A 144,179-nucleotide genomic window follows, 5' to 3' on the forward strand; every position below is an offset into this window, starting at 1 on the left:
AACCCAAAATTCACCTGTGGTAGAATCCCAACACTGGCGATGATGTTACACACTGTGACACGAACATTCCGTGCAATACACACCCATTATAATCTCAGAATTTCTACAAAAATGATCATGGTCATTGAACAGGGATTGATAAAAAACTATATGACCTATCGAAACATGGATTAATACACTGATACACAAGACTTGTGTCTACTGTTTAACGTTTAAATGGAGTCTCGAGGTGAAATTATGCCGGAGAAGTAGACGTTTAAAAATATCCAATTATTATTCTTTTTCGCTCATTTTTTTCCGGCCGTCCCATTCATTTCAATGTAAAATTTTGGGCAGTTTTTTTTTAAATTCGTATTCTGTAGAGAAAAGTAATAGCACACCGATCCCAATCAAACCGCACATTTTGATATATAATTTGTCCTGCAACTCTTCAAGTTGTAGGACTAGTAGCAGGACGAAATTGCATCCGGAAGAGGAAGAACAAGAAATTCACAGTATGACAGTAGTACTCGAGGCGAAGCCTAACTGGTCCCTACAGCTATTGCTGTATGGGACCAGTGCTCGGTGCGATTGCCCCGTGGCCCTAATAATAGCATTTTACAATACACATTTACATAATTAATTACATAACTAAATTTTCTCTATAAGTCCTGTTTCCCTCAGGTAATTCAATAGGGGCTTGTTTTCTTTGCATGATTTTTTCCCAAGAAGACTTTCCAGGGTGTTACTGTGTTTCCTCTAGAAGTCTCTTTCTTTCAGCATCTTACATTCTACCAGCACGTTTGGTGGCGGCTCTCGTCAGCGGCTGCTGGTTAAGCGACCACAGCGCCACCTGGTGCTCGTATCATCAAACTGACATTACAAGTATTCAGTTGTGTAAAGTAACTAGCAAAGTACATTAACTCAAGGAATTTACTGCCCTACAAAGTCTAACTGCAGTAACTACACAAAAAGTAAAACTGATAAAAACTGCTTGAAAGTTTTTTAACTTGTTTTAACTGGACAGCCAAATGTGTTATAGGTAGGTAAGTGATATGACACTTATTTCTACATGTATTGATGTTATTTTATGCTAAAAAAAATCATGATGATTTATTTGACCCTTGACCCCAAAAATGAAGTTACTGCACTCTGGATTTGCTGTAAAAGGTTCTAATAGTAATGATAAACAGAGTGGAGTAACTACAATGTTGTTGTCTTCTTTCAGCTTTTATATTCAGTTTTCAGTGAATAAACATTTTCAAATTGATTTCGTTATGAGTGTATTTAAAAGTGTTTAACTACGGAAGCGTATTGCTGCCACCCTTATAAAAAAAATATCCTCCATTTATCTCGTTATAACGAGATACTATCACGTTATTTCGAGATAATGATCTCGTTATAACGAGATACTATCACGTTATTTCGAGATAATGACAGTTTCTCGTTATAACGAGATAATGAAAGTTTCTCGTTATAACGAGATACTATCTCGTTATTTCGAGATAATGATAGTTTCTCGTTATAACGAGATACTATCTCGTTATTTCGAGATAATGATAGTTTCTCGTTATAACGAGATAATGAAAGTTTCTCGTTATAACGAGATACTATCACGTTATTTCGAGATAATGATAGCTTCTCGTTATAACGAGATAATGAAAGTTTCTCGTTATAACGAGATACTATCACGTTATAATATAATAACGAAACGACAAGCAAGAATAGGCTATGGCTCATTTGGACGATTTAATTAAGTTCTATTTTATGCTTGGTTTGAGACATGGTGAGATTCTCCAGCTATTGAATACAGTGGATGACATTGTTATCAGTATGCGTACTCTGAGAAGGATTTTGAAATGTATGGGGTTGTACCGAAGAAAGAACGAAACCGACCCTCTTGAGGTAGCGTCGTTCCTCATTGATCAACTGGAGGGGCACGGAAGGCTCCATGGGTACAAGCTGCACCACCTCAACTGTATCCAAGCTGGATATGTTGTCACCCAAAATACTGTGAGGCATTTGTTAAAGTTTCTCGACCCCCGTGGTGTTGAACACAGACGGAGAAATCGCCTGATGCGACGCATGTATTTTAACCCTGGACCTAATTTCATGTGGCATGTTGACTCTTACGACAAGCTTAAGCCCTTTGGTGTGTGTATTAATGGAGCCACAGATGGTTTTTCAAGACTCGTGATATGGCTTCACGCCTATTCAACAAACAGCAATCCCAAGATCATCGCTGGTTATTTCATGAGAGAAGTTGAGAGGAGAATGGGGACACCTTCCAGAATTCGCTCAGATTTGGGAACAGAAAATGTCACAATGGCAGAAATGCAGAGGTTCTTACGATGGAGTACAGAGCAGCGCCTCGTCAATAATTGTTATATCTCTGGGTCCAGTAATCACAATCAGAGGATCGAAAGCTGGTGGGCCTTTTTGAGAAGACATCATGCCCAATACTGGATGAATCGTTTCCAGGAGATGAAAGACAAAGACTTATTCTCTGGAGACTTCTTGGACAAGCAGCTGATATTGTTTAGTTGCCTTGCCATCATCCAGGTAGGGTACCGGTGCTCTTTTTCCATCTCTCGTGTGTGTGTGTGTGTGTGTGTGTGTGTGTGTGTGTGTGTGTGTGTGTGTGAGGGGTGGGGGGGGGGATACAACATGTATATTACAGATAAAATTAATTTAATACTATTATTAACTGGTTGGCACTGGCCCGCCCATTTTACTCACTGGCCCACCCAGCCAAGTTTGATAAAAACATATCTCGTTACAAAAAAGTATAAACATGTAAGTAAGAAAGGAAATAAATGTATAATTGTATTTGTAACCCGGCCCGTGTGGGATGAGCCTCTCCACACCCTGGAACTCTGCGTTGTGTTGTTTATGATGATGGAGGGCGGAGGAGGGACCAGTCGGACACGGGTGGTCGTTATATTTGCGGCTCGGACCGCGTCGTGCTTTATTTCTCACAACGGCAGGCAGCTCAACCTTAAACAGTACAAGTAAACACTGGCGGGAGACAACAGAAAGATTAAAGGCTTGTGTTGTGTCCTTGCTGGTTTCCACACTAACTGGTTGCCGTTGCTGCGCATGTTCTGTTACGCGCAAGCTGTCCATGGTACTGAAACAAGTGTTTCAGTACCACCAGCCGTTAATGTAAGAATTATGTCTGATGCAGGCCTATGTTATGCTGTGCGTTGACACCTTACCTACTGTCTGGGTTTACCTGTAACTAATGTTGTGATGTGAATAGCCATATGGACCGACTGTGCTTATTTGTTTTGAGTAACACATTTTTTCACAAGAAGCCAAATTTTAACCAGACTTCATTGTATGTGGTCGATTTATTATAAATGAAAGCGTGTGTTGTTCTGTCATAATTCATACATCTGCTGGTTGTTTTCATCCTTCGATTTGCTTTTCCGGCAAATTTGTATGATCTGCGCATGTTCTGTTACGCGTGAGCTGTCCGTGGTGCTGAAACAACAATCGCCGTTAATGTTAGAATTCTTTCTGATGCAGGCTTATGTTATGCTCTGCGTTAACATCTTATCTACTGTTTGGGTTCATCTGTAGTCGGCACTTTGTGCAATAAAATTATTTATACTGCCGTGCGATAGAGCCGATACGCATGTTTTGTCTTTACTGTTGTACTGAGCTCTGTTGGGAGAGCTTTTGTTAGTGTTTTGCTGTAATTTCCTTTGTAATGCATAATGTTGCAAAGTAAAATAGTCACTGTTTTTCCAGTTTGTCTATATTTGTCATTTTTATAGTTCTAAATTTTAACAAGTCTCTTTTCTGGGAAAAGATGGCCCATTCACTTTTTTACTGGCACACCAGAAATATTATTTCTGCCTTCGCCGCTGGGTTGTAGCAATACACACATGCGCACTATTATTCTCTATATGGGTCATCTCTGTTCTTTATGTATGTTAAAAAAGAAAAATACAAGTTCTACTAATTATTCAACTTGTCACATGTGCTCTATCCAATCATGTGTTGACCTGATTTTAAATTAAATATTTTAGGTCAGAAGAGGTTGTCTCTGAATCACCATGAGAGTGCTGCAAGGAACTGAACTCTGTCTTTAATCAAGAGCCAATAAGGGCTCATTTAGGCTATAGTATGTTTTCACCACAATTATCTAATGCAGCCAGTACTTATTCATCTTTATTCATGGCTTTGAGTAACAATCTTGTCCATGGTATTGTGTCTTACCATACAGGAAGAACTGCAGCAAGTTGCACATTTGTGGAATACCCATGTCATCCGCAAGACAAGAAATGCAGTAGCTCCAAATGGACGTCCGATTCTCATGTACACCATCCCTCATCTATTTGGAGGACAAGATCACCTGAAAGAGGTCTCTCAGGAAGCAGTGGAGGCTTGTAAACAAGAATGCCAAAGGAGAGGACCTTACCCTTGTGATGAAACAGTGTTTAACATGTGTTGCCTTATAATGACAGAGAACTTCTTACACTCACCCACCACAGCAGATGAAGCTATAGAGCTGTATCTTTTCCTGAGAGCATGCATTCAAAAAGATCTAGAAATTACACCATGATGTCTGGAGAATTAAGGCAGGACTATATTGTGAACTGTTGATCTGGTTAGTTTTGAACATTTGAACAAAGGGGATTGTATGCAAGAATAATACTTCTTTTTTTTTCTTTTTTACCAAGTTATGTATGTACAATAATTCAGTGTGGTTATGTTTCTCAGTACCATGTGATTTGTGCTTTGGAGGTGGGGGCTCTTTATTCTGCTTTCTTCCTTGTACCTCTTAATTTGTTTTTACAGAATAAGACAACTTTAAACATGACACTACATAAACTGTGTGTTTCCCAACATTAAAGTGCAATAAAATCAATGATATAATGAGCCATAAGTGCAAGTCTAACTTTATTTTGTAGTAACATGCAAAGTTCATTGTAGTATCTCATTGCTGTCTCTGGGGACTCATTAACATGCATTTCCTGATAAAACAACATGCAGGTCACAACAGTATAAAACAGATTTGAGCTCTACTAACATTGAAATCCATCACTCCTGAAATCATAGCAGTTGTAAAAACAAGTTTAGATATACAGAACAACAGCAGCACAATCAAATACAAATACAGGTCTTGATCGTATTGCTCTCTGTGGGAACTTATCAACAGGTAATACGTATCTAGACATACAGTAGTGTTCAATATAATAGCAGTTCAATGTGGCTAACCAGATTAATCCAGGTTTCTAGTATATTTTTATTGCTACATGGCAAACAAGGTACCAGTAGGTGCAGTAGATTCTCAGAAACCCAACAAGACCCAGCATTGGTGATATGCACGCTCTTAAGGCCCAACTAAATATTAGTTTAGTGATCACAGGATTGCTAAATGCAAAAAAAAAAAGTTTGTACAAAATAGTTTTGTGTTTGTAAAGTCAACGGCAGACACTGCTATATTTTTGAACACACCCCTTTCAACTAATTGCCCAATTGCACAGCCTTAAGAGTGTGCATATCACGAATGCTGGGTCTTGTTTCTGAGAATCTACTGCACCTACTGGTACCTTGTTTGCCATGTAGCAATAAAAAATATACTAAAAACCTGGATTAATCTGGTTAGTCACATTGGACTGCTATGAAATTGAACACTACTGTAGATTTGAGCTCAAATTACATTGAATTCAGTCAAACAATTGTGGAACCACTCTGAAACACATCACATGCTTGTTTTGCAAAAACTTGACAGAAAATGAAGTACTCTGCTCCTATGTCTGAACATTATGTGCACCTCCATCTCACAAACATATAACGTATGATAGTGCTATTATTACAGATAAAACATCCCACAGTATGCCTAAAACAAAAGACAGATAAATGCTGATTTAACTGATTATTTTTACCTCATTTCACCCCATTGTGTTCAGATGTTCAAAAATATCATACTTCTACTTAACCATCCGTATAGTGTGCCTTCTGCTTCTGTTACAGTCAGATGGGGTACATACCATAATAAACTTATACTATGGTGAATGAATAGGCGCTTTTATCGTTCAGTATGCTGTCAAATTCAGCGCGTAGTTCAGGATAGGAAGTATATGTCCACGGAAGTTCCAAAACTGGACCACATGTATGGGCAACAGGTCGTCGTGCCAGTCCATCTACTGCAGTGAACATGATCTCTATCTTGTTAACACTGATTATATCTGACCCTGTGACAAATCGTAACATCTTTCTGAGACCTGCACCATCCAATCCTCTAATGTACTGTTGCAGGAAACGAAAGCTCTGGTTCTCTGCTTGAGTTGAAGGAGAGGCACTGAGTAGCTTCAAAAGCTTTTTAGTTGTTGCCTTTTTGTCCTCATACATGTGCAAGACATCTTGTGGGCTCGCAAAAGCTTCTTTTAGGGAAGAACCAGCAATCAAGGACATCTTTTCAGATGCATATCTTGGCTTTTGGATCAACAGGTTGTGTGCAACTTTTAGAAGGATGCTTTTTAAATTCTCTTGTGTTGGAATTGTTTTTACATCCAAACGGTCCAAAAAGTCAATCAGCTCCTCCCTTTCCTCCTCAGAGAGACCATCTTTTAGGGCAGTGGTGATCAGATTCCTGTCTGACTGACTTACATAGAGAAGAAGGCTATCAAAAAGCACATCATCTGAGACTTGACTCTCACCAAAAATAAGTGCCACTGCGAAAGCAGGGGAAAGGCGACAGGGAAAATAGCCATGATCCTGAAATCCCTTGAGTAGAATCCGGCCAATGGATTTCCACTCATCTTCTTGCCACTTAGGACACAGAGATGGAACCCTCTGATCCTCCCCTTCAGCTGTATGGTCCATAAGCTCTGTCCAGAAGGCAGCATACACATCCCTTGAGACACCATCTATGTCAGCTCCTTTTTCATCGATGTATGTGTATCTGAGGCTGTGTTTAAGAAGTGCCGGATCCTTGAATTGGCCTATCATCTCCTCCAGAAGATTGACCCTATGAAGTTTTATGGTGATATTCACAACATCATCTGAAGCTGCAGAACTACTCGTTACATCACTTATAGATGCTGGGTCTGGAGTGAGGAGTGCTGAGCTTGTTGCGTGAAAGACGACTGATGTGAGGATAAGGTCCTCATCAACCTGCAGGTCAGGTTGATATATCAAAGTGTCATCCATTTGGCCAGCTATTAGTTCTCCAACATAGGGACCAAACATCACCTCGGATGTGTCTGGGGATGCCTGCGTATCCACAGTTTGAAGAAGTTGCTCATCTTCTTCATGCACATCATTCAGTTGTATACCCATATCCACATCTGAGTTTACCCCATCATATTCTTCATCCTCCTCATCTGTGGGGGTCTTAGTGCACAGGTAAAATCTCAACACTCCCATTCTTAGTATACTGTACAGTTCTCCAACTGTAATGGCTTCATCAAAAATAGCTTCTTCCTGATAGTCTAATATGTCATGGCTAAATGTTTCATATTTTCCAAATTTATTTTGTCCATGTGGGAAGAAAATGTCTTTGGCATACTGTAATATGTCTGCTTTTTTTGATTCTTTGGGGACATCAAGGGTCCTTGTCCCCCCGCCTTTGCGTTTTCGGACTTGTTTACCTTTGTGGATCCACCCCAATTCAACTTTCCTTGTTGTTTTTTCTGCTGATTTGTTATGTTTCACACTTCTTTTTAGTTTTCCAGTAGAAGTCTCCTGGTTATTAGTGTCATCATCACTCCCACCAATTCCCATCTTTTCTTTCAGTTTTTCAAGCAGTGAATGTTTCGTTGATGCTTTTGTATTTGCACCATGATGTTGCACACAGAAGCGTCTTGCTGCAATCCTGTCTCCATAAATTGGGATGTAGTCAGCCAGAGCATCATCATCCATACAATCAATGACTGTGGCATCAATCTGTAAAAAAAAAAACATAATACAGACAGACATAATAATTACAACTCAAGTACAAGACTACATTACTTATGGACACACATAAGAAAGACAGAGTTTTGTTTGTATTATTATTATTATTATAATTATTAATAATAATATTAGTATCATTGAGGACCTTCACATAAAAACACTCTTTGATATTAAAAAAATATAACCGAAAATAGACACTTTGACGCATGAAAATAACAACTACTGGCACAAGACCATTGCCCAAAGGCTAAATAGGCTATATCAGAGTCTACAGCTGTAGACTGCAAAATTAGATAATGAAGCGACATTGACATCTAGTGGATATTGTACCTTGCAGTAATACACTTTAATAGATTGTAAATAATAAATCACTGTGTAGCTCTAGCCTGTTTCCCTGCTTCATACAGTCTCGCAAAAAACCCATGGGAGTTTGTTCTCATCATTTATGAAGGCTTTAATCCATGTTGTTTGGGAAACAAAAATAATATTTCACTTATCATGGGCATGGTAGTGATCTGCGTTAGGCAAAGTGCTGTGTGCACGTCCCACCGAAATTAGCCAGGTGCAGACACACAAACAGGGAAAGCAACACTGTAATAATAGCTCTCCCACAATACTCCGGCGTTATTCAAACCATAGCTCTGTCGCCCGAATTCAGACAATGTTGCATGTGGAACAAACAACAACAAGATTTGATACAAGTTACAACACAAACCGAATAGCCTAGCTGCTAGCACTGCAGCTAAAGCTAATTTAACAGGGCACATCGCATGAAACCAGGTATCCTGGCCAGTATTCGGCAAACCTTGTACCAATTTTCTACACCAATTTACTACTGACATTTCCCTAACCCATAGCAAGCTGTATACACATGATTTTACACTGTTTACCATCACCGGCTAGCTAAATTAGCCACCGTAATCAAAGCATACACAATATCTGAATTAGACGGTGGGTTAAAAAAAATAGACTTACATGATCTTGCTCCATGCGAAGAAGACATTCTTCAGGTACCCCACGTACTCGAAGGTATCTTGAGAGTGGAGAATCCACATTTTGAGCCATGGCGAAGCAGGAGCTCACTATCCGTTCATTGCTTGACGGAGACAACTACAATTACAGGCTATAACTTCATATCTCGAAATGACGCGATAGTATCTCGTTATAACGAGAAACTTTCATTATCTCGTTATAACGAGAAACTATCATTATCTCGAAATAACGAGATAGTATCTCGTTATAACGAGAAACTTTTATTATCTCGTTATAACGAGAAACTGTCATTATCTCGAAATAACGTGATAGTATCTCGTTATAACGAGATAAATGGAGGATATATTTTTTTTATAAGGGTGGCAGCAATACGCTTCCGTATTTAACAACTCTATTCAAAGATGTGCAAATTCTAGACTTATTATAAAGAAATGTTATATTTTAGTCTTAATATAATTTCATCTCACTTTTTTTTACTTCATCACTATCTAGATAATAATTTCCCTTTCAAATAAACTTATAATTTCTATTATTTTTAGTATATATATATATATATATATACATATATATATATATATATATTATTGATTATTAGTGATTAGTGATTATTTAACTGAGACAAATAATACTTAAATTGTTCCAGAAACTCTAAAATGTACCCTCTACTTAACACCAGCATCATGAAAATTAAAGGGAAGCTTTTTGAAAATATTAAAATGCTTATTAGCTTTATTGGCTGATTGTTAGATCAAAATATCTTATTTGGCCACATAAATAAATCTTGTTTGACTTGACTTACGTTGGTGCAGGAAGTTGCAACTTTGATTCCCTCAGTAGTGTGGCCCTGTGGTCTGGCATGTAATAAATGTTCCTGCATGTCTTTCTCTCTGTCATTCTGCAGCTTAATGAGGTCAGAGGTAGAAAACAGTGCCAGCTGTGACTGGTGGGTGGCAGCAGACAACGTTGGAATGATTTCTGTCTGATTAACATCACTGAAGTTGTTGGATTTTGGTGGAAGAAGACTCTAAAACTCTGCTCTTTCTGTATTCATTTTGAGCTAAATTGAAAAGGGGAGAGAAAAAAATTCTATGTGACAAAATTCAGGTCAATTTAGAGTTTTAGTGCATCAAAAATAGAACATCTTATCATTTAATTGAATACTTAACTATGCAACTGAGTTGTATTTATAACTAAATAGGGCCAATATTTCTTGTACCTACAGACACCATACAGTATCATATGAACACATAGTATTAAACTCTTACAGGCACATGTATGTTGTGGCGCTGACAAACTGATAGATCTCAGCTTGGTTGACCTTAGGGAACCATTTAAGCTCTGTGGCTGTGCTGAGCAGACATTTCCATCTCTCCAGACTGTGTTTTGGAGCTGGTGTTTCAGGTGCAGAAGGTTTCTTCACAACAACCTCCTCATCCTCATTCAGTTTGAGGCATCCGTTTCTTCCTCTGGAAAAGGAAGGAAGAAGGATGAAGATTTCACTACATCTCCATCAACAACTGCAAATCCCATATCACCCCAGTCACACATGGTGTCCCCCAAGGCTCAGTGCTTGGTTCCCTCCTATTCAACCTGTACATGCTACCCCTTGGTCACATCATACACCATTAAGGACTACAATTTCATTGCTACGCAGACAATACCCAACTCTACCTCTCCACAAAAAGCATCACTCCTGCCATTCTGCTCACCATCACGAACTGCACCAATGACATGGATGAACAGCAACTTTCTCAAACTCAACTGCAACAAATCAGAAATCATCATCACTGGCCCCAAATCCTGCCTCCCCTCTTCCCAGGACTTCTCACTGAACATCAATGGACACACAGTTACCCCCTCCCCCTCTATCCCAAACCTCAGCGTCACCATGGATCCAACTCTCTCCTTCAAATCACACATCAAGAACATCACCAAAACATCCTTCTTCCACCTCCGCAACACCATGGATCCAACTCTCTCCTTCAAATCACACATCAAGAACATCACCAAAACATCCTTCTTCCACCTCCGCAACATCTCACGTCTTCGTCCAATCCTCTCCTCCTCTGCTGCAGAAACACAAATTCATTCTTTCATAACCTCAAGACTGGACTATTGTAACAGCATTCTCTACGGCCTCCCCTCCACCAACCTTCACAAACTTCAATATGTCCAAAACTCAGTTGCCCGGTTGCTCACCCACTCCAGCGGCAATGGCTGCAAAGAAAAGCTCCAGACTTGGGTCAACAGCAGCAGCTGGGGTCCCAAGGTCTACCACCAGAAAGTCTTACGGGACCACCAGCCAAGAGAATATCCACAGTGTTTCATTTGCCTCCTTTTGATAAAATAACAAAAAAGGTCTGCCTGTTGTTACCTTGTTAGTTTAATACTTATTGGAAAAAAATGTGTATCAAAAAAGCTGTGTCAAAATAAGTAATTTCATTAGTTATGTTGGGATTCTACCACAGGTGAATTTTGGGTTCATTTGTGGACTTTAACATTTGTGGACTAAATGAGACATTTTCCTAAGTCAACTCAACAAAATGGCAGAACCTCCATTTTGTCCCCTCTCAAGAAGTTCCCAGAATGCACTGCATTTATGACACCTTCCAGGTGTCATGTCATTGGTCAAGGCACCTTTGACCCCACAGGAGGTCCACTGGCCTGCTATAAAGGAGACAGTCCTCTCTGTCCCTCTCTCTCTCTCCATCGGCTCTCTCTCCACCGTTCCTGCTTGGAAGCATCTCCAGGAGGGGATCCAGAGGCCTGGATCCACCAGCCCCCCTCCTCCCTCACTCCCTGCTGAGAGTGGGGGCTGCTGGGGTCTTCGGAGCGAGGGATGGACCAGACGCCTTGGTCAGGTGATCCACGAGTTCCTGTACTCTGCCGGACAAGTCGCCGAGATGAGTAGCCATGGTCGTCTGGAACTGTTCCTGCCGAGATATCCGCGACTCCTGATCCTGTAGGAGCGCTGCCACTCTCTGTGTCTCTGCTGAGTCCATTCTGGCCAGTGTGTACTGTCAGGCCGGGCTCGAAGCAGGACTCAGACGCAGAGATAGAGTATGTCAAAAGCACTTTATTATGGTACTTAGTCAGCAAGAGGAACTCCCCGAACAGAGGAAACAAAAGGGCTATGAACATTAACAGTCTAAAAGACCTAACAATAATAATTCCTACAAAGAGGGAAAAACACAAAACTCCTGACTATCCTGAAACTCAGGGCAAACTATCCTATGGGGTAATGGACAAATAACTAGACAAGGGAAAGGGGGAAAAAGGGACAAACTAAAATACTAATAAACAAAAGGCGCTCCAAAAGGGAGGAAAAACCTAAACAGGGAAAAGACTAAACTAAAAATCACTCCGTAAAATGGAGGAACGATCTAAGGGCAAAAACTAAATAACACAAAATCACTCTTAAGGAGGAAAAACAAAAGGCAATCTAAACAACTAACAAACTAAGGGAGCAGCTAAGCTGTGAAAATTTACAAAAGAAAATCACTCTTACGAGGAGAACCAAACTTGAAAACGAAACAAGGCAGATGACTGTAGCGATGACAAGAACTGTGGAAATGCTGGCGAGACGAAAAACGACACACTGGCACAGGACAAGGGAGACACAGACTATTTAACACATGAGGGAGGGAGCACCAGGTGAACACAATTGGTAATTAGGGGAGACACTCAGGCAGGTGACACACACAGGGAGGGGCAGGTGATCTGAAACGAGAGGAGAGTTACTTTTCAAAATAAAAGCAGTGACGAGACCAAACATAAAAAAAACCCAAGACCTCACCACGGTGTGACAGTAATTTGATTATAATTATATTCATAATTAATAATCAGTGTTCCAAATTGATAATTTAATAACTTTATGAGACTGATTTAGGTGAATTGGCTATATTTTCTCTGTTTACAGAGTGGTGCCCCTTTTTACGAGCTGACTTAGAGTAAATCAAGTCATATAATTTCTTATAATTAATAATTGTTTATGATAATTATTAATAATTCTTATAGCCATCCAACCACACTTTTGAACCGTGAGATCCACACAAGTGTTGCTCAGGTTCATTCTGCATATTTGGTATCCTTATGAAAGGGATAGCATTTATGATAACACCCTTTTATTAATATATTTGACGCCCTGTGCAAGGTCATCATTTATTCATAAAAGAGCCATCCTTAATTCCCAACATTTTTGGTGATCCTTGATGAAGGCAACTGGTATCTGTAACCAGATACCCCAACATAGTTGATGCCCCGGTGCTTAATTACAACAGTTACATTTTCATGTAGTGACCAATCAACACATGGCTCATTTGAATATTCAAATGAGCCATGTGTTGATCCTCCAAAACATGCACTCATGCCAGTTGCTACCACCAGGATGTCAATCAAGCCCCATGAGGGTTTTTTGGGCTTTCCTGGCATGTCTTTATTTTATTTCAATATGTATATGGAATATATAAATTGTATTATTGTTGTTGTTATTATGTTATTTTCTTTCTTTTAAAACTGTGCCAAATAAATCAAATCAAATCAAAAAAAATATCTTAGTCAATGATATTTCCCTTGTTATTCATCATCAGACATTCAGGAACAATTTTCAAGAACTGGAGGAGTGAGCATTCACTGCGAACACAGGATCTGGTTCACTGACTGATTTAGTTGTCTATCTCAGTATTTCACAAAAATAATATTCGCTGAGGGGGCAGCTCTTGAAAACAGAACTGTTTTTAGCTCATAAAAAATGTACCGTCTGGAGATATATGGTTTTCACATGAGTGTAAAAATCTCTATATTATCAACACAAAACAAGGATTATAGCCTCAAAAATGACTGAGTTTATTCAAAAAACGAAAACGAAAATTTGACCACTCTTTATCACAATCATTCAAAACTGAACATTCCTGGCCACAAAATCTGCAACCTGATGTCTCACCTCTGCCGAATTAGAGCTAAATGTCTCACAGAACAACCACAGCTTTCTCACTTTACTAGTCCTGATAGTGAAAACACCACCTAAACTGTAGACAGCTCTAAAATAGTGACTTCCTTCCATTTCACACAGGAAATGGCATCTTGCTACTTGTTACCACCAAGGTTCTACGTAAAGGAAGAATTTTATTTTTACAACCCTGATTCAAAGAAAGTTGGTACAATGTGTGGGTCTGAAGTCACTGAAGTTTTTTCTAAAAAATGTGAAATACCACTAAGGAATACATGTCCTTATTACTTATTAATATGTAATGTTTGGCACTATATACTGTATGTCATGCACATTGTTTTTGCTTTGCATGCTTTGAATTTAAAGAGGATATTATGCATTACTTTTTATTTTACTCTACAGTTTTTTTTCAATCGCTAACAAGCGCTTACCCATACTTCAGATACTTTTTCTAAACTCTTAACACAGACTCACACCTACAAAACACAATTGACCAAATGGATAATTTTCTTCTCAAAAACACATTTTGTTTAATATATACTAACTCTTCATTTCAAAATAGAACACATCTTTCTCTGCACACACTAACTTTACCAAAACACTGGAAATCTGACTCAAAATGAAATTATTCTGTCAAAGAATAACACTTGTTTTCACTTCACAAGGTACATGCTGTCAATCAAACCACACCAGGGGCCTGTTGCACAAAACTAGGATAAGGGATTAAACCAGGAAATGTTGGTTATCCTGGTTCAACTTATCCGTGATCCGGTTGCACAAAAGCAGGATAGGGGGCAGTAGGATATGTTATGGTATAAGTTACCATGGAGATTTATTCTATGGAGCTAGCCTGCCCCAGACCTGGCTAAATTCCAGGATCTATTTAATCTCATCCCTTATCTCAGTCAGCAGTCACCACAAACAGACACCAATAGTTATTCCATTGCCCTTTACACATTGTTACCACATAGAACTAGACCCACTGTCATTATTTAAACATGTGTGATCATTAATTTCAATAATTTTGGATAATTGATTATTTTAGATGCTGTTGCAATCATTAGATACTTTACAGTTTCCCAAAGACTATAAGGCTATAAAACAGACTACTAATTTAACTTGTTTTAGAGGAGGAGAGTTGTTAAAATGAAGGCCGTGGAGCTTTTTTATGGAATTGTACTTCAGTATAGGTTTCACCAACTAGGAGATTCTTAATCTTTTGGCACATCAGCCAGCATCATATTGTCAGAAGTATCAGGACTTTAAAAATATGCAAAGATGCAAGACAATACATCTTTTCCACAGAAAGAATCAGTCTCATAAATTTATGACTTTTGTTGTCTTCCTCAGTGTGGCCCTAAAACTCGGTCGTATAAAATACACATCCCATATAAATAAATATATACACAAAGTGTAACATTATGTTCCTTTATTGAATAAGGATGAATCAAAACAGGTAAACCATCAGCTCCTCTCTAAACTGAAGTCACAGTGACTCTACAAGATAGAAAGCACACAATCTGAGTATATTATACAACACAAGGATAAATACACATTCAAAGGTCTGAATATAATACACCCTGCATGTCTGCACACTGAAATAAATGCAGGACAAATCCATACACGAATTCGAATGAACAGACAAATAATGCTGTAGCCTTCCTGATAGCTTGTATACACACAGTATACAGCACAATCATCATAAGAGGCCAAATCAATTTAAATAAAAAAAAAACACACAAATTCCTCTGCCACTGCAGGACATATTTAACTTAATTTTAAAGTATGCATATTAACTAAAATAATTTAACATATATTGGTCCCTCACCATCCGACCACTGTCGTCATCAGGGAAGTGTCTCAGTCCATGGATTGTGGCCCTCTGGGGGCACTCTCCTTCCTCAGGCAGGCCACATTGTGGAGGACAGTGAAGACACTGAAATCGTGCCTTCAGGAGGCCAAAGGTCATCTCGACTCTGGGCCTGGTCCTGGCATGGTCATGGATGTAGGCCTGCTGTGCTTCCTGGGGGTCTGTGAATGGTGTCAGGAGAAAAGGCTGGCAGGCAGACCCCCTGTCTCCCAGCAACACACCAGAGAATTCACCTGTCAACACAAAATCTCATCATTACAACCTCAAACAGAGTGACATTCTTGACACAGCCATAATGTAAAAAGTGGTTATTAATGGCTGTGTGGCTCACCTTGTGATAGGCGCTGACAGATTTCAGAGGTCCCAAAGACTCTGGAGTCATGGACTGAGCCAGGCCATTCTGCCACAACATTGTTGATCAGACAGTCAGTATAGCAGACCATCTGAAATCATAATATGAGGACTTTTAAACCAATCAATGCACACCACAAGCAATGAACAGTGTTCATCAATTGACAATTTCAAAAAGTTATGTTCACCTGAACATTAATGCTGTGAAAGGATTTCCTATTCACAAAATCCACCTCATGGGCCCCTGGGGATTTTATCTTGAGGTGTGTGCAGTCCAGTGCACCAGTGACATTGGGGAAACCTGTAACACAAAGTAATGAGTATCCTACTATGACTGGTAACAGTTGTCCTGTCATTTGTAGATTTTCTCACCTGCAATCCTATAGAACTCCTCTTTGATGTCACAGAGTCTTCTGTGGCCAGAGAAGGAGATGAAGACACATACACACTAAATATAAGAAAAGAGAAACTGTATTTATAAGGAAATCCAATGAAGTCAGTGAGCGACCGTGGGTCCTTAGAAAGGCGCTATATAAATTAAAGTTATTACTACTATTAGCTCATCTATTTATCAAATAATAATACAGTCTGATGGAGTTATATTTACACAAGTTCACTCATATCTGCAGTCCATTTCAATTGAAAATTCAACTGATTCATAATCAGAGTACAACTGCGTTTTTGGAGATGTGAATTAACTATTTGGATTGTAATTGTGAGGTTTCAGCAGAGCGGTGAGTATGTAGTTGTGCACTATTTACGCATTCAGACGGTTAGCAATACTTTGCCACGCGTTTTCTCTTTGCTTTATCACTGTGGCGGTGTTTCCTTTATTCTTAATAATGTCTTTCACCTCCTCGTATGCCTCCATCCGGATTTCTCCCTCCGACGGGGAAAAGTAAGCCGCTCTACTCGCCATGGTGAATCAGTGAATCTGTGATCGGTGGCGGGGTCTATCTGAGGGAGCCGCGAGCGCGCACCTATCCAGGATTGGTTTCACCTGGCTTGATGAATCCGTGTCTGCTCATCCTGGCTTGGTCTTTGTGCAACCAACTAAGCCCGGACGCTCTTGTTTTGGATTCATTGAGCCCAGCTCAGTCACTGATCCTGGATGTCTTAATCCTACTTTTGTGCAACGGGCCCCAGGTTTCAAAATACTGGCTATTGTTGACATTACAAAAAGTGCATAGACTTTTATGTTTCAGTTTTACAGGTACTTGCATGCAAAACATGCTATCCACCGTTTTTACACTAAATTTCTTGGTTGGGAACTGTATGTCCACATGTAATGTTCACATTCAAAAGCATTCCAGTAAAAAGCAAATCAGTTTGTTTTTTCCTTTACCGTTTACAGTTTTTCTCAGTTGCTAAAACAATAATTCCTGTTGTGTGAATCGATTGCTCGGTTGTCTAAACTCATTCCCCGAATCAAACCTTTTGACAAAACCATAAACTATCTTCATCTAGTAAAACACTATTTGCAGATCTCAGTCATTCCTTTTGCAAATCTCTAAACACAATTCTCCTGCAATAAGAATTCTGAGAAAAGGACAGGAGGATTTGAAAAATGTGTTTTAGCAATTGAGAAAAACTGTATTACAGGAGGTACACTAGAAATACTGTTTACAATATGATAGAACAGAAAAAGTTTTACAGTATTGCTTACAGTGAACAAAATATCCATGAAACACACATGAGCATTCGGAACAAAAAAACAACAGCAAAAAGCCCAGGTAAAAAGGGGGGGAACTAAAAAAAAAGCACAAAATTACTGTATCTAATCTCTGCGATCTTCAGGGTTAGGCCACATGTTTTCATCAACATCGCATCTGATATTGTTTTTGAACTGATATCATTGCAGAAGCAGAGGTTCAGCCTCCATGAACTGACAAGCCTAATGTGATGTCAGGGACGTGTAGATTGAACCCAGAGACTCTGTAACTGCACATTTCTTGACGTATTGTAATAAAATGAAGTTAAACTGAGAACTCGGACGTCTCCTGCTCATCATTCCCCATCAAACGATCGGCGCAGAGAAATTAGTGGTCGACCGATACAGATTTTTTAAGGCCGATGCCAATACCGATTATTTTGACATCAGTCTTTTTTTGGGCCGATTCTTGGAGCCGATATTGCCTTTTCTCCCTCCATTTACATGATAAAAATGACACAATGATAACAAATGTTACACAAGTCTCAATTTAAAGAAAAAAACAAACATTTATTAACAAAACAAACAAAACATATTAACCGTTGGATAGCAAACAATGTGTATGTTGTTCTAGGCCTGGAGGTGGTGGTGCAGATGATCCACATATTTGATGTGTTTTTCTTTTTTCTGGTATCAGCAGCAGCTCACCAGAGAATGGCAGATGTTGCACTGAGCCTATCGGTCTATCTCTAAGAGAAATAGGTGAGGTTTTTTTGTTGGAGTCAGATAATTTAATTCTAAAGGTTTCCTCAATGCATTTCTCAACAGTGGTTGTTCCTCAGAAGAAGAAAAAATGTATTTAACTGGATAAAATAGTTTTCTCCCCGAACATCAAGTGTCAACAAGTGTTGACAGGCTTAAATTTCAATCTCAGTAACAAAGTTGGTTAGCCCAAATGAACTTGTGGTTTTGATAACTAATGACTGCGATACACACAGGCAACATACAGATTGTATGCTGTGAGCACAGAAACCATCAGGATGTGATTTAAACCTTGATAAAGCTCTCAGCCCACCTCTTACGCTCAGCAAATGTCAAGGGAAGAAATAAAGATCCTCAAGTAGGCGACTCTACGCACATTGACCTTGTGTGGAAACAAAAACATCCTCTCTAATAAACATTCAAGCTGCAAACATGAGATCCTAAAAGCTGCATCTAAATGTGACACATTATTTACACTGCTTATTTTGTACTCAGGGAAACACTGCAGCACCTTATTTATATTCTATTCTATTCTTGTGTGTAATAAGGTTTTTTCTCGTATTTTATAGTATTGTCGTATAATATTTATGATATATATTTCTAGTTTATACTGCTTGTTTACTATTTATTGTGATTTTTATTGAAGCTCCTCTTCATCTTGCTATCCTCTTTGCTGCTGTAATACTGGAAATTCCCCCGTTGTGGGACTAATAAAGGAAAATCTAAACTAATCGTATCTATTTTTGACGTTGCACTGTTTTCTACATAGTATTTCCAAATATATTTTTCATACATTTAATTGTCAGTATTTCTATTCCATCTATAATTGATCTTCTACAGCATTTCATTGTACTTGTACAGTGACATTAAGATATCTTATCTTGTGATTTAACTCTATGGAGTCTTGGGCTATTTTGTCCATTTTCTAATCCTTTTAATGAGTCTTTGTAAGTCATTTCGTGTCTTTATTGGTCATTTGTATCTTTTTGTATGATTTTGTGTCTTCTGTGGGGGATTTTTTGGTCATTCTGTCTCCTCATTTTGTCTTTTTTGGTCATTTTGTGTCTTTTTGGTCATATTGTGTCTATTTTTAGTAATTTTGTGTCATTTTGTGTCTTTTTATAGTAATTTTGTGTCTTTTTTTGGTCATTTTGTGTCTTTTTTTAGTAATTTTGTTTCTTTTTTGGTAATTTTGTGTCTTTTTTCAGTCATTTTGTGTCTTTGTATAGTCATTTTGTGTCTTTTTTTTAACTTTCAAAACACTATCATGCTCAATAAAAAGATTTAAAAGTTGCAAATGTGAACAAAGGTAGCAAATTTAACATATAAGAGGGTTCCATCCAGTTCTATCATTTCAGACTAAATATATTTGAGCTTGTCTCCAGTTTTACTTGGTATATCATCATCAAACTGAAACTGGCCTCATGGAGTTTACAGCCAGAACTTTAGAGGTAAATTTACAGTAGGGCTCCACGCTGCTTTGTTTTCAAGTCTGGATGTCATCAAGAAGTCTGAATGATTTGGTGCTTTTGGAGACTCCAGAGGGTTAATGGACAGTGTCCACTGGAGACGTTTCGGCTGAGCATCTATCCCCACAGTGAATAAAAGTTTGGTTCTGTCAAAGACAAGCGGTTCTTTCAGCTCATAAAGTCAAGAAACGTTCAGGAATAATCAGGGCCGGCTCTAGGCATAGGCGACATAGGTGGTTGCTGAGAGCGGCATCTGCTGGAGGGGCGCTGCCAGTCACCCTCGAGGGAGAAAAAAACAAACAAAAAAAACCCCAATCATTTTCGATGCCCATTGTCGCCCTCTCTTCGTGTTCTGTCTTAAATAGGGTTGTCAAAAGTATCAATACTCATTTTCAAAAGTATCGATATCCCCCTCGACCTTTTTGTGTCAAACTTACTGATTAACTATTACTGATGTTATTGTGGCCGGTGGCTCGCATTAATGTTGGCCGTGTTATTATTTGCCATTAGCCACAGCTAGCAATTAAAGGCTGACGTCACATTAATGATTATAAACAACGTAAATAAATAAATAAATCAGGCACATAGTATGTCCCTAATACGTTTATTGACACAGTGTCAGTATACAAGCAGAGAGTTTACATAAATGTTGGTGACTGAAAAGTGTTATTTTCTCTCTTGAAGTCCCAGAATGAAGCAGAGAAAAGTCTACTTATCGAGCTTGCCTAATATTGTGCACAGCATACAACCTCAAAATATTGTTCTAATTGTTATTGTTTATTGTATTTATTTATTTTTTGCACTACCTCAGACCTGAAGCTTGTTATCATAGTTGCAGTTTCTTTTTGCACAACTGTTTTTTAATATAAATATTTAACCTGTGGTTCTGTTAATTTTTACATGTTGCATTTTTCTTGTTCATAATTTTGGGGTCTTTGTTTTTATCCTGGTGGTATCGAAAAATGGTATCAAGTATCGAATATTTTCCTGAGTATCGGTATTGAGTTGAAAATTGTAGTATTGTGACAACCCTAGTCTTGAAAATAATAAATATTAACAAAATAAAGAAACAGATAAACAATAACATTTTGTCACTTGTGGTGCTGAATCACGTGATGTGTGGTCATTGCCTTGCCCCCACTTAGACAGTCAGATCGCTGTCACAGAGTTCAGGTCACTTCAAGTGACAGACAGGTTATGTTTTGATAAATCTTGCAAGATGAAACGGCCGTCAAAGCTCTCTGGTGCGCAGTATTGAAAGAGAAGAAAAGAGGAGGAGGAGAAGAAGTCCAAATATAAAGGTAAAGTTATGTCATCTTTTTTTAAATGCCGTTTTGTGTGAATAAGTTTCATTTTTATCATTTAATGACACAATAGATGCCTTTGTTGCAAGGAAGTCCAGGTGTGTACAAATTACTTAAATGTAGTTGAAACACATGCTGGCGCCTAGGGCACCAAATCAAACCAAATAGAGCCGGCCCTCACTAAGGAGTTGTTGTCAAATTGGAACTGGATTGTTCATAAACGGCCCAAATACTTGCTGATATGACAGTGGCACCGTGAAGAACTGCCACAGATGCAAAGGTTCAGTTTCAGTTGTACATGTTGTCTGACATGTCTAAAGGACAGAGTGTTTATTCCTGTATAGCTCGCATGTGAAGTCATGTGAAGCACTGCCGTGAGGTCGGAATCAGGTTTCAGGTGATGTTAGATCACCCGATAAGATCTGTGAACTGAGGCCCTTCAGAGCCCACAATTTCCCCAGGCCATTCTTCAGTAAAATGAGTGGGCTCATTTCTAATTTACCAACCACATGTGACTAAAACGTGTAGCTCCGTGGGAGGGAGGTTGTAGCACCTGAGACGTCTCGACTTATTCTTTTCCTTAATTTCAAGTTCAGGACACTAATATCCTGCAGACCACATTCATCATGCTTTTTATACACTAGCTGCCCTTATGGCACCAATGAAAAAAGCCTCATCTGATCAGACACACCAGAGACGCTGAAGTTGTTCATCAGTGGCTGAGCTTACCTTTTCTTGCAGGTTTTTTTTTCTGCACATATTCAGCTCCATTTCCCATTTAATGACCATCTCCGAGTCACACGGTTCCTCTTTAACCAGGGAGGTGAAGCATCCAGCTGCTCCTCCATCCTCCCATGAAGGTTTTACAATCCGGGCATGTTGGTGGGGAAAGGCCTCGCCGTGTCATGGCACTTGGGGGAAATTTGTGTGGGTGTCGCTGCGCCTGCACCTGATGAACAGATAAATGAATAGAAAAATGAGTGGGTGTATTTCCTGAGCACCTCCTCTGCAAGGGAGATGTTGCGTCGCCTGCGGTGTGAAAACAAGTACTCAGGTCTCTGAGTGAGTAAAAGTAGCAGTACTGCAGTGTAGAAATATTCTGTTACAAGTAAAAGTCCTGCATTCAATATTTGATTCAAGTAAAGGTAAAGTGTCAAAAACGCACTAGCTTCATTATAAACTTAAATTGTCAATAGTAAAAGTGCTCAATGGCACAGTTCATAAAAAAATAATATTTAATTTTCGATTATATCAGAGATGCTCTAATACAGTGGTTCCCAACCTTTTTTCAGTGATGTACCCCCTGTGAAATATTTTTCAGCCAAGTACCCCCTAACCAGGGCAAAGCATTATTGGTTGAAAAAAAAAAAAAGAGTTAAAGCAGAGCGCTGTGCCATCAGTGTCTGATTTATTAAACTTTGTAACTGATAAACACATACAAAATTCAAACATTTGAAAAAAATATATATATTTCAAACATTTTATATGTTAATAATCCATGACTAAATTTATTGCAAATATTTCTCATCACTAAAATATAATGATTCAAACTAATGTAGTGAAAACAGTGAGCATATAACCATTTAAAACTATAACTGCTATGCATCAACCATTACTCCATCTTTGAGTTTTCAACTGATTGACAGGTGATGCCAGGTGTCATATGACAGGTTGGGTCCAACCATCCTGGTATGGGGGACACTCTGGGTTTTTAGGAGAATCAAATAGAATAGCCTGCTGAATATAAAATTCATTTTATGAGCTTATACTTGTGTTTTCCTAATATATTGATGAAATAATTCTTTTTAAAGGATTTTTGCATGGATGCTACTTTTTAAATGTATATTTTAAAATCTCACGTACCCCCTGGAGTGCCTTCCCGTACCCCCAGGGCTACACGTACCCCCATTTGAGAACCACTGCTCTAATACATCAGATATCAGGCCAATACTGACTCAAACAGCTGGATCAGATGTTAAATTTAATCCTATGTTTATATACATTTTAGGCTGGAATTTTATTCCTGTTTAAGGTTTGACCTATAATTTTTTTACAAAGTTTTTAATAGTGATGCGCCGTTTCGATATGCAGCATCGGTATCGGGCTGATATTAGGCAAAACCCTAAAACTAAACTATAGAGGCTAGGTACTGTTGTGGGCGATGTATCTCTTCCTTGATGGGAGAAGCTGTTTAACCCTCTGGAGTCCATGAAAGCGCCACAACGTCACAACGTAAAAACGAAGCAGCATGGAGCCCTGCTGTCAGCTGAACTCTAAAGTTTTGGCTTTTCCATAAGTTTCCATGTCCAATTTAATGTATCAACCTTTTTTCACGCAAAGGTAAAAAAACACCTTGACCAAGTGTAGTAACATGATCTTATTTTTTTTGCAGAGATTTTTCTAATTTTGTAGTGTGCATTCAGCATTTTTAATGCAATCTTTTGTGTTTACTGTTTTTTTGTCATTTCTGTGTTCTTTGGAATTTCTTTGTGTGTTTTTTGTTAAAAAAAGTTTAATGTGGGGCGTCCCGGTGGCTCACACCGGTAGAACGTTACCATTAAGGCCGAGACCTTGCTGCGGCGGAGCCGGGTTTGAATCCGGCCTGTCATGGTAAAGATTTTTAAGTGGTTTGGACAGGCAGAATGAAAAGGAGTCCAAAACCGACTAAATAGCCCCAAACTCCAAAAGGTTAACAGTTTGAGCATGATGCTTTTAGATGGCCAGGTTTAGAAAAGTGGATTCTGAAAAACATTTTTTAACAGCTTAGTTGTTTAAGGGAAAGAGATGGAATCAGATTGGTTTCATTATCGGCAGATACTTGAGGTTGCCGCATCGGTATCAGTATTTATTTTTTTATTACATTTTATCCCACGATTTTTGTAACCCATTTATTTTTCACCCTGTGCCAATTGCCTATTTCATTATCCTGGGCGCTGCCTCGTCTCTCTCAGTCTGGAGAGAGCCCTGAACTAGAGTCATGCTTCTTCTGACACATGACAGTTAGCAGACCGCTTCTTGTCACCTGACGTAGCGCGTGGGAGGATCACGTTATTCCTAATTAACGCGTAAAAAAAACTGACACATTTTAATCGCACTTATTTTTGCACCGTGGAACGTTTCTCACTGGATGAGTTTCAGGAGGACCGATTATACTGGAGCACCAACTAGCGTTCATGAGTTCAGACAACAACAAACCACAGTGAACATGAAGGAAGAAGCTGATGAGACGCTTTGGTTGGCCCCGTGGATGATGGGACATTTTGTTACTAAAAACCAACGGATGGAAGCGTCGATAAGAGCATGGTTGTGTTGCTATGCAACAAGGAATTCACATATCACCGCAGCACATCCAGCCTCAAGTATCACCTCAATGCTAAACATATTGCAGCTAGCGGCTAGTGTGGTAGCTAGCATGGATTTTGTTTTACTTCAAAAACCAAAGTATTATAGTTTACAGAAGGTCTAACTACCTATAGGCTACCTGGATTTATGAAATGTACTATATTTCTAAATATGCTATTGCTACACTTAATGGCAAAAATTGCACTGGTCTGTTGGACATGAACCAAAATAAACAATATTTTTGTTGCTTGAGCTTATGTATTCAGTCATTATTCAATGGTATACTAAAAATCCATGTGAAAAAATTACTTCTCACTGTTCTCAGGTCAAATATTTAGATGCGATTAAAATGCCTCTAATTACAGTTTTTCTCAGTCGCTTTGGTACAATTCTCAAATCATCCTCGACATTTGCAAAACAGTAAGTGCATTTCTCAAAACAATTTGTACAAATAGCAAAACACCATGGATGACCTGCAAAAGCCAATCTCTTGCTCAAAATCCTTAGTTCATCTCTCAAAACTAAATATCCGTGTCAATGAACATGTCAGTGCATCAGAATGACAAGTCCTTGTGTCATTGTGTACGGATAAGACAGTCAAATTGCTTAGTCATGTTGTCAATATAACAGTGTACTCTGGAGGGATGTTCTGATGTAAACTATGGCTAAAGTTTTGATGACAATTATTGTAAATTGTAGGTTACACCTTAGTGTATGTGGAGTTTGAAAGAGACTGGACAAGATTCACATTTACGCTTTTATTTTTTTCCTGATAAAGAAAAGAAAAGACAGCACTGCATTCGGGTGTGAAAAGGGGCCCTCTGCCACCCCTGTGAAGCTGTCTTGCAGTCCTATGTGGAAGACATATAGTAATGCAAAACACAAAATTGAGTAAGATAAAATGTCACTGTTTACATAAAGTATTCTAAATGAATATTGTAAAATGCAAGTGGAATACTGTAATATTGTATGAAGCATTACAGAAAGTATACAGTATTACAGTACAGTGCCTATTGTTAGATTACATACCGGTTCTGTTGACGAAAAGTCTGAATGATTGAGGATACAGTTGTCCTCCCAACATTTGGCTGCACCCTTCGACCAGCCTCGGCCATTGTAAGCCCATGATTGACAACATGGTCTACAAGTGTGGCTCTTATTTCATCAGGAACACGCATATGTCCTCGGCCTCTTCTGCCTCCTCCTCTATTTTGCCTCCTAAGTCCTCCGCCACGCAGCCTCACTCCTCTTCTTCTTCTTCTCGCTGGCTGTTGACCCCGTCCAATTCCTTGTCCGTCCATTTTCAGAAATTGTAACACTGTGTTGTGCTCCGGCTATATACGTATATACATGCCAGTTGATTGATTCGTTTGAGAAAGTCAAGATTCACCTGGGAGCAATTTACCAATTCAGGACAGACTTAGAAAAAAAGTATCATGGAAATGTATAGAAATATGCTTGACATGTTATGACAACGTGTTCAACCATTTTGCATGTAAAGACTTATGCTATGAACTAATGCCTAAATGTTGTGGGTGGTGAGACTATTCAACAGAGACCCATGATAATACATTTTGATCAACATGACATAAGCAATTGATAATGTAGGAAACAGAAGAGAATTGTACATAATCATTTGCATGGATGTACCAAAGCATTTGCAACTTGCTCAAAGAAATGAGAAACTGCTCTTTTGATGTGCACAAGTGACACAATGATGTGAAGATTGAACAGGTAGTTTTGAGAATTTCAGTTCTGATCTGAGAAATGTACCAAAGCGACTGAGAAAAACTGTAATTAGATTAATTTTCCCGGCCCTACTTTTTAGGTATTAGGGCTACGTGTAAGGCAAGATGCACTTTATATTCTTAAAAATGGGTACTCCCAATATCATAAAATTACCATTGCTGGTATTTAATAAATGTAATGTGTATTAAGTATTTTGCATTTAAAATAGCACTTTATATTTACTGTGCAATCGGGCAATCTGCAATATAATTACGCACCTAACACTTTAACACTTCAGCACTCTGCTCTTTTATCAGCCCTTTGATGTGAACGTAGTGTTTAACTCTAGTGAAATACGTTTGGTCCCCTGACCCCTGACCCTGACCCTTGGCCTGTATGTTCCATCATCTACTATACTTTTCATTGTTCTTGCTTTTATTTTTATTTTCTGTTCTATTGTGTTCTCAAGGACACATTTTCTCTCCTCCTGCTCATTCTGGCCATGAAGGCCAACTGTTGTACTTGTTGTTACTGTTGTTTTATTGATTTTATTGTTATGGTTATGGTATTGACATCAACCTGCCAAAGGGACTAAAGATGGAAATTAGCCGTTGTCTATAATCTTGCATATTTACATGTATATGTTCATTAATATGTATTGTCCCTGTTTTAAATAAATTAACTCAAACAAGGGGAGACATGCAAACTCCACAAAGAAAGGCCGTTTTGCCGACCCCGACCAGACCCAATAATTTTCAATATTGTAGATTAATAATGAAGACATCAAAACTATGAAAGAACACATATGGAATTATGTAGTAAAAAATAAGTGTTAAACAAACCAGAATATGTTTCATATTTATATACTTTGACGTAGCCTTAACATTTTACTTTGATGACAGCTTTGCACACTTCTGTTCTTCTCTCTGTCAGATTCATGATCTGCTCAACTGGATGGTTTTCAGTTAACAGCTTGTCAAGAGTTAATTGGTGAAATTTCTTGCCTTCTTATTGTGTTTGAGACCATAAAAGCAAAAGGTTAAATGCTACTTTGAATGATCTTAAATTACATAAAATGGAATTACTCAAGTACCGGTACATATATATATATATATATATATATATATATATACATATATACAGTTTACATACAGTATATAAAAGGACACATATGCTTTTTTTCTCACTGTCTGACATGAAATCAGACAATCACTTTTCCTGTTTTAGGTCCGTTAGGATAACCAAAATTATTTCTTTTTGCTAAATGCCAGAATAATGAGAGAAGGATTTTTTTAGACAATTTTATATTACTTTCTTCAAAGTCAGAAGTTTACATACACAAACATTATTATGCCTTGAAACAATTTGGGAAAGCCCAGATGATGCTGTCATGTCTTTGGAAGCTTCTGATTTATTGACAACATTTGAGTTAATTGGAATCACACCTGTGGATGTATTTTAAGGCACACCTGAAACACACTGCTGCTTTGTGTAACATCATGGGAAAGTCAAAAGAAATCAACCAAGATATCAGGAAGAGAATTGTGGACTTGCACAAGTCTGGTTCACCCTTGGGTGCAATTTCCAGATGCCTGAAGGTGCCACATTCATCTGTTCAAATAATTATACCCATGTAAACACCATGGGAATATCCAGCCATCATACCGCTCAGGAAGGAGACGGGCTCTGTGTCCCAGAGATGAACGTGCTTTGGTCCAAAATGTGCATATCAACCCAAGAACAAAAGCAAAAGACCTTGTGAAGATGCTGGCTGAAGCTGGTAAAAGTGTGTTATTATCCACAGTGAAACGAGTACTGTACCGACATGGGCTGAAAGGCCACTCTGCCAGGAAGAAGCCATTACTCCAAAAGAAACATAAAAAAGACAGATTACAGTTTGCAAATGCACACAGGGACAAAGACCTTAATTTCTGGAGACATGTCCTGTGGTCTGACAAAACTGTTATCTGGCTGTTTTATGTTAAGGATGAACCAGACTTGTGCAAGTCCACAATTCTCTTCCTGATATCTTGGTTGATTTCTTTTGACTTTCCCATGATGTTACACAAAGAAGCAGTGTGTTTCAGGTGTGTCTCGAATTAACTCAAATGTTGTCAATAAACCTATCAGAAGCTTCCAAAGACATGACAGCATCATCTGGGCTTTTCCAAATTGTTTCAAGGCATAATAATGTTAGTGTATGTAAACTTCTGACTTTGAAGAAAGTAATAAAAAACTGTCTAAAAAATCCTTCTCTCATTATTCTGGCATTTAGCAAATAGAAATAATGTATATACATATGTATATATATATATATATATATATATACACACACGCATATACATATATATATATATATATATATATATATATATATGTATCCAAAGACTGTGGTAAGTGCAATTATATAAAAATTTCGAGTTGGATTTTGTGGTTTTTATATAATTATTTATCTGAAATAAGGCAAAATTGAAACCTAAAACTTTGTCACAAGATAAAACAGACATCAAGGAGTTCATTTTTAGTTATAACTCAATTTGAACCAAAATATAGTTACTGCAGTTAGACTTTGAAGGGCAGTATAGTTCCATATATGTTCCAAGATAGTTCAGATTATGTTTTATATTAATCTACAATGTAGAAGATGTAATAAAAAAAGAAAAAAACATTGAATGAAAAGGTCTGTCGTGTCCAAACTTTTGACTGGTAGTGTAGCTCCAACAGAGGTATAAAGTTTCATAAAATGGAAATACTCAAGTAAAGTACATGTACCTAAAAATTGTACTTAAATACACTAAGTGTTGGCTTAAAGCAAACCAGAGCTTAAAGCAAACCAGAGCTGTACCCATTCTTAAAGTGTTATAGTTTAAGTAGTTATTTTGGATTGGGTTGCAATATTTTTCTTTTTATCCTTTGTATTATTATTGTATATATTTGTTTGAGTAGTTACCTTGGATTGGTATGTAAGATTGTTTTTTTTTTCTCTCTCTCTCTTTTCTTATCTCCTTATTGTGGTATAGATTTGTGAGGATCTTAAACTCTAAGCTATAATTATACAGGGTTTTTTTTTTTTTACTCAGGCTAATGTATGTTGTAATTGTTTGTAATTTTATTCTATTTTGTAGATGGGGTAATTGTATGTATGTTTTTATAGTATAGTGATTTTGTATGTAGTTGTAAAAGCCCAACTAGGGACAGGAGTTAAATTAGCTGAAGCTATATCTCTATGCAGCACATCGGATGCATGTCCTGTATCTATGTTAACTGCATTGTCCCTATCAAAAAAAATAAAAAATCACAGAGTACCTGAGTAAATAGACAGAGTTTCTTTTCCGGGAGCGGACTGGAGAGTTCATCCTCCTCAGGCTGTTTACTTCACCTCCTCGCACAAACATCTTCAGCTCACTTTCACTTTCCTCCACTTGTGATCGCACTTCTGATCTCACTTATCAACCACCAAACAGCGACACAGATTATTCTGGACAAATTATCTAATTTAGTGTGTAAATTATTTCAGTTGTCAGAAATGTTATCTAACGTTAAGTCCCAGTTCAGGTGAAATAAAACAAACAGGAGAATAAAACTTCTTTAAATTGTTGTTGCTAGCTTCTTCTTCTGCTACTGCTGCTGTTTCTATGTGTCTTTGACGCCAACAGGCTAAAAATCAGCATTACCGCCAACTATTGGCGGCATGTGGAACTGCAGGTCTTTGGATTTTTATAACAAGCAGAGGTATAATAATATTTAATGGAAAAAATAAGATACATAAAAATTAAAACAACAAAGCAATCAATTTCAACATTTTTATTTTTTTAATAAGAAGCAGAAGGAATAATTGGGCTGACCCATAATATTAGGCTTTTAATAATAAGCAGAGTCAGAATAGTATGCTCCTTCTTCTATTACTACTAATACTACTACTACTAATAATAATAATAATAGCAATAACAACTAGGACTGCGCGCAGTACTGAACGGGCCCTCGCAGAGTGGAGCCGTCGGGGGAAGGGCACGTCGGGGTAGGGCACGTCGGACGCGGCGCTGTTGGTTCAGTCCCTATGCTTACCAAATGGCGTATCTCCTACCACTGTGCTTGTGGTAGGTGTAAAACATGTTACTTCCTGTAGCCAGCAGGGGGCGCTATGACTGTGTGTCAATATTGACACGTGGGTGTGTTCTGGGCTGGACCCTAATCACATGTGTGAAATTTGAGACAAATTGGACAATGTATCGTCAAGTTATACAGTGTCGTGAAAGATGGCGAGACGCCATAATTTGCCGCCATGCCACGCCCACACAGAGTGACTGTCGGTAAAGATTTATACAACTTTTGATCCCAAAGGCCTTGTGATGGTATTGACCAAGTTTGAAGTCAATTGGATAAAATATGTAGGAGGAGTTCGTTAAAGTATGTGACCTGGAAATGGCCCAAAACAATGACAAGTGCGATATTCAATCCAAGATGGCCGACTTCCTGTACGTTTTCGGGTATGGGTTCTTGAGGCTTTTTGGTGCGTCTTCCCATGATTCATGTGTGTGCCAAATTTCGTGTCTCTACGTGAAACCTACTGCAAGGGCTAAGTATAAAACAAGTTACTTGCTGTTGCCAGCAGGTGGCGCTATGACTGTGTGTCAATATTGACACGTGGGTGTGTTCCAGGCTGGACCCTAATCACGTGTGTGAAATTTGGGACAGATTGGACAATGTATGGTCAAGTTATACAGTCTCGTGTGTTATGGCGAGACGCCATATTTTGCCGCCATGCCACGCCCACATAGTGTGACAAGCGATAAAGATTTATACAACTTTTGATCCCAAAGCCCTTGTGATGGTACTGAGCAAGTTTGAAGTCCATGGGGTGAAATCTGTCGGAGGAGTTTGTTAAAGTGTGCAACGTGGTAATTTTATGAAAGGGGGCGTGGATTAAGCATAAGGGGCGGGGCTTTATGAAATATTGTTATGTAGAAGTGTTAAGGGCTGGACTCTGATGAAGCATGAGAAGTTTGGATCAGATCAGACAAAGAATGGGAAACTTATAACAATCTGATGTTTTATGGCAAGACGTCATAATTTGCCGCCATGCCACGCCCACATAGTCTGAGCGGCGGTAAAGATCTATACAACTTTTGATCCCAAAGGCCTTGTGAGGCTACTGACCAAGTTTGAAGAGAATTGGATGAAATCTGTAGGAGGAGTTCGTTAAAGTATGCAGCATGGAAATGGGCAAAAACAGCAGGAAACGCCATTTTCGATCCAAGATGGCCGACTTCCTGTACGTTTTAGGGTATGGGTTCTTGAGACTTTTTGGTGCGTCTTCCCATGTTACATTTATCTACCAAATTTCGTGTCTCTATGACATTCCTGTGCGAGGGGCTGAATTTTCTTGACTTTCAAGGGGGCGCTGTTGAGTCATTTTGCCACGCCCATTCCCACGACCACTAGAATATGTAAATTTCAGTGGAGATTTATGTATATTCCAAAAATGGGGAGTTTTTGAATATGATAAAGCCTCCAAAAAGGCGATTCATTTTTCGGAAGAAAAAGTATAACTAGGACTGCGCGCAGTACTGAACGGGCCCTCGCAGAGTGGAGCCGTCGGGGGAGGCGCCGTCAGGGGAGGGTACATTGGACGGGGCGCTGTTGGCTCAGTCCCTATGCGTACCAAATTGTTTGTGTCCTACCACTGTGCTTGTTGTAGGTGTAAAACATGTTACTTCCTGTAGCCAGCAGGGGGCGCTATGACTGTGTGTGACTATTGACCCGTGGGTGTGTCCTGGGCTGGACCCTAATCACGTGTGTTAAATTTGGGACAGATTGGACAATGTATGGTCAAGTTGTTCAGTCTGGTGTTAGATGGCGAGATGCCATATTTTGCCGCCATGCCACGCCCACATAGTGTGACCGTCAGGTAAGATTTATACATCTTTTGATCCCAAAGGCCTTGTGATGGTACTGACCAAGTTTGAAGTCAATTGGATAAAATCTGTAGGAGGAGTTTGTTAAAGTATGCAACATGGAAATGGCCAAAAACAATGAATGCTGCGATTTTCAAACCAAGATGGCGGACTGCCGGTTTGGTTTGAGGTATGGGTCCAAGAGGCTTTTTGGTGCGTCTCCACATGAAGCATGTGTGTACCAAATTTCGTGTCTGTACGTGAAACCTGCTGCTGGGGCTAGGCATAAAAGTTGTTACTTCCTGTTGCCAGCGGGGGGCGCAATGACAGTGTATCAATATTGACATGTGGGTGTGTTCAGAGGTGGACCCTCATCACGTGTGAGAAATTAGGGACAGATTGGACAATGTATGGTCAAGTTATCCAGTCTGGTGTTAGATGGCGAGACGCCATATTTTGCCGCCATGCCACGCCGACATAGTGTGACCGTCGGTTAAGATTTATACAACTTTTGATCCCAAAGGCCTTGTGATGGTACTGAGCAAATTTGAAGTAAATCGGGTGAAATCTGTAGGAGGAGTTTGTTAAAGTATACGACATGGAAATGGCCAAAAACAATGAATGCTGCGATTTTCAAACCAAGATGGCGGACTTCCGGTTTGGTTTGAGGTATGGGTCCAAGAGGCTTTTTGGTGCGTCTACACATGAAGCACGTGTGTACCAAATTTCGTGTCTGTACGTGAAACCTGCTGCTGGGGCTAGGCATAAAAGTTGTTACTTCCTGTTGCCAGCGGGGGGCGCAATGACAGTGTATCAATATTGACATGTGGGTGTGTTCAGAGGTGGACCCTCATCACGTGTGAGAAATTAGGGACAGATTGGACAATGTATAGTCAAGTTATACAGTCTCGTGTTTTCATATTTTGCCGCCATGCCACGCCCATATAGTGTGACGGTCAGTCAAGATTTTGAGTATGTTTAATCCCAAAGGCCTCATGATGACACTGACCAAGTTAGAAGTGGATAGGGTTTAATGGGTAGGAGTAATGCCTTCACGGTAGAAAAGTTTGTAGGGGGCGCTGGTGAGCCATTGTGCCACGCCCATTCCCGCAACCACTAGAATACGTAAATTTCACAAGAGATTTATGTATATTCCAAATATCAGGAGTTTTTGAATATGATAAAGGCCCCAAAAAGGCGATTCATTTGGGAGATGAATAATAATAATAATCCCTTCAATTACAATAGGGTCCTTGCACCGTTAGTGCTCGGTCCCTAATAATATCTAGGCCTGCAAGCAGGACTGAACGGGACCGAGCAGAGTGGAGCCGTCGGAGGAGGCCACGCCGGGCGCGGCGCTGTGGGCTCAGTCCCTATGCGTCCCAAATGGCGTGTCTGTGTAAAACATGTTACTTCCTGTAGCCAGCGGGGGGCGCTAAGACTGTGTGTCAATAATGACATGTGGGTGTGGTCAGGGCTGGACCCTCATCAGGTGTGGGAAATTTGGGACAAATTGGACAATGTATGGTCAAGTTATAGAGTCTGGTGTATTATGGCGAGATGCCATATTTTGCCGGCATGCGACGCCCACATATTCGAAAGTCGGTAAAGGTGTTGATATGTTATGTTCCCAAAGGGCTTGTAATGGTATTGACCAACTTAGAAGTCAATGGGATTACATTTGTAGGCGGAGTTTGGTAAAGTATGCAACGTGGTCATTTTATGCAAGGGGGGGGGGATTAAGCATAAGGGGTGGGGCTTTATGAAATATTGTTATTTAGAAGTGCTAAGGGCTGGACTCTGATGAAGCATGAGAAGTTTGGACCAGATGGGACAAAGTATGTAAAAGTTATAAGGATGTGTAGTTTTGTGGCAAGACGCCATATTTTGCCGCCATGCCAGGCCCACATAGTGTGACAGTCGGTAAAGCTTTCAATAACTTTTGATCTCAAAGTACAAAGCCCTTGTGATACTGACCAAGTTTGAAGTCCATAGGGTGAAATCTGTCGGAGGAGATCGTTAAAGTATGCGAGGTGGAAATGGGAAAAAACGATGAATTGTGTGAAATTCAAACCAAGATGGCAGACTTTCAGTTGGGTTTGAGGTATGGGTCCAAGAGACTTTTTAGTGCGTCTCCACATAATTCATAGTGTGACTGTCGGTAAAGATTTGAATAACTTTTGATCCCAAAGGCCTTGTGATGGTACTGACCAACTTTGAAGTCAATCAGGTTAAATCTGTAGGAGGAGTTCATTAAAATATGAAATGTGGTCATTTAATGAAAGGAGGCGTGGATATAGCATAAGGAGCGGGGCTTTATGAAATATTATGATTTAGAAGTGTTAAGGGCTGGACTCTGATGAAGCATGAGAAGTTTGGAACAGATTGGACAAAGAATGGAGAAGTTATAACGATCTCGTGTTTTATGGCGAGACGCCATATTTTGGCGCCATGCCACGCCCACATAGTGTGACTGTCGGTAAAGGTTTGAATAACTTTTGATCCCAAAGGCCTTGTGATGGTACTGACCAACTTTGAAGTCAATCAGGTTAAATCTGTGGGGGGAGTTCATTAAAATATGAAATGTGGTCATTTAATGAAAGGGGACGTGGATATAGTATAAGGGGCGGGGCTTTATGAAATATTATGATTTAGAAGTGTTAAGGGCTGGACTCTGATGAAGCATGAGAAGTTTGGAGCAGATTGGACAAAGAATGGAGAAGTTATAACGATCTCGTGTTTTATGGCGAGACACCATATTTTGGCGCCATGCCACGCCCACATAGTGTGACTGTCGGTAAAGATTTGAATAACTTTTGATCCCAAAGGCCTTGTGATGGTACTGACCAACTTTGAAGTCAATCAGGTTAAATCTGTAGGAGGAGTTCATTAAAATATGAAATGTGGTCATTTAATGAAAGGGGGCGTGGATATAGCATAAGGGGCGGGGCTTTATGAAATAATATGATTTAGAAGTGTTAAGGGCTGGACTCTGATGAAGCATGAGAAGTTTGGAGCAGATTGGACAAAGAATGGAGAAGTTATAACGATCTTGTGTTTTATGGTGAGACGCCATATTTTGGCGCCATGCCACGCCCACATAGTGTGACTCTCGGTAAAGATTTGAATAACTTTTGATCCCAAAGGCCTTGTGATGGTAGTGACCAACTTTGAAGTCAATCAGGTTAAATCTGTAGGAGGAGTTCATTAAAATATGAAATGTGGTCATTTAATGAAAGGGGGCGTGGATATAGCATAAGGGGCGGGGCTTTATGAAATAACATGATTTAGAAGTGTTAAGGGCTGGACTCTGATGAAGCATGAGAAGTTTGGAGCAGATTGGACAAAGAATGGAGAAGTTATAACGATCTCGTGTTTTATGGCGAGACGCCATTTTTTGCCGCCATGCCACGCCCACATAGTGTGACTCTCGGTAAAGATTTGAATAACTTTTGATCCCAAAGGCCTTGTGATGGTAGTGACCAACTTTGGAGTCAATCAGGTTAAATCTTAAGGAGGAGTTCATTAAAATATGAAATGTGGTCATTTAATGAAAGGGGGCGTGGATATAGCATAAGGGGCGGGGCTTTATGAAATAATATGATTTAGAAGTGTTAAGGGCTGGACTCTGATGAAGCATGAGAAGTTTGGAGCAGATTGGACAAAGAATGGAGAAGTTATAACGATCTCGTGTTTTATGGCGAGACGCCATATTTTGGCGCCATGCCACGCCCACATAGTGTGACTCTCGGTAAAGATTTGAATAACTTTTGATCCCAAAGGCCTTGTGATGGTAGTGACCAACTTTGAAGTCAATCAGGTTAAATCTGTAGGAGGAGTTCATTAAAATATGAAATGTGGTAATTTAATGAAAGGGGGCGTGGATATAGCATAAGGGGCGGGGCTTTATGAAATAATATGATTTAGAAGTGTTAAGGGCTGGACTCTGATGAAGCATGAGAAGTTTGGAGCAGATTGGACAAAGAATGGAGAAGTTATAACGATCTCGTGTTTTATGGCGAGACGCCATTTTTTGCCGCCATGCCACGCCCACATAGTGTGACTCTCGGTAAAGATTTGAATAACTTTTGATCCCAAAGGCCTTGTGATGGTACTGACCAACTTTGAAGTCAATCAGGTTAAATCTGTGGGGGGAGTTCATTAAAATATGAAATGTGGTCATTTAATGAAAGGGGACGTGGATATAGTATAAGGGGCGGGGCTTTATGAAATATTATGATTTAGAAGTGTTAAGGGCTGGACTCTGATGAAGCATGAGAAGTTTGGAGCAGATTGGACAAAGAATGGAGAAGTTATAACGATCTTGTGTTTTATGGTGAGACGCCATATTTTGGCGCCATGCCACGCCCACATAGTGTGACTCTCGGTATAGATTTGAATAACTTTTGATCCCAAAGGCCTTGTGATGGTAGTGACCAACTTTGGAGTCAATCAGGTTAAATCTTAAGGAGGAGTTCATTAAAATATGAAATGTGGTCATTTAATGAAAGGGGGCGTGGATATAGCATAAGGGGCGGGGCTTTATGAAATAATATGATTTAGAAGTGTTAAGGGCTGGACTCTGATGAAGCATGAGAAGTTTGGAGCAGATTGGACAAAGAATGGAGAAGTTATAACGATCTCGTGTTTTATGGCGAGACGCCATATTTTGGCGCCATGCCACGCCCACATAGTTTGACTGTGTGAGACTTGAATAATTTTTGATCCCAAAGGCCTTGTGATGGTACTGACCAAGTTTGAAGTAAACTAACCCTAGCCCTAACCCTAACCCTAACCCTAATTAGGGTTAGGGTTAGGGTTAGGGTTAGGGTTAGGGCTAGGGTTTGGGTTGTGGCTAACCCTAACCCTAACCCTAACCCTAATTACAGTTAGGGTTAGGGTTAGGGATCAAAAGTTATTCAAATCTTTACCGACAGTCACACTATGTGGGTGTGGCATGGCGGCAAAATATGGCGTCTCGCCATAAAACACGAGATCGTCATAACTTCTCCATTCTTTGTCCGATCTGCTCCATACTTCTCATACTTCATCAGAGTCCAGCCCTTAACACTCCTAAATCATAATATTTCATAAAGCCCCGCCCCTTGTGCTAAATCCACGCCCCCTTTCATTAAATGACCATATTTCATATTTTAATGAACTCCTCCTACAGATTTAACCTGATTGACTTCAAAGTTGGTCAGTACCATCACAAGGCCTTTGGGATCAAAAGTTATCAAAAGTTTTACCGACGTCACACTATGTGGGCGTGGCATGGCGGCAAATTATGCCGTCTCACCACAGCACACGAGACCGTATAACTTGACCATCCATTGTCCAATCTGTCCCCAATTTCTCATACGTGATGAGGGTCCAGCCCTGAACACACCCACATATCAATATTGACACTCAGTCAGAGCGCCCCCCGCTGGCTACAGAAAGTAACATGTTTTATACAGACACGCCATTTGGGACGCATAGGGACTGAGCCCAGAGCGCCGCGCCCGACGTGGCCTCCTCCGACGGCTCCACTCTGCTCGGTCCCGTTCAGTCCTGCTTGCAGGCCTAGTTTTATTTTTTCTTGTTTATTTGTTTTCTCTCTTTCTTTCCTCCTCCCTCTCTTCTCGCGTTAGCGCTTCTTGCTTTGTTTGCCTATTTATTTTCATTGTGTTATACATATAAGTGAGCCATGTTATATATATTTATATTCATGTCGTAGCATCTGCCCCTCATCCACATACACACACACGCACACACACACATACATCTGTGATGCCTCCGTGCAAATCATTTATCATTTATATTTTTCTTTGTTGTTGTTTGCGCTGTATGTCTGCTGTCTCTACTTGTGGTCCACATGGTGTAGTGTATTTGTCTCTCATGTCACCTTGTTTGTTACGTCATTTCACCCAAAAAAAAAAAAAAAAAGAAATACAATAGGGACCTCGCAGGTCGTTGCCTGCTCGGGACCTAATTATAGTGAAAATGTCCTTTGTTTTCGTCTTTGTAAACCTTTTTCATAAATAATCCAGTGTTTCTATTTCTCCACTGCTGAGTGTGTGTGTTCCTGTTTTGTGGGCTTTCAGGAGAAGTGCGAGTGAAATTACCGTAATGACACCATGTTGGCTGTAAAGAGCAACTTCTCAGCTTTCAGAAAACATTCGAATTTTCCCGATATCGCAAACCGTTTAGTTATTGTGGTAAAAGTGTCGCTGGCGCAACACTCTGTAAACTTATGATGTTGTGTTTTAACTGTGTGCAAGTGAAAGTCTTCAATTCACCTGCACCAATTTCCCCTGGGGAAATTCTGAAAGGGCCACGGGGGCTACTGCCGGTGTTTGTACACTATGATGATATTCTTCAGAGATTTCAAACTATGCCCTTTAACCTCAAAATGTGTGTGTGTGTGTGTGTGTGTGTGTGTGTGGCGAAAATTGCATAAAGTTACCTGTGTGTGTGTGTGTGTGTGTAATGAAAATCACATAAAGTTACCTGTGTGTGTGTGTGTGTGTGTGTGTGTGTGTGTGTAATGAAAATCACATAAAGTTTCCTGTGTGTGTGTGTGTGTGTGTGTGTGTGCACGTGTGTGCACGTGTGTGTTTTAAGCATATGTATGCATGTGTGAGGAGTGTGCGCACTTTAGTGCATGTGTGTGTGTGTATCTGTAACTGTAATCACATCAAAGATCAAAGGCAATCAGATCGAAGCAATCAACAGAATTAACTGGCACCTGTTCCGTCTTAGTGACAGCAGAGGTGGACAGACTGAAATTTCTGGTCTCGAACAGAAAGCATTTTTGGCAAAACCATAATACCTATTATTGATCCGACTTCACTTTGAGCGTCCTGAGTTCTTCCTGAACGTCTACATATGTTTTTTTTTAAGAAATATGAAAAAATAGCTTTGTTAGAGCGATCTACAAAAACTGTTAAATGTCCCTTTTTCTGAAATCTTCCTGCGTTTTTAATATGGGAGCCAATGAGGCTGTTGGTGGTGTTGGTGGCGCATCTGTGTGTCCTACGCCCAAACTATAACTCTGACAGCTTTACCAGAGGATTGTGAGTGAGAAGACAAATTTTCCTACATTTCTATGTATAAATTATCTCTGTAGAGTGAAATTTGCGGCCTGGAGCACAGTTTTCAAATTTATTTTTTGACAATTTCTTCTCTCCCTCTACACTCTGGCGATGATGTCACACACTGTGACACAAACATTCCGTGCAATACACACCCATTATGATCTCAGAATTTCTACAAAAATGATCATGGTCATTGAACAGGGATTGATAAAAAACTATATGACCTATCGAAACGTGGATTAATACACCGATACACAAGACTTGTGTCTACTATTTAAAGTTTAAATGGAGTCTCTAGGTGAAATTATGCTGGAGGAGTAGACGTTTAAAAATCTCCAATTATTGTTCTTTTTCGCTCATTTTTTTTCGGCCATCCCATTCATTTCAATGCAAAATTTTGGGCAGTTTTCGTAATTCGTATTCTGTAGAGAAAAGTAATAGCACACCGATCCCAATCAAACTGCACGTTTTGATATATAATTTGTCCTGCAACTCTTCAAGCTTCGCCCCGAGGACTGGTCCCATACAGCAATAACTGTAGGGACCAGTCCTCGGTGCAATTGCCCCGAGGCCCTAATAACTTCTTTTTGTGGCGGTGCTGAAAATCCAGCAGAGTAGAGCCGCTGCTCCTTCGCGTCAAAAGGAGTCAGCTGAGGTGGTTTGAGCATCTGGTAAGGATGCCTCCTGGGCGCCTCCCGTTAGAGGTGTTCCGGGCACGTCCAACTGGTAGGAAGCCCCGGGGAAGACCCAGAACACGGTGGAGAGATTTCATCCCCCAGGAGGAGCTGGACGTTGTGGCTGGGGAGAGGGACGTCTGGAATGCCCTGCTTAGCCTGCTTCCCCCGTGACCCTGCCCCGGTGATATTATTATTATTATTATTATTATTATTATTAATAATAATAATAATAATAATAATAATAATAATAATAATAATAATACATAAAAAAGTAAAACAACAATGCAATCCATTTAAAAATGAAGATATGAGTATGAATTTTTTTTAGCTTCTTCTTTTTTCTTTTAGAAGCAGAAGGAATCATTAGCTGACAATACAATACCTTTAAAAAATGCAATACCCAAACTGCCAGTTTGTTTGTTTTTTGTTATTATTTTCTTTTAACAATAAACAGAGTCAGAATATTATACTGCTTCTTCTTCTACTACTACTACTACTACTAATACTGCCACTAGTAATAATAATAATAATAATAACAACAACAATAATAGTAATAGTAGTAGTAGTAGTAGTAATAATAATAATAATAATAATAACACTACAAAGAATCATAATAAATACAGAAATTACAATAATACATTAAAAAAAACTGCCAGTCTGTTTGTTTTGTTATTTGTTTATTTTACAAGAAGCAGAGGTGATAATAAGCAGAGTCGTAGCATCAGGAAGAAATATAATAATAACAACGATGATGATGATAATGAGGAGGAGGAGGAGGAGGAGCAAAAAAGCAAATAACTAATTAATTAAAATTATTTTAATTGTCAGTTTATTAGCAGTGGTAAAAACAAAACAAAAAAAAAAGATATTCAGGTACTTTACTAAAGTAAAAGTTGTTTTATCACAACGTAAAAATACTCAAAAGGCATTTAAAATTGTGAGTACAAGTATTAACAAAATGCACTCAAAAGTATCACAAGTAAAAAATACTTATTCTTGAAAACTGGCCCCTAAAACTGACATACATACAATGATTAGATTGTTCAGTACATAAGCAGTAATTTGTCTTTTTAATATATTAACACATATCGTTACAGAGATTGTGCTCAATGTCATTGCTTTTACTGTTAGTTGTTGTCGATTTTGTATATGTTTACACTGTTTTTTCACTTGTTTTTATTATGTAAAGTGTCTCTGTATCTTATAAAGTGCTATACAAGGTAATGAACATAAATAAAAGAGCACTGCCAATATAGCCTAAATGTCTAGTTTCTACTGCATCAACACTAACAATTCAACAGTTCAAAGATATCAGCAAATATCTAAAAGCCAGTATAAAACAATTTAATTACTTACTGAATGTGAAATACGAACCCAGAAAAATTAAGTAAAAACATTTGACAATGCATTTTAAAAAAGAAAGACATAGAAAGCTGCTTTGAAAATTACATACATTCATCATTTTTTGCAGCCAGCAGTGCAAACGTGTAACATATGTGCTTTAGGCAAGGCTTCATAAAAAGAGAGATAATCAGCTACATCCGTATGGTTCATAGACGTGTTAAGAAATTCAAGTCACAAAGATACATACATAAGAACTGTGTATGTGCACATGCATGCATCAAGTCTGATTCTGATGATTTTCTGAAATACAGTACATACAGTTTTTTACAACTGCTATGACCGGTTGTTCAATACTTTTAACGCTTTTTCAAAACTCTTCACACAGTAACCACAACATCAGCCTGTGTGGGCTATACAATTAACACAATTATCTTCTTTTGACACAAAATACACACATTTTACACAATTAAAATTAGTTTTAACTCCTTTTACACACAAGCTCAATCAAGACCAAAACAGTAGATGTTAACTGGTGAATTTTCAATTGCTTTCACACAGTTTGTCAAAACAGAAAACCTCATGTTCAAAACTAATGGATTGAAGATTACATTGAGCACAGCTTCTGCTCCTTTTTCTTTTTGTGTATTTGACAATACAGTAATAGATGACAGCTGATTTTTTTGCTCTTTACTCTACTGTAAGTCATTTTCATTTGCAATACAGTAAAGTGTTTACTGCAAATCCTATCATTCACTGTCTTCTTCTTTCATAAACATTCTGCAAAGCTGCTCTGACATGGCTCATTCACTTTTTGTACTGAGTGTTGTACAAAAAAAGGAACAAAATTCATGGCCAACAAATGAAAAATGAAGAACATCATCACAAACATTATCTCTATGGAGTCTTGGGCTATTTTTGAATCCTTTTCATGTCTTTGTAAGTAATTTTGTGTCTTTTTGTGTCTTTTTTTGGTCATTTTGTGTCTTTTTTTGTCCTTTAGTCCAACATAAAATGTGATTTTGAATCTTTTTTTACTTTCAAAACATTATCATGCTCAATGAAGAATTTTACAGTAAATGTTGCAAATGTGAATAAAGGTTGCAAATATAACATATAAAAGGGTTATACCCAGTTCATCATCAATCATTTTATACTACAGTTTTTCACAACCGCTATGACCCATTGTTCAATACTTTTACCGCTTTTTCAAAACTCTTCACACAGTTACCACAACATCAGCCTGTGTGGGCGAACCAATTAACACAATTCTTCTTCTTTTGACACAAAATACACACATTTTACACATTTAAAATTAGTTTTAACTCCTTTTACACACAAGCTCAATCAAGACCAAAACAGTAGATGTTAACTGGTGAATTTTCAATTGCTTTCACACAGTTTGTCAAAACAGAAAACCTCATGTTCAAAACTAATGGATTGAAGATTACATTGATCAGCTTCTGCTCCTTTTTCTTTTTGTCTATTTGGCAATACAGTGATGAATGACAGCTGATTTTTTTTTACCTCTTTACTCTACTGTAAGTCATTTTAATTTGCAATACAGTAAAGTGTTTACTGCAAATCCTGTCATTCACTATCTTCTTCTTTCATACGTAAACATTCTGCAAAGCTGCTCTGACATGACTAGTTCACTTTCTGTGTGAGTGTTGTACAAAAAAGGACCAAAATTCATGGCCAACAAATGAAAAATGAAGAACATCATCACAAACATTGTCTCTATGGAGGCTATTTTGTCCATTTTTGAATCATTTTCATGTCTTTTCATGTCTTTGTAAGTCATTTTGTGTCTTTTTTAGTCATTCAGTCCAACATAAAATGTGATTTTGAATCTTTTTTTACTTTCAAAACACTATCATGCTCAATAAAGAACTTTACAGTAAATGTTGCAAATGTGAACAAAGGTCGCAAATACAACATATATACGTAAGAGGGTTCCATCCAGTTCTATCATTTGATACTAAATCTATTTGAGCTTGTCTCCAGTTTTACTTGGTATATCATCATCAAACTGAAACTGGCCTCATGGAGTTTACAGCCAGAACTTTAGAGGTAAATTTACAGTAGGGCTCCACGCTGCTTTGTTTTCTAGTCTGGAGGTGATGAAGAAGTCATGCTTTGGAGCTTTTGGAGACTCCAGAGGGTTAATTTACATGTATGATCAATACAATAATCTGTTGATTGTAAAAGAAAAAGGAAAACAAGTCGATCTGACACATGCAAAGTGATTCAGTTTGTGTTATTCCATCAGTTGTCAGTGTTTCTATGACACTGTGCTGTGACTGACTAAATGTTTCTGTTGGAAGACAACGTGTGTCAGTGCTTTGGTAGATTTGGTATTTAGAACTGTCTTAGTGTATTATTGTATTTTGGTGTGTGTCTGTGGTTAGTTACACTGGGTGATTTTGACCATGAAATTAACTGTTTGGGGGATTGTGTGTATCAGGTGTGATGTGCGTTAACAATTTTGAAAAAGTTTTTAAGGTTCTGACAAACGGGTCATAGCGGTTGTGAAAAACTGTAATATACATTTTATACTCCAGTTTTACTTGGTATATCATCATCAAACTGAAACTGGCCTCATGGAGTTTACAGCCAGAACTTTAGAGGTAAATTTACAGTAGGGCTCCACGCTGCTTTGTTTTCTAGTCTGGATGTCATCAAGAAGTCTGGATTTGGAGCTTTTGGAGACTCCAGAGGGTTAATTTACATGTATGATCAATACAATAATCTGTTGATTGTAAAAGAAAAAGGAAAACAAGTCGATCTGACACATGCAAAGTGATTCAGTTTGTGTTATTCCATCAGTTGTCAGTGTTTCTATGACACTGTGCTGTGACTGACTAAATGTTTCTGTTGGAAGACAACGTGTGTCAGTGCTTTGGTAGATTTGGTATTTAGAACTGTCTTAGTGTATTATTGTATTTTGGTGTGTGTCTGTGGTTAGTTACACTGCTTGATTTTGAGCATGAAATTAACTGTTTGGGGAATTGTGCATTTCAGCTGTGATGTGCGTTAACAGTTTTGAAAAAGTTTTTAAGCTTCTGACAAATGAGTCATAGCAGTTGTAAAAAACTGTAAACAACCATTGTGCTCACTGCATACCAGGATCTTATTTTCAGTATTCAGCCTCTTGCAGGGAATCACATGGAACATTTAAGCTGCTTCCTTTGGACACTAAAACCGGAGCAAAACCTTCAGCTGTTTTGTTGAGAATGCAGTAATTGCTGGAGAAACATGGTGGTGGACGGTCGTCAGCAGGACTGTTTGGTATACTGCACTCTGGGCTCGGGGTCAGATCCTCACAGCTGCAGCCAGAGTCCGCACGGCTGATGTTGAAGACGTCTTTTGGTGGAGTGGAGGCAACTTCTACTTCTCCGATGCCGACCCCCCAGACGGAGCAGGGCAGCTGAGTGTAAGACATGTCCCTGGGACAGACCATAGTCAGAGGTGGGGGGGCCTCATGGATCCCAGGCAGGCCCACATAGGAGGTTTGACACTGAGTGAGTGTCAGCTGTGTCACTGGAGGGCTGTGGAAGTGCTGCTCCTCCTCTGGCTCCTTTGTGATGGGTTTCGGCATAATAATCACCTTGTCAGTGGTCAAGAGCTCAGTTTTGTAGGTTAGCACAAATTTGCCTTTAGGTGAAAGCCATTCCTGCAAATTCAGAAACATGGAGATACATAAGGTCTATGCTAACTGTTAATCCCCTTATGTCTGAGCCTATTTGAATACTTTTATCCCTTCATTTTAGTCATTTTTGGTCATTTTGTGTCTTTTTTAGTCATTTTGTGTCTTTTTTGGTCTTTTTGTGTCTTTTTTTTGTCAATTTTGTGTCTTTTTTTGGTCATTTTATGTATTTTTTAAAATCATTTTGTGTCTTGTTTCTTTTTTGGTCATTTTGTGTCTATTTTCTTCCTTTAGTCCAACATAAAATGTGATTTTGAATCTTTTTTTTTACTTTCAAAACACTATCATGCTCAATAAAGAATTTTAAATGTTGCAAATGTGAACAAAGGTGTCAAATCTAACATATAAGAGGGTTACATCCAGTTCTATCATTTTATACTAAATATATTTGAGCTTGTCTCCAGTTTTACTTGGTATATCATCATCAAACTGAAACTGGCCTCATGGAGTTTACAGCCAGAACTTTAGAGGTAAATTTACAGGAGGGCTCCACGCTGCTTTGTTTTCTAGTCTGGATGTCATCAAGAAGTCTGGATTTGGAGCTTTTGGAGACTCCAGAGGGTTAAAGACACAGAGACCATTTTACATGCTTTTATCTCATCACGCTTGAATTACTGCAACAGCCTTTTTACCTGCCTGAATCAAAAATCCATTCATAGACTCCAGATTTTCCAGAATTCCGCTGCCAAATATGATGACATCACTGCTGTTTTATTGCCTTACACTGACTCCCAGTATATTTTGATTTTAAGATTTGACTGATTACTTTTAAGGCCCTTCATGGCCTCACTCCCTGCTACATCTCTGACCTCTTAACACCCATACACACCAGTCCGTACAGTTCCAGAGGCTGTAAACTAAGGGGGACAGAGCGTTGGCAGTCAGGGCCCTGAGGCTCTGGAACAACCTGCCAGAGGAAACCAGGTCGGCTGGATCAGTGATCTCTTTTAAATCTCTTCTTAAAAAATACTTTCATCAGAGAGCCTTTCCTGATTTTACCTGAACTTTACCTCTCCTTGAACTGTCTTTTAATTTCACAAAACCATGTCATTCTCCAACATTATTTTTATCTGTTGTTTCATGTCTGTTTTCAACTTGTCTTTGTAAAGCACTTTGTAACATGCACTTTGAAAAGTGCTCTATAAATAAAATTATTATTATAAGGTGAGATAAAGTTGTATCACTCAGCAGAGAGACAATAGCACATTAGGAACAACATACACAAGCTTCGGGCCCTGTCTTATCCCTGGTGCAATGTGGTGCACAGTGCAGTATTACCATATGTTATATTCACACTCAGCGGCCACGTGTGTTAAAGTAGCACTTGCACCAATCTATGCACCCACATGTTGGTCTTAAAATGAGGCGTGGTCAGGCACATTGTTGGCTCAGTGCTAGGCAGCAGAAAGTGTTGTCAACAAAAACAAAAACCTAGTGTATTCGTCTTTTTTCTTAAGTAACTTAAGCTTGATCTATCTATCTATCTATCTATCTATCTATCTATCTATCTATCTATCTATCTATCTATCTATCTATCTATCTATCCATCCATCCATCCATCCATCCATCCATCCATCCATCCATCCATCCATCCACCATCCATCCATCCATCCATCCATCCATCCATCCATCCATCCGCCAGTCCCTCCATAAGATAAATTATCTAACACTTCCAAATCGGAAGTTTTTTGTGTTTTTTAAAGAAAAAGAAAAGAAAAAAAGAACCAAATAATTTACAGTGCACTCTGCTCGGGCCAGTTTGCAGCTTTAATTGATCTTGTTTTAAGAGTTAATTTCTTATTTTAAGTGTTCAATATGCTTATTTCTAGATTTAACAATCTTGATTTAAGAAATCTTGTCAAGTGAAATGGTCTGTCCATGCAGCAAGATCATTTCCCTCAGATTTACTGTTTTTATCTTGTTTTCAGACACACCTTCTTTGCAGTGCAGTCTGCAAGTACCCGTCAGTGTTGTGCATTTTATTGCACTTTGCATTGTGTTTCTGTTTATTGCTGTCCAGGGGTACTTCCACTGTAGTATGAGTAATGTTAATGACACACTTCTGGAAAGCACCTCAAAACAGTTGCTGTCATTAATGTTGTCATTCACACTGCATAGCGACAGACTTAGTTTCCTAAAATAAGACAACAAGACACATTGTATCACCACCTCACCTGGAGATTTCCTTCATGTTGTTGAAACAGAGGTTGGAAGAAAGGGGCTGGAGATGGTGTGTGGGACAGAGTTTTTATCTTCATTCTGTCGTATAAACCATAAAAAAACATTATGTAGAGCAGATTGCTTTGCTTTTGACATATGACAAACATTTCAAAGTGCAGATGAGTTACCTTGCAGCAGGACAGGAGAATACAAACACAATGACTCCAACCACCCCACACAGCGGGCCCAGAGATTTGATCAGAATGACTAATACGCTATCTTGTTCTGAGAGAGTGTCACGAAATAATACAGAATTAGTGAGTCATGCAACAGAGATGACAGTTAGTCTTTTAGTTGTCTGCTGAAATATTAAGTGGTGATTAAAATGGGGTCATGCATCATTGCCAGAGACACTTTACTGTCACTTTACCTTCTCCTGCTTCGTTTTTCCAACATGTTGCTGGACTCCACTTACTCCAAGTTCCTTTATAATCCTTATATTTTGGTTTAGATCTCACTTTAATGCAATATGTAGAACCTGGTTTAAGTTGTGACCTTTGAATCCATGCAATGCTCTCGTGCGAACTGGGATGAAGAGTCTAAGGAAAAGTTGCAAAAATCAAATAAACAGTTAATTGTTAGTCAGTAAACTTGCTGTCAAAGTGTGGCTCTCTATGATGGTAGATCGTACTTTTCTTTCCAAGCTTTGAGATGTTTGAAGTAAGATTTCGTAGTCGATGATTCCGGTTAAGTATCTATGGCCTTCATACCCGCTCCTCCAAGTGATGTTGAGGGTCCCTGGTGTTTCTCCGACCTCGACTTGATGCGGGGGCGTCATCTGAACTGATCAAATTTAGTGTATTTTCATCACACGACATCATGCACACACATCTGCATGCATGCACTCATGCAACAAAGTCACTCAGACCAACATGGTCTCACAGGAATCCTTGAAATAGCCACGGATTCCCTTAACTCGAAATCCGTGGAATAGCCACGGAATCACTCAAATTTCCGTGAAACTGACGCAGATATCGCTACAATGCAAGTTAATGACAGTCATATCCCGTGGCTATTCAAACATACAAAGTGATTATGTACATACACTGAGGGAATATTTAGAAAATAAAACATATATTTCTCGCTACAAATGTGATCAAAATCCAATTTTTATGCAGAAAAGTAAGTCAAAATATTGATTTTTTTCACTAAAAATGAGAGAACTGTCCGCCATGTTTTTTGTTCTGACCGCCGGCACCTTGAAAGTCACGTGACTTGGAACAAACCAATAGCCACAGGATATGACTGTCATTAACTTGCATTGTAGCGAAATCCGTGTCAGTTTCATGGAAATTTGAGTTATTCCGTGGCTATTCCACGGATTTTGAGTTAAGCGAATCCGTGACTATTTCACGGATTCCTGTGAGACCAGGTTCCTCAGACACATACAATCAATATGAATTACAATGATTGTCACTTACTGTTTTGTGATGGTCTAAACTTCTCTTTAGTGACAGCGCTGCAGCCAGATTCATGACAAAGGTAAATATCGTATTCGTCACTACGGATAAATTTTTCTGAGCCGTCTTTGATTTTACAGACACAGCTGTGATTCATCACTGAAAGTGCACAGGCATTGGCATACACTCCGTCACTAAGAGAAAAAACAACAACAGTAACAGGATGTTAATACACACACACAAACATTAACTTCACTTAAGAATTTATTCATGCACTGCAAAAAAGGTAGATAAAAGCACTAAATCTGAGGGACATGATCTTGCTGCATGGACAGATAATTTCACTTGACAAGATTAAGACTGTTAAATCTAGAAATAAGCATGTTGAATGCTTAAAATAAGAAATTAACTCTTAAAACAAGATAAATTAAAGCTGCAAGCAGCGATAAACTGGCCCGAGCAGAGTGCACTGACAATTATTTGTTTCTTACCAAGATAAAAAAACTTTAGATTTAGAAGTGTTACATAATTTATCTTCTTTTAAGAGTTAATTTCTTATTTTAAGCGTTCAACATACTTATTTCTAGATTTAACAATCTTAATTTCAGAAATCTTGTCAAGTGAAATTATCTGTCCATGCAGCAAGATCATTTCCCTCAGATTTAGTATTTTTATCGTGTTTTTAGATACACATTTTTTGCTGTGTGCAATTCTGCAAGAAGCACAAAAACCCTTACTAATCAGTGAAATTCAGTCTGTAGGTCTTGTTGGACTGCTCCGTGGAATCACCAGTGATGTTCAAGACACAAGAAACTGTGTCCCAGTACGCACTCACACATGAATATCCATCAACTGTAATATGAAAGTGGAAAGAAAAGGTCATTGTTTTTTTTTTTAAAGATAATTTTTTTGGCATTTTACATGCTTTATTGAAAGAGAGAGACAGATAGAAAGGGGGTGACAGAGGGGAGGACATGCGGCAAAGGGAGCTCAGGCCGGATTCGAACCCGGCTCCACCGCAGCAAGGACTGTAGCCTCTATACATGGGGCGCCTGTGTAACCCACTACGCTACGGACCACCCAGAAAAGGTCATTGTCACAGCAGCACAGCAACATAATAAGTTAATTTACTTTTAGAATTAAGCGGGTTAAGCGGGTTTTATGTATCATTGACGTTATTATAGTTTTACTGAGGCAGTTCCTTCACAAGGTGACAGAATACAACGAGGGGGTTGAATATAAAGGTATAGGACAGAATGTAGCGTATTTTATGTTACAAGTGGTATATTTTATGGTTACTTTTGATGTAAGTCTTCTGTTTTAGTTAGAGGCCCAATGTGACTATCTGGGTGCATAACAGTCAGCACCCAGCCAGAGTCTCCATGCTGGTTTAAACTAGAATAATGAACTGTAGGATCTGGGATTTGTCAGACATTAGAGGCTGTGGAATTTGAATATAAACAGTATAAGTTGAATTCCTTTTAAGGTTAAAAAGTAGACTTAGCAGCGTGCTCGTTCATGGGGAAAATGTGCCCATACGTTGGACGTGAGATGGAACATTTGAATTAAATGATCTGACACAGACAGAAAAAGGACCCTTTTTTCAGAAGCCTTTGAGATTGGACAAAGTTCTCCTCGGCTGTACCTAGACAGTGTATTCTGATGTCTGATAATAAAGAAAAATAAAAGGAATTTTGACTTGATCTTTGATTGATCTTCTCACTCAGAGAGGTAGTAAATTTCCACTACAAACCAATAAACAAGGCTGTGCTCTGCAGCTGGATTACATATCATCAAAATCTGTCTTGTCAAAGACACTGAATATAAGGAAGGTGGCTCAATTAACTATTTACTAAACGTAAGATATACTGCACAACTGACAGTCCTATTTAGGATTATGAAAATGAGTTAGGACTTCCATCAATGGTTTTTCACAGATCTTTGAAGGTCAGATTTGAGTTGCTGAGACAGAACAAAGTTAGTTTTCTCCTGATTTGTTCGTCAGAAAAGTTTCCTTTTTTTTTTTGTGTCAGAATGTTCAGGAGACATTTGTCTTGTGAAAAATGGGTCCAATATTTACTTTGGTGACTCTGGGATGAAAGACTAGGTCATAATCTCTGCTTCTTTAAACTGCCACAAGCCTAAAAAGTCAATAACTCTGAGTTTTTTGTTTTTTTTGTTAGCAGGATTGCAGAAAAACTGTGGGCACGATTTCCGAGAAGCCCAGTGGGGTTGTGGAGCATCGGCCAAGAAAGAAGTGCTTATATTATGTTATATGTTTCCAGTTTATTCATTACAACTACACTTCCAAACATGTTAAATAATAAATAAAACTAATCATTTATGACATATACATTCAATTGAAAACTTTACAAAGACATGATATTTTATGATAAATTAACTTCTATTTTTCGTAAAAATACAATCTTATTTCTGAATTTCATGCATTCTATTTTGTTTTTTTTACATTTTGCAAATTTTGTGTTGCAACTTTTTTGGGGGGGTTAGGGTTCCCCTTTATAAAATTTTAACTTCAGGTAGTTTGGTTTATTGCTTATTGACTTATTGATTGTTGTAATGTATTTTATTCCTGCATCAACAACCATGTGAGTGGGGCTATCCTAAATAACAAGTACTTTTACTTTTGATACTTTAAGCACATTTTCTGATACTTTTGTACTTTTACTTCAGTAAGTTTTGAATGCAGAACTTTTACTTGTAGTGGAGTCATTTCTCTCCAAACTTTTAGCTTTACACATTTTACTAACTGCCAACTGTCAGATCAATGCAGTGGAGTAAAAAGTATACAACATTTCTCTTAAATGTCACGTGATAGAACTCTGAAATGCAGAATAGAAGTACCTCACATAGTACTGTAAAACTTCAAAATATTACTCAAATGTTAATCACAGATGACAAGGCAGATAATATTATAATTTCTATAGTGTAACATTTCCCTTAAAGCTCCTTCTGTGGTGGTTATTACTGGAATAGGTGATGTGAGCCTATTAATCAGAGAGTAGAGGAGATAAGATGAGATGAGATAAGCTGCCATTGAAGCTTCAGTGTGTGCAGCAGGTGAACCTCTTACCTCTGACACAACTGGTCACTGATAAGACGTTGCAGCACCAGCACATGAACAGGAGTCGCAGGCACGCCATGTCTCCATGAGAATCACACTGTAAATATCAATAAAACATTTCTTTCTTAAAATATCTTACTATGTAATATAAGAAAGTTAATATCCGAGTCTACACCAAGATTTACAGTCATTTAACTTTCTGTGATGTACACCTGTTTAATAATCATAATCATAATCATAATCATAATACATTTTATTTATAGAGCACTTTACAAGTAACTCAAAGACAGTTAAAACACAGTCAAAATGCAATTTCAAATGAAAAAAACTATAAAAATCAGCAACATTGCTCATACATTAAAAGCAGTTTTGGTGGGTTTTGACAAGTTTTTTGAAGGTGAGTGGATGTGAGCAGTCTCATATATTTTTTTATGAAAATAAAAAAGAAATCACAAATATAATCTGTCAGAGGAGAGTCAGCACTTGCCATGTGTGCAGTGATGTGCAGTAAATGGAAAGGAGCTCTTACCTCGGGGCTGTCCTGGTGCTGCCGGCGGCTCACTCAGTGAATGACAGATGGAACTGAGGTTTAACTTATCATCGGTTGCATCACAGGAAGTCAAACTTTTCTCACGTCAGAGTATTTTTTTCTTCTTTTTTCTTACCTTTTTGGTTTGGCTGTGGGCATGTGCTCGTGCTTTTGATCACAGTGCCAGTGAAACAATTCAGGAATGAAGATCATGTTTGTTTCTAGTGATTAATTAAACACAAATAGGTGTTTTTATTGTCATGTTCAGTTGTAATTGAAGATTTCAGGTGTCAGCTTTAGCAAAACATTTAACACATTTATTAGACCAGCTGTCATAAAAATAAAAAAAACATTATAGAAATCTTTTAAAAAGCTTGTTTAAAACTAAATGTTGTTGTTATTTAGTTGACAAATAACAAAATTAATTCACCTTTTTATTCCCAGATTTGAGCTGAACATTCAACCACTAAAACTCATTTTTCTGTAAATAACTATAATTTGACTCTTAATCTAATTCACTCAATATCACGATTTGTTACAGTTTTTTTGTAAAACTGTAAATTTGAAAGTGCATAATAATAGCATTTATATTTTAGCCTTAAAATATAATTTGGATTAAAGAGCTTCTACATACTGCTGTATTAACCATTACAGAAACATAAAAAAATGATTTTTGTAATTACTTATTACATTAAATTAAATTTTTAGGACAGCTGTGGCACAAACCGCTGCTCTAATATATTAGTTAAGCTCTGTACAATTGTAATTTTGCCTAAAAAAAGAAGTGAAACTTCCTCTTATAATGAGAATGCAATTCTTCCTTAAAACTATTTCCTCATTTGTTGTTTTGATGCTGGTGGTGAGGGTAGTGTAGGTGTTCAGCTGTCTGCAGACTTGGTGACTGTGTCAGGCATAACATATGATTCACATTATATTCAATAGTCATCAAGCCTTCTGTGGAAACATCTGTGTTTACTTTTCCATTTAATTATTAGATAAAGTCGTCACATGCCAACACAGACAGTATGGGAGGACAAAGTCAATGTAAAAATGAAAACAGAGAAAACAGAGAAAAAGCCAGTTATACTGTGTAAAGAACAGACAAGATGTATAAATTATCATATTTTTACCCCTTAATAGGGCACTCATTGAAATACTTGCAAATTCCAAATTTCCACCCCTAGAGAATATTTGAGTATATTACATACAGCCAGAATGTGTTAAAAAAAAACATACGGACCAGGGGGAGGGGGATAATATTTTGAGAAACAAAGTTTACGAGATTAAGGTGTCAAATCTATGAGGAAAAATGTGCAGATTTATGAGATTTAAAGTGGTGAATCTGCGAGAAAAAAGTTGTTTCTTTCCCCACTTTTGTCTCGTAAATCTGCGACTTTTTTCGAGCAGATTTGACACTTTAAATCTCTCAAATCTGCACATTTTTTTTTGTAGATTTATTTTTAATTATACTTGGCCTTAATATGCCGTCAAGTTCTCCTCGTACAAGTCCACTGAAATTACCAAATATAGTTCTTCACCCGATAAAGGGTTAACAAGTCCTCCAACCATATGGCCACATGGTTTATTGATTATTGATTGTTGTAATGTATTTTATTCCTGCATCATCAAGCATGTGAGTGGGGCTATCCTAAATAACGAGTACTTTTACTTTTGATACTTTAAGCACATTTTCTGATACTTTTGTACTTTTACTTCAGTAAGTTTGGAAGACAGAACTTTTATTTGTAGTGGAGTCATTTTTCAGTGTGGTATTAGTACTTTTACTTCAGTAAGGGATTTTACAGTAATATAGTATATAGTATAGGATTTTGGACATTAACTTGTATGAAAAACTTGCCACCCATTCACCCATTACATCACTAAACAATATCAGAAACCAGCTTCACTTGCACTATTTTGATTCATGAAAAATCCAGTAAATACAATGACAACACGTAGTAATATTACTACACAGTCAAAACATCACAGTAAATTACTTTTTTTCTACCTCTTTCCATCAAACGACTGTGACAATTTGATATGTTCTTGACAGATAAAGCATATATCTTCTTAAAACTTTTAATTGCGGTTTCATTTTCATTGTGATATGTTTGGAAGAGATTGATTGATTGCAGTTTGTTCAGCTTTAGGCGACAAAACTACTTGCTTAAGGTTAAGAAAAAGTATCTTAAATGGTAAGTATACAGAATTAATTTCAACAAGATTATATTAATCGATGTTGCAATGTTACACGCAGCTTTAATCTAAAGCAATGTTCACCTGAGAGTTCATACAACACAAGCAAATATCCAGTCAGAAAAGTTTACAAGGACTGTGCCCCTCCCTCGCGGATTATATTAATTCCCTATCATCCATGTTGATAATGTATGAAGGTGACAGAGAAAGAGGTCTTTAGACTCTTCCGAAAGATTAAGAGGGACTCAGCAGATCCAACAGATTTTAACAGCTTGTTCTATTAGGGAGGTCACAGCAGTCACTCTTATGATTCATATTCACAGTGGGCTCACTTCTATAGTGATTTAAATAATAAAAAATAAACTATGATCTGTTTTTTGTCTGGAAAACCCCTGAAACTCCCAGTGGAATCAACTGCCTGTCTCCCTGAAGATAATCCCGATCTAAACCTAATCTATCTATCTATCTATCTATCTATCTATCTATCTATCTATCTATCTATCTATCTATCTATCTATCTATCTATCTATCTGTCTATCTATCTATCTATCTATCTATCTATCTATCTATCTATCTATCTATCTATCTATCTATCTATCTATCTGTCTGTCTGTCTGTCTGTCTGCCCGTCCTTATATATATATATATATATATATATATATATATGTATATATCTAGATATAGATATAGATATAGATATAACAGAATCAGTGACAGTTCAGGCGAAGTGTGGTACTGCAACACGGCAGATAGCAAGAAGCCACACAATGATAATAAATTAAGTCAATTCATCATCACATTTCCATCAATACATTTCTCCACGCATTTAGAAAATTTACATGAGAAAAGCTTGATGGAAACGCCAAAATTTGATAAAACTGAAAATCCACATAAAAGTTTTTACGCTCGCTTGAGGTGTTAGGTACCACAAGGTTATGTGCTTGGTCCATTTTTATTTACAATCTACATAAAAGTATTACAGTAATACTCCAACACAGACTTAAACTATTTATGCAGATGATACAATCTTGTATGCATATGGCTCTAGCTAAAGAATGAATCTGCACGCATCTTTGCATAACTTCAAACCTGTACCGTGTGATAAAAAAACAGTTTTACTATCAAGTACTCATAACTCTTACTTCTTCCTGCCATCCATACACATAATGGTATGTGAGTATGTGAACTTGGTTAGATAGCAGTCTTACTTTCATACCTTGTGAAACAACTGGCACAGAGATTAAAAAAAATATATATAGGTTTCTTGTATCAGAATAAATCATGTTTTTCCCTTGAGGGCAGGAAAACCACTGTGCAATCAACCATCATGTCTCGTGCTTCTGGTAATAACTTGTACTCTAATGTTGGTTAATCCACTTCAAAACATCACATCACTGTATTTGAAAGTAAGTTGATCTCTACTTGCAACAGAAAGGGACGACAAATGGTCATTTAAGTTTATGAATGTCTTATAAAGTTGCCTCAGTACAGCACATCTCTTTCACACTGCCACACTTTTTTTTGCACAGATATCTCGGCTGTTCTGTGGCCTAAATTCGACTCCTATGTGAACTGCCCAAGGTCAAAAACTAACCCACAGGCACAGAAGAACAACAACAAAGATCTCACATGCAGCATGATGTGTACTGAAGTGAACATGAGTCTACTGAAGTCAGGGTTTACAGTGGAAGCTGGCGAAGTTATGAAAAGATGAAAAAGAAAAAAAAGAATAGGAGCAAAATTTTAAAACGGTGGCTCCTTGTGGTGCAACGGCTGCTCCGTCTGTACAGAGGTGTGTCAGGGTCTCTGCAGGTTTCAACAAGTCAAATTTAAGACTTTGTAAAGTTCATAATGAATACAATTTAAGAGCCATACAGGAATATCTGAGGCCCGGAATTATTGACAAAGTATGCCCAATGTTCCAAGTTTCAAAGTTCTCTTGCAGTAGGTGCAGTGTGCTTCATATTTGTTTCCAACCACCGGCTTCAACCATGCATTAAATTGTTTATTCTGCAGCAACTAATCGTTGCACTTTCACTAACCAATCTTACCCAAATAATTTGGCTTTGCTGTGGACTTTGGTTAGGTTTTCTTTGCTGCTATGCTAGCCTGTAACACACAGTGGCGCACGCAGGCTGTATCCCAATGTCAAGGATCCTTCCTTGGTAGGATCCTTCCTTCAGAGTCGGATCCTCCGGAGACGAGGCCAGAGTCCTTCCTTTCACTGGCATGACGCACTAATGGAACAGCCTTCAGTGTGCAGGTGTGCGCCATTGCGTAATTGGACGTCCTGCTTAAATTCAGCACCGCAATTTAAAAACCTGTTCATGACATTGATGTAGCTCAATATATAAATATATATATATATATATATATGTATATGTATATATATATATATATATATATATATATATTGAGGAAGTAAAAGCCAAAAAGTTGATTCAACCTGAATATTTCACTGATCCTGGCTGAATTTGGCCGCTACTTAGTTTCATAAAAGCAGCGACGCATGAACAATGAAGCAACTCACCATGAAGATCTGTTCTGTTTCTCTTTTTTAATTTTATAGTACAGTACAATAACAGTTATTTATAAATAACAATAAGGGATAATAGCGGACTGTCGGTCCATGTTAACACAATAAAAAAAAATTCTGAATGGCATAGCTATGTATACTTTGCACATTGTACATCATCAGACTGACGTATATATATACCTAGAAATAACTTTAGCCGACTAAGACGAATCAATTAACTTAACAGGTAATGTATCAACATGTTTATTATCTTTTAGCTAAGTTTACTGACATTTGTTGATGCATATGTTTTGCTTGACTTTGAGCACAAGTTTTGTAAGTGATGTGATGACAAATATTCAATGTAAAGTGAAAATACTTGTATATTTAAATCCGTATTGCGTATTTATTTTAAATCTCCCAGTAGACCGGTGTGCGCAAGGCTGTATGAGTATGCGGGGCACATGGAGAATACACACATGCATCCTTGGGATTTGAGCAAAAGAAGGACTCTGTCCTCTAGAGGATCCTGGACATTGGGACAGTCCTCCGATGGATGTCGATGACATAGTATCCTTCAAATTCAGCCGTTTGAGGATCCTTCCTTGACATTTGGGATACAGCCACAGCACAAAAGTCGATTCGAAGCCAGTAGTGGTGGGATTGTGATGCGACCCGCTCGGCCATTTCTTTTGATTTGCTTTTGAACACAGACTAGTTACGATATGACCCGTCATGTTTAGCTTAAACTGAAGTGTCATTACAAACATTCATGAAGTCTAAAACCTCACTGTCCTTCCACTGACTGAAATGTGCCACAACTGTTCAGACCAGGCGGCAACCTCCCGGTCTGAGCAGGAAAGCAAATGTGGAAGTACCTTCAGCCTGCATCCTTTCTAAAGTCCAGCAGGTAAAAGAGGTCCGGTCCTATCTATCAATACAAGGTGAGACGACTTCCTTCAATGCTTGTGGCAACATTATGGTCTGAATCTCTAGTTTCTTCTTCTTCAATACAATATGATGTTAACCCTTTGGAGTCCACAAAATCACTGACACATTACTTCTTCATTATGTCATTATGGCATAATAACGAAGAAACTTCAAGCCCTGACATGGAGTTCCCTCTTAAGCTCTGGCTTCAAACTCTGCCGGTTTTTGTTTGATGATGATAGACCAAGTATAGCAGATGATAAGGTCAAATATATGTAGTATGAAATATAGAACTAGATCCTTATTTTATATATATATTTACATCTGCAACATTTAAAATTCTTACTGATCATGATTATGTTTTGTAAGCAAAAAAAAAATTTTTTTTTAACTCCAGTTTTTTGTTTCGTTTTTTTTTCTGTATCCTGGGTTCAAAATGTTGATCCAGTAAGTCAAAGTGAAAAAAATATTCATCAGATCAAATAGGTGAGGTGCTGAAAATAGTGATACAAACATGCACTAGCAGAGTTAACACTTTTTAAGTGGCATTATGAGAAGGATTCAAAAACTGACAAAAATAGCCCAAGACTCCAAAGGGTTAATATGTAATATTGGTCCCATTTAGAAGAAAACAGATGATAAAGCAGGGTCTGATTGGGGCGTGGCTGCCTTGTGATTGCCAGGTCGCTAACAGAGTGATGTGCAGTGCAATATCTTAGGTTTTAGGCAGATCCACCCATAAATCCACCCCTCGCTCCTCCCCAGTCTCATATGGACTCTTCCCATTTCAAACGGGCAGTCCACAAACCAAAGGGTGATGTCATGGTGGCTACATCAACAATTTATATAGTTTATGGTTCACTGGTCGCATCAGAAAACATCAGACCTATATCCGATTCAGGACCACATATGAAAGAAGCCCAGGTCTAATTTGAAGAAAATCAGATTCAATGTGATTTTTGCTGTTAAAACCGTTATAAAACATCAGATCTGAGTCACATATGAGCAAAAGAATTGGATTGGGGCCACCTTTACCTGCAGTCTGAACGTAGCTTTACAGGTTAAACCACCACCAAAGCAGATCTCAGCCTGTTTCACTTTAAATACTATGAATACTGACACATTGAATGAATTGAAACTTTTAATTTTAAACATTTTGAGAGATGTCCGTTTCTCTTTTCACAGAAATTTACTACAAAATCGGAAGCCAGCACATGAAGAAGATGAAGACAATAAGCATTCACAGCTACATTTATACATTTATACTTACATGTCACTGAACTTACAGCTTGCATGTTTATTGATTATTAGGCCAGAAGCTTGTGGAAAGTCTAGACAGTGAATGGCAGCCTTGCACAGGGGAAAGAAACAGACTTCTACTTCAACAACAATTGACACTGAGACCTTATTAGGTGTCAAAGGAAACTTGGAAAGAAAATAAACCACACTTCCCCCTCCTACGACAGCTGCCCCAGATGCCCTTTCAGTGGGGAAAATCTTCTTACACTGTTAGATATTATCAGCTAATTAATGGAATCAGAACCCAGTAAATGCATTGCTTCAAATATCTAATATAAAGTCATAAATACAGATACTGTACTTTCAGTGCACTTGCAGTCAGTAAATAAAGGTGAAATTTGGTACAGAGAACAAATATTCTGAAAAACATTCTCTGCAAAATTCACGATCGTCTGGCACATTTCTCCGCTTCTGTCTGATGAATGACGTCTGAGCTAGGGAATTAATCATTTTTTTGTATCTACAGACAAAAATCTGCTCCAAGTTTGCTTTTTATCTTTCTTCTCTTTTTTGCTGACGCTGCAAAAAACAGGATGACTGGTTACAGTGGTTAGAAAATACACATGCAAGAAAAACAGACATTATCAGACATCTTGATAAGGCTGCATGTGTGCTGGTGCTGCAGTAACAAGTTGATGAAGCATGCATGACCATGAGAATATGAAGCTGTATGTACAGTGAAAAAAATGACCATAAAAAACATCCTTTCTCAGTGCTTTATAATGGTATAAATTGATATATTTAAAAATTCACAAAATGACCCGATTAACTAAATTAACATTTTAATGATGCATGTAAAACAAACAAAGAAAATATATATCTATAGCTATATATATCACATATATATCATGACAATATAAATATTGTTTGTATTTTTACATATTGTTTATATTGCATCATTTGGACTCTATTTCATATAGACATTAGGGCTGCAACTAACGATTATTTTCATTATCGATTAATCTGTCGATTATTTAAACGATAAATCGATTAGTTGTTTGGTCAATTAAATGTTGAAAACTATCAATGAGTGTTTCCCAAACCACAAGATGACGTCCTCAAATCTCTTGTTTTGTCCAAAAACCAAAGAGATATTCAGTTTATTGTCATAAAGGAACAAAGAAACCAGAAATATTTACATTGAAGAAGCTGAAATCAGAGAATTTGGACTTATTGTCTTTAAAAAAACTGCTCAAACCAATTATTTGATTATCAAAATAGTCGACAATTAATATAATAATCTATTTTTGTTTCACTAATCGAATAATTGCTGCAGTTGTAATAGACATAATTCAAATCAGCAGGAAAACATGCTATATCATGATATATATGGCTATGGAGATATGAAATTACCTATATTTGGAAAGCAGATTTTTGCCCAGCTCTACCCTTTACAGTCAAATGAATACACTGAAAAATATAATTATGTTAGCAGAAAAATCCCCCTTTTTCTCTCTTCCCATCCATATCTCTCACGTCTCTTTGAACTACATTAAAAATCAAAAAACACAATAGTAAAGAAAAACCTTGATATATACATTATACAAAGTGTTAAACTAAATATTTCAAGATGAACGGAAAATACAGGATTGTATACTGAGTAGATATTTTCTTCTAATCACAGTGTATTTTCTGTAAACATCAACAGTAATATCCTTCATTTAAATACATGTCTCACAGCACTGCCAGTGACTCAGCGTCCATCACTGCTGTGTTTCTTGGAGTTCATTCTCTGAGTTTTCTTGCATGGAGCTACATATCATCCACTGCTTGACGTAGTTAGAGTTCGAGCTTCCATGCTCGTGAAATAAATCAGAGTCCATCTGCTCTGCTTTGTTTGAGTCTGAGGCTGCAGGGCTGCTGCACTCTCCAAAACCACTGTCAATAGTGTCCAGGTCCACGTGAGGGTAGCCGTCTTCTGACTGTAAGTTTGAGGCGAACGAGTCAAGTGACACCCTCTCTGGTTCATGAGGCTGGGCACGTGGCTGAAAGTTGATATTTTCCACTGATAAGTCATTAAATATTTGGTTTTCACGCTGTGGTAATATCCCACTTCGCCTATGAGCTTCATCTATATCATAGCCATCGTGTTCTCTGTTGTCTTCCTCAAATGAACCAAAGCTTCCTCCGTCTTGGTAACTTCTGAGGATGTTTCCAGAGCCGTTTGACGAAACTTCCTCCTCGAACTCTTCTTCTCCAGACAGGGTGACGGTGTGGATGGAGACGTGTCCCGTGGAGTGACCAGTGCCCTGTGAGCTGCCTCCGTCCTGGAAGAACAGCAGCGAGTTGCTGTGAGGCTGCAGCATGTGGACGAAATCATCGCCTTGTTTCATCTCCTTGTCCTCGCCGTAGCTTTGTTTTTCGTTGTTCCACTGAAGGACGTCCTGCTGCTTCTCACTTATTGTCTGAGTGTGCTGGTTGATCCTGAGGTAATCATACTCGCTGAACACAGGCTTCACCCACTCCTGCAACAGAGCAATGGAAAACATTTTGAGTGGTGGCCTCAATAAATGGTACATTTTTAAAGGAATAGTCGAGTGGCGGACCCAGGGGGGGCAACCGCCTCCATGGTTGAAACAGTGCGCTAAAGTGCCCTAAAGAGTGTTGAAAATGAGAGGAAGTGCCTTATTGGCTGCCCTTAACAGGTGCAAAAAATGATTGGGTGCCCTCTAGGGTGCCCCTTCATACAATAAATGATAATGATGTGCCCTCTAGAGCAAGAAAATTCGATAACATGCCTTAATGAGTGCCCTTCTAGTGTCCTTTTGGTGCCTCCATGATTGAAAAAAGTGTTGCTAAAGTGCCTCTAGAAAACAAGAGAATGTGTCTTATTGGCTGCCCTTTACACGATGCCCTGCACGTTATGCGATTTTCGCTACACACACACACACAAATGCGCGTAGAAGCGCGCACACTCCTCCAGATACACGTTTCACACACACACACACACACACACACACACACACACACACACACACATTTTGAAGTTAAAGAGCATAGTTTGAAATCTCTGAAGAATCTCATCATAGTGTATACACACCGGCAGTAGCCCCCGTGGCCCTTTCAGAATTTCCCCAGAGGAAATTTTCTAGTTGTCAATACCATATCATTAATTGCTATGATCTGGATCTCCTTTTAACTTAATGCTAATCGTAATCTAGGATGAGGACTGTTTCATCATACATGATGCATCATAGCTTTTTGCGCACCATGTTGTGCAGAATGTGCCCTTTTTCATTTTTTCGCCCCTGCCCTTCAAACATTCTGAGTATGCCACTGAAATAGTTGCTTTGTGTTGCAGAGAGTTTGATAACAGGGTCTCTGCAAGTTTCAACAAGTCAAATTTAAGACCATAATGAATACAATTTAAGACCCATTTTACATCCATACTAGCAGAAAAGTACAAAAGACATGAAGGAAAATCGGAGGCCCGGAATTACTTGCAAAGTATATGAATTCATTCACAGCTCTTTCACATTGGAATAAAATCTTAACCTAACTAAAACAAAAACAGAAGCCTCTCTATTGTTGACTATTTGTTGAGAAATAAAAAACTAGAAAAAAAAATGCGCACACAGCACACTAGCTGGTTGTGCTCGATAAATTGTGACAGGGTTGCACAGGTACTCAGTTCTGTTTTGTAGTTAAGTCTGTTTTAAGTCTCTGGAGTCACCAAAAGTCACCACTTTTTGGTTCAAACTGTTGATCCAGTGAGTCAGGATGAAAAATAATTATCAGGTCATATAGGTGAGGTTGTGCTGAAAAGAAATAGACCAACATGGCATTTAAACATTTTAAGTGGTGTATACAGGCAGGATGAAAAGGATTTAAAAATCGACAAAAATAGCCCAAGACTCCATAGATTATAGTTTCCTCAAAAATCGAAACATTTAAAAGCAAGACAGAAGTTTATGCATTTGTTTTAAATAGAAGCAACGCTAAAACATTTTTATTCAAGACAATTCAAAATAGTATTTAAGACATTTTATGAGGTTTAAGAGAATTTTAGACATTTTAAGGCCTTACATTGAAATTATTGGATTTCAGACGTTTTAAGACTTTTTAAGACCCCACAGATACCCTGGATAAGAAGGTTGAAATACTCTCATATCTGTAAGGTAATATTGAGCTGGAGCCAGCATCAGCTTAGCATAAAGACTGAAGCAGGAAGGAACTGTACTATGCTGGTGGAGATACACCAAGTCTGGCTAAAAAGCATGCCAGAACCAAAAACAGTCCCTTTTTGCACCAGCTGGTGGCTTCATATAGCTCTGCGTGTCTCCACTACAAGTTTGCCCCAGAGGGATTTAGAGACTCCGGAGGTGACATATGGTTTTCACCATCGCTAACTGTGCACAACGTCAGCAGCTGAAAGCAGCATGGCTAATTATGCACAGAGTCTCCGCAGATCATAAACATAGTGATTGTGAATTAACGGCATCGCTAACTGTGCACATCATGTGCAACTGTGCTGATCATAAACATACTGTGCACAGAGTGTCTGGTGCTTGTTGTAAACAGACAGAGATCGCTAAGTGAACACCTCTTGTAGCAGCAGGACATACACACTGTACTGCTACAGAGCTAATTGTAGCTAACTGCGGCTCTTCTTAACAAGCCGGCCTCCGGCTCGTTATCGGCTCCTTAACAAGAGTAAGAAGGAGTCACTGAATTTGTCTCCAGTCGCTTTCTTGACAAATAGTCGCTAAGGGGGTCTGAAGAGTCGCTAAATTAAGCAACAAAGTCGCTACATTGGGAACACTGCTTTGCCGGCTTTTACAAATGGCGTGTGTTGTTGTCGTGTAGAGTACTATGTCACATCCTGCTTAGTGATCTATCCAATCAGTAACCAGGCTGTTTTCAGGGGACAAAAAAGACCCTGCTCTTCTACAGGGACTAAAAAAGTCCAGATAAAAGCCGGCTCCACACTGCTCGTATACAAATTAGGGGCGTTTCAGCGAGTGGGACCCGCCTCATTCCAGGTATTGTCCGTTAATGGAAACAGTCCTTAAGCGACAATTAGTAACTTGGCAACAAAGGCCAGAATTTAAAGCGAGTGAGTGAGAGTGAGACCTCCTCTTGCAGCTCTCTGCCCTCACTGCAGTTTGTTCGATGGTTTTCATAAAGACTGAGTTTCAAGCTTCACTAAACAGGATGAACATCATTTGCATTAAGTTGAGTTAGTTCGTGTTTATGCAGATTCAGATATGGTAAATGGTCAGTCAACTCCCTGAGTCATATCAATCATGCAACATGCAGCTGGACCGCCTGCTCTCCACCCAGAAGGAATAGAATCCATCCTGATCAAGCATTTAAGCATTGTTTAAGTATGCATTAAACAAAATATGCTGCAAACAGATTTTTTTTGCCGTTGGACATGCTGCCTGTTTCCCCCTGCTGCAGTGACTGTAGCTTCAGTGCTTCTGACCTTTCAAGCGAACTCCTTATCAAAAACATGAGTGTTGATAGCCTTTTTCGGTTTCTTTTCTTAATGGAACAGATGTTGTTGTTCCTGTTCGTTTTTTTAATGTCATCTGATGTGAATCTTTCGTACGTGTACATTTCATGAAATTGATAGACAATAAAGCTTGTGATTAATCATAAAAATGGTGCATGAGTGCACCATTATTCACATCAAAGAAGAGAACATGATCTCCATCCTATCTTCTTTTCAGTGTGTTTTTAAATAGTACTACTGCTTATTTGAAGTGTGAGACATCCGGGCAAGTACCTAAACAGTTATAACTTGGGGATTTCACAGTTTTCAGCAGGATTCATCTGAGCAGTCTGCTACTATTGCAAAGGTCCGTAAAGAGCTAATAATTAGCCCAGTACACAAATAACATGATACTGATGTATAGTAAAATATTTCATGTGGGGACATCAGATATCTGGGAGTGTGAACTTCTGTCTTGTGTGTGGGTCTGGCAGTAAATTAAAATTGAGCAATGCATGGCCAGACTGCAAAAAAGTCCTTAATGAAAGTTTTTTTTAATGTTTTGCGCTCATTTAGGAAGTAATACTGTATGAATAATTTAATTTGCACTTTTAATGTGAATCTCTACATCAACACATCCATGCTAGTGAAACATAAAGCTTCTGCAGCCACATATAACCTCCATTCAGCAAGGCGATGGACAGATAAGCATGAATAACCTTCTTCATGCAAAGGCCACCACATCCTGAGGTACAGAGCTCGTCAGCATCACTGAATCGTCTCTGATCCGCTGAGAAAGCGTCAGCAGTCTGAACCACAAGCGTGAGATGAGATAGCAGGCAAACTAGAACAATGATTTGTAAAAGAGCTGGTTCACTCTGTTGCATTAATCCTGAAATATGTACTATAGAGAACAAAGACAGTGGATGAAATGTCTTTGAAGTAGAATCATACTTTTACACCTTCACAGAGCACAACAGACCACTCATTTCACTTTCACACCTGTTTAGAATGATGTAGAAGTGTTTGCATGTACGTCATTGGCAAACTAACACATTGGAGTAAATTAGATTCAGTTTGATGAATTAACCCTTCTGAGTCTTGGGCTGTATTGTCCGTTTTGGAATGCTTTTCATTCTGCCACTTAAAAAATGTTTACCATGCCATTTTAGCAAAAAAAAATTTCCATCACAACCTTACCTACAGTTGAAACCAGAAGTTTACATACACTATATAAAAAGACACATATGCTTTTTTTCTCACTGTCTGACATGAAATCACTTTTCCTGTTTTAGGTCTGTTAGGATTACCAAAATTATTTCTATTTGCTAAATGCCAGAATAATGAGAGAAGGATTTTTTTAGACAATTTTTTATTACTTTCTTCAAAGTCAGAATTTTACATACACTAACATTATTATGCCTTGAAACTATTTGGGAAAGCCCAGATGATGCTGTCATGTCTTTGGAAGCTTCTGATAGGTTCATTGACAACATTAGAGTTAATTAGACACACCTGTGGATGTATTTTAAGGCAAACCTGAAACACACTGCTTCTTTGTGTAAAATCATGGGAAAGTTAAAAGAAATCAACCAAGATATCAGGAAGAGAATTGTGGACTTGCACAAGTCTGGTTCATCCTTGGGTGCAATTTCCAGATGCCTGAAGGTTCCACATTCATCTGTTCAAATAATTATACCCATGTAAACACCATGGGAATATCCAGCCATCATACCGCTCAGGAAGAAGACGGGCTCTGTGTCCCAGAGATGAATGTGCTTTGGTCCAAAATGTGCATATCAAACCAAGAACAAAAGCAAAAGACCTTGTGAAGATGCTGGCTGAAGCTGGTAAGAGTGTGTCATTATCCACACTGAACCGAGTCCTGAGACATGGGCTGAAAGGCTACTCTGCCAGGAAGAAGCCATTATTCCAAAAGAAACATAAAACAGCCAGATTACAGTTTGCAAATGCACACAGGGACAAAGACCTTATTTTTTGGAGACATGTCCTATGGTCTGACAAAACTGTTTTCGGTTTTACTTGGCCTTTTTTTTACTTGGTTTTACTTGGCCTATCATTAAAAAATCACATATCACATTAGCTGATACATGTTACTAAGTGGGATATTTTTAGCCGGTCACCAACTAATCAAAAGGTCGCGGTTTAATCCCTGACCATGGCATCCTACATATCGAAGTATCCTTGAGCAAGATACTGAACCCCAAATTGCTCCCAATGCTGCGTTCATCAGTGTGTGAATGAATTCCCAATGGTGGCAGGTGGCACTGTAGCCTCTGCCACCAGTATGAATGTGTGTGAATGGGTGAATGAGCGCAGTCTGTAGTGTAAAGCACTTTGGATAAAATCACTATATAAGTGCAGCCCATTTACCATTTTCTGACTGGAAAATGACCAAACTCACTCTGAAAACTGCTTCATTCCTCTGATAGACTTCTTCAGACACGCTCTACTGACTTGAGTAATGTCTGAACTTAGAAAAACTGCTTTTCACTTTGTTGCACCTGATTCCTGGAACAAAAACCAGCACATTCTTTAAATCCATTTATTTAGACCTCTCTCTGTTATTTTAGATATTTGAAGGTAAACTTTCCAACCTTTTTTATTGTATCTTTCAAACTGTCTAACCTAATTTCACAGTTATAATGCTTTTACATACATGTAATATATTTTTACATTTTATAATATGCTGGTAAAGAAGCTTGTCTTGCCCCTTAAAAGAAACAAAGTATTTTGAATTGAATGTAATTATAGCACAACCGTTCCTATTAAAGCCAATTAGGCAAATGTAGTAGAGTGAAGAAGAGTACTGGAATGCATCACTAAACAAAGAACTTTCTATTTCATTTACTACTTCCTCTTTCTAAGTATATGAGCCCTTTATTATTATTTGCAGCAGTAGCGCGCTCTGCTGCTCAACATCTGCAACTGCACAGAATTTTGTCCATTTTTTAATTTTGTGTCTTTGTAAGTCATTTTGTGGGGGGGGGGGGGGGGGGGGGGGGGGGGTTTGGTCAGTTTGTGTCTTTTTTGGTCATTTTGTGTCTTTTTTAGTCATTTTGTGTCTTCTGTGTTTTTTTGGTCATTTTGTCTCCTCACTTGTTTCTTTTTGGGTCATTTTGTGTCTTTTCTTAGTCATTTTGTGTCTTTTTTAGTCCTTTAGTCCAACATAAAATGTGATTTTGAATCTTTTTTTTAACTTTCAAAACAGTATCTTGCTCAATAAAGAATTTTAAATGTTGCAAATGTGAACACAGGTTGCAAATCTAACATATAAGAGGGTTACATCCACTTCTATTATTTTATACTAAATATATTTGAGCTTGTCTCCAGTTTTACTTGGTATATCATCATCAAATTAAAACTGGCCTCATGGAGTTTACAGCCAGAACTTTAGAGGTAAATTTACAGGGGGTACGTGAGATTTTAAAATATACATTTAAAAAGTAGCATCCATGCAAAAATTATTTAAAAATAATAATTTAATAAATATTTTAGGAAAATATAAGTATAAGTTCACAAAATAAATGTTATATTCAGTAGGCTATTCTATTTGATTCTCCTAAAAACCCAGAGTCTCCCCCATACCAGGATGGTTGGACCCAACCTGTCATATGACACCTGGCATCACCTGTCAATCACTTGAAAACTCAAAGATGGAGTCGTGGTTGAAGCGTAGCAGTTATAGTTTTAAATGGTTATATGCTGCTCACTGTTATTACTACATTAGTTTGAATCACTACATTTTAGTGATGAGAAATATTTGCAATGAATTTAGATTATTAACATTTAAAATGATTTAAATAGTTTTTTTTCAAATGTTTGAATTTTGTATGTGTTTATCAGTTCCAAAGTTTAATGAATCAGACACTGATGGCACAGTGCTCTGTTTTTAACTCTTTTTTTTTTTTCAACCAAAAATGCTTTGCCCTGGTTAGGGGGGTACTTGGCTGAAAAATATTTCTCAGGGGGTACATCACTGAAAAAAGGTTAAGAACCACTGTGCTAGTGGATACAGGTAATAAGACACGAGGCATCAGCAGAATGGGAGCGTTGGATCCTGACACTTACATGTGCTGTGCACAAAGCATTTTGTCACCAATTCAAATAACTAAATGTCAGTGTGAAGCTAATTACATTGCTGTTAGTTAAGCTAAATTTAAGCATTTTGACAGAATGCAACTTGCATTATAATGTAATGTGGATGAATTAAAAAGCAATTCAGTGTTATGTTTGCAAGTGCCTTGGCTTGCTCACACATGTCCTCATTGGTAGAATATAAATAAATAAATAAATATTCCTTTTGCCCTAAAGATCTCTGTCTGTTTGACTCCGCTATGGTGATACTTTTTGTAATTCCTCACTCTTCTCTTTGTTTATTCAGTTTACAGTTTAGTCACAGCACCAGCAGAGACCGGAAAAAACAGGAAAAAATGTGTTTCATACATAAGCAAGCTGACGAGAGAGTCTGCTGCGTCGCTCGTTCGTTATAGTGCAAACATAGTGCTCTCATCAATGGGCCTTGGGCTCAAACACCATTGTGTTACCTACAGTGGCTTGCAAAAGTATTCATTTTGTTGCTTTTACACATGATATATATATATATATATATATATATATATATATATATTTTATTTTTTATTTTTATTTTTTATTTTTCCTTTGCTGAGGGTTTCAGGTTCTCTGATTAAGGCAGGTCTCAGACCTACATTTGTAAACTTGATTTGTACTGTGGTGTGCTTTTTTTAAAATTTTGTTCTTGAATGGGTGATGTGTGAAGTACAGTTATTGCTGTAGGCTATTTTATATTTTTCTATCCTTGAAATGTTTTTTCTTTATTGTTTTACTATTTATTCTGTTTGTTTTGAGACATGTCTATGGTGAAACCAAAGAGGAATTTCCACTCAGTGGATAATAAAGTTTTCGTATCGTATCGTATGATACCATGGTCAATATAATTTGGCCTTTTTAAAAAGAATTTGGAAAAAACCCCTCTTTAATATCAAAGTGAAAACAGATTTTTACAAAATAGTGTCACTTAATTAGAAATATATCAGGTATAATAAATGTTTGCATCAGTATTCATCCCCTTTAAAGTAACTGACCTAATTCAACAGAGTTCCAGCTAGTTGATGCAGCAGAGTCACAGTTAGTGAAATGTCAGTGAATGTTAGTGAAAATCACCTGAGTGCGTCTCCTGACTTCTACTTTTCAATGATCTTTTCTCTTAGTTACTAGAAGTTTTCTTTTGTCTTCATGTTGCAATTGTAGCAGGAATAGTGATGAACCAGAGACTGGACCTCCCAGACACATGTTTTTTTATACTATAATCACTTGACACACATCAGCTGCACTCAGGTGATCTCCATTTCACTAACTTTGACTCTGCTGCATCAACTCGCTGGAACTCTGTTGAATAAGTTCAGTTACTTTAAAGCAGATCTGGGCATTAGGCGGCCCGGGGGCCACATCTGGCCCCTGGGCTGTCCCTGTCCGGCCCGCGTAAGGTTACCCGGAAATTAGAAATGAATACAACCATATGTGCTTACATGCATATGCACCTGCACAGAAATGCGTTCAACAAAATACACCAAGTTAACTTGTTACCTTGTCGAAAACACTTTGACACTGTTTTTTGCAAGTTAATAAATTGCTGGTTTGTTGCATAACATAGTTGCTATTTATTGTTTTTGTAGTTTGAATGTATGCTGTGTTTAAAATAAATGGAAAAGTGAGATAATGATTGGAGGTTTTACTATTTTTTACTTCTATATTTGACTTGTTTCACATTAACATAGTCTTATCATAACATGTATTCTTACCAGTAGCAGCTCAAAACCACATAATTTACTACATTTTATAGAGCAATAAAATTGAGCAAAATTAACTTCAGAGTATTGGTCCATCCCTCCGCAAACTTTACAGTATTTCATGTGGCCCCTTGGAAAATTAATTGCCCATCCCTGCTTTAAAGGGTATGAATACTTATGCAATCATTTATTTTACCTTATATATTTTTAATTTAATTGACATTATTTTGTAAAAATCTGTTTCCACTTTGATATTAAAGAGGGGTTTTTTGCAAATTCTTTTTAAAAAGGCCAAATTATATCGACCTTGATTTCATGTGTAAAAGCAACAAAAGGGTGAAACATCCAAGGAGGATGAATACTTTTGCAAGCCACTGTAATGTGGTAGTAAATAATGACTTAAGAGACATTTAATTGAATTAAGGATTGTTACTTCAAATATGAAAACATGGGCCGGGACTTTAACGTGTTAATTAAGGTTAATTAATTACACAAAAATGAATGCGTTAAAAAAATTGATGCATTTTAATCACACTTATTTTTGCACCGTGGAACGTTTCTCACTGGATGAATTTCAGGCGGACCGATTATGCTGGAGCACCAACTAGCGTTCATGAGTTCAGACAACAACAAACCACAGTGAACATGAAGGAAGAAGCTGATGAGAGCGCTTTGGTTGGCCCCGTGGATGATGGGACATTTTGTTACTAAAAACCAACGGATGGAAGCGTCGATAAGTAATAATAATAGTCAGGGTTTCCAATGTTCTGAATGTACTTGAAAGTATTGTGTTTTACTTTAAAAACCAAAGTATTATAGTTTACAGAAGGTCTACCTACCTATAGGCTACCTGAATTTATGAAATGTACTATATTTCTAAATATGCTATTGTTACACTTTGCACAAATTGCACTGGTCTGTTGAACTTGAACAACAATAAAGAATATTTTTGTTGCTTAAGCTTATGTATTCAGTCATTATTCAATGGTATACTAAAAATCCATGTGAAAAAAATTACTTCTCACTGTTCTCAGGTCAAATATTTATATGCGATTAATTTCGATTAATTAATTACAAAGCCTCTAATTAATTAGATTAATTTTTTTAATCGAGTCCTGGCCCTAATGGAAACGTGAAGAAATGTGGAATAAACGTATTTTTAAATAACAATCAGTCCATTTCTGGGTAGGAAGAAAAATTTACATGAGGGGAAAACATAAAAAGGTGATGGAAAAGATAATCATAAAAACATCAGTAAGTTGATTAAATAATTAAACCACATAATTCTCACCCTGTGCCCCTATCAAGTGAAAAACAGTCTTTTTTTAGCCTCACACGATGACACATCAAAGATATGCACCGGGGGTATTTTCCACCAGGGTGGAACAGGTTGGCCTGACATACACAAGTTTCTACCCACAACATGTCAGACAGATTAAAAAGCCTCTTGAAGCCCCTGCACACTGAGTCATTCACGTCATGATGTGAATGGAGGGAAAGTCCCATGGAGCGGGGTCCAGATGTGCTGAAAGTCCCCTCTTGGGCAGCACCTACTGGGCCTGTTTGGAAGTTACACACAGTTGGTTTTGGTTTCTTTTCTTACCTTAAAGTTCCCTCCATAGCTGAGGTCCAAGGGCTTGAAGAACTCATCTGGCCTGGGGATGTAAATCATCTGCTGGAGTTTTTTCTGCCACCACCTGAAACAAATATGAAATGAATTTAGAAATGGAAACAGGGAACAAAATTACACCACATTGATGATTCTCATGAACATGGTATATCTCAGCAAAAATCCAAGAGCATTGAATACATATTTTCTTTGATCCATTATAACATATACAATCTACAGTCACTGTTTAATATGAATTTATAATCTTTTTTTTTTTTTTTAAATTAAGGTATTTTCTGACATTTTTAGACACACTATGAGCAACAAAATTCATTACCGTAACATATTTTTAAATAAAAAAACAACAAAAGTTTTTTGGCAAGCATTTAAATATGCTCAAGGGTAGCTGGTATCACCAAAATGCATTTTATTAAAATATACACATATTTTAATGCAAACAATTCTATCATTACTGTAACATTTAACCATTTTTGTCATCAATTTACATTCAGATTTTGATTTTCAGATTATATTCTGTCAAATTCTAAATTTTTTTTTTTTTAAAAGATACTTTTTTGGCCATTACTGATAGGACAGAGTGAATGGGGAGACAGAGGGGAAGACATGCAGGAAAGGGCTCTGAGTCGGATTCGAACCTGGGCTGCCTGCTTACAAGGACAATGCCTTAATGATACGCGCTCTACCAGGTGTGCCAAATGACAGTGACAAATGTATATTTATTTTTATAAAGTTTATGAAATATTTATTGTATATAAGTGTGGGGAAACATGACATTTTTATCTGGACCCATTACGGTAATGGATTTGTGAATTAAAAAATATGTTTAAAAATATAGAAAATATTATTTTAACACAAAACAATGAATTGTGCCTCATTATGGCTATATTGTTCATTCATATAAAAGTGAAATATATTTAGTTTATTGAAGTTTGTCCTTATAATCTTCGCAGACATAGCTTAGACTGGCTTCATGAGAATCACCAACATGTATAATTAAACTTGAGCTGTGCAGAATTCAGGACCAAAGGTGAAAGTTATAGAACTCATAACCAGTATTGTGACTTTTTACACATCACAAATCTGAAGTCAACTAAACTTTAGGATCAACTTGATACGTGATGCTCCCTTTGTGGCAATTATGTGCTAATTTGAAGTTTTAGTTTTAACACATTTTTTTCAGCTGGCAATAAAATTATAGTTTTAAATGTCAAAAAGTGAGTGTTTACACGCCAAAACAGCATTATGGTGGACTTTCCTTGCAGCAGTTTTGCAGAATCTGTGTTAACTCTATGAAGTTTTGGGCTATTTTGTCCATTATTGAATCCTTTCCATCCTGCCTGTATACACCACTTAAAAAATGTTCAATTCACCTATATGACCTAATAATAATCGATTTTTTATTCTGACTTACTGGATCAACATTTCGAACCAAAAAGAAACAAAGAAAAACCAACATAAATGTGATCTTGTGATTGTGTGTGATCCTGTAATCCAACTCTGGTTTTTATTCTAGTGGGACTCGATTTTATTTGGGTCTTGTGTGTTTAGCGAAACAATTTTGGTCATTTTGTGTCTTTGTAAGTCATTTTGTGTCTTTTCGTGTCTTTTTTTGGGTCATTTTGTGTCTTTTATTAATCATTTTGTGTCTTTTTTGGTCATTTTTGGTCTTTTTGTGTATTTTTTGGTCATTTTGTGTCTTTTAGTGTCTTGTTTGTGTCTTTTTTTTTTTTTTTTGAATCTTTGTTTTTTACTTTCAAAACACTATCATGCTCAATAAAGAATTTTAAATGTTGCAAATGTGAACAAAGGTATCAAATCTGAAATAATCTAACATAACGGCAGAGAAAGTTGATGGATTGATGCTCTTGACATTTCTGAATGTAATATAGCGTGGTGTTCTTATTTTGGATAACGGTAGTTTAACAATAAATGACACAAGTTTGTGATCTGACAGGGGAAAGTCTGATATTATATATTTCAGTGGTGATATGCCAGTGCAACAGATGAGATCCAGAATATGTCCTCTTGAGTGGGTGGGAGTGTTGATAAACTGATGTAGACCAAAGCTATCCAGGCAGGATGTGAAGTCTTTTGTAAGAGAGCTGTCTATGTTGTCCATGTAAATATTGAAGTCACCTAGCAATATGATATTGGGTGACAGAGAGGACAAAGTGGCAACAAAGTCAGAGAATTCATTTATAAAACCAGAATTATTTTTAGGTGGACGGTAAATGGCAGCTAAAATAGTGGGTGTGGTTCCGTGGATTTTTAATGCAGTAGATGCAAATGATGTGTGAGAGGTGGCAGGGAGAGAGGAAACCTTGTATTTATCTTTATATAATTTTGCCAGGCCGCCCCCGCGTCCGGAGGCACGAGCTTGGCAGGTATATATAAAGCCTGGTGGGATACACAGGTTGAGTTCATTGTGATCATTAGGCTGCTGCCACGTCTCAGTCAAGCAGAGAAGGTCAAGTTTATGGTCCTTTACTAAATCAAGGTTGAGCTGCCCTTTGCCTGTAAGTGAGCGGACATTAAGCAGCCCCATGGCAACGTTGCTTTCGCCGGGATTATTGTTAGATGTCGCAGCTAGGCTAGTTAGCACAGAGTTATTTCTGCCTCTGATGGCTGGAGTGGGACGGAGTCTGTTGGTAGTATGGACAGGAATGGGATAAGGCAGAGCAGCAATGTGTATGTTTGTTGTCATAAAAGGAATGTATGAAACAGCATCAGCTTCAGCATCAGCATCAGCTTCAGCACAATGGTTTGTTGTGCTTATTATTTCTATTGCATTCTTTATTGTTTTATTGTATTAATTGATGAGACAAAGACACATTTCCAGGGTTGGTGGGACAATAAAGATTGACAGTCCATCAATAAATCCTACCTTTATTAACCCTTAATAGGGCACTCATTGAAATACTTGCAAATTCCAAATTTCAACCCTAGAGAACATTGGAGGATATTACATACTGTCAGAAAGTATAAAAAACATACAGACCCGGGGGAGGGAGGTAATATTTTGAGAAGTAAGTTTACGAGATTAAAGTGGCAAATCTAAGAGAAAAAATGTGCAGATTTATGAAATTTAAAGTGGTGAATCTGCGAGAAAAAAGTTTTTTTTTTCTCATAAATCTGCAGATTTGCCACTTTAAATCTCTTAAATCTGCAACTTTTTTTCTTGTAGATTTGCCACTTTAATCTAGTAAATTTGTACCTTTTAAAAAATATATATATTACAAGTCATTGAAGAATAACTCTGTTTGTACGACTGTTTCTTGCAGATTTTTTTTTCAATTTTTTTCTAAATTGGAGGTCAAGGTCAATAAAGTTTATATTATTATATTATTATCATACTGATTGGTCAAATGTCATGGTGTCATTGTCTGTGACGTAGCCTGATCTTTGCTGATTAGCTGGAAGAAATCCATGTGGTTCTACGACCAAACAGAGAGACATGGGGACCCAGTTTTGATATCCACTGAAGTTACCAAATATAGTTCTTCGCCTGATAAAGGGTTAAAGTTGTAATGTTTAGTTTTTGTCTGAGCTTTTTAGAATGGTGCTGATTCAGTTTGTGGTGCTCATGTTGAATCTTACGAATATTGTAAAACACCTGCAAGTATAACACACTAAAGGGTAAAATTCACTACCAATTGCAGCCTCTGAAATGACTGTAAAGGTGAATCTCTCTAAAACAATTAACACAAACTGGACATTTTAAGGGGATTATCACATGTATAATATTTGCATATACTGCTTCCACTACTGAGACTCATTGCAAAGAGCTTATGTTAGCACAGATGTGCACTGAACCAAAACCAAACTTGAAATTATAATGGCTCACAGAGTATATAATCTTTAATCATCCTCAAAAAAAAAGAAGTTTCAAGTTCATATCCTTTTAAAGCTTGTGTTTATTACTTGGCACTGTGCAGCCTCAATAGGCGACACTCATGTTCTGCATGACTTCCTATGTCTGCTAGCCTTTTCAGTGCAATGTGTCAGTGCACATACAGTGCAGCGGTGGTTTCTCTATATGTGGGAGGTGATGCCAGGAAGGTGTAGATTGAAGCAGTGAAAAGCTTTGCTAATCATTTACTGGAAGACAAAGAGCTGCTGACCTTAAGCTGGCTTCATTTGCTTTCACTTTGCGTTATTTTTAAGTTATTTTGAATGCAATGAATGCTGATAGATAATTCAATAAACTCATTTAAAGTTTAACCTTTAACATGATGTGCACATTATATTTTTTATAATGATAATAGTTGGTTGGTTCAGTCCAAATATATTTTAATTTCTGCAAGCTTCTCCAAAAGTGAGAGCGAGAGCCGCCTATTAAAAAACTGATAAATGAGGCTTTTGCTGGTGTGTGCTAAACATTACGAAGTGGCAAACCCCACTATTGTAGGAAATATGAAAAATCGAGAATGATTAATCGAGAGAAATTCTGCTGGAAATATGCTGCAGCAACAGCACCAAGGCTCAAGTCCTGATGGAGCCACACGTGCATTAAAAACTTTGATACTTTAAGAAAAAGACAGCAATTACAGTATTTAGAGTACTCACGGTTTCTTTGAATAACCCAGCAACAGGACCACAACAAGAACAAGAGCGATGGGCAGGATGATGTACCACAAACGTTCATTCCTTCCTGTAAGGGAGACGTAACGTATAAAATATGTACTGACAGAAACAAACGGTTGTATGACGTGCGGTTTGAAGCATGAAAACAAGACAAAGTAAGATCTGTGACTGGCCTAAACAGTCCGATTTAGCACTGGACAGAAGTTGATGGAAGGTATAAATGGTTCTCTACCTTCAGGCTCTGCAGAACTTCCTCTGGTCCTCCATTCTGCAGTGAAACTCCACTCGCTCCAAGGACCAACAATGTAAGAGTCAGGACACATTTTGGCCTGAACATCCACAGTATAGTTGACATGTGGTTGCAGCTTATTATGGTCTAACAAAACGTATTTTTCATCCACTGGAATAGAATGTGCTGGATCCTGTCAGAAAGGATCATAAAAACAGAATTTGTCGACAGATGATAAAATACTGCAACAGACTCTTGTTTGGTGTTTGTGCTCACATATTACCTTTGACAAGTCTTTGCTTTCTCTTACGCGAACCCTGTATGTGAGACAGTTATCTTGGTTGTTGTGGTCCCAAGTGATGTTGTAGAATCCCTCAGTGTTTGTCACTTGAACCTTGACAGGAGGCTTTGCTTTCACTGTGAAAGTTAAGTCCCAGGGGGACAAAGGGAGATATTATGAAATTGAAAATGTGCGTATGCTAACAATACACCAAACCACAAGTGGCAGTTGAATATTATTTTTAGCTCTTGTCTTAATCTGGAGGGTAAAGCAGCTGGGTAGGCGTTTGCCGGCAAACAAATTTTGGGTAATTTGGGGAAGTTGCTAGTATGTTTCTTGTTATATCTGAATTTTCTGAACTTTCAAACAAAACAGAAAATGGTTTAATGTACAGTAAGGTGGTGGCTGTATTTAACAGGAGGGGGAATGTACAACAATGAGAATATGTAAAAAAAAAAAAAACATCTCATGCTGGAAGAATGAAAGGAAAATTGAAATATTATAAAGCATTTTACACACATCTATCAAGTCATAAGTGATGTATTAGATTGTGACCTTTGTTCTTTTCTTTGTTATCCTCATAGCTGTTCAGCAGAAATGACAAATAGTGAAATGTCAGAGCATGCAGTTATGATCAGTTTAACTTACCCACATGACTTAGTTCCCAACTGGATGACTCACTGGCTTCTTCCAATATTTGATCACTTTGTTGTCTGACTGTTGCATTACATCTGGCATCAACTGACGTAACCATAAAAAACTCCTCTGGAAACATCACGCACCAGGACTGAGACGGTTTAACTTCACAGCTGTTGTGAACTTCATTTTCTTCAAGCCTGCAACGGATAGACAGTGTGAGATCAGTTGAGTTCTCAACATCAAAGGTTGTGGTTTCCATGTGACTGTTTTAGAGCAAAACTGATGCAGTGCAGTTACATGAAAAGCTCCAATTCACATCATGAACATCTCTTCAGCACAAAAAAAATATTATATATGCATGTGTATATATATATATATATATATATATATATATATATATATGCATGTTTCACCTGGATCATAACTGAGAGTTTTCACTGTGAAATGAGATTCCTTCTCCTGCCACACCAATACAATGGAAGACAGTTCAGATATAAATACATCCACCTCTAAAGAGCTGCTAACAGGCCTGCATGGCAGTTATTAGTCCTTGTGAAGTACAAAGTTTTGTTTTCAATGCTAATTAACTCTTCCAGCTCAACAGACTTGCTTTTTTACTCTTTTAACCCTTTGATGCACAACATGGGTCTAAAGTGACCCGACTAAGGTTTTATATTCTATATCTTTGCAATACATTAATATCATCATTCAACTTGTTTTTGATCATTATACATCCTATTTTTTTCTTTTAATTTCTTACTTTTTGAATAAAAATCCTTTTTTATCACTACGCTTCTAATGCACAAGGTCAATTTTGACCCATGTTGTGCATTAGATGTTTATATGTTGTGCATCAGAGGGTCACCAATTTAAAACCTGACAAAGAAGACACAAATATTAACTATCCTATTTTGTTAAATTGGTGTTTTTCGAATGGAAATTATTATTTGATGGCTCTAATAAGTCTCAAATGTTAAAATATGTGATTTTCCAATGAGATCTGGTGGTTCTATCAACTCTTTTAAAGTTAAACCTTAAAAATAAGACAAACATAGTTACACATACACTAAAATTGTTAATTTAGTGTATCACTTTTTGTATCACTACGCTTCTAATGCACAAGGTCATTTTTGACCCATGTGTGTAAACTACAAAATTATTTTTCACCATACAGTATGAAAGGAAAAATGGATATAATGATCTGTTGTAATAATAAAAAGATTTTCAAACACACATCCAGTATGAAATAACATGGGAAATGAATGTGGGTCATTTTTGACTGAAGTTGGGCATTAGAAGGTGTTTATATGTTGTGCATCAAAGGGTTAAGAACTTATAAATGTGCACTTTATGGAACTTTGATTTTTTTTTTAAAAAAAGGTTCTCCTGTTGTTAAACAGTATTTATGTTCACTTAAATAAACGGTTTCAATAAAACTACTTGTTACATGTCATATTTGACTTTAACTCTGACTGAACATTTGCTCTCACTTTGTGATAAAAATATCGGAATATATATCGTATATCGATATTCAGCCTAAATACATCAGGATATGACTTTTGGTCCATATCGCCCAGCCCTAGGATATCGTCATATGCCAATTGGGTAGAACTCGCCCAACCCTATTACTAAAAGAACAATATTCCAAAAATGACCCAACTAGAAATGATGATGAACAGACTAACATTTGAATAGAAGCTAGTAATGCTACAATGAAGCCACGCACTTTATATGGCACCGACATAAAGCATCTTCATTAAGAGCCACACTACAGACCTGCACACGACACTGATGACGACAGAAGATGTCGGCACAGAGCAGGAACAGTTGAGTGAAGCTTCGTAATCCGTTGAGCAGGTGACATTGCACGAAGACGTGACTGCTGCACAAAGAAAGTGTGGTCGGTTATTATTCCATTTAATGTATTTAACATTCATGCTCTATGAACATCTAACCCTCTAAATAATCTGTTTCATAGAGTTAAGACACTCATTTTCAATGGAAAACTTTCCCAGGCCACAGCATTAAGACAAACACATAATATACAAGAAAAAAGAAGTTCCAAGTTCATCTTAACTTAAGTACATTACAGTGGAGCTACCTTAAAAAATGAATACCAATAATGAAAAAGATACTGATCAGATGAGCCAACTTACCAATATGAACAAGTAACGTGAGGTCCCACAGCAACAAGAAGAGGAACACCGGTTTAGGAGCCATGGAGACGACTCGCTGTTATCAGCAGCTGGCTAGACAGAAGGAAACACAGCAGCTGAAACTAATTATATACACACTCGATTTAAACGTGTTGTTTTGTAGTAAAAAGAAGTATTCAACTCTGAAAGACCAAGAAAATCAGGCTTCCTGTGGGATTTTCTGCTAAACTGAGTTAATCATCAAATATAAAGCATAAACAACAAACATCATCATAAGCATTAACCATTATTAAAAATAAAACACATTTACAAAAGAACATCAGAGTTTACTAATCAGAATTCAAATGTATTAAAATAAATTAGAAATGATCTCTCAAAGCAAAATCAAACTTCTCAAATAGAGCATTTTTTCATCTTCTGTTCTCATTTTGGATAAATGTAAAGAATCATCCATCTTACCTTCTTTAAATTTAAAATCTGCCACTTGAATCAGTCAACAAGGTAACAGAGTCACTAATGCACTGACGTCTGTCTGTGTGGGAACGCTCAGTGGAACAATGTTCCGGTTTGTCACTGCGAAGGCATCACAATCATCAGTAGCGTGACTAAGGATGTGGTTTCAGACCCTTTGAGCGGTGTCTGTGTGGTGCCTCCCCACCACATCCACACTGCTGCTATGAATATTCAAGAGTTAACCCGAGAACACAAAAAAGTCAACAGGAAACTGAAATTATCTCTTATTAAATCATTTAGTCACCATAACTGCGTCACCTAAATAAATAAGTGATGAATCAACATTCAGTTGAGGAAATTACTAAAACAGAGATATTTTTCTCTCATCGAAATAGTTTTTTCGTTTTACCGACTGTCAGAAAATGTGTTGATTATTAAAACGCACCTCCTTGCTCAAATAATTTTTAACATGAACTCAAAACATAACTAATACAGGTTTCAATACTGAGATGATTCTAAACACTGACACCACAGATAGTTTTTGATACCTTTCAAAAGACCCTTATCATACACCTACATGTCTACAAAATAAGTGTATCGGGGTTTTTAGTAGTTTCCACTAGAGTGTGTCTGGTAAATGAGTCATAATTCTGCTGTGGAGCCCCTCAGAGCTCACATTTAATAATTAAATTAGCTTTAAATGTTATTAACTCAGAGCATTGTGTGTTAGATATCCACACGAGGAGTTGAAGCATTAGAATCATGTTTCATGTATCTAAAACTTCACATAGTGCAATAACAGTTGTTGTTCTGTACAGAGGATGGGCCTTTGTGGTTTTCAAATCAGCATGTAGGTGTGTAGACACATCTCACTTAATGTCACTGTGCTGATGTTAGTCAAAGCCAAATACCATTCTATCACACAAAATCTTTGCACCTGCAGCACCTCGAACGAAAGCACGAGCTGAACAATAAATACTTAGTGAAGCTGTTCCTGCAGCTGTGTTTTAACCCTCTGAAATCTCGGGCTATTGTGTCCTTTAAAAAATCTGTTAAAAATCTTCACCATGCCATGTTGGTATCAGTTTTTTCAGCGTTTCCTCACCTATATGTCCTGATAATTGATGTTTAACTTTGACTTACTTGATAAAAATGTTGAACCCAAAAGGAACAAAGGAAAACATAAAATCTGATCTTGAAAATTATATTTCAATACAAAGAATTTTATATGTTGCAAATATGAATACAGGTAGCATATATAACATATAACAGGTAAAATGAGGATAATATCTAGTTCTATATTTTAATACTAAATATATTTGACATTATTTCCAGCTTTACTTGGCCGAATATAATAAAAAAAAAAAAATGATTCAAGCCAGAACTTTAGAGGGAAGCTGATGGCAACAACTTGATGTTGATTCATTTTTATGTCGTCACGTCATGAAGAAGTAATGTGCTGGTGCTTTCATGGACTCTAGAGGGTTAATTGGTCAAATGTGAAAGTTATATTTCAAGCAAAAAAGGCAAACATTTCAAAACTCCAGGCTCTCAAATGAAGAACTGGCTGGTTCTCCTCATCTTACATATCTCACATCTCATAGTGAATTAAATATTTTGTTGTTTTTTTTGGACTGTTGCTCAGAGAAATAACACATTTGTTGTCAGCAGTGGTGGAATGTAACTAAGTATATTTACTCAAATACCATACTTAAGTACAGGTCGAGATTCAACATAAAAAAAACATGATCAATTTAAAGTCAGTAGACATTTTTTTTTTAACAAAATGTCATAACAGTATATTAAGTAGTTAAAATGAGCTTTATCTTGAGAAAATTAATTAATTAATCTCACATCTCATACTGAATTAAGTATTTTGTTGGGTTTTTTGGACTGTTGCTCGGAGAAAATAACACATTTGTTGTCACCATGGTTATAATAGTTTGGGATTTTTTATTAGTCTTAGTTTTAATTTCGTTGTGAATTTTTGTTTTCAAATTCAGTTAGTTTTAGTTAGTTTTTAGAGTGAGTTTGAAAGTTTTAGTTTAGTTTTTTATTAGTTTTAGTTTTTTGTAATGGGTTATGTGTTGGGTGCCAGATTCAATAAGGTCATGGTAAATTTTGCCTTTATTGTTTTGTGGTATCTCCCCCAGGGGGGATCTGGCAGCCTACCCTAGCAACATGTCTTTATGATGTGTGTGTGTGTGTGTGTACAGATATGACACATGTTTAGTTTATATTATTATGTACTCTGTTTATTTTGTATTTTCTGCCTTTTGAGAGACAAACATGTGCTAAGACAGTCACTGTAAACTGTTATTATTATTATTATTATTATTGTTATTATTATTATTATTAATAATAATAATAATAATAATTCCTGTATGGAGATATGTACTAAGTTTGCCATGTACCTGAGCCTTGAGAAGTTGAAAAATCCAATAAAAATGTGAATTTAAAAAAAGAAGAAGGTATAATTCAATGTTATGCTGTAGCATGGCATTAATTTACCTTGTAAAGTGCTGATGGCATTGTGTCTGTCAGCTGCTGTTGCTCTGTCATTTATTATTCTGTAGCTTATGTGCAGGTAAGAACCTAAAGTCAAGCCCAGCGGTCTCAAACCCAACTGTTGTTTCCTCACAAGATGTTCATAAAGCACAAAGCCAGTCGCCTACGTGTTCTGCTGGGTCTTGAAGATCCACTCTGCCGCCGTTAGAGGTCACTGTGACTGAGGTTTAACCCTCTGGAGTCCATCTATTTATTGAAAATACTCATTTTATGTACAGTAATAGCTTTATTTATATGTCATATGTAGGCAAGCTGAGAAAGCCAGTTGAAAGTACATCATAGGAGCTTTCACAATGTGCCATTTATGTTTCTAGACCATTTTTTAAATGTGAATTTTCTTTCTACAATGAAAACTATTACTATTTTTTAATGTATATGCAAATATACTGTTTTACAGTTTTATTATTTATTTTTTTCTGCTGTTTTTGTGTGTAAAAATGGTTAAAAAAAACATTTCCATAGACACCTGTGTCTTTTGTTTGTATTTTCAGTTCCTGGCAGCTTTATACTTTGTTAATTAAAATAAAATTAAAAATCTGACTGAAAGCCAAGTTTGTGTGGAGAAAAAGGAGCCATGCATGTGATGCAAGGACAGACTGAAAGATGATAAACAGAGACAGAAACAAATGCATAGAAGTTGACAAATTTTAACCTAAATCTCCTGGACTTCAGAGGTTTAATTTGAAACTGTTGCAGTTTAAAGTCCTTCTCAATTCTTTGATGCTGCTCTGCTCACTAAAAAACAGACTGCAGCAGTATGTAATTACAATTTTTACATGAAGAGTTTTGAAAACAAATTTGGAGCATATTTTGCAAATTGTAACACAGTGTTGGTGTTTGCTGTTGTTCAACTGGATCTTGTACAATTACAACAACAATTTATGATGATGAACTCAATATTTTCTCAATTAATCAAATTATCCTTTGTATTGAGTAGTCAGAAAAGTCAGAAAAATATGGACAAATGTTATAATTTTCCTCAGACCAATGTTATGTATTCAACTTGTTGTTATTTCCATCAACAGTCCAAAACACAAACATATTCAATGAATTATCACATATGACAAAGACAGACATTGCCTTCTCAATAAATGAATTATTTTCATAATTCAAACTATTAATTAATAGTTCAGTATTTCCAGTAGTTTAGGAAGAGTGTTGCAATGACATAGTTTGCCCAGCAGGGAGCACTTTTTATCAGCTTGCTCATGTCATTTTGACGAGGTGATTTTTTATGATGACAATTATCATAAATAGTGCTTAGATTATTAGCAAAACATCTACCCATTTTAATGCCAGCAACAATATGTAAATGTATTATTGGATCTATGAAAATAGTCTGATCAGAGCTTTTATTAAAGCCATGTTATTTATTAAGAAGATTTTCTGTAACTTTTCTGTAATTTCGGTAGGCACAACAACAGCTTGTCGAGTCATTTTAAGGCATTGGAAAGCATCATAAATTCCACAGGTGAAAGAATGGGTCAGTGCAATGACTGAAACTGCATCCTATGAATGTATGCTTAGTAGATTAAGTGATGACAGCGGGAGGGGTGACCCCTTGGGACAGGTTCTGGGATTACACAAAGGTAAATAATAACCCCCACTAGGTTTCAGGACCCTGGTTTTGTGATATTTCCCCCAGGGGGGATCTGGTAATGCTGTATACCCCAGCAACATGTCTTTATGATGTATGTGTGTGTGTGTGTGTGTGTGTGTGTGTGTACAGATATGATACAGTTTAGTTTATATTATTTTGTACTCAGTTTATTTTGTATTTTCTGCCTTTTGAAAGACAAAAATGTGCTAAGACTGTCACTGTAAACTCTTATTAATAATGATAATAATAATAATAATAATAATAACTATCTGTTCATATATGGAGATATGTACTAAGTTTGCCATGTACCTGAGCCTTGAAAAGTTGAAAAGTTCAATAAAAACCTGAATAAAAAAAAAAGAAGAGCAATTTTCTCAGTTTTTTTGTGTTATAAATGTTATAAACCTTCATTTGACATTTTCCCTCTTTCTTGCTTTTTTTCTTCAAAAAGTTACCTCTTTAACTGTAACTTGTCACATGTGTGCAAAGTTGTCAGAATAAAATCAATATTAAAGCACATATGATGACAGACACACATGATGACAGACACAGATTAGACATTTAGACTCACAGCTACTGGAAAACAAAGGGAAAAAAATTGTGCGTGATAATCTACCTTTATTTCTGAGATCCTGCGTTTTGAAATTTGATGAAGACAGCAGCAGGTTTGTCCTGATTCACCACAGGGCAGGTAACATTACTGGCATGCGGGTCCATGGGTCGGTATCTACGCTGCTCAAGCTCCAGATGAATTTACCACGTTGCAGAAACGCCTCCATCAGTCTGTGCAGAGTGCAAATATGGCGTTTTTTGAGACAGAACGAGAACAATGTTCTTCATGCGAGGGGGAAGTAGGCCAACAGCCTTTCTGTAAAAACTTGATGTCAACCTCTGATAAGGATGTGATATTACTCACTCCATTCAACAGGGTCAACAAACCTGCAATGAAGCCATAAAGCACAGCTCAGCACATACAAATAAAAGTGACAATAAGTTGTATTAAAATGGACACATTTTAAATATGTTTTTTTTTTTTTTGGTATGATGAAATGTAGTTTTTCAGAACACAGTGTTGTGTTGTGTCACATGGATTGTGTGTGATGCTACTCAGGTATAAGCTCCATAAAACATAACCTAATTAGTAGGTTAATTAGAAATAATGATACTGTACTTCACCATTATTATATATGTCACTCACATTATTTGCAAAACGTCTGTGCATTTCTTTTTTTTAACATGTTTTTATTTGAAGAAATGAACATTGATCACAAATATTCAGCATACATTATTTTTCTTACCACCTTTTAACCATGTTTGACGCATGGTTAAAATGAAATGTGGCTTTTCAGTGTTAAGATTACATTTAGGGGGAATCTTCTGGAATTTTCTTTTTTTTGGGGGGGTGGGTGGGGGTTGGGGGGGTAACTATGAACTATAAACACAACAACAACAGTCCCCCCCCCCCCCCCCCCCGCCGGTGAAAATATCAGTATTACTACTGGCTTTCAAAATATATTGTACTGAAGACTAATAACTGACGCACACAGACCTAATTTCAGGAACTGGAATATAAAGAACAGCAGAAGCACAACACCAATCAAAGCCTGCACTCACTGGGGAACTCCGCTATCAGCCTTAGCTCGTTTCGTTTTCACATCCTGGTCTCTCCTCATGATCTGAATCAGTTGTGACACGTTTGAAACCGTTATAAGTAAAACCTCATTTTCTAAAGTTTGGTGATAGTCCTGTAACGTTACACTTAATTTAACTTCACGTGTTGAGTCAACAACAGTTGTTCTGGCCATTTGTTACTGCATTTAAAACAAGAACTGCAAACTTTGGCTGTATCCCAAAGTCAAGGATCCTTCCTTGGTAGGATCCTTCCTTCAGAGTCGGGTCCTCCAGAGATGAGGCCAGAATCTTTTGATCAATGGCACTCTATCTTAAATCTGATACACACAGAAGGCCATGTTTCCACTAGGGAGAGAAGTGGCCACCAGGAAAGTCTCAGGCCACACCCTCTCAAAAGTCCTCTCACTCTGTGTGTCTCCACCACAAGTTTGCCCCCAGAGGGATTTAGAGACTCTGGAGGTGACGTATGGTTTTCACCATCGCTAACTCTGCACAACGTCAGCAGCTGAAAGCAGCATGGCTAATTATGATCAGAGTCTCCGCTGATCATAAACATAGTGATTGTGAATTAACGACATTGCTAACTGTGCACACAGTGTCTGGTGCTTGTAAACAAACAGAGATCGCTAAGTGAACACCTGCAGCAGCAGCAGCACATACACACTGTACTGCTACAGAGCTAACTGTAGCCAACGGCGGCTCTTCTTAACAAGCCGGCCTCCAGCTAGTTTGCGGCTCGTTAAGAAGAATAAAAAGGCGTCACTGGATTTGTCTCCAGTCGCTTCCTTGAAAAATAGTCACTAAGGGCGTCTGAAAAGTCGCTAAATTTAGCAACAAAGTCGCTAAGTTGGGAACACTGCTTTGCTGGCTTTTACAAATGGCGTGTGTTGTTGTAGTGTAGAGTACTACGTCACATCCTGCTTAGCGATCTATCCAATCAGTAATCAGGCTGTTTTCAGGGGAGAAAAAAGACCCTGCTCTCCCACAGGGACGAAAAAGGTCTCAACAAAAGTCGGCTCCGGACAGCTCATATTCAAATTAGGGGCGTTTCGGGAATTGTCTGGTAGTGGAAACAGCGCCATCATCTACTTCTGCTAATCACAGTTAGATGATGATCCAATCTGTGTCATTTTTGGTCTAACACCGGAGGAATCTCAGGCTTTCTTACCAGCTAAAGCCTATGTAGTTATAGCCTTTACCACACTCCTTGCGAGACGTTTAATCCTTTTCAAATGGAAACAACAAGCTCCTCCATCCCTTTCTCCTTGGGTGAAGGATGTTATGTATTTCTTAAAGCTAGAAAAAATCAAATACACACTCAAAGGTTCTTCTCAATCTTTTTCAAAATATGAAATATTTTCTCGACTTTTGAGACTCCTTGCAGGAGCCCTTTGACAATGAAAAGGGTGGAACTCATACATGATTGATCGCAGTACCGACACTACCCTGTCTTTTTATTTTATTTTAATTTTAACGTTTAATGTTTTTTTTTACTTTAAAAAAAAAATAATTGTTTACTGTTTTCCTACTCTGTGCTTTGTATCCTGTAAACCTATGTGTGGGTTGGTGGAAGGGGATGGGAATGGGGAACTCATTGTGTCAAAGTATCTGTTGAACAATACACTTCTGCATTTTGGAGATGAAGGTGTAAATTGAAGTGATACATATGTTCCGTATTTTTCATCTCTATGTGATAATAATTGTTAAAAAAAACAATAAAACATATTTACAGAAAAAAATGTATTTTGTTCAGAATAAGTATCACAGTTATTATGACATAAATCTTTTTTTATTATTGTCATTATTATTTAATTGGACTAAAATACAATTTATATAAACAATTTTTTCCAAGTGGCCACAATTGTCATGAATATTGGGAAAAAGGGGTTTCCACATGCTATACATCAGTGATTAAGGCTACGTTTACATGATGATGGTCTAAACAGAAGACGCAAAAGTGGCGTTTCGTCTTTACTTTTTATTACGCATTTAGACACAGACACGCTACGGCGGAGCGGATTACTGTTTTCCGCAAACGTCCTCGTGTAACAACCCGTTCTCATTCCCAAAGCGTAATATACTCTGGCTCTCACCATGTGTGGAGTCCGCCTCGGTCTCCCCGGGTCCTGGTGGTCTCTGTGATGGCGTCCTCTATGGCCGTGGGCTCTGCCGCCTCTCAGTGTGGATGCTCCCACAGGTTGCTTTTTCCTCATCTGGATCCTCGGTGCCTTGCCATGTCTCTACACTGTCAATCAATATGTGCTGTGTGTGAGTCTGAGTGTGTTTGTGTGCGTGCATGACTAAATGCGTGTGTGCATGTTTGTGTATGTATACTTACAGATGTGTATGTGGGGGAGGGAGGGGTGGGTTTTGTCATTTTTATTATTTATTGTTTGTTTTTTCTTATTTTTTGTAAAGCACTTTGTGTTGCATTTTTATGTATGAAAAGCGCTATATAAATAAAGTTTGATTTGATTTGATTTGATACCGACGATTTGTCACACCCCTAGACGTATCATAGGCTACTGGCGCAAAGGGTACCCTTCCACGTCTGTGTGAAACGCTCTGGGTTCTCAATTGACTCCAATATAAACCCGCTCGCGGCACTGAGAAGCTCTTAGAGCAGAGGCTTACAGCCGTCTATTCACTCCAATAATATCCCGACCACGGCCTTCCATTACGCTGCCAGCGACAATCTGAATGGAGAACCGAGGACCCTGTGCACGGAAGTATTTTTCTCCCTATTTTAAGGATTTCTTTTAATGACATCGTCAACATTTCTCAACACAAACACATCAAAGTCTCACTGATAATTCAACAATAAAATAGCTTCATGTTGTGGCTCTCAGTATCATTTTTTTCTCCTTCGATTCTGAGAAATAAACTTTTATTCGTGTGTTTTACGGCATTCCACTGGCGGACATTTCTCTCATTTTTAGTGAAAAAAAAAATAGGCTATTTTGACTTTGTTTCTGCATAAAAATGGATTTTGATTACATTTTTAGCGAGAAATATATGTTTTATGTTCTTAATATTCACTCAGTGAATGTACATAATCACTTTGTGGCGAAGATCTCGCCAGAAAAAGACGATCCGCTGTGTTTTATTTTGAAATCTGTTTTATTTTGTAATCTACCGCGATCATAGCGGATGTGGTCCTATCCTCGCGGATGTGCTGTGCGATCTCATTGAATCGCGCTTCACTGTAAATGGCCCCGACTCTGCTCTCCTGTTTTAGTTAAAATATCTTCATTAAACAAACGTTGTTGTCTTTTTTTAGCATAGATAATATACATACAGTGTAATTATTTATTAGACAGTGTGTGATATTCGATATATTGGGTAGAAATAGGTTATCACAGCCCTAATAGGGAAGAACTACAAAACGAGAGGTCTAGGGAGTTGTAGTTTTTTTTAATAAAACAGGTTTTTACCTAAAATTGGAAGTTGGAAATACTTAATTAGTGGCTTTCCAGGGGTTTGAGGGGATGTCAATCACATTTTTGGCATCAGAATTTAAATATTGTCTTGTTCAATGGGGGATTTGTTGTTTTTTCAGCATATCCTAAAGCCCCCCCACTCCCACCCCTTAGTGACTATGCTCACATTATAGTCCATGTCAACACCTTTCTATAACAGTAGGTCTCATGTCTGTAACCCTTTTTGTCTCTTAGTTATAATCATTTAAATATGCCCCAGGGTTAAGGTTCAAAGGTCAATATCTCAAAGCAAGAATATTATAGAACCTTGAAATTTAACAAAAAAAAAAAAAAAGATGTGAGATGTGAAAAAAGTTTTATTTTTTCACATCTCGCACTCAGAGCACTGAAAGGGCTGTGGGAATCTAAGTCTGTTAGGGCAGATTTCCAAGGTTTGAAAAAAAATAAAACTTTGTCATAGAGCTAAACCAAATACATCACCGGAAAGGTCTTGGCCTGGAGAGTAACATATATCAATTTCAAGGTTCTATAATATTCTTGCTTTGAGATATTGACCTTTGAACCTTAACCCTGGGGCATATTTAAATGATTATAACTAAGAGACAAAAAGGGTTACAGACATGAGACCTACTGTTATAGAAAGGTGTTGACATGGACTATAATGTGAGCATAGTCACTAAGGGGTGGGAGTGGGGGGGCTTTAGGACCACATCCGCTATGATCGCGGTAGATTACAAAATAAAACAGATTTCAAAATAAAACACAGCGGATCGTCTTTTTCTGGCGAGATCTTCGCCACAAAGTGATTATGTACATTCACTGAGTGAATATTAAGAACATAAAACATATATTTCTCGCTAGAAATGTAATCAAAATCCATTTTTATGCAGAAACAAAGTCAAAATAGCCTATTTTTTTTTTTTCACTAAAAATGAGAGAAATGTCCGCCAGTGGAATGCCGTAGAACAAACGAATAAAAGTTTATTTCTCAGAATCGAAGGAGAAAAAAATTATACTGAGAGCCACAACATGAAGCTATTTTATTGTTGAATTATCAGTGAGACTTTGATGTGTTTGTGTTGAGAAATGTTGACGATGTCATTAAAAGACATCCTTAAAATAGGGAGAAAAATACTTCCGTGCACAGGGTCCTCGGTTCTCCATTCAGATTGTCGCTGGCAGCGTAATGGAGGGCCGTGGTCGGGATATTATTGGAGTGAATAGACGGCTGTAAGCCTCTGCTCTAAGCGCTTCTCAGCGCCGCGAGCGGGTTTATATTGGAGTCAATTGAGAACCCAGAGCGTTTCACACAGACGTGGAAGGGTACCCTTTGCGCCAGTATGATACGTCTAGGGGTGTGACAAATCGTCGGTATATTACGCTTTGGGAATGAGAACGGGTTGCGAGTAAGTGGGGCCTAAATTCAGAAAATGTGAGGAGGAAAAAATGTGTTCTGAATTATAACATATTTACAATGACGTTTCACAGTTTTTAACCATCACGCCTCAGTGAACTGCCTCCTTGGCAGAAGTCTGAGAGCAAAATCTAGCTAAGTATCTCATTATGGATTTACAATGTTAATAAGAAGTCTGTTGAAACTGATATAGGCAAAAAAAAAAGTATGAATTTGTAAGACAGTGAAATAGCCTGCAGTTCTGTCTGATTTTCCGTTAATATTTGTCATGTGACCGTTCCTCAAATCAATCATGGCTTCACAGTGTCGCTGAGGAGCAGAGTTTAATGTTTTTAACAGGACATAGTTAATCCAAACTGTTTCTGTGTGGCGACATTTTTAAATAAGACATGTAGAATGAAGTGATTTTGTCTCCACAGTATATGGAGTAGACAGGCCTTCTCCATCATCAAAATACTTACAGTTTCAGGCTGAAGTCTCTCGGCTGATCACAATTCAGGAACTGATCACATACAGAGGATGTAGTTAAAAGTTAACCTTTATCACTGGTTACAACAAGTTCACTCCTAATGTTGCAACCTGTTAGTATTGTGAATAATCTGCCCAAAATGCAATGCAACACAAACATGTTTTTTTTGGAGGCAGTTAGTTTGAAACTGAGAAAAAAATTTACCACACAAGTTTTTTTTGTTGTAGGCTAATTATGACTGATTTAAAAATATATATCATATTTAAATCTGTAACCAATGTCATCTATATGGCATATCTATATAAGCAAGAATGTCAGTAGTTGGCCTTAACAAAGCACATGTACTTGATTGCTGTGTTTAATTTCTTTTTTTTCAGTACTTTACTTGTTTTGTTAGGTGTGTGTGTTTAAATAAAAAATAAAAAAAATGTCAATAGCTGTCCTTTTTTAATTTCTATGCTTAGGTTTTTATAGGCATTTTCTATCTGCTTTGTGGAGCAGAGTGGTTCTTCAAGCCAGATAGAGAGTTACAAGGGATTTTACAACTGTAAATGTAATTGGCTACAGCAATTATATAAAAATTTAAGTGATATATGTGTTCAAATACAAATCACAAGTGTTGAGAAATGCATCGAGGAAACCTTTAAAATTAAATTATCTGACTCCAACACAAAATCCTCACCTATTTCTCTGCGCCGATCGTTTGATGGGGAATGATGAGCAGGAGACGTCCAAGTTTTCAGTTTAACTTCACTTTATTACAATACGTCAAGAAATGTGCAGTTACAGAGCCTCTGGGTTCAATCTACACGTCCCTGACATGACATTAGGCTGGTCAGTTCATGAGGTTTGGACCAGTCTACTTTCCCTAAAACCCAGTTTTATAGCCTAACAGAGGTTTAATGAAAAAATGTAGATAGATCTCTCCAGAAGTCGCCTCCTTTCAATCCGCTGATTTGTCAGTTTATTGCATACGTGGACACGTCATGTCACCAAGCAGAGAAGACAGTTATCTTTCTGCTCAGCACATCATGTCTGTGACCTGACCTGTTAACAAAACTTTCACACAAACTCCTGCCTTGATAGGACTTGCAGAGATATTATTGAAGACTCAGATTTTGCAATGTCCATATAAAACATAACACATAAAATATATATTTTTGTTATTATAGAATATTTCTCTAAGTAGCACAGAGAGAGTTTAAGCAGATGCAGTTAATTTATTTAGTTTAATCATAGTTTTAAGTAGCAAAGCATCTTGCATGCACAGAGAGGGCACACACACACATATTGAATTACGCATGCATAGATAGTGACGTTCGTCACACAGAGACAGAATAAGAGACAGAATAACAGATTATTCTAACATGAGCTAAGCCAAATGATCCTGATCACTAAAAAGAGCCCAGATTCCCATCACTAGGAGGTTGCCGCCTGGTTTATGTACATTTTGTTGATATTTTCATAGGATTGCGTTATGACCCGCCCTCTTCTGCCCTATTCCGCCTCTGATTGGCTAATTTGTCTATTCTTACCCACATTTAAACCACTGTCAGGCCCCTACCTCCACTGTCAGGCCCCTCCACTGTCAGGCCCGGAAGTGAGGACGTTTTTGGGGGCGTGGGGAGGTGGGGAGGTGGGGAGGACATTTTGGAAGGGTCATTTTCACCTGCCCTTTGAATTCGAGAGAGACCAGCGAGAGCGCATATGTTCGAAAAGAAGAAGAGTAAGTTTATTCTGCGAGTAGCGGTGAGTTTCTGATTTTTATTATCCAGAGAAAGTAAATGCATGGTTTGTGTTCTTCGTCAATATATGTGCCGTTGTAATAGTCGTTATAGAAGTCATTAATGACGCGAATTACCGAATGTTATATGTCGGTTTGGGTTGTCGTTTTGAAGCTAAGTTTACTTTCACCAATGGTGGTTTGCATCTACGGAAGCGTATTGCTGCCACCCTTATAAAAAAAATATATCCTCCATTTATCTCGTTATAACGAGATACTATCACGTTATTTCGAGATAATGATAGTTTCTCGTTATAACGAGATAATGATAGTATAAAAAACCGAATAGTAACTGAAATGCTTCTGCACCATCAGTACTTTTATTTTTGATACTTGAGTATATTTTGCTTTTAACTGTCGCAGAAATCATCGAGTCCAGTTGAGAGGTTTGCTGTGGTGGTGTGTTTATTAAGAAGCATGCCGGCTTTCGTACTTTCGTAGTCATTATTACTTCTCCTACATAAGTATGGCCTCATTTACACTACCTGGTGCAAGTGGCCAATTTACCTGTAAGCAAAGACAAGACAAACAATATGTTTGCAGGCTGTATACATTGATTTGAATTGAAGTTCATGTACTATAATTCAAACACATGATATAGCCTATTTTATGCTTTACAGTATGGGAGGCTGTGGAAAGAAGACTTGGACGAGAACGAAGGAGAAGCAACCCTGGAGCCATTCAAATTCACATTTCACAACCCTGATGACATTTGGAGATTTTGTGAAGAAATAATAGAGAAAATAAATTATTTGGCTTATTGTGAATGTCCCACTGAGTGAGTGTGTGTGTATGTGTGAGTAAAGGTATACAGAACATTTGATCATGTTGTGACTTGGTGGTTTTTTTTGTGGTTTTGTTTTCTCGTTGATCACTTAATAATTTTACATGGCTTATACTGTAGATATCAAGAGTTAGGGTAGTATTTAGTGTTACTTAGGTGTTCCAGCAGCACGAGAACATAATTAGCATAGACATAGAACCAAACATGAAATTTATGGTGGTTAAGAATAAAAATACAGAATAATACAACAGAAAAACTAACTGAAACAAATGTATAGAAAAAGAGCAGTGCAATAAAGTCAAAATTAAATCATAATGAAAAGGCGGTGAAGTACTCTGTATACTAATATAATGTACAGTATAGGCCTATGACATCTTATGAGATGTTGGCTTATGAATATGCGTAATAGCTTAAGAGCAAATGTGTGCACTGACAAATCAAAAGTTTACTATACAAATAAAAACAATATATACAATAGACCGGGGATTGATATATTTTGTCATATTGTTTACAAATTAATTCATTTGTGAAGAAAACGATTCAACCGGAAGTGCATTCGCGATTTTATTTTGAAATGTATCCCTTGCATTTCCGGGCCTGAGAGTGGAGCCTGCGGCGGTACGGACCTCACAGTGGAGGTCTGCAGTTTTATTTTGAAATGTATACCGTGCACTTCCGGGCCTGACAGAGGAGGTCTGCAGTTTTATTTTGAAATGTATCCCGTGCACTTCCGGGCCTGACAGTGGAGGGACCTGACAGTGGAGGTAGGGGCCTGACAGTGGAGGTCTGCAGCCAGGACCTCTTGAGCCAATCAGAGGCAGAGGAGGGCGCGTCATAAAAAAGTATTGTCATGAGGAAGTAACGTCAGTTGAGCAAAAGTGAAAGTAAAGTAAGAGGAGCGGCTGAGGACTTGTGTTTGTCTCGGTTACTTGCGAGGACGGTACAACAAGGTATTCACAACATTTAACTCTTTTTACAGACTAATTAACAAAAAAATATGTGTAGTAGCCTATAGTTGTACTTTTGGGGGGAAAAACAAAAGAGGATCACTTGTTATTTATGATCATGTATATTCAAAAAGGAAGTAGTAGTAGCAGTAGTAGTAGTAGTAGTAGTAAACAGATTATGATACTGATTTATGAATACCTTAGTCAATAATTTAAGAGTACTTATTGGAAGTACTTATTATACCTTATTGGAAGGAATTTTCCATTTCTTTTCTTTGCTGTAAGTTTCAGACATCTCATCAAATATGACATGACTGACTGAATGACACTTTATCTCTCTTTACATCCACATTAGACCTATATTAGGACTTCTGTATTTTTTCTGTATTATATGTCATATATACAGCCTTACAAAGTCTAACTGCAGTAACTACGTAAATGGTGAAAACTGCTTTAAAGTTTTTTTAATGTTTTTTTTAACTGGCCAGTCAAATGGCTTATAGGTAAGTAAGTGATATGTTATTATTTCTGGAAAAAAAAAATCAATTTTGACATTTGAGTTACTGCACTCTGGTTTTGCATTGCTGTAAAATGCTCTAATAGTAATGCACAGAGTGCAGTAACTATAATGTTGTTATCTTCTTTCAGCTTTTATATTTTGTTTTCAGTGAATAAATATTTTCAAATTGATTTTGTTATAAGTGTATTTAAGTGTTTAACAACTCTTATCTAAGATTTGTGTATTTTAGACTTAATACTATACATTAATGTTATATTTTAGCCTTAATATAATTTTACTTTCACTTTTTTCATGATAATAATGATACTTTTTTAGATAATAATCTCTCTCTCAAATAAACTTATAATTTCTATTATTCTTGTCTTCACAAGTCAACACAATGAAGAAATACAAGGCTACACTGTATCAGATGTCTGCTTTGGTTTTATGTATAAATTTGTATATTTATCCAAAGCAGAGTTACTGCTTTGGTTTTATGTTGGATTCTGTAGTTACTGCAATTTTTACATCATTATTTCTCTGAAATAAAGCAAAATTGAAATCTAAAACTTTGTCACAGGATAAAACAGACATCAAGAAATTAATTTTTAGTTATAACTAAATTTCAACCAAAGATGTAGTTACTGCAGTTAGACTTTGTAAGGCAGCACTTATATATTTAAATATGTATTAATTTATGTTTATACTAGTACATGCAACAACCTATTTAACATGCTAAAATATATCTCCAATATATCTCCAATGTGCAAAATCTGTAAAATGAAAAGTACTTTCAGGAAACACACACACACACACACACACACACACACACACATATATATATATATAGATATATAGATATATATTGTGTTACTTTTTTGTTATTTTTTCTTAAATGCTTCATTTCAAATCAAAATATTATTATTTCTTTAATTTAATTTAATTTTGTTTATTTTTATTTTTATATGTTATTATTTTAACATTATATTTATTTATTATATTATTATATTATATCCATATTTAATATGTGAGTAAAATATATATATATAATTATTTATTTTTGTACAAAAATCAATACAATTTAAATTTTTTAGGTAAAAAAGAAACCAGGAGGATGATGATGAGGACAAATTCAGTGCAGCAAGAGCAATTAAGAGGCAAAGTCTAAAGTTAAAAAAGGAGTTATGTTTGTTGTGTTTATGAAAAAAACATTAGTTTGCATATCTCTAGATTGGTCTATTATTATGCAATTTTAATTTTGTCTTGCCTATTTGTTTCAGCTGCGAGACAAGATGTCAAGTGGAGCAACTGGTGAGAACACCATGGCAGAAGGTGGGTGAAATGTCTTGTGTTTTGTTTGTGATCAGTCACTCATCAGATTGTCTAGAAACCCAGAATCTGGCAATAAAACCTGCTTCCTAACTCACCATATTGCTGGATATTTAAAATAAAAACAGTTGTTCTGAAGGGAGAAGAGGCTCAAGAGTGAGGAGAGAACCACCAGGTTTTGCATGCTGTTTTTGGGATTTAAAATAATTGTTTAACACTAAAGAGAAATATGCTTTTAGTGTTCTTTCTCTTAATAAAAGTTGAGAATATGGATACCATGCTTAGTGGCATGGATCTGCTTATGTCCGTCTTGGTGAGAAGGCCAATATGACCCAAATGTCAGCACAAAAAAGCATGTACGCTTTACAAAACTTAATTAGGAGAAGTAGTTTAAATCCAAAAATCATGTATCCGCTATTTAAACACTAACAATCTAAATCACTGTTGTGTGAGTCATGTATGTGTTTTATTTGATCCACATTAGCGTAAACAACAGTATCTAGTCATCCTGGACCCACATGCAGTTAAAAATGATTCAGTGAGTGAATTACACATACAGCTGAAACATATAAATCACTGTCTGAATCTTAGAAATTTATTGAGAAAAATTTATTGGACTCAGTGTTAGGCACAGAGCTGGACTCTCTGGTGACAGTCAGTACGTTTACATGACACTTGAAAAAAATTACCTCGTGTTAGTCCAACTAATGTCGGAGTTCTCCAACTCCGACATTAGGATTTTCGTTTGCATGTATGACAACGCAACGCATGTGCACATGCATCGCAGTGGCTAGTCGCATTAGACGGTCGCAGTAGTCGGTCAAATTAGTTGGTTGCAGTAGCTGGTCACATTAGCCAGGTCCCATTAGCAGGTTGCATTAGCAGGTCGCAGTAGGCGGTCACATTAGCCGGTGACATTAGCCGGTCGCAGTAGTTGGTCACATTAGCCGGTCTCATTAGCCGGTCACAGTAGCTGGTCACATTAGCTGGTCGTAGTAGTCGGTCACATTAGCCGGTCTCATTAGCCGGTCACAGTAGCTGGTCACATTAGCTGGTCGCAGTAGTCGGTCACATTAGCCGGTCTCATTAGCAGGTCACAGTAGCTGGTCACATTAGCTGGTCGCAGTAGTCGGTCACATTAGCCGGTCTCATTAGCCGGTCACAGTAGCTGGTCACATTAGCTGGTCGCAGTAGTCGGTTACATTAGCTGGTCGCAGTAGCTGGTCACATTAGCCAGTCACATTAGCCGGTCGCAGTAGTCTGTCACATTAGCCGGTCGCAGTAGTCTGTCACATTAGTCGGTCACATTAGTTGGTCGCAGTAGCTGGTGACATCAGCCGGTCGCAGTAGCTGGTCACATTAGCCGGTAACATTAGCCGGTCGCAGTAGCCGGTCAGTAGCGATGGCACAAAGTGCCGAACTGAGGTCAGCCGGAAAGGGGGCCATATTAACCCGCTGAAATGGCACATATCACCACAGAGTGTTGAGGAGGAGGATACGTTCCCACCAGTTATTCGATTCTCTCAGTTGCATGTAAACTTGGACAAGCACAGAAGTCCAATTAGATGCTAAAATCGATTTTTAAGCATAGCTCGATTAAACCGTGCATGTAAACGCACCGAGTGGCAGAAATAGCTTCCATATGCATCCTTCCATCCATCCATCCATCCATCCATGTATTGTTGAGTAATTTTTCTTTCTTTCCTCAGACAAGCACTTTGTGGATAAACACAGAAAAACACTGATCCAGAGAGTGTGCACCATTAAAACCATTCTGGATGAGCTCCTGGACCAAAGAGTCCTCCAACAAGAGACTTATACAGAAATCATGGTGAAACCAACCACTCAGGACAAAGTGAGGGCGCTCTACGATGGTCCCCTGAAATCTGCTACGGCCTGCAAAGACATCTTCTACAAAGTCCTTGAGGACAATGAGCCGTATCTCATGAAGGAGCTCAAAGGGAACTGAATGTTGTCTTGAAATACAACCAATCTACCTGACCAAAAAGAGTTTTATATACATATATGTGGATGGAATGGAGGAAACTTTAATGGTGGTGCTATTTCTCTGTGCGGGTTTTCTAAAAAGTAGCTATTTGACACTATGTTTTACATTAATTTTACTCTTAAATTAGTTGAAATGTGTATGGAGAATGGTGCCTTTCCAGTCTGCTCTTAAACCAGATTTAGCAAATTTTTATCAGACAATCATAGTGAGGTTCTTACCAGACATGTAATGAATATCCAACAAATTATACATGTAATAGAGAAATGAGAGCCTGTTTTTAAGCTAATTATTTTTATATAAATTAAAACGTGCATGAATATGATTATCCAAAGCAGATAAAGCAGCTTCAACATTGAATTTAAGCCAAATATGCAAAAAGATTGTTTTATCAGGTTTTATCACTTGTATGCTGCATAATGAGAATAAGTTTACTTTTATAATGCCTAATGAGAATAAATTTACTTTTATACAGGTGCTGACATTTTTTCTATTTGGTCATTTACATACATTTGTAATAAACTCCTTTGATAATTATGTGTGGCTTTTAGTGATTTTACACATCAAGTCTGTTGAAAAAAGTTGTATAAAGCCTTTTGTGGCTCTAGAGGGCGCTGTCTGATAGAGTCAGCTGGGACCTACAGTGTCAGTGTATTATAAAGGGAGAGGAAGAGACGGTTTAGTTTTACAGTTTATTCTCATTTGAGATTCACCTGAGAATTACTAATTAAGTGTGTTGTTTCCATCTGAGGTGAGGGTTTAAACCCACCCTCCATCCTCATAATGTACTAGGAAATACTAGTGATTTTTCAGCCAAAATATTATTCAGTCTGATAGCTTTTTACGATTTAAAACAAAAACAAAAAGGTGGCAAAGAGTTTAATAAACTCTGAAGTTCTGAGGCTTTATTTTTTTCAGAATTAGAGACACATTTTAAATAATTTCTAAAAACATAACTGTGTTAAACAACTTCTTTAAATTAATTTAATTAAATCCCTCAAAACTCACCTGTTCAAATCTACCTACAACCACTGACTTTTTATTTTATTTATTTATTTATTTTCTGTTAAGCGTCTTTGAGTGTCTAGAAAAAGCGCTATATACATGAAATGTATAATTATTATTATTATTATTATTATTATTATTAATAATGCTTGCACACTTTCATCAGTTATTTTATGCTTTATTCTAATACAGTTGGGCATTTTTTATTTTTATTTCATTAATTATTTCATGTGGAATTTTATTTCTGCCTTGTTGCAGTCCTGAAATGTTTTGACCATCTAATGAACTTTGTAATTTTGTTTTAATGCCATATAAATGAAATTATTAATACATTATATTTGATTAATTATTATATTATTATTATCTGTCTGTGACGGGAAGCTCACAGACAGATAAGATGAGATCATGTTTGATTGTTTTCCAATTTGTGGAGCCTTACATGTCATCTTTGTAAAGCAACTCCTGCAGTAGATGACTGTCTCCACTAGAGGGCAGTAAAGCTGGTTTTGCTTCATGTGTTTGAACTAAACACACTGAGTAGAATCACAACTTTATATCTTTGTATTTGTTTGCACATCAGTTATTTTTGTCTCTGACCCAATATGTATTTCATTATGTAGCTCAGTGCGAGTTAAAGGATCATTAACTCCTCCCTTCCTGCACACAACAAAACAGACAATAACTGCGCTATAATGTATATATAGATATAGATAGATGGATGGATGGATGGATGGATGGATGGATGGATAGATAGATAGATAGATAGATAGATAGATAGATAGATAGATAGATAGATAGATAGATAGATAGATAGATAGATAGATAGATATATGTATTTGACAACTGTTAATATTCATACTTTACAATTCAGATTTATGGTTGATTTTCATTATGTAATTTGATTTTTCTTTAAACAGACAATCAAAAATATTTTTCCAAACTTTTTTTCTATATATTTTTCAGAATTTTGTCGTATCGTCAAGAAATATCGTTATTGCAAAAATATACTGAAATGTCGATGATATTCTTAAATGGTAGAGGTGTGAATCAGCATATCGGCCCCACGATACGATTTTATCCTGATACTTGAGTCACGATTTGATATTATTGTGATTTTAAGCATTTAGCGAAATGGTGAGTATTGATACAATATATTTCGATTTAACTGTTTAACTGCATTCTGTGTCCACAACATTAAATTTAATCAAGAATTGTTTTGTCAAATAAGAGAAAATTCTCAGTTCATCTCACTTCAGTCTTTTTATTTCTCCACAATGAGAGTCAAACCCACAGACTGACCAACAAAGTATTCAGTCACACTGAACTGAACTGATATCAAACATGTATGATGACAACAACTGCAGCATTTGATCAAACTCTCAAAACAACAAGCTTCACCTCTCTGAATTTTTTTGAATGAAACAATATAATAAACCTAACTTTGCAGCGTTATTCGACAACTTCCCGAAATGATATCCTGACACGATTTCTTAGATCTCCTAGTTTCATATGATACCAGTATATCCAGTATATTCCTTAAAGCCAGCCCACTACGGCCTCTGGAAAAACTAAAATGGGGAAAATACTGATGGCCCGCCGGAACGCTAAAAATTCATACTTGCCGGCCATGAATCGATATAATATTGCCATCACAATATTATACTAAATCGATTGCCCCACTTCTATTTTATAGTGATATTGATATCCAGCTTAATTTATAATAATAGTTTATAATAAATGGAACCCCAGCCTACATCCATATGCCCAGTAGAAGTTGTGCAATAATTAACACTTGTTGTTATTGTTATAGATAATGATCTAAATTTAAGCAGTCACATAAAATCAGTCACAAAATCAGCACACTTCCATCTTAAAATTTTAGAGGATATATGTCAAAATAGGATCTGGAAAAAATCATACATTCATCACTAGTAGGATTGATTATTGCAATGTGCTTTTCACAGGACTTCCCCAAAAAAGTTTGAAACCACTTGAAATGATCCAGAACAGTGCAGCCAGGGTCCTCACTAAAACTAAAAGGAGAGATCACATCACCCCGATCTTAAAGTCCCTGCACTGGCTCCCAGTTAGCTACAGAATTGATTTTAAAGCACTTCGGCTTGTTTTTAAGTCTTTGAAGGGGGTGGGGCCAAACTACTTACATGACATGTTTAAACAGTGTTCCAATACCAGGTCCCTTAGATCACAACATAAACAACTACTACTGAAACCCACCGTCAGAACAAAGCCAGGTGAAGCAGCTTTTAGCCACTATGGCTCCATCTCTGGAGCAGCTTCCACAGACCATCAAAAACACACCAACTATTGCCATTTTCAAAACAAACTCTTTTTGGATGCTTTCTGCAGTTAATGCACATTGTTTTTATGCTTTTATGTTTCATGTGGTTTTTCTTATTCTCTCATTTACTTTTTACCCTTAATAGGGCACTCATTGAAATACTTGCAAATTCCAAATTTCAACCCTAGAGAATATTGGAGGATATTACATACAGCCAGAATGTGTAAAAAAAAAAAAAAAAACATATGGACCCAGGGGAGGGGGGTAATATTTTGAGGAAAAAGTTTATGAGATTAAAGTGGCAAATCTACAAGAAAAAAATGCAGATTTAAGGTCAGATGTCATGGTGTCACTGTCTGTGACGTGAGTGAGTTCTTCGCCCGATAAAGGGTTAAACTGCCTCTTTGCTGTTGGTGTTATATATATATATATATATATATATATATATATATATATATATATATATATATGTTTTATTTATTTTTTTAACTTTTAACTTTTATTATTGCTAAAATTGTGTATGGTTCCATATTTTCTTTTTTAATTGTTTCTGTGTGAAGAATATTGAATTGCTACGTGTATGAAATGCGCTATACAAATAAATATGCCTTGCCTTGCCTTGCCTTGTTGGCTGCTGTAGACAATAGAACAGAAGAGAAGAAAAACACTAATTTGTGCAAAAACAGTTACAACATGTATACTTGTGACCTTTTGCCAGTTTTTGTCATATCTCAGAGGGTGTTCCCGGGTGTTGGGGGGGTGTGTTGGGGCTGGGGGGGCCGTGCGCTTTTTAGCAGAGGTGGCTGAAACAGAAAGAGCTCTCCTCAGGTTGAGAAGGGTTTATCTCTCTGGAGGGCTGCAGGCTCTCGTCGAGTTGTTCTGTGAAGTGACCCGCAAGCTGAAGCAAAGTGGTGGAGGTGTCTTTACCGTGAGGGTGGCGAGGGCGGTGGTGTGGTCACATGTTCAGAGGTGGTGGTGATGGTGGGGGTGAAGAAGTTGGCTGTGTGTGTGTATGTGTGTGTGTGTGTGTGTGTGGGGTAGATATACAGTGTTGCAGCTGTGCGTGTGCTTGTCCATGTCTGAGTGAATAAGGGGAGGAAGGGGCAGCGAGTGGGAGAGGTGGAGGGGGGCGATTCAGGTTCAGAAGTGTTGAAGCATAAAATCTCTCTCTCTCTTTTCCTCTTTCTCTGTCTCTCTGTCTATCTCCCCCCTCTGTTGCCGGGCCAGACGCAAAGCAACAGCAATTTGTGCGATTTCACAGCTCACCGGATCCCTAAAACTCTGACAGCCTTGCTGAGGTGGGGGGTAATGAGGGAGGGAGGGAGGGTGAGGAGGGAGAGATGGAAGGAAGGAATGAGGAAGAGAGCAGAGACTGATGGAGGGATGGAGCGGCAAATGCGATGAGTGTAGACATGACAGTGGAAATTGAAGATGGAGCGATTGGAGGTAGAGCGGCAGAGATGAGGAGCTGATGTGGAGCAGATGTTTCAGACAGACAGGCATCATCTACAGCCTGATACTTTATTCTGATGAAACACAAATACTTTTTCTACTCCACGTGTTTCTGACACATCTGCTTGCTCTTAAAGGGACAGTCAGAGATATATCTATTTATAAAAGCAAGAAGTGTGTGTGTGTGTGTGTGTGTGTCTAGGGCTTATCTCTCTGACCATTTCACCAGATTTCATATGTGTCTTGCGCATGGCACGAAGGTGTGCATCCTCGCTTTTGAAGATTTTTGAATTCATTTTACGTAGGACGTGCACTGTTTCTGATCCGACGCCTTTAAGGGGAGCTCCGCCCCATTGTGTGATAGGCCTACACCTGGTCATAACACAATTCACTCTGGATTTCCACCCTGACTCCTCTCATCTGTAAGTCTATTTAGCCTACCTATCTTTCTGAGTTTTTAAGTGCGCTACAAGGTTCGACTTTCCAATAATATTCAAATAGTTTCCAGTGAATATCAATGTTCAATGTGTATGTGCTGGATGGTGTGCGTACTTTATGAAAAGTAAGTGTTTTATGGAGTTGCAGACGTTGTAGTGGTCTGCATGTAATGTGCAAATTCTGTTATTTGCAATTAGCATGCTAAGCGTAGATTTAGCTTTATTCACTTCTTATGTTGCATTACTATGTAATTCAGGGATGGCATTCATGTTGCTTAGCGTAATGCCCATAATCATTTGATATGAGATACTTAGATGCAATATAGTATATCAGCTAATTGGGTTCATGTTAATGTACTTTTAGTGCAGCATACTGCATGTGCTATCTCACGAGGGATCGTGTCTATGTTCCCCGGGTCCTATGTTCCCCTCTTTGTATGAGACTGGGGAACATAGAACACTGTGATTCTTTTTCTTGAACAGGACCAACAGGAGCGTTCTCCAAAACTGGAGACTAAACTAACTGTTGCCTTTGTGAAAAAGTTCCAGTTACGTTGGGTTTACACATAGAAAACTAGTTTCTTAAAACTAGCATAGCTTGCATAACTTAAAATACCAACAGTAGTCTCGTTTCCATCAACGAATTTCTCTGCACATTTTGAGGCTTTGCATGAGAAAAGCTTGATGGAAAGTTCGAAAAATGCACATAAAAAATAGTTAATGTGCTGAACAGGAGATGGAAACACTTTTCCTGAGTAAGTTCGGACGTAGCAAACATTTAACTCAAATGACTGATCAGCTGTTTCCTCTGACATGAAAGAACAATTAGACATTGTCCAATTGAATCCAACTCCTGAAGACTTCGCTCCATTTTTGCTCCTGTTTACTGACAGAATATCCTACAGCAAAACATCACACTGCCATCTTCTGACCAAAGGGAGTTACTGCAGCTTTGTTTATTCAACCCCCCAGTTTCCCAAAATCACAGAGTCAAACATTCATGAAATAGCCATATATCTCAAAAAAATCCACTAACTTCCAGAATCTTCGTACCCTCCATGCGAAATACCGAAAGTACACAATATGAAAAACTTCCCTCATGGCTGAAAACATGAACCCTCGGCCCACCAAGAAGGTACTAATAGAGAAAATAATTATCTAAACACCTAATCTCACATTGGATTATTCTCAGATCTGTGAGGCTCTTTGCTGACTGAAAGTAATCTTGGATTGTGCCCCCTAGAGTGATTTAATCCATTCATTGTTCACCGTGCCCCTTTTAGTCTTAAATGAAGCTCCAATTGGGTGGCCATTACTTTGACTTACAGCCCTAAAAAAGGGTCACAACCCTGAAAGACCACCACCGACCTCAGAGGACCTCTTAGCAATCTCCATATAAAGTTTTTATTTCCTATTTTGATTTAGACGTGTCGTTCAAAATCTCACGCTCAGTGTCGTTGCCGGTGCCTCTTGACCTTGGTTCCCTCTTTGGAAACCCACTGCAAACCAAAGGGCGGCAGAGTAGCGAGAGGGACAGGCTAATTTCCATGCTAAGGTCATTCAGAAATCCGACTACGCTGTGTGTCAAATGACAGCCGACACCGGGAGGGACGGACCCTCTGAGGACCAGAGGGAAGACAGAGAGAGACAAAGATGTAGTGCAGAAGAGATGAGATAGCAGAGATACCCATTCAAAGAGAGGGTGAGTGCTCTTGTGATAAGAAATGTCACCTGAGTGCTTTGTTTTGGTTGTGGGGTCAAGAGAGGGTTCGAGGAGAGGAGGGGGTGTTTGAGTGTGTGGAGGGGGATCAGGACATCTGCGCAGGCTTTGAAGAGGTCAGCCACGGGACAGGAACCATTCTTAATCCCCCCAGCTGGGCCTGTAAGAGAGGATTTGGACCACTGCTTGCTCTCCGCCCCCACCCACAACAGTAGCTAATTGAGCTCCGGTGCTGTGATCAGCACTTCCATGCAAAGCTCCGCATGCTTTCACAGGGCTTTGGAATCTGACTAGGAAATCCATTTTACTGTCTACCTGCTGCTATCACTGACCATTATGCAACATGTGTGTGCACACCAAGGTTATTATGGTTAACCCTCTGGAGTCACCAAAAGCACCAAATCCAGACTTCTTCCTCACATCCAGACTAGAAAACAAAGCAGCGTGGAGCCCTACTGTAAATTTACCTCTAAAGTTCTGGCTGTAAACTCCATGAGGCCAGTTTCAGTTTGATGATGATGATTTAAAACTGGATACAAGCTCAAATATATTTAGTATAAAATGATAGAACTGGATGGAACCCCTTGACTAAAAAAAAACACAAAATGACCAAAAAGACACAAAATAACTAAAAAAAGACACAAAATAACCAAAAAAGACACAAAAAGACAAAAAAAAGAAACAGACACAAAATGACTAAAAAAAGACACAAAATGACCAAAAAAGACACAAAATAACAAAAAAAGACACAACAAAAGACAAAAAAAGACACAAAAAAAAGACACAAAATGACCAAAAAAACGCAAAATGACCAAAAAAGACACAAAATTACTAAAAAAGACACAAAATGAATAAAAAAAGACATAGTCACAAAATGAATAAAAAAAGACACAAAATGACAAAAAAGGCACAAAATAACAAAAAAAGACACAAAATAACCAAAAAAGACACAAAATGACTAAAAAAAGAAACAGACACAAAATGACTAAAAAAAGACACAAAATGACCAAAAAAAGACACAAAATAACAAAAAAAAAAACACAAAATGACCAAAAAGACACAAAATCACTAAAAAAGACACAAAATGACCAAAAAACACACAAAATAACTAAAATAACAAAAAAAGACACAAAATAACCAAGAAAGACACAAAATGACTAAAAAAAGACACAAAATAACAACAAAAGACACAAAATAACAAAAAAAGACACAACAAAAGACAAAAAAAGACACAACAAAAGACACAAATTGACCAAAAGGACACAAAATAACCAAAAAAGACACAAAATAACCAAAAAAGACACAAAATGACCAAAAAAGGCACAAAATAACAAAAAAAAACAACACAAAAAGACACAAAATGACAAAAAAAGACACAAAATGACCAAAAAAGACACAAAATAACTAAAAAAGGACACAAAATGACCAAAAAAGACACAAAATGACTTAAAAAGACACAAAATGAATAAAAAAAGACACAAAATGACCAAAAAAGACACAAAATAACAAAAAAAGACACAACAAAATGACCAAAAAGACGCAAAATGACCAAAAAAGACACAAAATGACTAAAAAAGACACACAATGAATAAAAAAAGACACAGACACAAAATTACTAAAAAAAAAGACACAAAATGACAAAAAAGGCACAAAATAACTAAAAAAAAGGCACAAATAACAAACAAAAAAAAAGACACAAAATGACCAAAAAGATGCAAAATTACCAAAAAAGACACAAAATGACAAAAAAAAGACACAAAATGACCAAAATTGCTACGCTAAACACACAAGACACAAATAAAATAGAGTGACACTAGAATAAAAACCAGAGTTGGATGACAGGATCGTACACAATCACAAGATCACATTTATGTTGGTTTTTCTTTCTTTTTGGTTCAAAATGTTGATCCAATAAGTCAGAATGAAAAATGTATTATTTTTAGGTCATAAAGGTGAGATTGTGCTGAAAAAATATATATATACCAACATGCCATTTAAACATTTGTTAAGTGATGTACAACACACTCCATAGAGTTAAACTAACTAAAATTATAATAAAAATGTTCTTCCTTTTTCGTCTTTGTCAACTTTTTTCATACGTAAACTTTAATGGTTGATATCACATCTATTTTTTCAGCTCCGACCAACTTCATAGTCTCGCTAGAGCAGGGGTTGGCAACCTTTACTAAAAAAGGAGTGACTGTTGGCCAAAAAAAGAGGAAAAAATTTCAGAATGGAGCCACAAACTTATTTTGAGCCTTCCAATGATGATAAAACTGCCTACTCAGTCTAAATTAGCCTCCCAACATTACTATTAGGTTATAATGAGCATTTATTAATATGATTTTGTAAGAATGCAACGATGACCTGAGTGCAAATCAGAGGATGGACATTGAAGAAATATTTCTAAACTAGACTTGAAGTTGGCAAAAGTGAGAGGTTAGACTTATATTTATGCAGTATATAAGCTACACTTTTTCACAATTGAAAAATACAACTTGCGTTGGGCCTTGACCAATGATAAATGAAATTAAAATGTAAAGAAATAACTGTTTCATTTTGTATCATTTTTTTGTCACAGCCACAGAGAGCCGCTGCAGACGGCCTGAAGAGCCACATACTACTACTACTACTACTACTAATAATAATAATAATAATAATAATAATAATAACCATAACTTTATTTATGTAGCACCTTTTAAAATCAACAACTTACAAAGTGCTTTGACAGAGAGCAGTTAATCACAGGGAGAATGAAGCTATAAGGCTAAAAACTTGCATTTAAAGAAAAAAACAATAAAAGACAGCGTAGGAACATCACAAGATGTTTCTCAGATACCAAGGAAAAGTATCCTGATAAAGGAATAAGAATAGAATTAGAAGGTACGAGGAGTAAAAAAGTAGGAGGTGATTTAAAAGAAGTTACTGACTCTGCAGCTTGTTCCAAAGTCAGGGTGCTCTGATGGAGAAAGCCCGGTCTGCTTCGGTTTTTAGTTTTGACTTTGCAGCAGTCAGAAGGACGTGAGGATCTGAGGACGTGGGTCGGCTCGTACTGAATTAATAACTAAATAGATAAATAGCTAGGAGCCAGACCTAATGACCTGAACAAGCTTTAAAAGTGATCTGTAAAGTCTTAAAATTGATCCCAAAACGAAACGTGTGTCTCCAGAGCCACAGGTTGCCGACCCCTGATGCAGAGAATCATTGTCAACAACAAATGTCTGTACAAAATGTCATGTTATCATCTTATAGCAGATGAGATATTTTAGTCTTGACCAAAGCAGTGGGCCGAGCCACGCTGCTGGCATGGCTAAACTGCTTACTTTACTCATGCACATATATATTTTTGGAATTGTAAGGGTCTCAGGTGAGACTGGTTTCAATGCAGGCCTTTATTAGGTCACAGGTAATGTTATGCAGTGCTAGACTGACACAGCTCCTGCAGGATCCCCGTCAGAATGAGCCCCGATTTCTGTAATAATTCACATTTAATCCAGAAGTTGGACTTACACGCAACAAATCCTATTGGCCAGTTACCTCTGACTCGTTCGAAGGTTGTGATAAAACATTGGCCCTTGTTTATCAAACGAGCGTACGGCAGAAAGTGAGCGTAAAGTGGGCGTACGATCATTTCTACGCAAGGCTCTGCATTTATTAATATGGACGTGAGCGGAGGGTACGATCAGATCTCAGTCTGCTCTCAGCTCGTGTACGCAGGTTTGAGTCAGCGTGAAGTCCACGCGTCTGAGTCTGAGAATTGATCTTAGACTATTGTATTGATGTCTGGAGCTGATAAAACTCTAAGGTGTTTTGTTTTTTAATGGTGACAAACCAAACCTCACCAGGAGTTTAATGGTCCACTGCTACTCTGCTGACAGCACCACTGATTTCCTTTCTTTTTACTTTTTATGCTGCCAAACAAAACAGTTTGTTGTGTTGCAGCTGTTGGACGTCAGCGTTTCACTTTCTGACTCTGAGAAATTCCTCTTCTTTTGGATTAAAACTTACTTTAAAACATTGTTTACCTCCTTCAACCAAAAAGTCTGTGCTCCAAATGTAAAATATTCAGTGAACTTGTTTGAGTTTATAACAAAAAGTACTTTTATTTCATAAACCTCCATCGCTGTGTATTTCTGTAATATGTCTATTTCCTCCTTTTGCTATTTGTAACGGTGCATGTTGGTAATAAAGCGACTTTAGGGGGAAAAATCCTCTTTCTGGCCGTATTGCGTCCTTCGGTGTGGTAAACTCTTGAGGCGAGCCTTCTGAATCAGGTATATATTATATATATTAGGGCGTGGTATTTAAATGACGCTTGTTTTGAGCCGCCACATTTATCAACAGCTGATCATTCTGCTGTGATTGGAGAGATACAATCGTTTGATAAATCACACGTGGACCCTGTTGTAAGACGAAATATATGCTCAGATCTGCACTCGTTTCTACGATCGTTTGATAAATGAGGGCCAGTGTGTGTGTGGTTCTTACAGGCACGTATCTATATATCCGCTACAAAACCTAAACATGATAACTTCTGCGGGAACATGCTGTCTCAGGTCTGTCTGTGAGAGAAAGACACATTGGTTATCTGCCTTCTTGTAATTATTCAAATATAACAAAATGATATTCAGTAAAGAGGTATTCAATATGTCTTTTTTCATGGACATAAGTTAGATTTTAGACGTGTTAAGATGCAGAGAGGCTCCTGGCCTTGAGCTCCGGCTGCACCACCCCTCCCGACATCTTTTCCCTGATCGGCGCCCCCCCCCCCCCCCCGCGCTAAATGACATTAGCATACAGGCTGAAGGGGGTCAAGTGAAGGTTCTTGCCCTGATCAGCCAACTGGAAAACTCACAGTTTCAGAGGTCATGGATAAGCCGCCCTATTGGGTGATTGGTCAGACAAATCAAATTAGCATCCCCCTGGTGATCCCCTTTTAAACCGCCACCCATGAAGAATTAGATGAAGTGGCTGCACATTTCATTTGATCCATCCTTATTTGATCATCAGATGTCTCCAGACGTTAACAATTAGTCAGAGCTTCCAGTTCACATGTAACACAAGTGTAAGTCCACCTGAACAGTGTGTCCAGTTCTAGTTGTGTGGTAGAGGATCCTGTATTTGTGACAAGTTTACTGAAATTCACACCACCTGACTTTCAAAGTTGTCAGATCGCAGAAACTGTTCACACTTAATAACTTGTTGTCTCATGAAGTTGTCCTGGATTTCACACTACATGAGCGATCAGCGACAGGCGCTCACACTACAACATCTTTCACCAGGAGGAATCACCAAAGAGCGGTTGCACTGCAGGGACGAGCTTCATTCAGTCTGTGTTCTCATCTTACTAGAAAATATGTGGTTTGGGCTGGCAGGTGAAAAAGGGATAAAGCAACTTTCTGATTAAATATTCATTACAAATGAAACATAGTGGACAACAGAGATATTTTGCCTGGCAATTTTATCTCGATTCATGTCAAGTATCGCCGTATTCACTTTGCTCAGAAAATAAAGGTAAGGCACATCTAAAGTTCATGTTCCATCAGATACCAGCAATTAACATTTTAACTTTTTATTAATCATCGACAGTAGGCCAGAACATTTAAAACAATTGCATGTTCTCAATTCTTGGTCTTTGTAAATATAATAGACAAAGAATGGATATTATATATATTTCTCCCTCACGCGCTTTCTTTGAACACCTGCTCATGGAGTTTAATCTGCCATTCTTGCATTTATTTTCAAGAAGAATTAAATTATTTTAGAGTTCTGCATGAGGATCGCTGTGTATTTAACCCTCTGGGGTCTGAGCCTATTTGCCCTTTATATACTAAATAATATTTACTATACCCATGTTTGGTATTTGGTATTTTCTCAGCACAACTCCAACATGATCTAACAATTATTTTTTCACTTTAACCCACTTTATTAACATATTGAGCCCAAAAATACACAAAAATCATGAAATCTGCAATAAAATTATACTATTTATAAGATTAAAAACACAAATATGCTCAATGAACTGTCTTGGACCTGAAAAAACTAAAACATAAGTTGCAAATATTAACATATAATGGTAAAATTCAAATATAAAAAAACAATACACAAAAATTACCATAAAAACATGTTTATTTATAGGAACAGTGTTAGATGATTAGAGCCCTTTTTTCCATTTTTACTGAATGCCACGCCTGCCTCGTCCCATCCTACTTTTACACTTCAAACTTCAAACAAAAAACTGGAGAAAGTTTCAAGTCTGTAACTTGAAGTTAAGTCGACAGCAGCGCTCCACGTGACCTCTTTTTTTTGTACGGCGCTTTGAAAAAAGCCACGTTATCTTATCACATTGCCGTGATCATAGACCCCAGAGGATTAACATTAATTGCCATCTCCTGTTCCCATCCAGCAGCGCTAATTTATTACAGAAATATCTGTTTTGCACGATATTCACTACTACGTGTGAACAGGCCCAAGAGTGCAATGGGTCAACAGATCAGTGTGTTTAGATGATAGATACAGTATTTTTTAAACCTTATGCACAAAAGATGATAGATACAGTATTTTTTAAACCCTCATGCACAAAAGATGATAGATACAGTAGTTTTTAAACCTCATGCACAAAAGATGACACAGTAGTTTTTAAACCTCATGCACAAAAGATGATAGATACAGTAGTTTTTAAACCTCATGCACAAAAGATGATAGATACAGTAGTTTTTAAGCCTCATGCACAAAAGATGATAGATACAGTATTTTTTAAACCTCATGCACAAAAGATGATAGATACAGTAGTTGTTAAACCTCATGCACAAAAGATGACACAGTAGTTTTTAAACCTCATGCACAAAAGATGATAGATACAGTAGTTTTTAAACCTCATGCACAAAAGATGACACAGTAGTTTTTAAACCTCATGCACAAAAGATGATAGATACAGTAGTTTTTAAACCTCATGCACAAAAGTAATAGATACAGTAGTTTTTAAACCTCATGCACAAAAGATGATAGATACAGTAGTTTTTAAATCTCATGCACAAAAGATGACACAGTAGTTTTTAAACCTCATGCACAAAAGATGATAGATACAGTAGTTTTTAAGCCTCATGCACAAAAGATGATGGATACAGTAGTTTTTAAACCTCATGCACAAAAGATGATAGATACAGTAGTTTTTAAACCTCATGCACTAAAGATGATACAGTACTTTTTAAACCTCATGCACAAAAGATGATAGATACAGTAGTTTTTAAACCTCATGCACAAAAGATGATACAGTAGTTTTTAAACCTCATGCACAAAAGATGATAGATACAGTATTTTTTAAACCTCAATGATATAAGATACTGATCGTGACCTGTGCCTCATTTAGACAAATGCATGCAAACAATGCTTGTCTAAAACCTTTACTTTAATCGTGTGTAAGCGCCACCTCACAGGACGTCTGTTGGCACTCAGCTCGACCCACTATCTCTGCAAAATCATTTTTATCCCCTTCCACAACTCTGACCTTGCACACCACCGGCATTTGGTAAGCAATGATTTATCTGCCAAATAAATGTGTTGGCGCCATTGGAATGTGTTTAAGGTGTAGGGTCACTCACTAGGTCAGAAATAGCAGCTCATAAATTGAAGCCAATGCACAACTTAAAAACGAGGAAATGATTTTAAGGGAAAATGGTTTCAGAATGATAAATTAGATTACTTTAAAGTAAAACAATCTCAAGAAGAATATGGTGCAATTTTGAGCTGCATAAAAGCAAGACACATAAGGTGGCATCATTGGACACCTTACCTTGAATGAGATCCAGCGCTAAGATGGTCCATCAGTCATTGTGACAGTGTGAGGTTAGAGGGCTCATTTAAGAAGTGAAGGCCAGTGTCCCTCTCAGTGATGTGAGATCATGAAGCTTTAGTTGCAGCTCACCTGCCTGGAAAATCTACTTACCTGCCCCTCATTCAAACTTATAAGTCTTGTTGAGGCAAGTGTGCCGTCTATTGTGACATTGAGTGACACTGAGCGGAGTGATGAGTGGCTGCCATCTCCCAGCAGAGACCACTTTGCGAAAGAGTGTTTGTGGAAGTTTGTCTGGAAGTAAAATTCACCAATTCAGTTCAGGAATCGGAAAACAGACCAGCGTTTTAGCAGCAACATATTACACCTAGAGGTGTGAATCAGCAAAGGCCTCAAGATACGATTTCATCCAGATATTTGAGTCACAACACAATATTATTTCCATTTTAAGCATTTTACAAAATGGTGAGTATTGTGATTTAACTGTTTTACAGCATTTTGTGTCCACGGCAGTGGTGGGCCGTCAGGGCCAGCAAGGCCTTCTCTGCTGGCCTAACATAACCAGAAATCATGATCATGATTATGATAAAAGTTAATATAATTTATCATTTACTTTCCCGAAATATCTAAAAGTATTCATATTCTCCTCATGTCATATTATGCTCCTTCCAGTGCTGTTGTTTTTAGGTTAGAGTTTTTATCCAATCAGAATTCAGCTATCTTATGTTGCCAGGCTGTATGAAATCTGCCTGGGCCTTCAGAATCAACAATGCGGGCGTCTGTGCACTGTAAGTGAACGGGCAAATACAGTTGATAGATAGTTGCGATAGCCAATCAGATCACGAGTTGTGTCAGTAAGGCCCTCTAGCTGGCCTCACGTTGAACGTGACATTTACGCGTCCTGTGATTGGATATGGATACTTACTAGTTTGAGCCACGGCAGTGCTATGCAGATCAACAGAGTCACACCCGGGACTGTTAACGGTATGTAAATAATCTGGCACATTGGCGCAGCTGTGTGGTTGTACTCAAAGCAACAGGTCACAGAAAGTCGTGATACGTCACGTTTTGACATGAAAAAGTTTTTTCACAAAGAGACTTGTTTATTGTGTCGCTGTCGCCAAAGTATGGCCGTCTTGTTAGTGTCTTTCTGATATTAAACTGCGATTTTGCAATTTATTGTACAATCTTGTTAAAGCTTGCATATTCTTTGTGGACTCATTTAATAAAACTTTTTGGAAAGATAATTTTAAAGACCCTTTTATTTTTAAGTTTTGACAGTAGCATATCAGATATGTTTTAATTGCTGATGCGGTATTGTTGATTTTTAAAATGCGCCGGACAATAGCCCATTTTGTACACAACTGAGGTGATGCAATGCCTAGTAGTGCTTAAGTGTGTTTCTAACTACTCTCCAGTCCTGGTGTTATAAATGCTGGCATAATGAAAGGTATTTATTGACTAAGTTGGACATCACTGAAGGCCTAAGTGTGAAATGCACCGCCCGCCACTGGTCCACGGAATGAAATTCAATCAAGAATTGTTTTTGTCAAATTGTCTATTATCTTAAAAGACCAAGAATTGAGAACACGCAATTGTTTTAAATGTTCCGGCCGACTGTTGATGGATATGATTAATAAAAAGTTGAAATGTTAATTGCTGGTATCTGATGGAAAATGAACTTTAGATGTGCCATGCCTTTATTTTCTGAGCAAAGTTTCCTCATGAACAGCTTTTCAGCTCTTCTATGGAACGTTGTTTCTTGTTGTTTCTTGTTTGCACGATCCCTGTTTTAAACACGTTGCTAAACACTGCTTAACTTAGCCCAGTTTTACCAACACTGGCAGTTTTTGGAATTCCCCAATGAAAAAAAAAAAGATCAGAGGCAAAGTGGCGTTGCTCGCTCTTGTGAGTGACAATCGCCGTGCATGGACTTTTCCAAGACGTGAGCTGATGTGAACGTTCCTGATATGTAGTGTGTTGTACACCGAGGTGAGCTACAGCAAATGAGAGCACAAGACAAGGACTGAGGCTACGTTTACATGATAACGGTCTGAACAGAAGACGCAAAAGTGGCGTCGCGTCTTCACTTTTTATTCCGCGTTTAGACGAGCGTTTTCGGGAGGAAATCTGCTGCGTACGGTGACGCAAAAGTGTATGGAATTGGATTGTATGCAGCCAGGCGGCATCACTTAAAGTGATAAGAGCATCTTTGGGCATGCAGATGTTTTCACGCCACGCATTTTCATCAGCTACTCCTTCCACAAAGTTCTCCACCATCCACTAGATCTCCCAGGTCTCGTCCAAAGCCGTCTGGCTCGCCTCCCACCAATTGCTGCATCCAAAATGTGATAGAGGTAATTACAGATCCTTCTCTGTTCAGTAATACTATCTGTACATATCCTGTACATTTGGTGGAGAGACTCCTGTAAGTTTATTAGAGCTGCCAGAGCAGCTTGAAGGTCCGACGCATGGAAATAATCCCACATGTTTCTTTATTTCCCTGTACTGGAGCATGTATGTGGCATAAAGGCATACGTGATGTGAGCAGATCTGAGCAGAGTTTTGCGTGTTGTCAGACGGACACGCTACTGCGGAGTGGATTCAACTTTTCCACTTTGGAAGGTGGTTTCAGATTTTTGTGATTTTAAGCCCCAAAAACGCCATCACCGTCTAAATGAAAGGCACTTCCGATAAATTTTGACGTTTTTACCCGCAAGCGTCCTTGTGTAAACGGGGCCTGAGACAAGGAATTTTGAGCACCAAGGCGGTGGACAAAAGAGGAAAATCAGAGTGTCTGTGGAAGAGTAACTATTGTACACTAGAGGTATAAATCAGCATATCTGCCCTACGATACAATTTTATCACGATACTTGAGTCATGATACGATATTATTGAAATTTTAAACATTTTGCAATATGGTGAGTATTGATACAATATATTGTGATTTAACTGTTTAACTGCATTTTGTGTCCACAAAATTAAATTCAATCAAAAATGATTTTGTCAAATAGGAGTAAACTCTCAGTCTATTCATCTCACTTCAGTCTTTTTTATTTGTCCACAATGAGAGTCAAACCCACAGACTGACCAACAAAGTATTCAGTCAAACTGAACTCAACTGATATCAAACCAGTGGTGTAGTCTACGTGATATACAGGTACACGGCGTGTATATGTCCACTTGATGCGCGAGCATATGTAACAACACCATTTTGTGACAGTTTTCACATGTTGATTAATTCATTAAATCAACCCAGTCTGTCTTCACATGACGTTAGACCTCTGAGGCTTCTTTATTTACTTTATTTCGCAGGCATTCTCAGCACAAAAGAGAAAATCAGTGAGTTAATTACAACGAGATGAAACAAAAACAACGCCAGACACTTTTTCAGTGTTTTCTGAAGCGTGCCACTGAACCCACAGACAGGGTGTCACTGCAGCTTCAGCAGAAGAAAATATGATTCAGATTCAGATGTTTTTTATTCTTGAACTAAAAAACATCTGAATCTGACTCATGCATAGCCTCCAGTATACATCTTGAGAGCATTCTGACAGACTGGGTGTGTTGTCAACATGTTAGGATGCAGCATCAGATAGAAGGTGGTGATGGTGCTTATGAGGTGTTGCTCCAAGATGGTTGTTGTTGTAAGATGTGTTGTTCTGGGACGGGTGAGTTAGAGTATAGACAGTATAGCCACTGCAAAAAACTAGACTACACAACTATATCAAACATGCATGGATGACAAAAACTGCAGCATTTTATCAAACTTTCAAAAACTTTAAGCTTCACTGCTCTCAATTTTTTGAATGAAACATAAAAAAGCCGAACTTTGCAGCGTTATTTCAACAACTTCCTGACACGATTCCTTAGATCTTCTCGTTTCATTTGATACCAGTATCTCCGGAAAAAAACAAAAACAGCGAAAATCGATATATCGCCACGCAAAATATCCCGGTACATGCTGCATCCATTTTTTCCCCCCACCTCTATTTACAACTGTCATTACTTGTACTGTATGTATACCTCTTATACACTTTTTATGTGTTGTTGGAGTTTTAAAATCATCTAAGAAATTCCTATATTCACCACATTATAAAAGGCATTATCTTGCAGGAGAGCGATGCAATAGTTGGAGTTGAGTTTGTTTTGTTTTTTTCTTTTAGTCAAATAGGTGGAATTACTATAGGTGATGGCATGATATTTATGATAATTATTTTATTAATTTATTAACTTATTTAATTATTTTTTTTATTTCTGTTTGTCATTATTATTATTATTTGCCTTACTGTAATTCTATTTGCTCAATCAGACAATTCTGTCATATTTTGCTTTTCTGCTACCTTATTTCATTTATCATTTGAAATGTAATGTTTATTAAGGAAAAAAAGCAAAAATCACCATGTACAGATACTATAAAGGTATTTAAAACAATCCCAGATTCCCACAAAAATGGTGACACTGTCTTAAACACAAATAAAACAAAATGCTATCACTTTCTAATCCTCTGTGACATATATTTAACTGAAAACTGGCCAAAGAAACCCGCCTGCCAGCAGGGGAAGGGATGGTGCAAAGAATGTTTAGGTTTTTTTTAGCTGATGTAGTTTCAGTTGTGTTTTATTGCCGTGCTTTACAGTTCTTCCATTTTGGCTCACTTGTAATCCTAACCATTCCTCTATCCCTTTACTCCAAATAAAATATTTGCTGCCTAACTTTCCAGAGTTGTAAGATCCTGTCTCACTGTTTTTTAACCCTCTGGAGTCCATGAAAGCGCCGGAGCACGACTTCTTCATGACTTCACGACGTAAAAACAAAGCAGCATGGAGCCCTGCTGTCAGCTGAACTCTAAAGTTTTGGCTTTTCTAGAAGTTTCCATGTCCAATTTAATGCATCAACCCTTTTCAGCAAAGGTAAAAAAAAAAAAACACCTTGACCAAGTGTATTAACATGATTTTACTTTTTTTTGCAGAGATTTTTCTAATTTTGTAGTGTGCATTCAGCATTTTTAATGCAATCTTTTGTGTTTTCTGTTTGTTTGTTTTTTCATTTCTGTGTTCTTTGGAATTTCTTTGTGTGTGTTTTTAAAAAAAAAATGTTTAATGTTTTTTTGTGTGTGTGTTTTGTAATTTTGTGTATGTTTTGTGTGTGTTTTTATGTGTTTTATGCATTTTTTTGTGTGTTTTTTGTGTTCAAAATGTTGATCAAGTCAGGTCATATAGGTGACGTTGTGCTGAAAATAATAATACCAACACGTCATGGTAAAGATTTTTAAGTGGTTAATACAGACAGAATGAAAAGAAGTCCAAAACCGACAAAATAGCCCTAAACTCCAAAGGGTTAAATTGCTGTGCATTATTTGAGGACCTGAGAAAGCCTGGAAACCCACAGATCTGTATTTCTGATTTCACTTTACTACCAGCAGACCCATGTGTTGTTTTAACCTGAGGCTGATTTCAGTCTGACAGCCTGACCCAGGTCCGTTTCTCAGACCATTTAATATCACGTTGATGTTTGGTATGCTACATGTTAGTGGTCACTGTCTGCTGAGTTATCACAAAAAGAACAAGACGGCTACTTTTACAATTAAGAAGTTCAATGGGATCAATACATTATTTGGTGATTCTCCGAGCTTGCATTTCACTCATTTAAAATTTTGCATGCGTTGCAGATAACAATTACTTCCAAACCACTGCCTTCAGACAACAAGGAGCTGCTCTGCCAAGGTAAGCATGCATAGGGTTTTACTTTGTATGTAAATAACGTCACACATTCTTCCAATTAATACAGCTTTGTGTTTAAAATGATAAAGATGGTTAAAGATCCCGATACGATAAAAACATGCACTCAAAGCTCTATTATAGTAATAATAATAAGATTTTCTGTCCGTCACATAATGAGGTAACACAATGTCTAAGGCCCACTGACCAAAGTTCTTGTATTTGCAGTTTTCTGAAGTGGGTGACAGTGGTGTCATTATTGGGGAAAGGCACTAGTGGCGCAGTTTTATGCAGCCGGCAGTGGTTGGTCTGTCAGAGAAGACTCATTCTCACTTATGTGTGAATTGGTGCACTGTTTGTTCTACTACTACTATGGTCAAACAATCAGAGAAAAGTTAGATGACTACAGACAATGAAACTGCACAAACAAGTATGAATGTAAGTGAGATCAAAAAACATGCATGCAGTACCGCTTATGTCTACAGGTGCAAGCAAAGTGAACAAACATTATCTTCCTAATAATGATTAAAAATCTCAGCTGGTTTGACAGCTTTGTCCCCTGCCCAATCACATGTGAAGAATGTTTGCATTGTAAGTTACCATAAACAACAGTTTCAGTAATCTGCAGCATTTTTTTTGGCTGGTGATGAAGCGATGTAAAAGCTGCATTAGTCTACTGTCGGGGCAACTATCTTAAAACAAGATAAATTAAAGCTGCAAGCAGCTATGAACTGGCCCGAGGAGAGTGACCTGACAATTATTTGTTTCTTACCAAGATAAAAAAAATTTATTTAGAAGTGTTAGATAATTTATCTTGTTTTAAGAGTTAATTTCTTATTTTAAGTGTTCAACATGCTTATTTCTAGATTTAACAAACTTAATTTAAGAAATATTGTCAAGTGAAATTATCTGTCCATGCAGCAAGATCATTTCCCTCAGATTTACTGTTTTTATCTTGTTTTTAGACACACCTTATTTGCAGTGAAGCCTTTGCCGATACGTAAGGCTCGTTGTTTGGTCTAATTTGCCACCTGCAGTCGGGCCACGGCTGAGGTGGTTAATACTGGTGCCAGGAGCGTATTCACAGGAGATCTGAGAGAATGCAAGTGGCCAGTACTCGGAGCAGATGTTGGGAGCTCAACATTAACAACGTCTAATCACTAATTAGGGAGGAGCTCTGATGAGGCCCCCCTAACCAGAGCCCCAGTGAAGGTTGGACTCTGTAAAACAACAGTAATCATGTAAAAATAATTAAGGGAACTCATGGCTGCAGTTGCAAGTAAAAACTTACATGCACTCATTTTGCCTTATTCTAATCTAACAAAGCATTGCACACTGAAGTTCTAATAAATGGAAAGAAGCCCAAGGAAAGAAAACAAAGCTAATGCTTTCCTTTGTTATCTTTGGATTGAGTCATGGGTGCAGTGACTGGTGGGGATTTGAACTGTACACGACCCGAGGGTCAATTTCAGTGTTTGTTTGTGTTGGAATATGACTGACTTTGGTCTGATGATGCATTTGCCCTGTGGACCATTCGCAATGAGGAAATCAAAAGCGGGAGAGAAAGAGAGGACCAGATGGGAGACTGAGATGGATTGGACGGGCTAACAGGCAGATGTTTATGGGCCATTATTTACAAGCTCTTTAATCTGGGCTATTTCCTCGCCCTTGGCAATGGATAGGTCTATGGGTCATGCTGCCTGAACCCCTCCACCACTGGTCATCCATCTCCCTTTCTAAAAGGCAGGGAGGGAGGGAGGAGGGGAAGGGGGGCTGTTGTGAAAAATTAAAAGATTGCTCTTTTTTTCAGGAGAGGTTTTTGTGAAACTATGGATCATGTTTTCAGTCACAGAGCAAATAAGCGGGGCAACAGCAACATGTTTTTCAGTCATGTGTGACCATAAGCAGCATTTTGTTGTTTGACACAACACAAGAGGCACTGGATGCAAAGAACCATTTGGATATCTCACAGCAAAAAGGATCAACCCTCTAACAACGAAGAGTTTCAGAAAAAGAAGGAAGGAAATAAATATAGAGAGATGATGGGCTGTAAAGGCAGGGTGGCAGGAGATGAGAAGAGGACAGGGGGAGTGATGAGAGGGAAAGTGATATGCATGATGAAAAGAAGAAGGACGTTGCAGTAGAGGAAGAAAGTGCCACATCTCGATGAGATGTTGCTTCATTAAAAAGCTTGTCACACCTATTTCCCTGTCATCCTCTCCCCACCACTGAGAGCTTGTCCCTCGCTGTGCGTACATTCAATTAGACCGTCTGAGTGATGCTACGACCGTAAGACCAACAGCGTATCTCTCCTCCATCTCCAGCAGGCAGACTTGCGCCTAATTTTCCCATCTGCTCGATGAATATTAGCCCAATTGCCGTCTATATCGATTCGTGCTAAGGTTAAAAGCTTTCAAGACCTTGGCTTGAATATGGGTTGCCTGGCAACTGCTCCATTCGACCCCCAGAAACCCCACCTTGTTCCAGCCTGAGCGGACAACTCCGTGTGGGGACGTGGAGGCTGGAGGTGATGGGGGTGGGCGGGTCTGTTCCTAGCCAGATAGCAGCAGAAGACCGGGGCTTGATTTCCAGCCCCATCAGTGATTAAAAGCTCCCCCTTCTGCCTGACATTGTGACCTTAACCCCCGGACCTCCGTGCTCCAGGGTCACTTAACCTTGAACCCAATTACAAGATAAGGTTACTTAAGTGTGACCCGCGCCATGCTCCTCAGTCAGTTAATAGGACAGGCTCTAGGAGAAAAGGGCCAGCGTGGCTGATACGCCTCTAGGTTAATTCGCTGGGTTGACAAAGGTCGCGGGCAGCGGCCATAAAGAACGGGATTGCACTTCGATTTCTCATGCAAAGTGAGACTCAGCAATACAATATCGCAGCGGGCGGGAGCTAAAGAGCAGAGGCAGCAGAGCTCGGGTTCTGATAAGATGGTTTCATCGCCAGGTGCCATTGCTGAGCCCGCCGTTTGGTCCGACTGTGCAAAAAGCTGCCTCTGCACTGTCTCTCTCTCTAATATCTGTCCCTGTGGATACACAACTTTAATTTTTCTGTATGAGTGAGCTGTTTGAAAAGTTCATCCACAAATTTATATATATATATATACATATTATGGCATGCTGTTCAGGAAATTGTTATATATATATAGAAAGTTTGAGAAGATATTAGTCTCTCTCTGATATCTGTCCCTGTGGATACACAACTTTAATGTTTCTGTATGAGTGAGCTGTTAGAAAAGTCCATCTGCAAATTTCTATATATATATATATATATATATATATATATATATACACATACATATTATGGCATGCTGTTCAGGAAATTATTATATATATGGAATGAAACAGTTTGAGAATATGGATTGAAAACCTCATTATATATAAAGATCAGGAAAAATACACAAACTGAAAACGATTATCAACTGAAAAATTATTCTTTCCTTTTGCATTTAACATAAACTGGTAGAAATATTCTTGGTGGGCCAAATCATATTTTGGAATAGGGCTGTCACAATATTTTCACGATATGATTATCATGGCCAAAATGAGTCACAATAACAATTCTAGAAAATTTCCTCTAGGGAAATGTGTGTACACTATGATGAGATTCTTCAGAGATTTCAAACAATTAATACTAGTAATGTTATGATACTATATTATATAAAAGGAGCACACATACAACAAGCATTCCTTTTCAAGTATTTATTTATACAGCAACCTATGCCCTTTAACCTCAAACTAACCCCAAACTATAACCTTTCTTTACCAGAGGATTGTGAGGGAGAAGACTAATTTTCCTACGTTTCTATGTATAAATTATTTCTGTAGAGTGGAATTTGCAGCCTGGAGCGCAGTTTTCAAATTTATTTTTTGACAATTTCTTCTCTCCCTCTACACTCTGGCGATGATGTCACACACTTTGACACGAACATTCCGTGCAATACACACCCATTATAATCTCAGAATTTCTCCAAAAATGATCATGGTCATTGAACAGGGATTGATAAAAAACTATATGACGTATCGAAACGTGGATTAATACACCGATACACAAGACTTGTGTCTACTGTTTAAAGTTTAAATGGAGTCTCTAGGTGAAATTATGCCAGAGAAGTAGACGTTTGAAAATTTCCAATTAATGTTCTTTTTCGCTCATTTATTTTCGGCCGGCCCATTCACTTCAATGCAAAATTTTGGGCAGTTTTCGCAACATGTTTACGTCGCAAAAAATGTGTATTCCATACAGAAAAGTAATAGCACACCGATCCTGATCAAACCACACGTTTTGATATATAATTTGTCCTGCAACTCGAAGAGTTGTGTCCAGAAGAGGAAGAAGAAAAAATCCACAGTATAACAATAGTGCTCGGGGCTTCGCTCAGCTATTGCAGAGCTGTAGGGGCCAGTGCTCGATGCGATTGCCCCGTGGCCCTAATAACTGCGACATTTACAGAAAATATGTTCAGAATATAAGAATATTAGTATAATATTATAATAATAATTTATCTTTAACTGTTCATCGAGCGTTTTGTCTCTTTTTTGGATTAAAATACAACCCTGATTCCAAAAAAGTTGGGACATTGTCTAAAGTGTGTATGAAACTGTGTGTGTGTGTGTGTGTGTGTGATATGATCCTGTGTGACATATAGTCGACTCAAAAACCTGTAGAAGGGAAATTATTCTGAATGGCACTTGTTTACACAGCATCGCAACCTATTTTTTGGAGTCGTAATAAGTGTAACCACAACTGAACAAAAGTGGACAAACATGTTATTTAAGGAGCAGGATTATTTGCACAATAGATAACATATGATATCTTACGTGTATTATTAACAACAATCAACAATATGGTTTTCTTCATATGCATTAAAGTAGAGGTTCGAATCAGGAGAGACCACACAAAACGATTTTATCCTGATACTTGAGTCATCATGCGATATTATTGTGATTTGAAGCGTTTTGCGATATGGTGAGTATTGTGATACAATATATTGTGATTTAACTGTTTAACTGCTTTTTGTGTCTACAAAATTAAATTAAATCAAGATTTTTTTTGTCAAATAAGAGAAAATTCTCAGTCTATTCATCTCACTTCCCACAGTCTTTTTATTTAGGCTTAAGTATTCAGTCAAACTGAACTGAACTGATATCAAACATGTATGGACGACAAGCTTCACTGCTCTGATTTTTTTTGAATGAAACATAAAAAAGCCGAACTTTGCAGCATTATTTCCACAACTTCCCGACATGATATCCTGACTGTAGATTCCTTAGATCTTTTAGTTTCATATGATACCAGCATCTCCAGTATATAGTATAAGTGAGCCCGATAAGACGAAAAAAGGCAAAAAATACTGCCAGAACACATAATGCTAAATATTGATACTTGGCATTTCCCTTATACAGTTTTTTTCAACTATATGTCACACAGGATCATCACACACACACACACACACACAGTTGCATACACACTTTAGACTACGTCCCAACTTTTTTGGAATCAGGTTGTATTTAAATCCAAAAAGAGACAAAACCCTCGATAAACAGTTATAAAAAAACAAAGATAAATTTGACTAATAGTATTATATTCTGATCATATTTTCTGTAAATATCAGTTATATTGTTATTGTGACTCATTTTGGCCATGATAATCATATCGTGAAAATATTGTGACAGCCCTATTCCAAAATATGATTTGGCCCAGCAGAAATATTTCTACCAATTTATGTTAAGTGCAAAAGGAAAGAATAATTTTTCAGTATGATAATTGTTTTCAGTTTGTGTTTTTTTTCCTGATCATTGTTTATTCTACGTCATTTGCTTGTTTAAAAAACATTTAAAACTAGTTTTAAAATTTTTGTCATTTATTTATATTAATATATAATGAGGTTTTCAATCCACATTCTCAAACTTTCATTCCATATATATAATAACTTTAATAACTTCCTGAACAGCATGCCATTATATATATATATATATATATATATATATATATATATATATATATATATATATATGTATATATTATGGCATGCCGTTCAGGAAATTAATCTTTTAATATATTGAATGAATTCTTGAATATATGGAATGAAACTTTGAAAATATTGAATGAATTCTTGAATATATGGAATGAACCTTGAATATATTGAATGAACCTTGAATTTATGGAATGAAACTTTGAATATATTGAATGAATTCTTGAATATATGGAATGAACCTTGAATATATGGAATGAAACTTGACTGACGTCATCAAAGCACTGCCATCTTGTATTTTGCTGCCGCAATAAGTGAGCATGAGTCAGTCAGCTGGGAACCTTGTGGCAGCAACACTGACCAATGAGGACATTATCAACTTATTGTCAAGTGCTTGTATGGGCCAAAATCCTCCCGATAGTACCCATGCCCAATACAGTTTTCCTGACGAAGAAGTTCGCTCCCTTTTTAATCTTTTTAATTCGTTTCTCATTTATTAATATGACGGCGGACAGACCGGAAGCGGGAAAATAAAAGTCCCGTCAAAATAAAAGTAGCATGCTAACTTATTATCAAGCACAATAAAGAAAAGACAAAAAACACTTATCATCATGCACTAGTATAGGCTACTGTTCTCTTTCTACACCCAGGCATGGTTCACATTTATTTTAGTCAGTCAGTTTAGTCATACATAATTATTATTGATTATTAATTATAATCAAAACTAATGCCATGGAAGCTATCGCTATGAAAGAGTTTGTTTACTTAACTTTTTTTTTCAATATAAATGAAGTAGGACATCAAAAGATTCCCTTTGATTAGATAGGCTAAAGCACACTCAGAACATTGTCATATCATTTAATTACAGCAACAGGCGGTGGGTGAGCCTGACGTTTGGGAAGGCTACCTGACCACATATTATACAGAGCAACGGGTCGCCGGTGCTGCTGATCGCTTCTGAAGTACTTTTACATTGTTTATCTCATGCTCGCTTATTGCGGCAGCAAAATACAAGATGGCAGTGCCTTGATGACGTCAGTCAAGTTTCATTATATATATTCAAGGTTCATTCCATATATTCAAGAATTCATTCAATATATTTAAAGTTTCATTCCATATATTCAAGAATTCATTAATATATTCAAGGTTAATTCCATATATTCGAGAATTCATTCAATATATTCAAAGTTTCATTCCATATATTCAAGAATTCATTCAATATATTCAAAGATTAATTTCCTGAACGGCATTCCATAATTTATATATATATAAAAATATATATATATATATATAGTCCATGCGGGTGGACTTAGAAAAGTCCATTCGCAAATTTATATATATATATATATATATATATATATATATATAAATTTGCGGATGGACTTTTCTAACAGCTCACTCATACAGAAACATTAAAGTTGTGTATCCACAGGGGCAGATATTAGAGAGAGACTAATATCTTCTCAAACTTTCCATATATAATCGATAGAATGTGCCACACAAAATATTGCAAAACCATACTGTATCAATTTTTCCCCCCACCTCTACAGTAAAGCCTCTTATTCTTACCAGAGAGTCAGACGGTGCAACATATTGAGAGTCAAAGTGTCTCTGCTTAACTAAGCTAATAACGTGTGACTGGTTTGTTTTGTCCCGTGTCACGTCCTGGATGTATCATGTGGTAAACTCTTACCCTGCCTCTAACCCCTTCAATCTGGCATTATCCCTCTTGGATCAAAGCCAACGGGCTGGCTTAACAAGCTGGGCCACATCAGAGCAGGCAGGCAGGGCGGGAGGAGGGGACGAGGGGGCTGACGGTGAGCGCGGCCAGCAAACATGCGCTGTATATCATGGCAAAGCCTGCTGTGACATGGGCTGAGGCTTGGCGAAGCCGAAACAACAACAGTTCACTTTGGCGCTTACTGTAGCAGCTGCTTATTGAGTCGTTCTTCCACTGGGGAGTTTCCTCTTCAGGCGTCAGTGATAAAATCCACCTGAAAAAGGCCAGATGACTCGTAAAAACAACAGGAAATTGATAGTTAATCTCCAAGAGCTGTACGTTTAAATGGAGTTAGTTAATTTCTAAAACATCTGGTCAATTAGAGTGATTAAACAATTAATTTTGAACTAAATCCTTAATAAAGTCTTACCTTCATTACATGTTTTGTTCTTAGCATTTGGCTGAACTGTCACTACAGACTACAGGAAACAGCTGCTTAGAAATAATAAAACTGGTAATTGTACATAAAGCAATTAGTTACGCAGCGCAGACAGACAGAATAACTCAATAATAGTAAAAACATGAAACCCAGTACTCACAACACTTCTGCAAAGTGAAACAGAGTAACATGAGTGTGTTAGACAGCATGCGACTCAATGGAATTATTGTTTCACAGTATTTCAATGTGATTTGCTGTAGTTGGTTTTAATCTTGTCAGTCGGGTCAGGTCGGCCACTTTGCACGGCACTGCCCACAAATAAGGCTCTCAAATCGAGTCCCAACACTCTCTGCACCACTTTGTTTGAGGTCAGCTGCTGAAATAGGTCATCGTTTTCCTGTAATGAGAGACAAAGGGGGTTTCTGATTAAATTTTGCAGCCATAACGGTCATCAGGCTCACGGCACACGCTAGTCAAGCAGAAAAGGACTGTATGTCCTCATCAAAATTCCAATCATAAAACCAAAACAAAAGCTTTCAGGTTCATTTATATGATGTGGATAAATGACCTGAAAAAAAGGAAGGATTAAAGTTGAGTCGATTCACGCCAACAAATCAAAACCTTTTGGCTTTCAGTGACAAGCCTTTTGCCTTTTGAACAACTTGCATAAAACTGTGAGCAAGGTCTTCAATGGTTCCTTAAAAAGTCTTACAAGTTATTGAATCAAAAGTCTCAAAAGTCTTAAAAATGGAAAAAAAAACCATGGGAACCAGGATTTTATGATATTTTTATGATATTTGTTAATACCTTATTAACATCACAAAGTAACAAGAAAACTCTGCAGGTATTTTTTTCGAGGTTCTACCCTCAACAAGACAAAAAAAGTCACCTTTCATTTTACAGTTAACGTTTGGGCAATGTTGTCCTGAGCCCTAAGGTATTGATGATTTTGTCTTCAATTTAAAATATTGTAAAATTGGTCTTTCATTCAAACTGGTATTAAAAATCTTACTTGCCTTAAGCTGGAGGAACCCTGGAGAGATTTGTTCATAAAGCTCCTTCAAATATTCTGGCTTCAGCAGTACAGGAGTCTGAACTGTCAGTTGTACTAACCATGCATCAAAGATTTTTTTCCCTGCCAATACAGGTTTCCCTCATAAATCTGAACTGAACTTACCCCATCTAGAGGGCTGTTTCCACTACCAGGCAATACCTGGAATGAGGCGGGTCTCACTCACCGAAACGCCCCTAATTTGAATACAAGCAGTCTGGAGCAGACTTTTGTCGGGACTTTTTTCATCCCTGCCGAAGAGGGTATAATCCCAGTATACAACAACAACAACACACGCCATTTGTATAAGCCGGCAAAGCAGTGTTCCCAACTTAGCCACTTTGTTGCTCGATTTAACAACTTTTCAGACCCCCTTATTGACTATTTTTCAAGAAAGTGACTGTAGATAATCCAGTGACTCCTTCTTACTCTTCTTAAAGAGCCGCTAACGGCTCCTTAAGAAGAGTCGTCGTTAGCGGCAGTTAGCTACAGTTAGCTCTGTAGCAGTACAGTCAGTGTGTATGTGCTTCTGCCACAGGAGGTGTTCACTTAGCGATCTCTGTTTGTTTACAACAAGCACCAGACACTCTGTGCACAGTTAGCCATGCCGTTAATTCACAATCACTGTTTATGATCAGGGGAGACTGTGCATAATTAGCCATGCTGCTTTCAGCTGCTGACGTTGTGCACAGTTAGCGGCTGCGAAAACCATACGTCACATCCAGAGTCTCAAATGGGGCTATGGAGACACGCAGAATGAGCAGACTTTTGAGAGGGTGTGGCCTGAGACTTTCCCGGTGGCCACTTTTGCCCCTAGTTGAAACACGGCTCAGGAAATTGGGAAACTTTCCACAGGAATTAATGTGAATAAAATGTGAATTTACAAAATTAAAGGATGGCCCTTAATAGGGAACTTAAATATAGTTGGGAAAATATATTTTAGCATAATCTTGACTAAAACAACCAGATTTCATGCAGGCACACTTGAATATTTGCTGTTACTCAATCACATGCACACAGCACACTGCTTACTGCAGGGCTGCTGAGGCCACGCCCCCTACCGAAGCCATGCCCCATATATGCACTGTACATTCCTTCATCACATGTTCAATTCATTTACATGAATTAATTTACATGTTGAGGGAGGGAGAGAGGCTCTTTTCATTTAACATTTTGAGTAATTTTTCAGTAAAATTTAACTCAACATTCATGTTTTGTTCAATGAAAGAATTGACTGTTCAATAAAATAATGACTTGATAAAGTTACAAATATCTGTTTAAGTGTTTTTTTGATGATTGTATTATTCTGCAGGATGTCTGCTTATGACAAAACTAAATGCTGCCAAGTTAACGTCTATGGCGGAAACAAAGCTTTTATTAATTCTTGTATTGCATATTATTTTTTTTGCTCACATGTAATTAGTTTTGTGGTGTAAAAAAGTTATTTGCTGTCTACGAAGAGATTAATTAGGAAGTTATTTATTATCATTAACCCCAAAAACAAGTCAGGTAAAGTGTCATTTTTATGGTTTTATGTAATAAATGTGTTCCAACACATGGTTTCTGCAGTTTCTTATTTTTTTTGCTGTTTCCACATTACGACTTCAGCTGAATGCACTAAATTTGGAAAAACAATTCTAGTGGGGTGGCATAGCTAACCTATTGTTCATTTTGTGATAAAAGCACCAAATTTGGTACACATGTAGCTTAATATATTTGGAAAAAGACTGGATATTGGGCCATCACATATTCACATTCTGATGACCATGGCCGGCAATTTTCCAAAATGGTGGCCAGCAACTGCTGTTCACATGTTTACAACACCACAAATATTAATTACATAAAAGGTCAAGTGAAAATGTGTTTTTTGACAATGTAAAACAATAACAAATTAAAGAAAATGCAACAAAATGGGGAGATAGCCTCTGCATGTTATAGTAATAAATGGCGTTTATCCTTGGCGTTCACATTGTCTACATCGGACTCATCGGCCAGTAGCGGGCTTCATTTTCACATTATATCTATGTTATGAAACTATCTTATGAAAAAGTGTTATTTTGTTTTTGTATTTTGTTGATCTAAGGAATCCATTGGTAAAAAGCATGCCAGGATATCATATCGGGAAGACGTAATACAATGCAAAGTGAGCCTATTTAAAAAATAAATAAAAAACATCTGCCACGGCAACCAGGGTCTGAGTTTATGATGGCCCAATATCCAGTTTTGTTCCCAGTATATTTATCAACACATCTGCCAAATTTGGTGCTTTTATCACAAAATGAACAATTGGTATGATATATTAAACTATGCTGCCCCACTATTCCGAATTTGGGGAAAAAGGACCATCCAAGGAATGGAGCATTGGTTCACCCTTCACAAAAGCAAGAGCACGTTCAATGCAAAACTGTCCCTTTGCTATTTCCAGCAGCAATATATGCAGACTACATACAATTAATATAACACATGACACACAAATTGTACTCTGTCTACTTATTTGTGAGGCACATCAAGACCAATTCCCATCATCATGGAGAATCAATTCTCCCCCCCAGTGTTTGTTTGATCTAAGCCGAGATAGTCAAATGAATGTTCAAACAAAGAATAAAATAATACAACTTCTTGTTTTTGTAGCCGTAGTTTGCCACCTGATTGCCTCACAACCTGGGTCAAACAGAAGGCAGAAGATCAGCTGAGAGAAAACAGAGACGGAAAGAATTCTGAATAAAATGGAGAGCTGTATGTAAAGAAAGGAAGAGTGTGTGTGGGTGGGTGTGTGTGGGGGGTTGGTATTAGAGAGTAAGAGCGAGAGAGAGAATGAGGCTGCTCTACCAGTGGCCCGCTGACCGCCAGTTGAACCTCTGAACTGAAGATGAACTCTAAACTTGAGGATCTTCGGTCACGGATCTCCCTGGGAGCTACAAACCGCGGCAGCTAGCCTACGGGATCACACACTCACACACACTGACACACACTGACACACAAAAACACATGCACAGAATACAAACTCGCAAACTGCACACACACCTTATGAATGTTACACGCAGATAATTCCATCACCACTGTGGCGTAAACAAATCCACTCATTCTACTGGTGTGAAATTTACACACACGCACATGCACACACACACACACACAAATTGATCCTCTGAACATGCATGTTAACCTTGCCCTCCGCGTACCTTTATAGCAGGCACATGCTAATCTGCAGAGCTTTGCAATCATGTAGAAAAGTAACATGAGCCCCTGCAAGTCATATACACACACACACAGACACAAAACACACACACATATCGACACATACACTCGCTTTTGTGCATATAACAAAAACACACCAGCAGACATGTCAGAGGTTGTGGCAGCTCTTTAACTACCCCCACTGTGGCTCACCCAGGAGGGCACAGCAGAATGCACCGCGGGGTCATGGACCGGTCACCACAACACATAATGATCCTGGTTCTGTCTGTGCTCAGCTGACAGACAGAAGGAGAGCAGAGGGTGGGGGCGATGATGGCTGAGGTTAGAGCAAAAATACAAACAAGGGCATGTACTGGTTGTTGTTTTTCCTGTTTTAAAAGCTGATAGTTGAGTTTGTATTGGTCTTGTTCTGTTCGAAGCTGTGGCTAGGTTGTAGAAGGTGTAAAGTAAGGACCACGCCTTCACTGTCAGGTCTGGTGTAGGACTGATGTCAACATGCCACACCAAAGTACTTAGGCTACGTTTACATGATGCCGGTCTGAAAAGAAGACGTAGAAGTGGCGTCGCATCTTCACTTTTTATTCCACGTTTAGACAAGCGTTTTTGTGAGGAAATCTGCTGCATACGGTGACACTAAAGTGTGAATTGGATTGGGTATGCATGCCAGGCGGCATCACTTAAAGTGATAAGAGCATCTTTGGGCATGCAGAAGTTTTCACGCCACGCATTTTCATCAGCTACTCCTTCCACAAAGTTCTCCACCATCACTAGATCTCCCAGGTCTCGTCCAAAGCTGTCTGGCTCGCCTCCCACCAATTGGTGCATCCAAAATGTGATAGAGGTAATTACAGATCCTTCTCTGTTCACTAATACTGTACATATCCTGTACATTTGGTGGAAAGACTCCTGTAAGTTTATTAGAGCTGCCAGAGCAGCTTGAAGGTCCGACACATGGAAATAATCCCACGTTTCTTTATTTCCTGTACTGGAGCATGTATGTGACGTAAACGTGTACGTGACGTGAGCAGATCTGAGCAGCAGTAGAGTTTTGTGTCTTGTCAGTGTAGACGGACACGCTACGGCGGAGCGGATTACAGTTTTACACTCTGGAGGGTGGGTTCAGATTTTTGTGTTTTTAAGCCCCAAAAAAGCCGTCACCGTCTAATTGAAAGGCACTTCTGATAAAATATTTTGTCGTTTTTACCCGCAATTGTCCTTGTGTAAATGGGGCTTGAGTTTATATTGTTCTTGTTCGGTTCGAGGCTGTGGCAGAAGTTGTAGCAGGTGTAAAGTAAGGACCACGCCTTCACTGTCAGGTCTGGTTTAGGACTGATGTCAACATGCCACAACAAAGTACTCAGACTCAACAGAACCACACTGTCCTTCAAATCCCTGACATATATTTATCTTTCTTTCTTTCACAGTTTATTCTCAAATTCCTCATGAATTCCGGTCAGCTGTCATCCCAAATCTGATTGGAAGTTGCTCACAGATGTATAAAAGAGGTTGGCGGAGCTACCGTGCTGTTACCCATCTGTTTGTGAGCTACAGTTTTGAAGGTTTGAGTTTTGGCCATTGCAATTTTTTTTTTTTTTTTTTGAGAGGATGCAGGGGTTTAATGATACGTCGATCAGTATTGATGTATCGATTCAGTGATCAGCAATCATCAATGACAAATGACAATATCAATAACTTAAGATATCACTTTGTTTTGAAATTCCCCACATATTCCCGCTACATATTAGAATTTCATTTCGAACCTCCACACAGTCTGGCAACCACGGCCGTTTCTTAGCCCTGTTTTAGGGATCCAATCACAGAATGGGGAGGGACGGCAAGACGATGACGCGTACTACGTGGCAGACGGAAGCTTGTAGTTTTGTAGTTTTCTTACAGATCCAACATGGCTGCACCAGACGCAAAACCCTCTTTAGCTGTAGACGGCGTTTTAAATAGTTAAGAGCCAAAGTTTATTTTAAAAGAAGAACACGTTTGACTTTACACTCCTGTTTCACCACGAAAAAGGACGTTTTAGTCTTGCTTCCGACAGGATTTGGCAAAAGCCTAATCTACCAACTAGCCCCGCTACCGCACGCTGCCGTAACGCCGGTGATCTCGCTACGAGCCGGGGGACAGCGGAGCCGCCCAGAGACCCAGAGCAGCTCATCTATCACCCATAAAATCAGTGGATGTGTGTGGCTGAATGACATGAGAGGGAAATAAGGCATGAAAATAAATAATCTTGCAGAAAGCGAGAACTGGAGAAGCAAAGCAGTAAGCAACACTCCCTCACAGACACACACACACAACAAACATCAATTTCTGTCGCTCTACATACGTCATCTGATATAACTGATACAATTGGCTAAGAGCTACCTACAGACGCTTTTGATGGACAGTCTAAGCGCTCAATAAAAGGCTCCGGAGGATCGTATACCACGCCTCCTCTACAGAGAAATGAACGGCTGGTTTCCAGACTAATCTCATTTGTGATTAGTCTGGTGTTAGCCAGGCTAGCAACATATATTCTTTTTAATAAAAAACCTTCACTGCCCCTCCAAAGCACCCAAGAAAACACAGCTGTGAAGTGTCGAAGATCTAAGACAAAAATACAGAAATGAACACAGTGCGCCTGCCCTAAATCATACCCCGCTTTATTTTTTCTTCTCAACGGGACCAAAATTTACTAAATAAACGTCATTCTGTATTAAAGAAGACTTAATACTTGTGATTTAGATCACAAACTCATTTGAAAATTTTTTACTGAGGTAATAAATCAAGCAAGAAGAATGGTAATTTTCTAATAGACTTCCATGCAATCAGAATTCTTTTTGCTGGTTTTTGCTGTTAGAAAGAATGCAGGTTTAATGCAATCTGCATTGGCTCTGGATGTTGTCACCTGATGTTTCTGAAATAAATAATGCTTGTTTTAGTGAGAAAAATGGAGGATGGAGCACTTTCGAATCTGATTAAAGCTGACGATGCAGGGAAACACAAAGGATGCAGAATGCCAAAGTAATATGTAATGGGTTCTTGCTTTCCCTTTCCACAACATTCAGATGGAAGTTCTATATCTGTTCCAGTATATAAAGTAGAGTAGAAAGGCATTAAAAAATTAATCATCTGGTAACATTAATATTTTAAATAAAACAATGAATGTGTGAAAATCATACTCCTGTAAGTTAGCGAGCGGTGTGTGCTGTGCACCTTTTGTCTGACAGACTTCACACGCTGAGCAGGAGAAATGGCCACAGAAACACATTAAACAGCTCCTCTTCTGGGACAAAACTACCTCCTCACCTTGCTCTTTGAGCTTGGGAGTAACCTGCGTTTTACATTCAGCCGGTTGGCGAAATAAAGACTTTCCTCTAATGACTTATTCATATCCCACAGGTGCAATGCGCAGTGGAAAAGTGCCGGGAGTGGAAGTCTGTATTTCTACAAATGGACCTTAAAAGGAAATGGTAAGTCGGTTGTCAGTGTTAAAGAACTTTTTAACCTTTATCCCGGGAGCAGCTTTCCGAGTGTGCATGCTCATTTTCATTTTACCACCATACCTCAGGGTTATACTTCTACACACATTCCCTCCAGAGAGCTGCTCAGTACAACCGCTGGCTGCCACTCCGGCAGCTGGGGGTCAAGGGCATCCAGACGGTGGCTGTTGAGGGCCAGACTGGCATCTTAGTTATACAAACATTTCTCAGAGCTGCTCTGGAGGCAGAAATATTGTCCTTGCACCACAAAGTGCAGAAGTGAGTCAAGTTTCTTTGTGTAACAACTTTCAACAACAACAATAATAATAATAATAACTTTATTTGTATAGCACCTTTGAAAAACGAGTTACAAGGTGCTGTACAACAGAAATAAAACACATAGAATACAATGAACTGACAACAACAAAATAAAACCACAAAAAGAAATGAGATTGGATTTAAAAATCTAAAATTTAAAATCACCATTTTCAACAACGTACTCTCATTACCATTAACCGCTTATCCACATTCGGGTCGCGGGTCACTGGAGCCGATCCCAGCTGACATTGGGTGAGAGGCGGGTACACCCTGGACAGGTCTCCAGACTATCACAGGGCTGACACATAGAGACAGATAATCTCGCTCTTATTCACACCTATTTGCCCGTTATTCCTCAATTTAAAGGCGGGCCCCTATTAATGACCGGCCTCATTTAGTAACTGGGTGTAAAAACTATTTTTAGTAAATCTTTTATAAGCCGGGTGTCTTACCGGTGTTATGTCAAAGTCTGTTGCCCCGTCGATATGTGTCCCCCTTACTTTAACCTGCACCAACCTGACCCCTGAGCCCAACCAGTCCTCCTTTAAGTTGTTAACATGACCCCAAGTTTACCTTAACCCCAAACAGTTATCTCTAGGCCTAACCTTAAACTTAAATCCTAACTCCAACCGGAGGTAATGCTACAGAGAACACCATTCAGGAAACATCATTTGACGGGTAACAGATTTCAACACAACACCTGTATTTTGAAGTTTGGCCACACGAGTTAGTACTGTAGGTAAATATGGTTGTTTCTCCTGCTGTCCTAGTCATTCTCTGTAAAGTCCAGCCCTTTACGCACATTCCTCTGGGCTTTTTAGTAGTTTAGACATTTTAAGTCCTGCTTAAAATGAACATTCAGCGTGCTGTTCATTGTTTGTTTACATCCGAGTACTTCCAATATGGCCGACATCCGGGTAACTGGCTACAATGCGCTGTGTAAAACACTAAAAAGTGCCGGTCAGAGCTGCTCTGATAATAAAAGCCTCCTTCAAATAATAGCCTGCCCCTATTATTAGCCTGGTCCCAAACTGATTTTTTATTAATAGAAGCCCCGGCTACTATTTGAGGAAATACGCTAAGTGCATGTTTTTGGACTGTCAGAGGAAGCCGGAGTACCCGGTGAGAACCCACGCTGACACGGGGAGAACATGCAAACTCCACACAGAAGAGCGGCAAGCGAACCGACAACCCTCCTGCTGTGAGGCAAGAGCGCTAACCACCGTGTAGCCCAAAAGGAAACAAGAGAAGGCCAATCAATAAAAGTGAGTCTTTAGAAGAGATTTTAAAGAAGCCACTGTGCTTGCCTGCCTGAGATCTCCGGGCAGGGAGTTCCACAGCTGTGGAGCATGGACAGCCAAGGCCCGCTCCCCTTTAGTAATGAGACGGGACCTCGGGACCAGAAGCAGAGCTGTGCCGGCAGATCTCAGGCAGCGTTCAGGCTCGTAGGGCAAAAGCATGTCATGGAGATAGGCAGAAGCCTGACCATTCAGGGCTTTAAAAACAAGTAGTAAAATCTTAAAATCAATTCTAAAACTCACAGGCGGCTAGAGTTGCCGACTGTCCCTTGAAAAACGGAATCGTCCAGTATTTAGAAACAAAAGCACCCGTCCCGTATTGAGGTGAAAAGGGACGCACTTTGTCCCGTATTTTTGTGAGAGTCAAAAAATAAATGGCAAGGAAAAATGAACAACAGGGCGCTTTATATGAAAACTTACGGTAAACTTGTTCCCAGGCCCAGTCCTGCCCCTTTTTATTGAACCAATTTGGAATAATGGAATGCCATAATCTTCCAAAATGGCAATTCAATTGCATACATGCTGCATTTTAAAAGCAAACAAAAGGAGTAAATCAAATTGTGTACATCTTTGAAGAACAGGGCCTAATTGTTATTTTGTATTAAAGTGAATTGCTGGATAATAATTTGTTTTCCATGTATTCATGTCACACAAAAATATGCATCTAATTCAATTCAGGTTTGAGTCAAATCGTTAAAAAATCATTTCACTCATAAAAACCCACGCCAGGATGGGTGAAGGCAACCGGGTCGGCAGGCCCTGCCAATGAGGGGTCACTTATTTATTTTTCAGGGAGTTGGCAACCTTACAGGCAGCCAATGGAGAGCAGCAAGGGTTGGAGAGATTGGTTGGAGGTTGGTCACTTCTCTTTTTACCTGTTAAATGCCTGGCAGCAGCATTTTGTATTTGGGGGCATTACAGTAGTCTAATCTTGAAGATATAAAAGCATGGACAACCTTCACCAGGTCAGTGGAAGAGAGGAAAGCACAAGTTCTTGTTAGCTGTCTCAGCTGCCTCAATAGGCCGATTCAAACTGTTTTACATTAAAGATCAAAAGGATTTAAGACGAGCTATAAAAGAACACAAGGTGAATGAAAGAGTTTTAAAAATAGAAGCGGAAATTGAATGAAGCTGATTGAATTATGGGAATAAAAAATCAGAGCAAGATATGACTGAATAGTTTAACATGATAAAATGCTGCAACGGTTTTCCTCTGAAGCAAGAAGTATACTGGTAGTTAGTTCCAGATAAGTGGTGCACAGAGAGCAAGGGCAGCGGTTTGTTGGAGTCAGTTTTGATTATGTGCAACATCTGTGAGCGTGCATTAAAAATACTTCATCATTTCTCTTCAATAAAGGCCACACAGGCATTTAACCAGCTGGGGACCAAGTTTCCATTGCACAGAGCGGCTCTGATGCACTGAACTCCTGTTTTCCACTGCAGACAGTTGCCCCTCAGTGGAGGCGCCTCGGCTGAAACTGGTATGACATCATCTTCAACGCTACACTCGCTTGAAGGGTTGCAAAATTCTGGGAATTAACAGGAATTTATGGGAATAAACAGGGAATTTAAAAAATTTAAGCTTGGCCCTTAACAGGAAACTTAAATATAGTTGGGAAAATATATTTGAGCATAATCTTGACTTAAAAAAAAACAGATTTCATGCAAGTACACTTGAATATCTGCCATTCCTCAATGCACACAGCACACTGCTTACTGCACTGTGCATTCCTCCATCACATGTTGAATGGGACTTTTTGAGGATTTTTGGAGGGGAGGGGCTCATTTTACTTAATTTTTGAATGAGTGGGGTTGGGGCAGACGAGTAATATTTAATTCAACATTCATGTTTTTGTTCAATAAAATAATTAAAATGTGATGAAGTTCTACTTACAAATACATCTGTTGAAATGTCATGTTTTTTTTTGTTTTTTATATATATTTTTTATTTTATTTTATTCTTTTCATGTGCAACCAAATGGGAGCATCTGTATCTTGTACAGATTAGTGTACGCCATGTAGGTGTTGCCATTTTTTATTTAAAATTGCAGCCACTATTAACGGTAACCTGACCATTTAAAAAAAAAAAAAGAGCAGGTTTTGTGCAGGATGTCCCATGTGGTCTAGTGATTGATCTCTGACGAATCAGTGGTCTGCAGTGTTTTAACTTTACCTTCTCCTATCGGCTTATTGATTAACTGATTGATTGATGGATTTGTTCAGTCTTTATCCTTAACCATGCTGACACAGGGAGAACATGAAAACTCCACACAGAAGAGCTGCAAGCCGGATTCGAATCTGCAACCCTCTAGCTGTGAGGCGACAGTGCTCAATATTATCCACAACTTTTAATTCCCATGTAATTTTTCACCAATTTGTTGGAGTTTTACACTTTTACCAATTGCTGTTTTATGATTTATTTTAATCACGCATTTCAACGTGCATAATCAATCATGCATTTCATTGCAACAATTCAGTAAACATATTTTTTTGTATTTATTTTTTATATTTTGTTTTACAAAAAAAGGAAAGTAACATTTAAGTCTGAGCTTGAAGTTGCCTTAAAATAATGATCTCCGTCACTTCCACACAGTGAGGCACTCAGCTTATTAACGCTCTGAAAATGTACGTTTATTTTTTTCGTATTCGTAAGAAACATTAAAAACAGGAATTCAGTCCTTGAACAGATTATAGGTTAGAAAAAGTAACCAAAAAGAAGCTTAAAATGTTGATATTTCTGTAAGAATCTCTTAATTCTACATGTGTCATTTAAAAATAAAGTGTTTGCACTAACCACATCCTGTTAAAAACATTCAATTCTGCTCCTCAGAGACACTGTGAAGACATGACTGATTCTGCTGAGACGAACGGTCATGTGACAAATATTCACTGAAAGTCTGTTTACACAGAGCAGAGAGGAGAGGACAGGAGAGGCTGGAAACATGACAATACTTCAGTATTGGTAATTTTAGATTGTTTCTTTTGTCATTTTGTTTCTTTTTTGGTAATTGTGTGTGGTTTTATTGTCATTATACATCTTTTTTGGTCATTTTATGTCGTTATTTGGTAAATGTGTGGGTTTTTTGTAATTTTGGTCAATTTTACAGTTTTACAGTTTTTTGGTAATTTTCTGTATTTGTTGGTCCTTTTACATCTTTTCTTGGTCATTTTTACATAATGTTATGCTATGTGGTCATTTTGTACCGTCATTTGGTAATTTTTGCAGCTTTTATTGGTCATTTGATGGTGTTTTTTTGGTCATTTTGTATGATTTTAGGAAATTTTCTTTTTTTGGTGATGTTACGTCTTTATGTCTGGTAATTTTGTGTTTGTTTGTTTGTTTTTTACAACATTTGTGACACTTGTGTGCATTTGGAAAAGTGTTCATACATAAATTCCATTTTATCCCAATTAAAAAAAAAAGATATCAGAGAAATTCATCTTGCGGTTTTTCAGTTCTCATGAGTGATGTCATCATAACTGACACAACAAAAGACATCTTTGTGTCCTCAAAGTGAAGAGAAGCTTCTGTGCATGTTTGTAAACAAAGCTGCTAAGCTTATTACCGAGGTTACTGAGAGGTTAGTGTGTGCGTTCCCGGATCTACCCACATTGTTAAATGCATCACTCGAAATGATAAACATAAAGATATCTGCTTTCCAGACACATACTGATTGTTATCAAGTCAACTGTGTGGAAGGAAAAGAGGATTTCTGATTGATTGCTTGTTTGTTTCATAACTCTGCATTAACACTGTTGTCCTGTGAGGTCACAGGGTGTGTCAGCCACAGATCACGGGGACACTCTGTCTATATCTGTCTGTGTGAGTGTGTGAGTGTGTGTGTGTGTGTGTGTGTGTGGGGCCACATGTTGGTGTGTCCAGCCTGGAGGGCTTCACAGAGTTCTGCCAGAACAAGTAGTGTTACTTGTGCTACTACACACATCGTATGTGAAAAGGTCACAGAGCTGTCCCTGGAGGAATGGCTGGGAAACCCTGTTGTGTTGTTCATAGACTGACACTGTGTCCCACTTCCACAACATACACACTAACATTATGAAGTCTGTGTGTGTTTTTGAGTTTGTACACATATTTACATTTATTATTATATTAAAAAATTTTCTCTGCTTCTTTCTGGTTATTACCACTAAGATTAATTATAATGGTAGAAATACACACACACACACACACACACACACACACACAAATGAGGTATGTAGAATAAAGTAAATTTGACAGAAATGTCTAAATTTTATAAGCTTCCTTTTGACTACTGTTCTAACTGAAACTTTCCTAACCTATGATACATTCAAGGACTGTCGGAAGTTCAAATTCTGAAAATAATAAAAAGTTGTTTTTTTTTACAGTTTCTTTCGAAGATAAACAGTGTATTTGGGGCAATATTTCAAAGAGAGCATATGCAGCCTTCTTCAATTTGGTGACAAATTATTATTATTTCTAGAATGAAAAAAAAGTTTGAATGCATGTGTTTAAAACAGTGAATCATAAATTTGCAACTTTTTTTCTCGTAGATTTGCCACGTTTTTTCTCATAAATTTGCAACTTTTTTTCATGTAGAATTAGCACTTTAATCTCATAAATTTGCAACGTTTTTCTCATAGGTTTGACACTTTAATCTCATCAATCTGCAACTTTTTTCTAGTAGATTTGACACTTTAATCTTATAAATCGTCAACCTTTTTTTCTCATAATTTTGTCACTTTAATCTCATAAATTTGCAATTTTTTCTCAAAATAATAAAAATATATTAATCAAAATATGATAAACCCCAATTTGGGGAAAAACAGGTGTTCATCTAGTTGTAGTTTCTCATTTTTTATTATTATTATTTGACTCTGTTAAATATGTGTGTAGATGGCAATGACCTGGGTCTGAACTTTCAAGTAGATTGGCCCAGGCAAGGGTTAAAATGCTTGTCAATATCCCTTGTTAAAGTCCATAATGTAAAGAGGATTAGTCTACGTCTGGAAAATCATGGATCTCTCTCTCTCTCGAACGACGAAGGATTTTGGAGCGAACGTGTTGAACAACTGGAGAGAGTAAACGTTATTGGCGTCACTCCTTCACTGTCAGTCTCTGCTCCGTTAGAGCCAGTAGAGCCTGAGGTCATGACAGGTGGCCCCGACACTGGAAACAACTGTTACTGAGAGCAGCAGGCGGCTCCAGGACGGTGTAGACTGACAGGTGGCCAGTTAGGGGTCAGAGCCACCTATCATGACCTGGGATGGGGTTTCACCTTTAGGGCCAAATATAGGTCAGTGTTTCCATTGTCGGTCAACATTTTATAGCTTTCAATGCTTCTGTGTTACTGTCTTAATATTATTTCTAAACTTAATTCTAACCACATGGAATGATACATACATACATACATACATACATACATTCCAAGAAATAAAAACTAATTAAAACTAGAAATAAAAACTAATTAAAACTAGCAAAGTCACTCTAAAAACTAAAACTAACATATCATATATATGTGTGTGTGTGTGTATATATATATATATATATATAGTTAGTTTTAGTTTTTTTGTAATGGGGTATTTGTTGGGTGCCAGATTTTTAAAAAGTCACAATAAATGTTTCCTTTATTTCCTTTGTTTGATCCATCTCAGCCCCAATAAGTTTATTAAGTCATAAAATCAGATAGATGAAATATTTCATATCAACCAAAAAGGTTTATGTATGAAAAAAGTTGACAAAGACGAAAACGAAGGACATTTTCAATATAATTTTAGTTAGTTTTAGTTAGTTTTGTAACCACAAAATACAGTTTCAGTTAGTTATCGTTTTTTTAAAAACTCTCGTTTTTATTTTTATTTCAGTTAACGAAAATGTTTTTTCAATTCTATTTTCCGTTATTTCATTAGTTTTCGTTAATTATAATAACCTTGATAACTACCTTAAGTGTTTTTAATGTATTAATGTGGTTTCCATGATGAACTTAATTTCATAGCCTAAACATGGTTTGTCACCATTAAAACACAAACACCACAGAGTTTTATCAGCTCCAGGCATCGATACAATAGTGTAAGATCAATTCTCAGACTCATACATGTGGACTTCACACTGACTCTAATTTGCGTACACGAGATGTGACATGTGTTTTTGTCTTTTTCAAAAATAATAAAAGGCGCTGAACGGGAGACGGAAACAATACATTCTGACATAGCGAACATTTAATTCACATGACTGAAGCTGTTTCTGAGATGACATGAGAAAACAATTTGCCCAGTTGACTCTAATTCCTGAAACGTATCTCCATTTTCTCTTGTGTATGGCCAAAGTTGTCCGATAATCAACTTCTTTTTTGTTGTTGTTTTCTCTCTACTTCCTCTCCTGTTTACTGACAGATGAGCCTACAGCGATACATCACACTGCCATCTTCTGACCAAAGTTCGTTGCTGCAGCTTTGGTTATTTCACATTTTCTTTAATGCAAGATTTCAAAATGTATCTTCAAAATTCGCTCGGAAAACACAGCTGCTGTGAATGTTGATTAAGGCCCGTTTACAAGAGGACGCTTGCGGGTAAAAACAACAAAATATTTTATCGGAAGTGCCTTTCTTTTAGACGGTGACGGCAAAAATCTGCTCATAAGCAAATGGGTAACAGCACAGTAGCTCCGCCCACCTCTCTTATACATCTGTGAGCAACTTCCAATCAGATTTGGGATGACAGCTGACCAGAATTCATGAGGAATTTGAGAATAAACAGGTGAAAGAAGGAGAAATATATGTCAGGGATTTGAAGGACAGTGTGGTTCTGTTGAGTCTGAGTACTTTGTTGTGGCATGTTGACATCAGTCCTAAACCAGACCTGACAGTGAAGGCGTGGTCCTTACTTTACACCTGCTACAACTTCTGCCACAGCCTCGAACCGAACAAGAACAATATAAACTCAGGCCCCGTTTACACAAGGACGCTTGTGGGTAAAAACGACAAAATATTTTATTGTATATTTTACCTCCATCACATTTTGGATGCCCAAAGATGCTCTAATGGCTTTAAGTGATGCTGCCTGGCATGCATACCCAATCACATTCACACACTTCACAGTATGCACGCAGATTTCCTCCTGAAAAACGCTCGTCTAAACGTGGAATAAAAAGTGAAGACGCGATGCCACTTTTGCGTCTTCTGTTCAGACCGTCATCATGTAAACGTAGCCTAATTTGCCTCATCATGTATCTGAATGATCCTCACCTGAGAGCTCTAACTCGCTGCCTGGATCTCTTATTTATCCGTGTTGTGCCCATTGGGTTAGGGTTCACCGTTTTTCCCGGTTAGAATAAAACCAATCACTCGGAGCTTAGCAGGCAGGATTAAGAACGGGGACATCGTCTCTGTGTGTAGCTACATCCATAAAGCATC

The 144,179-nt window shown here is 37.8% G+C and overlaps 3 protein-coding genes and 1 long non-coding RNA gene across 4 annotated transcripts; 1 reads left to right on the forward strand and 3 right to left on the reverse strand.

Annotated features, from left to right (window-relative positions):
* Window positions 1-10,232: 10,232 nt before the first annotated feature.
* On the reverse strand, window positions 10,233-22,087 carry LOC131976723 (putative nuclease HARBI1). Its single transcript, XM_059339878.1, has 6 exons — window positions 21,968-22,087; window positions 16,425-16,500; window positions 16,241-16,353; window positions 16,033-16,144; window positions 15,660-15,934; window positions 10,233-10,349 (listed from the first exon to the last, which is right to left on the reverse strand). Exons 1-6 carry the CDS (start codon window positions 22,025-22,027, stop codon window positions 10,320-10,322), a joined length of 666 nt encoding a protein of 221 aa, XP_059195861.1. The 5' UTR covers window positions 22,028-22,087; the 3' UTR covers window positions 10,233-10,319.
* Window positions 22,088-25,201: 3,114 nt separating this feature from the next.
* On the reverse strand, window positions 25,202-26,496 carry LOC131975978 (uncharacterized). Its single transcript, XR_009394773.1, has 2 exons — window positions 25,610-26,496; window positions 25,202-25,431 (listed from the first exon to the last, which is right to left on the reverse strand). It is a non-coding gene; the product is annotated as an uncharacterized LOC131975978 (long non-coding RNA).
* A 33,628-nt stretch (window positions 26,497-60,124) lies between these two features.
* On the reverse strand, window positions 60,125-80,102 carry il21r.1 (interleukin 21 receptor, tandem duplicate 1). The gene is made up of 8 exons (XM_059339681.1): window positions 79,966-80,102; window positions 79,586-79,688; window positions 77,819-78,006; window positions 77,174-77,307; window positions 76,894-77,083; window positions 76,644-76,728; window positions 72,051-72,144; window positions 60,125-61,644 (listed from the first exon to the last, which is right to left on the reverse strand). Exons 1-8 carry the CDS (start codon window positions 80,027-80,029, stop codon window positions 60,883-60,885), a joined length of 1,620 nt encoding a protein of 539 aa, XP_059195664.1. The 5' UTR covers window positions 80,030-80,102; the 3' UTR covers window positions 60,125-60,882.
* A 14,901-nt stretch (window positions 80,103-95,003) lies between these two features.
* Window positions 95,004-99,374, forward strand: LOC131976668 (NACHT, LRR and PYD domains-containing protein 1b allele 3-like). The gene is made up of 3 exons (XM_059339800.1): window positions 95,004-95,058; window positions 96,835-96,886; window positions 98,593-99,374. Exons 2-3 carry the CDS (start codon window positions 96,847-96,849, stop codon window positions 98,850-98,852), a joined length of 300 nt encoding a protein of 99 aa, XP_059195783.1. The 5' UTR covers window positions 95,004-95,058; window positions 96,835-96,846; the 3' UTR covers window positions 98,853-99,374.
* The last annotated feature ends 44,805 nt before the right edge of the window (window positions 99,375-144,179 follow it).

This window comes from Centropristis striata, chromosome 8, assembly GCF_030273125.1.
Source record: "Centropristis striata isolate RG_2023a ecotype Rhode Island chromosome 8, C.striata_1.0, whole genome shotgun sequence".
NCBI lineage: Eukaryota > Metazoa > Chordata > Actinopteri > Perciformes > Serranidae > Centropristis > Centropristis striata.

Excerpts from the sequence above, each read along its gene's own strand:
- il21r.1 (XM_059339681.1), bottom strand. The coding sequence starts at position 80,029 with ATGGCTCCTAAACCGGTGTTCCTCTTCTTGTTGCTGTGGGACCTCACG. Across the intron at positions 77,084-77,173 it reads AAAGCAAAGACTTGTCAAAG|GATCCAGCACATTCTATTCC; the intron begins GTAATATGTGAG and ends CCTTTCTGACAG. Across the intron at positions 76,729-76,893 it reads AAGTTCTGCAGAGCCTGAAG|GAAGGAATGAACGTTTGTGG; the intron begins GTAGAGAACCAT and ends TCTCCCTTACAG.
- LOC131976668 (XM_059339800.1), top strand. The coding sequence starts at position 96,847 with ATGTCAAGTGGAGCAACTGGTGAGAACACCATGGCAGAAG. Across the intron at positions 96,887-98,592 it reads TGAGAACACCATGGCAGAAG|ACAAGCACTTTGTGGATAAA; the intron begins GTGGGTGAAATG and ends TTCTTTCCTCAG.
- LOC131976723 (XM_059339878.1), bottom strand. The coding sequence starts at position 22,027 with ATGGTCATTAAATGGGAAATGGAGCTGAATATGTGCAGAAAAAAAAAC. Across the intron at positions 16,501-21,967 it reads AAAAAAACCTGCAAGAAAAG|TGTGTATGTGTCTTCATCTC; the intron begins GTAAGCTCAGCC and ends TCTTATATTTAG. Across the intron at positions 16,145-16,240 it reads TTCACAGCATTAATGTTCAG|ATGGTCTGCTATACTGACTG; the intron begins GTGAACATAACT and ends TTATGATTTCAG.